We start from the raw sequence: 121,896 nt of genomic DNA, 5'->3' as shown, positions 1-121,896 counted from the left end.
TGCTCAGCACTTCGGAAAACCAGGCCTCTGTTACTTCAGATACCACAGCGCTAGGGTGACCAGACAGCAAATGTGAAAAATCGGGATGGGGATGGGGGTAATAGGTACCTATGTAAGCCAAAGCCCCAAATATTGGGACTGTCCCTATAAAATCAGGACATCTGGTCACCTTACACAGCGCTGAGCACAGTATATGAACCTGAACAGAACAGAAAGTTAAGATTACACATTTAAGTCCTCAAAAGTCAGGAAATGCCAGTTGAAGTTCCCCGAGCCACCTTAACTCTGCCTTTTGTGCATAGTATTATGATTCAGTCTTGAAATACTTGATCATATACTATTTGAAAATGAGTCAACAATGTGATGCTGCTGTGAAAAAGGTTGTATCATTCTGCAGTGTACTAAGTCCAGTGTTATATGCAAGACATTCTAGATCATTGTCCCACTCTACTTGGCACTGGTGTGGCCTCAGATGAAGTACTGTGTCCAATTCCAGGTACCATACTTTTGAAAAAAATGTTGGCAAATTGAAGAGAGTCCCGAAGGACAAAAATGATTAAAGGTTTAGAAAACTTGACCTATGAGGAAAGGTTAAACAAACTGGGCATGTCTAATCTTGAGAAAAGAAGACTTGGGGTGGAAGGAGCACCTGACCTGAAGAACAAAGAATGTAGGACAAATTTACAGGATGGGGGATGCTATCCTAGGAAGCAGTGGCTCTGAAAAAGATTTGGGGATTGTGATGCATTATCAGCTGAATGTGATTTCCCCTTGTGATGCTGTGGCCAAAACACCTAATGCAATCCTGGGACGCATAAAAAAAGGGGGATCTCAAGTAAAAACAGAAAGTTTATTTTACCTCTATATTTGGCACTGGTGCTGAAATACTCTGTTCAATTCTGGTGCCCAGTATTCAAGAAGGATGTTGCTAAACTGGAGAGGGTTTAAAGACAAGCCAAAGTAAAGGATTAGAAAACCCGCTTTATGGTGACAGTCTCAAGGATCTTAATCTATTCAGTTTAACAAAGAGAAGGCTAATGGTGACTTGCTTATAGTCAACAAGAGGAACAAATATTTAATAAGAAGCTTGTCAGTCCAGCACAGAAAGGCAGACTATGATTCAAAGTTAAAGTTAGCCAAATCCAGACTGGAACTCAGGCGTACATTCTTCCAGGGACAGTAAGCACCACTGTGCAGGAGTGCCGCCTATCTGCCCACGGAGGCCTGAACCTCGCCTCAGCGCTCCCTAGACCCTGCCCAACCCCCGCCGCGTGTGCCAGCCACGCCCCAGAGCCGTACCCCAGCGGCTCTCTCGGCGACCCTGCTGCTCTCTGCGGGAGCGGCGGGTCTGTCCCCCTCTGTGTAGCGTGAGACGGGGGCCGCACTAGCTCAGCAGCACCCCCGCCACCCGCTTTAGCTCCGCCCGGCCCCTCCCCTCGGCTCCGGGCTGCCTGGGGGGCTGGGCCTGTGCTTGCGGAGGGAGGGAGTGAGCGAGCGCTGGGAGCAGCCATGATGGTGGGTGTCTGGGCGCCGCTGGGAGTGGGGCGGAGGGGCGTGTGGTCGGGTCACTAACCTGTACGCTTTGTCTCCCCCCGGAGCAGGAAGGCTCGGACGACGGCCCAGATTTCCTCTCCGAAGAGGACAGAGGAGTAAGTGCACCTGTCCCGGGGGCTCCCGGGCCGCTGGCACATGGGACCGGGCCCTGCCGGCGCCTGGCACCCGGGGGGAAGGCGGTGGCTCTGTCCTGAGGGTCCCTGGGGTGGGGGGCGGTTCTGTTTTGCAGGATCCGGGCTCCTGTGGCTGGGTTGTGGGATCTGATCTGCGAGTTCCTGGGCCCCTCACACGGGGGTATGGGGTGGGGATATGGTGGCGGCGGCGTTTTTCTCTTGGGCTGCTGTGTGCATTTTACCTTAATCTTAGTTCCAGTGGTACAACCTGGTCATAACTCCTCTCCTCCATGACAGTCTGGGTGTCTATATGCCATTACAAACACTGATTTGTTTTGATGGTTTTTAAATGCTATTATGGTTTGGGATTGTTCTCTTGCTAGGATAGAAACAACACAGTTTAACAAGTATACTTTAGCCTGTTGTTTATTCCTCTCTTCCCTCTGTTCAAGTGTTGTTGTTGTTTTTTTTAATAGCTTTTTTTAAAAAGTAGCTTAATCCAGGTTCATTTGTATTTTAGGGAGATTCATATTTTGCATCTATATAGTTCTCAAATCTTTTCTTCTCTCCTACATATGCTTCTTAAATCTTCTGTTGCTTTGAGCAGGAGTGACAGATTTGATGGAGAGCACTGAATTCCATCTTTAATTATAGGCCGGGGCCTAGGTAATAAATTAACACTATCTTCCCTTTTCAGTCTACAGCAGACCTCCCACTGATAGCAATGGGAGGTTTGTGCTACAGTATGTGTGCAACTAGGACTTTTAGTAACCAAATTTTTGTTGTTTAATTATTTACTATTAGTTTGGTGCCTCCTTGTGTTCAGTATCAGCTGGAAAATATTCTAACCATTGGGCTTGCACCTATTTCTGCCCTTTGTTTCTCTTCCTCTTCCCTGTTTGGACCTTCTCTATACTAGAAAAATGTGCTAGTTTAACTATATTGATTGAAAAATGCAATGTAGATGCACTTAAACCTGTGTAACCATTTTTCATATTGTTTTGGCTTAAAGTCAGTCTCTTAGGAAGAATTGATCTTGACCAGCTAGATTAAAGGGGAAAAGTCATGCTTGGTTCTTCTTCGAGTGATTGCTCACATCCATTCCAGTTAGGTGTGCGCGCCGCGCGTGCACGTTCGTCGGAAACTTTTTACCCTAGCAACTCCAGTGGGCCGGCAGGTCGCCCCCTGGAGTGGCGCCGCCATGGCGCCCAATATATATCCCTGCCGGCCCACCCGCTCCTCAGTTCCTTCTTACCGCCGTGTCGGTCGTTGGAACTGTGGAGCGCGGCATAGCTGTCCTCCACGTCCCTAGCTCTCCTTGTTTTTCTATCGTTATCTCTATTGTAGTGTTAATTAGACTGTTAAGTAGATAGTAGTAGTTAAGTGTTAAGTAGTTGTAAATAGTTTTTTGCCGGGGGCTTAGCCCTTCCCGGCACCCGGCACCGGGCTCATGCCTGGTTCGCCGGGCTTCAAGCAGTGTGCGGCCTGCAAGAAGCCTATGCCCACGAGCGACCCCCACGACGCGTGCCTGAAGTGCCTGGGGGAATCGCATAGATCCGACAAGTGCCGCATCTGCAAGGCTTTTAAGCCAAGGACTAAGAAGGAGAGGGATCAAAGGCTCCGGACTCTCCTCATGGAGGCGGCACTTGACCCGGCGGCTTCGCAGGCCGTGATGTCGGCGCCGGCACCGGATCACACCGGCACCGAGAAGACTCCCCGGCACCGACCTTCTCCGGCACCGGGGACAGAGCCTAGGCCGTCGAAGTCCATTACTCCGGCCAGGCACACCCGAGTGGAGCGCCCGGCCTCAGCATCGGCCGCGGCGCCGCCGGCACCGTCGACTCCGGGCCCGGCGGGTCCGTCGAGTCCGGTGCCGCCAAGCTCCCCCATGACATCTGGGGTCGAGATAGTGGTGCCATCTACACCAGAGACCTTCGCCTCGGCACGGGACCTCATAGCCATGACCGAGCCCACTCAGCTACCACCCCCGGTACCTCCGGTGCGGGTTGTGTCCAGAGGCAAGCCTATGATGTCGGCACCGTCCCGGGACTCTCGCTCTCGCTCCAGGTCCCGACGTCAGGGTCGCTCCAGATCCCGCCGCCGCTCGCAGTCCCGGCACCGCTCCCCTCAGCGGTACCGGTCGCACTCGCGGCGCCGGTCGACACCGAGACGATCGCGGTCAGACTCCAGCCGTCGTTACCGGCACCGCGAGTCCAGGAGCCGATCCAGACGTTCGCCGCACCGGTCGACCTCCCGGCGCCGAGCTGGTGGCAGGTCCCGGTCCCGGTCGACCTCCCGGTACCGAACCGGTGGCAGGTCCCGATCCCGGCACCGAAGCGGCGCCCGGTACCGATCCAGATCCCGGCACCGTGGCAGAACTCAGTCCCGCTCCCGGCACCGTTACGACTCCCGGCACCGGTCCCCGGCACCGAGAAGATCGCCCGTGCCGGCCCGCGCGGACCCTTACCATCCAGGGTCCGCCCCGCCATGGCCCTCGAGGCAGCCGTCCGTGTCTTCGCTGGCGGACAGTGGGTACGCGCTGGGCACCGACCGGCAGGCGGCGCTGTTCAGCGAGCCTCCACAGCAGGGACGCAGCCCCACAGCAATGGGGTTTCTGGACACCCTGGGCGTATCATCAGGCCCAGGGCCCCCAACAGCTCCCTGCTAGGCCGGCGACTGCAGAGCGCAGGGCACCTGAGGCCTCGTTGTCTCGCCCCCCTCCCTCCCCGGATGGGGAGGAAGGATCCAAGCAACAGGACTCCACTTTGGCTCCTGAGGCAGAGGCGAGGGCCGAGGGAGACCCCCCTTTAGACACCCTCTTGCCGGGGGTCTCCTCATCTTCTTCCCCTGATGAAGCGGTGGCTGGGACCTCCTCCAACAGCCCCCCCCCGCTGGACCTCAGGGCGCACCAGGACCTCCTCCGGCGAGTAGCCCAAAACCTGAGTCTACAAGCCGAGGAGGTCTCGGAGGTAGAGGACCCTATTGTCACCATCCTCTCGGCAGACGCTCCCACCAGGGTCGCCCTGCCGTTCATACGGACCATCCAGGCCAATGCCAACACCATCTGGCAGTCTCCGGCCTCCATTCCTCCCACTGCGAAGGGCGTCGAGAGGAAGTACATGGCTCCTTCTAAGGGCTACGAGTACCTCCACGTACACCCGACTCCGTGTTCCCTGGTGGTCCAATCCGTCAATGATAAGGAGCGTCATGGTCAGGAGGCTCCAGCCCCCAAATCCAGGGAGGCTAGGCGGATGGATCTCCTCGGCCGTAAGGTGTACTCGGCGGGGGCGCTGCAACTCAGGGTCTCCAACCAACAGGCCCTGTTAAGTAGATACGCCTTTAACTCCTGGGTGGCAGCAGACAAATTCAAGGAGCTGTTGCCACAAGACGCTCGTCAGGAGTTTGCGGCCATCCTAGAGGAAGGCAAGAAGGTCGCACGCACGTCCTTGCAAGCCTCTCTGGACGCTGCGGATTCGGCTGCCCGTACCCTCGCGTCGGGTGTAACGATGCGTCGCCTCTCCTGGCTGCAGGTTTCCGGCCTTCCGCCGGAGCTCCAGCACACAATACAGGACCTTCCTTTTGAAGGCCAAGGGCTGTTCTCGGATAAGACAGACCCTAGACTCAAGAGTCTAAAGGACAACCGAGTCATCATGAGGTCACTGGGGATGCACACTCCAGTGACGCAGCGCAGACCCTTCCGGCCGCAGCAACAACAACAACAGCGCAGGCCGTATCTCCAGTTCCGCCAGCGGCAGGACCTTAACAGGCGCCGCGGCAGGAACGGAAGGCGCAGGCACTCGGGGAACCAAGGGGGCCAAAACCAAGGCTCCTCTAAGCCCCCGCCTGGTCCCAAGCCTTCATTTTGAAGGTGCGCCCGAGGGCGCAGTAACAGTTTCCCCATTGGATCCTTTCCCCCCGTTTTCCAACCGCCTTTCTTTTTTCCTCCCGGCGTGGTCCCTAATAACATCAGACCGCTGGGTCTTACGCACGGTGCAGTCGGGATACCGCCTGCAGTTTGTTTCATTTCCTCCTCCCCGCCCCCCTTCCTCGTCCCTCTTCAGGGACCCCTCTCACGAGCAATTCCTTCGGCAGGAGGTGCAGACGCTCCTCGGCAAAGGAGCTATAGAGGCGGTGCCGGAGAACGAGAAAGGCAAGGGGTTTTATTCCCGCTACTTTCTGATCCCCAAGGCCAAGGGAGGCCTCAGGCCCATCCTCGACCTGCAAGAGCTCAACAAGTACCTGGTGAAGTTGAAGTTCCGCATGGTTTCCTTGGGGACCATTATCCCATCCCTGGATCCGGGAGACTGGTACGCCGCCCTCGACATGCAGGACGCGTATTTCCACATTGCTATCTGGCCACCCCACAGACGTTTCCTTCGCTTCGTTGTGGGGTCTCTGCATTACCAATTTGCAGTCCTCCCATTTGGCTTGTCCACGGCCCCGAGAGTGTTTACGAAATGCATGGCAGTTGTTGTGGCGCAGCTTCGGCGCAGTCGTATCCACGTGTTCCCGTATCTGGACGATTGGTTGATTCGGGGCACGTCGGAACAACAAGTCTGCAGCCATGTCCGTGTGATCACCGACATGTTCGCCACTCTGGGCCTCTTGGTGAACACAGACAAGTCCACCCTGGCCCCCACACAAAGGGTGGAATTCATCGGGGCCGTCCTGGACGCCACTGTGGGCAGGGCCTTGCTGCCATTGCAGCGGTTCCAGGCCTTGTCGGCAATCGTGCAACGACTACAGACAGCCCCCCTGACGTCAGTGAGGACGTGTCTAACCCTGTTAGGCCACATGGCGGCCTGTACTTTCGTGACCAATTACGCTCGGCTCCGCATGAGGCCACTCCAGTTGTGGCTCATCAGTCATTACAGGCCGACAAGACAGCCACTAGATATGTTAATCACGATCCCCCAGAGGGTCTTAGATTCTCTCGGCTGGTGGCTGGACCAGTCAGTGTTGTGTGCGGGTCTCCCCTTCCACCCATCTCAGCCCTCGGTGTCCCTAACAACAGATGCCTCAGATCTCGGCTGGGGGGCCCACGCAGGGACCCTGAGGACGCAGGGCCTGTGGTCCCAGGAGGAGGTGGGGCTACACATCAACATGCGGGAGTTGAGAGCGGTCCGTCTTGCTTGTCAAACGTTCTGTCATCAGCTCCAGGGTCGTTGTGTCGCGGTGTTCACCGACAACACGACGACCATGTATTATATCAACAAGCAGGGCGGCACCAGATCCTCCTCCCTGTGCCACGAGGCGATACGACTCTGGGACTTTTGTGTAGCCCACTCCATTCACCTCATGGCTTCCTTCCTCCCCGGAGTACGGAACACGCTGGCGGATCGATTGAGCAGATCCTTCCTGTCACACGAGTGGTCCCTTCGCCCGGACGTCGCCCTCTCCATCTTCCGGAGGTGGGGTTATCCCCGGGTGGACCTCTTCGCGGCCAAGGGGAACAGGAAGTGCCAAGCGTTCTGCTCCTTTCAGGGCAGGGAACCCGGGTCGATAGCGGATGCCTTCCTCATCCAGTGGTCGACCCACCTGTACTATGCATTTCCCCCATTCCCGTTGGTCCACAGGGTCCTTCTGAAGGTGCGCAGGGACAGGGCTCACGTCATCATGGTAGCCCCGGCGTGGCCCAGACAGCACTGGTACCCCATGCTGCTGGACCTGACCATAGCCGACCCAGTTCCCCTGCCCCTTCATCCGGACCTGATTACCCAGGAGCACGGGACCCTCTGTCACCCGGACCTGCAGTCGCTGCACCTAGCGGCGTGGCTCCTGCGTGGCTGACTGGCTCTGAGCTGCGCTGTTCCACGCCGGTGAAGGAAGTGCTCTTGGGCAGCAGGAAGCCGTCCACAAGAGCGACATATTTGGCCAAATGGAAGCGATTCTCCTATTGGTGCGTGGAGAGAAATCTCCGCCCTATGGAAGTTTCAGTAGCCAGCATCTTAGACTACATTTGGTCCCTCAAAGGGCAAGGTCTGGCCATATCGTCGTTACGAGTCCACCTAGCGGCTATCTCCACCTTTCACCCGGGTGCGGATGGTCACTCTGTTTTTTCCCACCCGACGGTGTCTAGATTCCTTAAGGGGCTGGAACGTTTATACCCTAACGTCCGTCCCCCTGCTCCAACCTGGGATCTTAACCTGGTGTTGTCCCGACTCATGGGGCCCCCCTTTGAGCCGTTAGCTACTTGCTCCCTGCTTTACCTCTCTTGGAAGACGGCCTTTCTAGTAGCTATCACCTCAGCTAGACGGGTGTCGGAACTCCGGGCTCTTGTGGTAGACCCCCCATACACGGTCTTCCACAAGGACAAGGTGCAGCTGAGACCACACCCTGCTTTTCTCCCCAAGGTGGTCTCAGCTTTCCACGTCAACCAAGAGATATTTCTCCCGGTTTTTTTCCCGAAACCTCACTCCTCAGGCAGGGAGCAGCAGCTCCACTCGCTTGATGTCCGTAGGGCTCTCGCGTTTTACGTGGAGAGGACCAAGCCCTTCCGCAAATCCCCCCAGCTTTTTGTAGCAGTAGCGGACCGCATGAAAGGGCTTCCTATCTCCTCCCAGAGGCTATCCTCTTGGGTAACGTCCTGCATCAGGACCTGCTATGACTTGGCCCACGTCCCTACGGGCCGTGTGACTGCGCATTCTACCAGGGCGTAGGCGTCGTCGCTGGCTTTCCTCGCCCGTGTGCCCATCCAGGAGATCTGTCGGGCAGCGACCTGGTCATCGGTCCACACCTTTGCTTCCCACTACGCCCTGGTCCAGCAGTCTAGAGAGGATGCGGCCTTCGGATCTGCTGTGCTCCATGCCGCGACTTCTCACTCCGACCCCACCGCCTAGGTATGGCTTGGGATTCACCTAACTGGAATGGATGTGAGCAATCACTCGAAGAAGAAAAGACGGTTACTCACCTTTGTAACTGTTGTTCTTCGAGATGTGTTGCTCACATCCATTCCACACCCGCCCTCCTTCCCCACTGTCGGAGTCGCCGGCAAGAAGGAACTGAGGAGCGGGTGGGCCGGCAGGGATATATATTGGGCGCCATGGCGGCGCCACTCCAGGGGGCGACCTGCCGGCCCACTGGAGTTGCTAGGGTAAAAAGTTTCCGACGAACGTGCACGCGCGGCGCGCACACCTAACTGGAATGGATGTGAGCAACACATCTCGAAGAACAACAGTTACAAAGGTGAGTAACCGTCTTTTTGGGGTTATCTAGAATGTGATAGCTAATCTAGACAACCCCATAAAAATTAGGAACTTCTTAAAATGAAAGCCAAGATTCTGAAACTGCCATGTAGACCACAAAGGTACATCATGCACATCCATATATTTGACACATCTGGCATAAAGTTAAGTACAGTGGCTGGATTTTTAAAGGGCGACAGGTAATTTTGACCAATAACAGTGTGTAGGCATACATGTTAAGATTGAATTGGTTTTGGTCATGAAGCATAAAATGCAATTAAGATTTCAGGAAGGACTATTACTTTTGTGGACTTGCACTGTTTGGCAAGTGCATTATAGAGCCTTTGTTAGTATTCCTACTGAAAAATGCAGAGTAAATAGGGAGAGTGGGGAGAATGATCAGTGAGCACTTATAATGCCAGACACTGCAGAAGCAAGAGAGAGTGAATGTGTGTGGTATTTCTAGAACTAGATAGATTGCCCTTTTCTGAAGCATTAGACAATGGCCAAAGCTGCAGGTCTTTGTATATATATACCAATAGACAGAACTTGTTTGGAAAATCCTATATTTTCCCTTCCACTACTGCTACAAGCTCCTGTAGTAGTCAAACGTTCATAGAATCATAGAATATCAGGGTTGGGAGGGACCTCAGGAGGTCATCTAGTCCAACCCCCTGCTCAAAGCAGGACCAATCTCCAACTATTTTTTTTGCCCCAGACCCCAAAATGGCCCCCTCAAGGATTGAACTCACAACCTTGGGTTTAGCAGGCCAAGTAATAAGTTCATAGTACTGTCCCATTTAATGCCTTTATAAATGTGTTAGTCAAGGGTCTTGACTCAGCAGCTCTCCAAGTATACCTTTCAAAGTGGCCAGTAGGAGCCTCTTTTCTTTCTCTCCCTTTCACATCTTTCTCCTCCTTTCACACCAGATGTAAATAATGCTAACTAATTATTACAGAACAACATAATCACCATCCCCTCCCTTAACTTTTCATCTGATGTTACTTTCAGATCCTGTTTTTCATTGCCCATTTATTCTGAATCTAAATCTCCAGCATTAACTACCAGGCCTCTTTGCAGGTTCTTAGTAGTTGATCATAATATAAACATAAACGAAAGGAGCACAGGCAAGCTGTTCCGAAGGGCTTGTCGTCATATACAGCAGCAATGGGAGGGCTTCTCGCATTGATGTAGTTAATCTACCTCTCTGAGAGGCCATAGCTATGTTGATGGGAGCAGCTCTCCTATTGACATAACGCTGTCTACTTGGTGGGTTAGATTGGTATAACTACATTGCTCAGGGGTGTGGATTTTTCATACCCCTGAGTGACATAGTTATAGCGATATAGGTCTATAGTGTAGACCTGGCCTCAGATTCAGCTATTTGAGTCTTAAAAACCATAGCAGCCCTTTTTCTGTGGCAATAGTAAAAACAAGTGCTCTTTTGTAAGTTGGTATTTCCCTGGGCCATTTTTCTTTTAATCAGCTTCCTGTGTTTGCACAGGTCATCCCACACTCTGTAGTGAAGGACTATACACCAGCCTTTGATGAGGTTAATTGACTTCATCACTGTGTATCTCCACCTCCTTCTCTCTTTAGAGTTCAGACACTGTCATGTCAACAGTGCTCTTACATTTTTAACAATGGATGTATAGATGTTACTGTAAATGATGTGACATAATGAGACCTGGCATTCCGCAAGTAGTTTGACTCGACTGTGCCAGCTTCCTCACAATAGTGTTTGAAACCTGCTTCGCCCTTGAGAGAGAGCCCAAGATGTTACTTCACTTTTGACCCAACCTCTTCTGAGATCAGGTTCCTTCTCTCTGAGATACCCCAAGAGCAGTTACTCTTATTTTCAGCCTCCACAATGTATTCCAGTTACTTTAAATAAAAGCTGGGTTTTTTTGTGCTCAAAGTAGAGAAAATAGCTTTTATTTTGTGATTCTGTAACTGATTTTAGTTGCTTTACAAGAAGTTCTACTAGGTGGGCATAAAGTATGAATTGATATATAGAAACATTATGTACAGCTTGGCATAATTGCATGCCCACCCTAAAATCAGGCTGCCAGTGCTTTTCACAACCTGTTGGTTTAGACTTTCAGCATCTCTGTGAATGTCTGCAGTGTATCCCAGGTTTTTCTTTCTCCTTCCCCTCTCTATCAATAAGCCATTTGTTGATAGTAATTTTTTCTTTCAAGTAGTGATGTATGGAGTAGGGCAATTTCTTCACTACTGTGGCACGACAGCATTGTTTTTGAGTCAATACCCAAAAATACAAAGAATTTATTCTTGTTGCACAGTGGCTCACAAAGCTCCTTCAGCTTTCTGATTGTCTTTGATACCATTTATAGAATGCTTCATTACCTTTGCAAATGAAAATGGTCCTGTTGCCAGGCAAGCAACGTAGCATAACTTAACATATTGTTAAACTCTCCAAGGTTTATAGAGGAAGTGCATTTGTGTCTGTTGGGCAAGCCATCCATCACAACAGTGTTTTCTTACTTACTGTTTGCAATTGTTGTATTTTCTTTTGTCCTTAAAATAGTGGCTTGTGTTGAGAAAGTTACATTTGACATTAATGTAGTGGAAAAAATATAAAAGTAAAATTGCTTTGGTATTGCAAGCATTGTATAAAGCACTGTTGTACTGAACCTTAGAATTCTACACTGCACCCTTTTAAGTTTTGTGTGACTCTTTGGAAAGATGGTGAAAGAAAACAAAGCAAGTTAGTACAGATTGGCAAGGACACTGGCTTTTTTTTCTACCTTTGCCATAGGATGGGGTGTAGATCGCCTGCTAGGATCATCTGGGCATGTTTTGCCTAATCAATTCCCTGCTATTGCAGAGGCCTCAGAGATTGGTGGCACCTCACGGCGATTTAGATGGTCTAGTGAAGACCTGCTAAATTGATGGCAGAGCGCTCTCCGGTCGACCCTGGTACTCCAGCTCTCTGAGAAGAGTAAGGGAAGTCGACCGGAGAGTGTCTCCCATCGACACAGCGCAGTGAAGACACCGGGGTAAGACAAGCTAAGCTATGTCAACTGCAGCTATGTTATTCACATAGCTGAAGTAGCGTAATTTAGATTGATTTACCCCTGTAGAGAAGACAAGCCCTTTGTCTCTCTTGTTCTCTGCCTATAGCACACAACAGTTTAGTCTCCTGAGAACTAAATTTAGTTCAACTGAAGTCATTGAATTCAAAATATGAGTATCTAGGTGAAATTTAATGGCCTGTGATATGCAGGAGATCAGATTAAAATAGATAATCTGATGGTCCCTTCTGGCATTAAACTATACAAAACAGATTTTTCTTCATTCTGTCATCATGAAAGTCAGTTTACAGAAGTATTATGAATAATCCAAACTTGTCCTTTACCCACTGTACTACAAATTAACTATTAATGGCATTAAGGAGACTACCATAGAAAATTATACACTTGTTTTTACATGCTACAGAGTTGACAGTGACACAACATGAGATAGTATTTTCATAACCATTTTGAAATTTGGACTTTGCCACTTGACTTGCAGTCTTTATATATAGTTTTTCTTTATGAAAAAGCTGCTCTGTGGTTATAGTATGAAAGGATGTTTTGCTACAAAACCTGACACTTCAGCATAAATTCCAAAATAAACTAGCCAATTGTTTCATAGCCAAAAATGAATATCACAAATATAAAACTGCAAATAACTAAAAATTATCGAAGATGTAACTAGATAATGATGCGTGAGAAGGTTTCAAAGTAACCTTCATACTTTTAAAATGTTTGGGTGCCTGTTTTTGTTCTTTGCAATAATTAAGGAACTGAAACCGTGAATGAGAACTCTGATTCAGACCTCAGTGTGAATTTACAGCAGTAATAAATACTATTTAATCTAGTCTCCTGTGCTTTGCAAAATTGCATAAGGTGAGACTTACTTCTAAATAAATATAAGCGTCACTTATGTATAAATCTTTTTAATTTTGATAAGTTTCATGAGACCTATATCTCTAAAGGAAAAGGATACTAATACCCCAGTCCTCAAGTTACTCCAGCATATTCAAGCCATGTCCTGCACATGCAGGGACTAGAGGAGAGATTTTGTGTCAAATTACTTTATTCTATGAATGATCTACAGGGTGAATTAAGGACATAACTCTAGATTATCCAGTCCCATTGAAAAGGTATAGAGTGCTCATCTCAGAGTTCCCTTCATTTTCTCTTTAGTGGGACTGGGTTTCCAACCTCACACTGATGAAAAGGACTATAACCTGCCCCCCTCACGATCTCCGAGTCCAGGCTGCTAAAAGTCCTGCGTCGCAGCAGGGTACTTGGGCAGGCTGTCTGCCTGCCATGGCCCTATGCCACTCCCGGAAGTAGCCAGCTGCTGCTGGCACGTCACTGCACACCTCTGGAAGGGCTGCCTGTGGTATGCACCTCCTGGCCAGAGCCTGCACCTCACGTCCCATCCTGCATCCCAACCCCGTCCCAGGTCACAACCCCCTCGTGCACCCAAACTCCTTCCCAGAACTTGCACCCCCTCCTGCACCCCAATCCCCTGCACCAGCCCAGAGCCCCCTCCTGCACCAAACTCCCTCCCAGAGCCCACACCCTTCACCCTCTCCTGCACCCAACACTCTGCACCAGCCCAGAGCTCCCTCCTGCATCCAAACTGCCTCTCAGACCCCCCCCCCATTATAGCGTAGACATAGCAAACTTCATGGAGTGCCCCCCCCCGCAAAAATTATTGCCCACCCCGATTTAGATCATGCTTCTCCTTTGATCTCATTCTTACCTCTTTATTACTACCAGATGAGGAACAGCAGTGACTCCCTGAATTTTTTATTCCCCCAGAGTTCTGCGGTTGTGGGTGGGGGAGTATATAATCTAGAGGCAAGGCAGCAGCCATTGTTCACCCCCATCTTGTCTTCAGAGCCCACAGTCTTCTTTTTTTGGCACTGACAGAGAGACTTAGTTGGTGGAGGGAGTGCTGTTAGCCACAGAACTCAAGTTGAAGTCCCCCATCTAGTTCTTCTGGCTTTAGTTTTTCCCTAGACTGAGTGAAGCACCTGATCCACAGTTTCTGCCATGACTGTGAATTTTGTCTTTGTGGGTCCAGACTTAACTGTTGAAAAATTTGGCCTAAATTGAATCTTTAGATCCACTTCCTCATAGTAGATTGTGAGAATCTTCAGGCTGACTTATTGAAACCTCAAATTAGAGCCACTCTACATATGACCTACAGTAGAAATAAATACAATTTTGAGTTTATGCCCATTTTGCTTCTGTATAAAGGTCTGAAAGTGTATGGTTTCAAAATTCTCATCTTGTTTTACCTTACAAGTACACCTCTACCCCGATATAACACTGTCCTCGGGAGCCAAAAAGTCTTACCGTGTTATAGGCGAAACTATGTTATATCGAACTTGCTTTGATCCACCGGTGTATGCAGCTCTGCCCCCTTGGAGCACTGCTTTACCGCGTTATATCCAAATTCGTGTTATATTGGGTTGCGTTATATCTCAGGGTAGAGGTGTATCAGTAATGTAAAGTCTGGCCTTTCCTGGCAAGTTGGAGGTAATTTTTCTTAGCTTTCTCAGCCCATAACTAAAGGCCTGAGGTGTTTAGTTAAAAATAGATGTCAGAAACAAAAGGAGTTTTAATGCAGTCTGAATAAAAATATTATCCTGTCTATCAATGAGATAGTATTTGTAATAATCCTATCTAACACGTCTCTGGCCATCCATTTTCTCTAAGGTAGACAAGATGAGAGTTTCTAATTAAAAAAAAATTGAAAGAACTTTTTAAAAATAAATAATTCCTTTGAATACCATAAAGAAACAAAAGGCATAAACTGTCCCTCTCTCCCTCCCGAGGGCACGTTTTAAAGTTATCCATTCATATTACATGCTCTTTAGAGTTGTGTGTTTGTAAATAATAAAATAATATAAAAATTAGGAAAAAAATCCATCTGTTTAGAATTGAGAATATTTAAAATTTACAGTGTATTTTGCTTTTCTGAATGGTGAGCAAGTTAACAAACAATATACGAGAAATGCAAATACTAATAATAGGGCACAAACAAGGAAGCATAGTAAATAAAATGGCCATGCATGGTTGTGCACCGCAAGAAATGTGGGTTGGGATTTGTTTTCTCACTGGCTATATTTTTTACGTTTTGTAGTTTTGTTCTTTCCATCTGTTGTGTTATAAGGGGGCCCACCAGTGCAGTATCAGCGCATGCTGAATGAGAAATGAAGTGCTATTTTCGTTTAGGTTTTATTAAGTCTAAACTGATGTTCTTTGTTTAGCTTAGAGCAATAAATGTAGATCTCCAGACTGATGCTGCCCTGCAAGTGGATATTTCAGATGCTCTTAGCGAGAGGGACAAAGTGAAATTCACTGTTCATACCAAGGTAAACCCAGCCTTGTGTCTGGATGATGTTTAAGTATAATACATTAACTAAAAAATGAGAAAGTAACAGTTTGTCATCAAAATACACTGTCAGCCTCAAGTAATCAACAAAGAAAATTCAAGTTGTATATGCAAAAAATGTTGATTTAAAAGGTAAAACCATAACTTACTTACGAGAACTTACTTGAGATTCTCTATAGATTACTGTATTCTGCCCTGTGATTCCCACACTTTGTTAAATTATTGGCAGGCTTGCTGTTGGAGCCTTTCTATACATTCTTGTATTCTTCAGCGTGTTGTACATTGTTTTCTCCATTGTTCACTACAGACTTGAACAATGTCCTTCAGGATAGTAGTATGTTCTGCCTCAGGTTTACATTTTAATTTTCTATGTAATTTATAGCTTGATTTGATTGCTTGTTGATACTGTCTTTTCATGATATTAGTACTATAAAATAGATAACTTTTATTTTACAAAACATTTAGAAGTTAAATGCTTACTCAGGATGCAGCTTACTTTTAGCAGAGTTTAAGGTTGTTTTACTGTTCTTCTAGTTGTAGACTGTTTTTCAGCATTGAGATTATAGAACGTTATATAGTAGTGTAAACATCTGAATACTTAAATCTGAAAAAAGCCCCCTTCTTTGCAGAGTTCTTTACCAAATTTTAAACAAAATGAATTTTCTGTTGTTCGGCAACATGAGGAGTTTATCTGGCTTCATGATTCCTTTGTTGAAAATGAAGACTATGCAGGCTACATCGTAAGTATTCTAAACCTTTCATTTTATTTGTCTTGTTCTTTTATGAAAAGGACTTGATTATCACGTACTGAGCACTATACCATTTAAAGCTAATAGGCGCTATAGGTGCTCTTTCCTCTCTCAAAATCAGGCCCTGAAGTTTTACTACATTGCGTTAGGCAGCTTCACAAAGTCAGATGTTGAAACAAATTCTTAGGTGAGCCAGTGTAATCTTTGTTATAACGTGTTTTATTGCATTGTGCCTGTCTCTTCTTTGCTCCAAGAATTTTGAGTGGCGTAATGTTACATCTGTATCATTTTGTCTAAAACGTATTAAAACATACACGTGAACTGTGAAACTTGGCATTCCTGTTTTCAGGAATTAATTTTTAACTTACTGTTTGTTGACTTGAGTTTTTTGTTTCCTTTGTAGCCGAAATGGCAAGAGTTCAGTATTAAGCTGTAAAGTTGTCAGTCCTCTTGGAATTTTGTTCCATTACTAATTGGAGAAGGAGGAGTAGAATCAATTTTCACTTTGGATTAATTCAAAGAAAATAGTAAATATGGTTTAAAGTAGGACAAAGAAAACATAATACATAATTTAGAGGACTTCCCTGTTTGGACTTATTTCAGGCCTTTGAGGAATGGAGGTCTCCGAAGTATTTAGTTATATGATGAAAGAAGTAATTGTAAATGCAGCTAGCATTAACATCAATACGTTGATTTAAAATGGAAATATTTGACATTTATCTTTTTGACATTAATATCAAAATAATATCTTTTACACGTTTAACTGAAGGTTTTTAAAAAGAGCATTCAAAACTAAAATATTGAGGGTTTTTTAGGGAAAAAAATCTTTTAGTACTTTTATGCACATTGTCCATCCTGATGCACCATTTTAGTTGATCACAAATCTGATCATATTTAATTTTTAACCCTGAAAAGAAAGAGGTGAGAGGTACTTGAGAAGAACAAACCTGTTATCTTAGGCTGTGTCTATACTTAAAATGATAGTTGCACACCAGCAGTGCTTTAGTGTAGACACTCACCACAGCGACGAGGGGTACTCCTGTCTCTGTAGTTAATCCATCTCTTTGATGGCTACATTGATGGAAGAAATAGTGCTGTTTACACTCAGAGTTAGGTTAGCCTTGCTACATCTATTAAGGGTGTGGATTTTTCATGCCCCTGAGAGACTTAGCTATGCAGCTGTAAATTTTCAATGTAGACCAGCCCTTTGTCAGCTGGTTGCTGGTTTGTTAATGCTTTGAGATTAATTTTTCTGTGTGTGTAGTAAGGGCTTAAAGTGAAATGAGAAGTTGTTCTTAAACAGTTTGTATTAACATGTTTAGACTTCAGCATAATTTCGATTCCTGGTGTACAGTCTAGTTGAAAAATTCACACCCCTGAGAAATGTAGTTAAACTGACCTGAGCCCTGGTATCTACACCTTTGGGTGGATGGAAGAATTCTTACGGGGGTGGATTTACTACAGCGGCAGAAAAACTCTTTCTGTCTCTGTGGAAAGTGTCAGTGCTACAGCAGGATAGCTGCAGCTGTGCTGCTATAGTGCTTGTAGTGTAGACATAGCCTTAGTAATTCAGGAATAGTTTAGATGAATTGTTTTAACTTATAGTGCACCATATTATAAAATAACTGAAAGGTTAAGTGGCCCAAAATTTTACCTACCATATCTTTATTTACTGTATATGAAGTTTGTCTCTCTTTTTCCGACAAATGTATTGTTTAATTCCAGCAGCCTAGCAATAACAATTGAATGTGCAATGAATGGTAGAAAAATTACTCCAATTTCATGCTTTTCAGAAAATATGAATGGAGGGTATTAAAACAATTTTTGAAAATACCTTGACAATGTCCTCATTGTTTAAAAGAAACATCAGAATAGTTGACAGAAGTTAAGTGAATCAGAAATATTTAATTTTCATAAGGCCAGTTGTAAGTAGATTATTGGAACCAGAAACTAACATTTTAGTAATATGAAAGGAAACCATGACTTGAAAATGGGACATTGGGCTAGTATGCTCCATAAATTGTTCATCGGGTGACTTTTGGCCACAAGAGTGTTAACGATGAGCAGGGAGGAGAACAGCAGGAGTTCAGGTCTAAAAAGTTTTAAGCAACTTAGGCCATGTCTACACTACAGTGTTAAGTTGATCATAAGTCACTTTAATAACATTGGTGGAGCATGTCCACATAGTGTTCTTTGTGTTGGCTTGAGTGTGTTCACAACCGTTGCTCTTGCATCGACAGAGAGAGCATTGTACCATGGGTATCTATCCCACTGTGCAACTTGTCACCCTTTGCCACTGGGAGTTCTGGGAATGGATTGCGGTGAATCATGGGGACATGCTCGCTGTCCTGTGATGCAGTTCTTTCCATTCCATCATTCCATGGGCTTCCAACTTCGTTTTGTGCCATTTTTCAACAGCCTTTGTAAACTCTGTGCCTGCTGTCTCTGCCTGACAGTATAGATCCTGAGCTGCTGACCATTTTGGTGATGAGCATTATGAACGCAACGTGGCTGGTACTGCAGTATTTCATGGGCTGCGAAACAGAGTGAATTAGTGGTGTCTGTCCTACTGTCTGCCATGGAAACAAATAACTCAAGATTTCTGCTGGCATTCATGGAACAGCTTGCCACAGTGAACTGTTGGTACTGGGCTCAGGAAACAAGCACTGAGTGATGGGATCACATCATGATGCATGCATGGGACGATGAGTGGTGGCCTCCGAACTTTTGGATGTGCAAAGCCGCCTTCCTTGAACTGTGTGTGGAGCTCACCCTAACGCTGTGGTGCAAGGACACCAGAATGAGGGCTGCCCTCACTGTGGAAAAGTGAGTGGTGATTGCTGTGTGGAAGCTGGCAACTCTAGACTGCTACCAATCAGTCACAAATCAATTTGGAGTTGGAAAATCCACTATGGGGGTATTGGTGATGCAAGTGTGCAGAGCCATTCATTGCCTCCTGCTATGAAGGACTGTGACTCTTGGTAATGTGCAGGAAATAATAAATGGCTTTGAGGCAATGTTATTCCCTAGCTGTGGCAGGGCGATAGATGGAACACGTATCCCAAATTTGGCCTGTGACCGTTTTGTGATGGAGTTCATCAACTGAAAAGGATACTACTCCGTGGTCCTGCAGGCGCTGGTGGATCACCATGACTGTTTTACTGTCATAAGTGTGGGGTGGTCAGGGAACGTGAATGATGCATGAATCTTTCGGAACACTGGACTATATAGAAAGCTGCGCGCTGGGACTTTCTTTCCAGATCAGAAGATTCTAATGGGGGATATGGAAATGCCCATAGTGATCCTTGGAGACCTGCCTACCTCTTGCTCCCATGGTTCATGAAGCCTTACACTGGGAACCTAGACAACAGCAAGGAACACGTTAACAACAGGCTGAGCAGGTGCTAAATGATCATTGAATATGCCTTTTGCCGGTTAAAAGGTTTCTGGCACTGTTTTGGCCAGTTATACCTCAATGAGGAAAATATTCTGATGGTCATTGTGGCCTGCTGTACTCTGCATAATACTTGTGAAGTGAGGGGTGGGGGGGGAGGGGGAATTTCCCCACTGAGGCCAGGCGGCTGGCTGCTGATTTTGAGCAGCCAGATACAAAGGCAATTAGAGAGATGCAGCAGGAGGCTATTTGAATCAGGGAGGCTTTGAAGGAGCATTTTGACAATGATTTCCAGTAATGCATCTTTATGAGATGCATTTGGCCAGGCAACGTTTACTTGCTGCTTGTAGTGCTTGCTTCCTGATCATTAATTGCAAGGAGCAAATATTGCTACTTATAGCCACTGTGTTTGAGTGATGTATATAAATCACAAATAAAGACTCATTTTATTTCAAAGACTCAACTTTAATAATGGGATAAAACAAACTTTTGATCAAATAGGAGATATGAAAATGAGGAACAGTCTCACAGCTGGGTGTAACTCCAGCTTTCATTGGAAAATCAGTCTGTACGTGTGGAGTGCATGGAATACTGTGAGGGACCTGGAACATGTGAGGAATGCGGTGAGGAAGTTTGGGGAGGGTATGGACTGGAGTTCTGTAGTGGCTGGAGGGAGATATGGGCATGGATGTGCTCAGACAGCAGGTTAATGAGGGACTTCAACATCTCTGTCTGGCCCTTCAGGAGCTTTATCATCTGCTCCTGCACCTGTGTCCTTTCTTGGCTATCCAGCCTGAGTCTTTCATTGATAGCCAAACCAGAGCATGGAGGGAGACCATGTGCTGCACCTGTTGACTCCAGCACTTTGTGAAACATATCCTCCTTACTCCTTCTGGGATGCTGCCTTATCTAATGGAGGCACTCTGCTGGTTTGGACTAGTGGGTCCTCAAGGGCACATCTGCAGAAGCCAAAGAAACAATGAACAGACACAGTATTATGAATGTGCTTCCAGCCATGAATCACAAAATTTACACACACCTCTTACTCACTGTCCCTTGGCTAACCCAAAGGTCAGCACAGTCCCAATTATGGGGGTGGGGTGGGCAAGGGAGAATGGGCAAGAAGGGACAAAGGGTGGTTTGCGAAGTGGGTTACTATAAGTGTCTAGGGAGCCTATTCTGAATATTGGTACCCTTTTCCAGAGGCTAGCGTAATCGAACCTTATATCTCACTCCTACGGGTGCATCTTTTGCATGCGTGTGGCCTCAAACCAGCTCTGTTTGCTGCTCACCTGTGTGCCGCTCTGTTCCTTACAGAAATAATTGCTGGGTTGCACGGCAAAATTTCATATAGCAGGGAGAGAAACAGGACAGGTCTCCCAAGGAACCTTCGGCAGAGGAATGCAGAATAGCTACAGGAAAGCTTCCTAGAGATTTCTATGAAGGATTCCCAGGACATTCCTGTGTACATTAACAAACTTTTCTGCTGTGACCCCACAGCATAGCTGGGACTCTGTTGTTAATTTCTCTCTCATCCATCCTTTACCATATAAAAAAGTACATGAGAGCTCAATCTCCTCTCACCGTGCAGTATCAAAGCAAAATGAGCACTTACTGGAGCTCCCCTCTCCTGGCATGCAGGATGCAGAGCTGAAGTGCTAGGACTGGTTAGATCTCTCTGGAGTGGTGGAGAGGTCCTTACTTGCTGTGCCACTGGACGACCCTGCCGTGTGCACCACATCGCCCTCCAGCTCCACTTCCTCATCCACCACTTCCTCATTGGGGTCAAGTCTGCTGGCTGTTGCCTCCAGTCTCTCCAAAGTATCCATCGGGCTCTTGGTGATGTAGCTGGGGTCACCACCAAGGAGGCATGCAGCTCCTTATAGAGCTATGGTTAGTCTCTCTTGCCTTTTGGTACACCTGCCTCATCTCCTTCATTTTAGCATGACACTGCTGTGTCCCCCTTTCATGCCCCTTCTCCTACTAATTCCTGGGCCTTTAAACAGAGCAGTGGCGCATATCTGTGTACCTTCAGGGCAGCAGAGTTCAAACTGCTGGCCAGAGCGGTCATGATGGACTTTGTGGGACACCTGGAGGCCAATTAAGGTGACATAACCCACTGAGGTGTCTCCACTGATGCTGCATTGCTCTAACTGTATTGCAAAAAGCACTATGCTACACATCGTGGTGATTTTATTATATCAGCATAGCAGAGGAGTTACATCGGCGGGAGGAGCCGCTGTTTTGTTGACAAAAGCTGACTTTTGTCAGTAAAACTGTATAGTATAGACAAGGCGTTACTGTGCCCTTATTTGAAGGGCTTTAGCTTTGACTAAGAAGGTGAGGAATTCAAAAGTACTTTGACTCATTTCACAGATTCCACCGGCACCCCCGAGGCCTGACTTTGATGCTTCAAGGGAAAAACTACAGAAACTTGGAGAAGGAGAAGGATCGATGACTAAGGAAGAGTTCACCAAGATGAAACAAGAATTGGAAGCGTATGTATATTTTATTCAGTGCTCTGTGTGTGTGCATGTTTCAATTGCCTTTTAGTGCTCTCTGCTATTCCATACTTCTAATCATTTCACAACAGTGATCCCTTCCGGAAGATGCAGGTTTGCGCATCCACAGTTACCACGTAATCAGTGTTATCATAATGATCATGATCAGCGCCATCAGGAAAACTGTAGAAATTATTGCTCAGAATTGTAAGAATTTTATAAAGGAGTAATATAAATAAACACTGAAAATGGAAAACAGTTAGCTTTTCTTTGTTTTTACAAAAAATCCTTCAAGAATAAACTGTAAAGGTGAGGAATTAGATCTCAACTAACCTTTTCCTTTACAGATCACTTATGAAGGCAGCTTCAGTCAGACTGATAACCTGCTTTTCTGTTTTTACTATGTACTTGTATAAATCTTTCGTTTCACCATGAATATGGACTGAGCTGCTTTCTTTGCATGTGCTCTAGTAATAATTAAAAATGCAAATTTTACTTTCTACCTTTAGTTACTATTAGTGACAGACATAGGAGAGGCAGAAGACCTCTCACATCTGTGTGAAGTAATAGGAGCTTGTACAGCCACAGTAGTTAGTTGTTAATGTGCAATTATCAAGCTTCTGTTGTGTAGAACTGGAAATTTGGTAACTGCCTGACCTGTTTTTTTTATTGGGAGTACATAATTTTACAGAAGGAGAGTTTCTTGGAAATAGTGACTTCCCTGGTTATGAAGTTGATAGTGATTGGAGGATTTGTTTTAAGGTTTAGTACTCTGTGTTGAGTCATATAGGAAAATCTTTTTCCTTACTCCATCCCCTTTCTTTTATCTCATCCATGGACCTCTTTGCTCTTTCTCCTCCCTCCCTGATTTCAGTTTTCATGTGTATATTTACACTGCTACTAGATTACTTCTCTCCAAAGCACTGAACTGGTAAAAGTACTATATTAGACTGGTGTGCAAGAGAAGGTTTGACAGCAGAGGAAATATACACTTATACTTCATACGCCAGAAAACTGGAAATTAGCAGAGCACAATAAATATTGAAGAATCTGTGATTTTCCAGCGGCCCTGATCATGATTCTTTTGTGGTCTGGTTAGGGGCTGGATAACACAGAAACCTTGGGGTTTCTTCTACTGCCACCTCCATCCTCTGCATCCTTCTTTTTTGTCTTCACTGAATGACTACTGCTCTCACAGAGATCAAACACCTCCCAACACTGATCCTGCTGGTTTGCTGGTATGTAAATCTTATGATCCCTCCTTGCACGTAGTGGAAGCAAGTGTGTCAGTTAAGCCATTTCATCGTTAACTTGAGTGGGAATAAAAGAAGCCCCTTTCCTCTTATCTCTGTACAGTCAATGCAGTTTACTAAACATGTCAGTTAATTTAATTTACAAAATAAAATAAACGGTAGTAAACTAGTATTGATAAGAATAGATGCTCCTCCTCCTGATTAATCTTTTGTTTCCACCATAAACTAAGCTCCAATTATTGCCTTAAAATCTAGTTTGGTTGAACTGGGCGACTGACTTATCATGATACAGTACTTGGCTTTTGATATATGGTAAAACCTCGGAGTTACAAACTGATTGTCAACCACACACTTCATTAAAAACCAAAAGTATGCAATCAGGCAGCAGCAGAGACAAAACAAAAAGCAAATACAGTACAGTACTGTGTTAAACCTCAATTACTTTAAAAAAACAAAACTGTTTCTGTGCTTGTTTTGTTTAAATTAAGATGGTTAAAAGCAGCATTTTTCTTCTGTATAGTCAAGTTTCAAAGCTGTATTAAGTCAATATGCAGTTGTAAACTTTTGAAAAAACTACTATAATGTTTTGTTCAGAATTACAAACATTTCCGAGTTATAACCTCCATTTCTGAGGTTTTCGTATTTCTGAGGTTCTACTGTACTAAATTTTATGACAGTTCTAAAAGTGAAAATAAGCAAAAGATCCGTGTATATAGCACCCAACATGTTGTAGGCACTTTAGACGTGGAATGAGATTCCTTATCCAAAGAGCTTGCTAGCTAAATGGACAAAATACAGACACTTAAGTTGAGGGGAGAAAACAGGCAAGATGGTGATAGAGGAAGGAATATTCAGAATAGGCTACGAGATTGCTTGTGTGGTACAGTTTTGCATCTTGTTAGTTCTTGATAGTTTATGGGAAGGCTAAATGGCCTTATACTTCCAGTGGAACTAACACTCAGGTGGGATTTGTATCCTCATTTAAAGGGCCTGTAATGTTTGTTGTATTTATCTCTATATGTCTGCTTATGTAATATGATAAAGGATTACATTTTTCTCCATGTATTAACATTGTCTTCTTAGTGCACACATTAAATACCACATAATATACTAACATCAAAAGTTAGGGTAAAATATTTTAGCACTCCTTAGTTTCTTCTGTGTACGAGGATGTTTCTAATTTCTGCAGTCGGCTTAATCAAAAAGTAACTGTTTCAGGTGGAATTTTAATTCTGTATTTTGTAGTCACTGTACTTGTTTTTTGTTTCCAGTGAGTATCTGGCAATATTCAAGAAGACAGTTGCAATGCATGAAGTGTTCTTGTGTCGTGTGGCAGCTCATCCTATCTTGAGAAAAGATTTAAATTTCCATGTCTTCTTGGAATATAATCAGGATGTGAGTATTGAAAACTGATTCAGTAGCAAAAGTAATCAAGATATACTTTCATGATATGATTGAAAATGGGTAGAACACTTGCTCTCTTGAAATAATTTACAGTGATTCCTTAACCAAACCTATTTGGATTTAGAATTTAAGAAATTTAATTAGCTGGCCCTCTCAAAGTTAATTTTTCTGCCATCTGGGAAATTGACATTCAGGACCTAATTTATAGTGTTTGAACTGTAGCCTGGTCATAAAAAAATATTTATAGGAGACTAGTAACACTTTTTAATCAGTTGCCATTTGCTATAGCTCAGGAAGATATTTTCTCAACCATTCTCTTGATTGATATCAGGTGTTTTGAAAGAGAGAGCATGATGAAACAAACGGTCATTATCACTGTTTTGTAAGACTTGAATGTGATTAGTTCTCATCAAGTCAGGATTCCAACAGTAACTCTTTGATTAAAAATTATGATGGGTAAAGGTTCTGTTATACTGAGGAATAATCTGTGGCTTAACATGGTTATTAAATATTATGCCAAGATGACAAAAAACTTGGAGAAGCAGAATAGTTTTGTGATAGCTAAACTAGTTAAATATATAGAGAAGTAACCAATACAAGCGGTCTTCATGCTGCATTGGAGTTGGAATCCTAATATTGGGCTAGTGAGGTGAACGCTGTTATGTATTGTAACTTGCCCAAAAACCTATTTCTGAGATGATGGTGTATATTGTCTAGTTAGTGGTGCCTCAGTTACTTTTTAAAGTAACTAATTGTAACTATATATCTTGCGCTGTCTTCAAAGTTGAAAATTGAAAATAAAACTAAAACCAAACCTCAGGTAATTGATTTTTTTGTTAACTTGAAACATGACTTTTGGTTCTTTGATATATAGAAGGTCAACTCAATACTTGCTGCAGAAGAAGCAAAGCTGGTCCAGGAATTCTGGCCTCACAGATCTGGAAAGTTAGGTGGACAGAAAGGATGTGGGGAGATGATGTGGGAGGGATGATTTTAGTGGAAGCAAGGAGGAGCTGGATTCCTGAAGATGAAGTAATTTGCAGTTGTAAGCAGCAAATGAAGAGCAGAACCTAGTGGCGTTAGCTAACTTGTCAGTAGCTTCCTTTTATTGTGTATAAAATGAGGACATTTGAGAATGAATGTAGTTGAAATGATACAGATACATTCAGTATTCTTCCCAAATACTATGGAGATGCATGTTTTCCCAAAACTCACATTAGATATTAAAGGAAGTCTGGTCAATAACTAGTAGAATGCAGAATGTTGTATTAGTAATACTTGGTGCATCGTCCACATATGTATACAATGTACTGCTAGGCAAACAGAAATCAACCTGATACAAGACTTTCAGTTTCTAGTATAATTTCTAGCTCCTCTAAGTGCAAAAATGAATTCATTGCTTTTATTGTCTTCAGAGAACATGCTAACTTGAGATGTGAACTTGTCTTTCAGTTGAGTGTTCGAGGGAAAAACAAGAAAGAGAAACTTGAAGACTTCTTTAAAAACATGGTTAAATCAGCAGATGGTGTCATTGTTTCAGGAGTAAAGGTGATTCATCTCCAGCAATGTTAATAAAATGTTCAATAATTGTTTGAAACTGTATCTCTTTGAACTGAAATCAAATATGATTATAAAAGGAGATAAATACCAAATGCATGCCAAGTACATTTCAGGGCTTCACAAATTTATTATACACTTGCTAGAGGTAGATACAAAAGAGGTGAAGGTGTAGGGACTTGGGGCCACACCAGCAAAGCCCAGGTGTAGCAATTTGATGAGATGCCTAGCCCCTTGCAACACTAGCTACTGAGAAGCGTGCTATCTTGGGACCCTTTCTGGAGGTTCCATCATTCATATTATTCTCTTCTGGATAGTAGGAATTGTAATCTTAGGGCTTGTCTTCACTATGGGGAGATTGACGCTGCCGCAATCGATGCAGCAGGTGTCGATTTAGTGGGTCTAGTGAAGACCTGCTAAATCAATGGTGGCACGCTCTCCAGTCGACCCCAGTATGCCAGCTCTCAGAGAAGAATAAGGTAAGTTGACCGGAGATCGTCTTCTGTCAGTGCAGCGCAGTGAAGACCCCGGGGTAGGTTGACCTAAGCTATGTTAACTACAGCTGCATAGCTTGGGTCGACTTACTCTGGCATTGAAGACAAGCCCTTAAAGGTGCATGTCTACCTGCTGGAAAGAGGCTTTGGATCTCCTCCCACTCCTACCCCAGTCACCTTCCAGAACTATCTGGCTGCTTCACAGGGAGGGCGTTCACTGTTTTATCCCTTCTCCAGCCTTTTTTTTTTTTTTTTTTTGGCAGGGGTGTGTGTGTGGGGTGGAGTGGGTAGGGGCCATTTCCCTCCCCCAATGTATAACTCTGATACCTGCTTTTGTTAAGAACATAAGAATAACTCTATGCGATCAGACCAATGGTACATCTATCCCAATATCCTGTGTTCTGACAGTGGCTAAAGCTATATGATTCCAAGGGAGTAAATGGGACAGGACAGTCAAAGTGATCCATCCCCTGTTGTCCTTTCCCAGCATCTTGCAGTCAGAGGCTTAGGGACACCCAGAGCATGATGGTCCCTGACCATCTCGGCTAATAGCCATTGATGGGACCTGTCCTTCATATGTTGCTCTTTATAGCTTTCCCAAATAGCATTGTGAAACAAACATGATTCTGTACTATTTTACCAGTGCCCAGTGAAATTAACAAGTCTGGACAATTTCACTGTGATATTCAGAATTCTTAGGCATTGCAGTTGTCTGTAGACTCAGGAAGACCATATTGAATCTTTCATTCAGTTAATGATTGGAAAGTTATCTTTGGAACTGTATTGATTAGAAATGTACTTGTATAATGAAACTTTAAATTCTGGAGAAACTGTTAACTTCATCCCCTCTGCGCTCTAGTGAAAGCTTCCCACTAGCAAGGGAATTTTTCAAGCCCTATGTAATTTTCCTAATTGTATGCCTTTGAATTCTTAAGAGACATCAGATGTGGTTACTGCTACCATGGGCTAGTTCTGGTGCAGAAGAGAGTCTAAAAGGCAATATATATATATAAAAACCCTTATTCAAGGAGAAAAGATAATGTAAATGTAATGTTTCAGACTCTTGCCTAGTGTAAATCTGCATCCACTGTAATGCTATTTAGACATCTTAGAGTCTCCCAATCATCATCATCACAGTTTTCAAAACAGTATAGAGAGAACTCCCATGTTCATTCATATTGTATATCACATGAATGCTGTTGCATGATGTATGTCCTGTGTATTGGTTAATAATGAAGGTGTGCTAAGGCTTTTTGTTCAGGTCTTCCCCCCCCTACCCCCCCCCGAGTAGTATTTATGAAAGGGGCTTGATTAGCAATACTGTAACCCAGTCTTCTGTCCACAGAGCAGATATTAAATGGGCAGTAGCTGTTCAAACCTATATGCTTCAGCATGATCTGAATGGTCTGGATGACAGAGTAATTCAATGTCCTTGCCCACTCAGTTCATAGCATCTCTGCAGAGACTACTAACAGAAATGTCTAATTGTGACAGTTGTGTTAATCTTTTTAGGTAGATACCTGTCTACTAGGCATTGGACAGAAAATCATAGAAATGTAGCACTGGATGGAACTTTGATAGGTCATCTAGCCCAGTACTCTATACTGAGGCAGGACTAAGTATTATCTAGGCCAGTGGTTCTCAACCTTTCCAGACTACCCTTTCAGGAGTCTGATTTGTGTTGCATACTGCAAATTTCACCTCACTTAAAAACTACTTGCTTACAAAATCAGACCTAAAAATACCGAAGTGTCACAGCACACTATTACTGAAAAATTGCTTACGTTCTCATTTTTACCATATAATTATAAAATCAATGGAATATAAATATTATACTTGCATTTCAGTGTATAAAGCATATAAAACAGAATAAACAAGTTGTATGAAATTTTAGTTTGTACTGACTTTGCTAGTGCTTTTTATGTAGCCTGTTGTAAAATAGGCAAATATCTAGATCAGTTGATATATCCCCTGGAAGACTTCTGTATATCCCCAAGTGTACAGGTACCCCTGGTTGAGAACCAGTGATCTGGACCATCCTTGATGGGTCTTTTTCTAACCTGTTCTTAAAAACCTCAAATCATGGAGGTATCTAAAAGGGTGTCATCAGGAGGAGGGAGAAAACTTGTTCACCTTAGCCTCCAATGATAGAACAAGAAGCAATGGGCTTAAACTGCAGCAAGGGAGATTTAGGTTGGACATTAGGAAAAAGTTCCTAACTGTCAGGGTAGATAAACACTGGAATAAATTGCCTAGGGAAGTTGTGGAATCTCCATCTCTGGAGATATTTAAGAGTAGGTTAGATAAATGTCTATTAGGGATGGTCTAGACAGTATTTGGTCCTGCCATGAGGGCAGGGGACTGGACTCGATGACCTCTCGAGGTCCCTTCCAGTCCTAGAGTCTGTGAGTCTATGAGATTCCACAACCTCCGTAGGCAACTTTTTTCAGTGCTTAACTACCCTTACTGTTAGGAAGTTTTTTCTACTGTCTAATCTAAATCTCTTTAGCTGCAATTTAAGCCCATTACTTCTTGTCCTGTCTTCAGTGGTTAAGGAGAACAGTTTATCACCCTCCTCTTTATAACAGCCTTTTCATACTTGAAGACTGTTATCATGTGTCCCCCCTCAGTCTTCTCTTCTCCAGACAAAACAAACTCAGTTTTTAATCTTTCCTTGTAACTAATGTTTTCTAGATCTTTAATCATTTGTGTTGCTCTCTCTGGACTTTGTCTAATTTGTCCACATCTTTCCCAAAGTGTGGTGCCCAGAACTGGATGCAATACTGCAGCTGAGACTAGATATCTAACTATTTTACTAGCCAGATGAATGGTAATGAACCTTCTCCCTCTCCTTCACTGCTGGTTTGAGTCATAATAGAACTGGTGACTTAGAGATGGAAGGTACTTATTACAACCGCCCTAGTAAATTACAAATGCATTATAAAACACCACATCTAAAAATCAGTTTTTCTTTCATCTATCTGCTAACTATGTGTTCAGGATTCTAGGTAGGTATAATACCTATTATCATAGAGCCAGGATTCTAAGTAGGTGCAACACCTATTATCATAAAGTCTAAAACATTGCAGGCAAACAGCAAATCTTGCGGGACTTGGCAGGTAAGTGAAGTAGAAACTGACTTTCATATAGGGTGTTGTACAAAATAAGTACAGAGTTCACTTACACGTATTTAAAGTATTTAATTGTACACAGTCATGCTTGTATACTAAATTTTATGTCATTATTATAGACAGCTGAATCTGTGTTCTAAATGCTGTTTTGTCTTTTAGGATGTAGATGACTTTTTTGAACACGAAAGAACATTCCTTGTAGAATACCATAACCGAGTCAAAGATGCTTCTGGCAAATCTGATAAAATGACAAGATCACACAAAAGTGAGTTTCTGTTCTCTGGGGTTGGGGGGAGCCCCATTAGTTGTAGCACACACTAGAAAACTTTGTAATTCTTTGTGATTGGCAGTGTCCTTCCATTGATAACTTGCCTCACATGCAAGGAAGAGTAAAATTCTCAGGGAGTACAAATGTCTTTATGCAAGGAGAAGTAAACATAAGAATGGCCTTACTGGGTCAGACCAAAGGTCCATCTGGGGCAGTATCCTCTCTTCCGACAGTGGCCAATCCCAGGTGCCCCAGAGGGAATGAACAGAACAGGTATTCATCAAGTGATCCATTCCATTGCCCATTCCCAGCTTCTGGCAAACAGAGGCTAGGGACACCATCCTTGCCCATCCTGGCTAACAGCCATTGGTGGACCAAAGACTAATCAGATCTTGGAATAACATATCTCTGGGTGTAACTAATGCTTGGGTGGGCGCCATGGTCAAGAGGCAAGGAGCAGAGCTGGCCTGGAGTGCAAAGTCATGGAAGGGAACTTGGGGCAATTGTGGGGGGAGGCAGTGAGGCCTGGGGAGGCAGTGGGGGCTGGGGTGATGGGGAGTAGGGCAGGGAAGCCATGGGGGCCAGGGCAATGAATGGCGGATTTGGGGAGGCAGCGGGGGCCTGTGGCACTAAAACACAAGTCTGCCAAGAGTGCCATTTTCCCCATGGCTAATGCTGTACTAGACCAGTTGGAATTAGAATAATTTGCTTTTACACTGGAGACAGTTTGATTCTTCAGAACATCTCTTTTGGGGATAACTGAAACATGTATTTAACCTTTAGTTAAATTTTATGAATTTTAAAGTGCAGAGGTGGGTGGTACAGCTACATTTATGAATAAATTCTGTCACAAACCTGTTCTAGTTGGGAGAACTTTAGATCTGCCTTCAGTTACCTCGGTTCAATTCATGCCACACAAGAAATTAAATTTCTTTACTCAACCTCAAACTCATCTATGCTTCTTCAACCAAAAGAGGCAGTCATAATATGTCAGGGGAGTGGAGAGGTTTGTGAAATTTTGGCATGCCAAAATTTGGGGACTATTGGCGACCTTAAGTTCAGGAAAGAAATAAATGTCTTATTCCTCAATTGCCCAGCTTCAGTCGTGGAAGGTGCCATTGGTATTAATCAGCTCGGAAACTTCTAGTAAGCAGTGTCTGTTGGGGCCATGTGTGTGCACCCACCTTCTTCCACTCAGTGAATTCCAAGGGCATACAAGCAGGCATAGACCCACCTGTGTCCTTCAGACTGCTAAAAGAGCAGTGAGCTGGCATAGCTCGGTGTTCTTGACGCATCCCTCGCTGAGTTGGTTTGTCCTTATCTTCTCTAGGGATTTTTGTTTGTGAAAAATTAAATAGGATTTTTTTTAGAGTAGCTCTTTTCCCCCTAGTGTTCGCATATTTTTTTCAAGTGTCATCTGGGCTCAGCTCTTCTGCATTGCCATACCATCCTTTTTCAGTACAGTTCTCTTTTATCTTTGTTTTTCTTTCCCTTTTGTTAGGGTCTGCTGACACAATGGCACCATGGTGAAGTGACTAGAAAGGCAGGCCTTTCAAGTCTTGCGCTTCATAAAACACTTTGACACTGGTCACTGAGGGTGATGTGCAATGTCTGGTAACTGGGAGACGGTCACAATTTGAATAGATGTTGGATCTATCTTGCTTTCTCCTATGAAACCTGAAAAGATTAGGAGGGTCATCTTTAAACTGCTGTTGGAAGAGATTCTTAAGGCACAAGCTGTGGAGTCTGGCAGAATCTTCATTAAAAGGGCACTTTAATGTCAAAGATCCTTTGCAAGAAGTGGCTGCTTACAGGCCTGGCAAAAGTGGGTGAAGTCCCTGTTTTTGCACAGGTTAAAGATGTGAAGATTGGTGACAGCCGCACCTCTGCAGTAGCTCAAAGTAGCACTTTCTCTGGGAAGAACTGGGGAAAGGACATCTGTTTTTGCTGTAACTGTGATTGGCTTATAAGAGCCCAGTCTCCATAGGGAGTGTCTTCTGCCCTAGGGAAGGTGCACAGTGTTCTTGGGGATTCACATAAACAAAGTCCTTTCCAATCCCAGCACAAAGATAGGGATTGGATTTCTGAGCTTTCACAGCTATGAAAGCTTTCTTGCTAGAGGACAATTCCATATGCCTCCCTTGGTAATAGTAATTGACATCTGTGGAGTATGTTGAGGTGCTTACCTCAGCACACTGTTCGAGACTTGCAACCCAAGATGGTGCTGTTAGTTCCAGCCTGAGTTTTTTGCAATTTCAGTTCTCCATTGCCCTAGAAGTGAGAACTGAACTGCAAAACTTGCATCCCAGTTTACCAGAACTTTTGTCTCAGAATCAGGACAAGATTCTTCACCCAGATTCTGATTCTCTTCTTAAGCTGACAGCTAGATGTCTGGATTTCTGGGAACACTAGATTGAGTATTTTGTCAAAGTCAAGAGGTTATATTGGAAAACAGGAGGCATTGACCAGGAAAACCTACTTGATGAAATGGAAGGGATTTTCCTTCTGAGCAAGTCAGAAAAGAGTAGATTCGAAATGGCCTTCCATTACTTTTGGTTTTGGGTCTTCTGCTACATATATGTTAAAAATATGAGCTACCACCCTTCATGTGTCTGCCATTTCAACTTTCCACCCTCTAATGCATGGACTGTTGATCTTTGCTGACCCTGCAGTAATGCAGTTTGCCAGAGACTTACTCCATGTATCCCTTCTTCTGTGTGAACCACCTTTGTTAATGGGATCTGAAACTGGTACTTATGAAGCTAGTGGAGGCCCTGGTTCAAACTCCTGTCAGACAGTCTTCGTACAATTTCTCTGAAGATTGCATTCTGCATAGCTGCATTAGCAGCCCAGATTCTAGTGAGAGCCAGGCCCTTGTGACTTATGTTCTGTAAGAATGGCCCTGTGTCCTCACTACAAATTCCTGTCTAAAGTGGTTTCAGGTTTCTATTTTAACCAGACCCTTAACTTTCTTGTATTTTTCCCTAAAATTTATTCACGTCTAGCAGAGGTTAGATGCCATACTAGATGACATCAGGAAGACCCTTGGGTATTACCTGACTAGGACCAGGACAGGATCTGTAACTCTCCTGGTTTTTATTTCCAATGTACCACAAAAATATGAGGGTCTGGTAGCAAGAGACTGACCAAACTCAAGAGATCACAGTTTCATTGATCCTAATGGTTGAGAAACACATGGCTCTCAACATTCTGAGGTATCGTAGTGGCCAGTCCAATCAAACGGAGCCTGGGGACTGATGGTTTCCTTCAAAGTTCTTTCTAGGGAAGTAGAGTATGGACCACAGGAATCTTGCAGAGATTCTCAAGCTTGGTCTGTGGAGCGCTTACTAATGATCCCCAGAGAGCTGGAGTGTCGCAAGGAGTTGTCGTGTCTCACTTCCAGCTGTTAAGTTACATTAAAATATCATTTAGACCAGAGGTTCTCAGTCTGTGGTCCACGGACCACCAGTGGTCTGTGATCTCCGTTCAGGTGGTCCACAGATAGTTCCCTTTCAGGTGCACACCTAGGTGGCTGCATATGAGAGAATGAAGGGCCACCCTCCTAATTAGTGTAGCAACACAGGCATGGCTCCACGAATTAGGTACCTGGACCCTGGAGAAGACACACATGTAAGGTGAAGTGATGGCCTTGGGGAGAATAGGAGGTAGGTGGGAGGGGGCAGTGGGGTGAGAAGAGGGGATGGGGAGAATTTGGGACATGCAGGGCTGCGGTGGTCAGAGAAAGAGGCAACTTTCCCCAGCTCCAGGGCTTCAGCTGCCAGGTAGAGATGGCCCTCCTCCCCAGCCTCACCTCTGTGGCTGCTATGGCAGGAGAGACCCCCCCCTCCTTCCCAGCCCCAGCTCATGGGCTGCAGTGGCGGGGGAGAGAGGCACATCCATTACATTAGAAAGGTAAGACAACTGATACTAAAATATGAGTTGTGTGCTTTTATTTGTAGAACAAATTTTTTTTATTATTTTTTATGTAGTGCTTTTATCCAAATCACTTTACAATAGTTAGCTAATGGTACAAACAACATTTGGAAGGATCATTAAATGGTCTGCCGAGACCCTCAGCAATTTTCAAGTGGTCCGTGAAAAAAAAAGTTTGAGAACCACTGATTTAGACTGATTAAAATAAATAATTTCCTACTATGACTCTGCTATATAAGCTATTATAGTAGTTCCACAGGCTGATATACAATAGTGAGTCAGAGGGAAGTTGGTCCAAAAAACAATCTGTTAAAACAAGGTCTATGCTACAAACTTTTTGTATCTTTTTTGTAATCTGTTGTGATGAAGTGCCATCAGAACAAGAATATTAACTTCCTTATATTCCTAAGGTAAAGTGAGTTAAGAAATTTCCAGTTTTCTCAAATATCTGAAAGCTGAAAGGCAAAGGCACACCACTCGTGAGGGCATGTAGGGTAGGTTTAGCTACATGCTGCAGTGAAAAGCAGGCTATGTCCACACCATGGTATATTGTGTTTTTCACGGAAGTCACAGAGTCTGTGACTTCTTCAGCAGCCCTGTGTGGCTGGCCCAGGAGCCACCTGAGCAGCTTGGGTAGCCCCTGGGTCAGTTGCATTGGCTGCTGCTGGGGCAGTCTTGGGGCAGCAGGAGTTTGGGTGTGGGTGGGCTTGGGGTTGGAGCTGCTGCTTACCTGGAGGGGGCTTCCCTAGCTCCACATGCTGGCTCTACTGGCAGCCAGGCACCACCCCTGCGGCTCCCATTGGCTGCAGTTCCCAGCCAATGGGAGCTGCAGAACCGGAGTTTGGGGTGGAGTGGAGGCAATGCATGGAGCTAGGGTGCTGGGGCTGCTGCTTCCCAGAATTTCATCTTGTAATTCCTGCATCAAGTCCATAACTCCTGGTTGAACTAGAGCATTCCTTTTAGAAAAGCATCCAGTTTTGAAGAAAAAACTTGTGCTTCTTGAAATAATATTCATACAAGAGTAGAGTGAAATATTCAATCTTAAGTCCTTTTTTTCTTTCTAGGTGTTGCAGATGACTGTAATAGAATTGGTTCTTCATTATATACATTAGGAACACAGGACTCCACAGATATGTGCAAGTAAGATTTTTATTGTTAAAAGTGATTAAATTATGGGACAGATTGCTACCCAGGGTTGATGTCTATTCCATTATCAAAATGGATTGAGTCCATAAGAAAGAATAACATCCAAAAGAATAGTTTCTTTCTCTTACCTTACCATTCCCCATATGCATAGCAAGCAGATTGTAAGGCATGACAAGAGCACGTCTAAGATCTGGATATATGCATGCTTTGTCATAGTCACAGCAGAGCGATCATGAAAAGTGGCATCGTTGTGGATCCCCATTCTTTCCCTAGAGTTGAAAACAAGAAGTATGCATCCACATGGAGACTTGTGCTCACTCAAGCTTTTGGTAATTGTGTCCAATATATTGAATGGTCTTTTGATACTCTGAACTAAATTGTACTCTTGGGACTCTGCACACTTAAACATAGGCAATTTTAAAAAATGTTCTATGAAACTTGCTTGTGAAAACGAAGGCTTAACTATATCATGTTAAGGCTTAACCATGTCCTTGGCATTATTGCAGGAAGGAGGTATGTATGAAGTTAACGTACAGATATTTGTCAATTCACCTCAGTTCTGGTGATACTATACACCAGTTGCAGTACCAAATCTTGGTTTTGTGATCAGGTTATTTCAATCATTGATTGGCAATTGAACTGAAAACCATTAAAGTCATAATACGTATCTGTTTCGTTCCCAGGTTTTTTCTGAAGGTATCAGAGTTATTTGACAAAACAAGGGTATGTATCATTAAATCAATTTTTAGATGTAAACTTCTGTTTATAATAATATAGCTCTGTGTGTGCTATGATACTGACAATTAGTATCTTGGAGTCAGTGGTCTTTTGATCAGCTTGAGTTTTTTATGATAAGTATTTGAGCATTGGGCAGTGGTGAGGAGGAAGATAGTGTGTTAGGATTTTCAAACTGCTTTTTAAAGTAAATGTTTAGTCTTTAAATAAAACTACATTAAAAATGACTTTGTAGACTGTGTGAAAGGGTAAAAGAGAGGTCGAGGTAATATTTATTGGACCACTTGTTGGTGAAAGGGACAAGTTTACACAGAGCTCTTCAAAGAATATGGTTTATCTACCTTTTGGCCTGACATTAATTTTGCCAAGTAAGGGGAGCTAGTCCTCCAAAATGTTAAGTGCTCAAAAGTTTTTTTTTTGTCTATTACTGCAACAGAAGTGATTTTAAAAGACTTGCACTTGAAAGAGCATACAGGAAGATTGCCTCCAAGTTATACTATCCCATGAGAAAGCCATCAGGAATAAGAGTATAATGCAGTAGATTGAGTGGAAAGGACACTAATGGAAAGGGAAAATTTAAAAATATTGAGTTAGGACCTTGGTCAACAATCATTTGAGAGGTCAGCAAATTAGTTATGTAAATAGCTAGTAAACATGAATATTTTAAAACCTATTGGTTTATGCAGACATGGAATAATGAAGACTTTCTGAATCAGGAATGTTTCTTTAGATAAATGATTTACCCTGTTCTGTTTAACTACGTACGGGTACAGCAATACTGTATTAGGTACATATTTTATTCAAAGACTGTTGAATCAGTTTATTGCCTTCTCATCACTGAGATTCAACTTCATGAGTTTTGAACACAGTTACTGATTTGGTCAAAGCTGGATGTGTTACTGGAATAACATTTTAACCCTGTAGATGTCGGAGATGAAGGTAGGTGCCAGCAATTGTACAGAACTGGTTGATCTTTCCAGACAGTTCATACAGTGAAATTGGTCTCTTTGAAGAGTATCTGCACTTGAATAGCTGATACGGAGTTAAGACAGAATTTTTATGTTCTGTTCAGATCATATGGTGAGACGGTGTATTTTCCTCTGAGGCTATGTGAACTTCTCTACTTTTTTCAGTATACAATAAATGCCATTGAAAGTGGGAACATCGTCCCTGTTAAAAACTGGCTTCCTATAAGACAAACAGGCATACCTAGCGCATTCCTATAAACAGGCATAACTAGCACATGATGCTAAAAACTTTGATTGTTTAATTTTTTGAAAGTAGTAATATCTGTGTGCATCATGCACTGTTGCTTTGCGAGTATTTGCACCTGTACTTGCATCAAACAAATGAAAAATTGGAGTCCAGATGTTCTGAGAAGGGCATATCACTTTTTTTTTCTCCCCCCCTTCCAGAAAATAGAGGCACGGGTATCTGCAGATGAAGACCTTAAGCTTTCTGACCTTCTGAAATATTATTTAAGGGAATCGCAAGCTGCTAAGGTGAATTTGTGCTTTATGTTCAATGAGGTCGTGCACTACTGGAAAGAGTATTTAGGGATCACCTAAGTGAATGTAAATTACATTAATTCGGTGGATGAGGAATACTAAATACTAAAATCTCCAGCCTGTTAATTTTTGCCCTCTTCCCCCAGTATGACATTGGATCTTCACTCTTAAGAAAATTGTGGTCAAATTTTGTTTGTTCCTATCTGCAAGGCTAAATATCATTTGTGGATTTAGAAGCAATGAAGGAGTGACTTTGAAAAATTCTCTAAACTACTTATAATTCACAAACTATTCTAACTGTTGTGCTTAATTGAAAATTAGTCATACAGTTTGACAACTGTTTTATATACTCTAAAATCACTCAAATTAAAACAACAAATTTAAATAAAACTTTATTATAAGAAAAGTTGGTTCCAAAACTGTTTGCTTTGTGTGGGAAGAAACTGTTTTCCTTCTAACAGTTTGAAGAAGCAGTTTACAAAATTATCCACATTCAGAAAAAGGTAGTGGTGATGATGGATGCTGTTGACATTTTTTAATACAGAAGGCTAGTACTATTTCTAAACAGTAGTCTGATTCTGATTTTCTGGGAGGACATGGAATTCCCCATACCTGCCTTCTCCTAAGTTTCTTGCAACATCCTTTGAAGCTTCTAGTGTTTGCCACTGTCAGACAGAATATTGGACTAGATGAGATCACTTGTCTGATCTGATGTGGGAATTTTTATGTTCTTTTTTGTTGCTGGGGTGGGAGAATCTGTTCTTCTATATTCACATGACTAAAGTTAGAATAATCTTAACAAGCAGGAATAAAATGAAAATCTTGAAAAAACAAGGTAGTCTATGCTCTGATCTAGGGCTAAAATTGAAGATATCGAACAGTAGGTAATTGTAGATTTTATACAGTCTTATACTTCGTTTTTGCAGGATCTCCTATATAGAAGATCTAGGTCACTAGTGGATTATGAAAATGCTAATAAGGCATTGGATAAAGCAAGAGCAAAAAATAAAGATGTGCTGCAAGCTGAAACCACTCAGCAAGTATGTTGTCAGAAATTTGAAAAAATATCTGAATCAGCAAAACAAGGTATTTGAGCAATCTTTGATCACACATTATATTTGCACTTTTAAAAAAATCTGTTTTCTTGAATAGCCTCAATTTTTCAGACATTTAGAATATGTTTACTGCTCTGAATTTTCTCTGCTTTTAATCTGTATTTATTTGTGACTTATCTGAGGACATTTAACAGTATTTTCCATCAATATTAAAGACTAATGGTCTTTCTCGTACCAATATGATGCTTAAACGGCTGAATTTCCTCAAATCAAGATACAAGTAACTAAGTTGTCACTTGTTTTGACATGCACAAAAGTGTAACTGACTGCAGATAGTGAAGACACACATAATTTTGTCAAGCTCTGTTGAAATGGCCTTACACAACTCTGCCTAGCCACTTCAGTGCTGATTTTCATTGACTGCCACATCTCATTGCAGGTGGTATAGGTCAGAAACAGAGGAGCCAGTGAGGGGAGTTTTTTGCTGGGGATGCTAGTACTGGAGCTCTATCCCAAATGAAGCAGCTTTGGTGGGTGAAAGGTGCTCCTCCTTTGGAGAAGAGACTGTTCAGTGTGCTGCCTCCTTTCTGCAAGTCTTTTTCCCCCTTTGGGTTAAAGTTGGCTTGAGGAAGTGGTCTTCTGACCCAGTCAGCATCCCCTGTCCTAAATTAGCCCCTGGAGCCCACCTTGCTTCCCCATCCGCATCAGTCGCTAAAATTCTTTGGCTTTGTAAATCTGCCAGAGTTAGTGGCTCTTTGGAGAAAGATCCTGTTAGCCCCTGAAGTGTTCTGACAAGCACATTGTCTTTAGACTACCTGCCTGAGCTGTTCTTCTAGTTAATTTTGCTCTGGTGTTCTCTGCAGAACTTTTCACCTGCCTGCTTTCACTCATGAGTGAAGTCAAGTTTTTGGGGCAAGTGATGAAGGGAGAAGAGAAGAATGAATTTAATCTTTAAATTAGGGCTGTCAAGTGATTAAAAAAATTAATTACGATTAATTGCGCTGTTAAAAAAATAGAATACTACTTATATAAATATTTTTGTTTTCTAGTTTTTCAAATATATTGATTTCAATTACAGTACACAATACAAAGTGTACAATGGTCATATTATATTCATTTTTTATTATAAATATTTGCACTGTAAAAATAAAATATAGTATTTTTAATTAATACAAGTACTGTAGTGCAATCTCTTTATCATGAAAGTTGAACTTACAAATGTAGAATTATGTACAAAAAATTACTGCACTCAAAAATAAAACAATGTAAAACTTTAGAGCCTACAAGTCCATTCAGTCCTACTTCTTGTTCAGCCAGTCACTCAAACAAGTTTGTTTACATTTGCAGGAAATAATGCTGCCCGCTTCTGGTTTACAATGTGACCTGAAAGTGAGAACAGACGTTTGCATGGCACTGTTGTAGCCAGTGTTGCAAGGTATTTACATGCCAGATATGCTAAATATTTGTATGCCCCTTCATGCTTCAACCACCATTCCAGAGGATGTGGCCATGCTTATGATGAGTTCTGCTCAGTAACGATCCATAGTAGTGCAGACCAATGCATGTTCATTTTCATCATACGAGTCAGATACCACCAGCAGAAGGTTGATTTTCTGTTTTGGTGTTTCGGGTTTTGTAGTTTCCGCATTGGAGTGTTGCTCTTTTAAGACTTCTGAAAGCATGCTCCACACTCCATCCCGATCGGATTTTGGAAGGCACTTCACGTTCTTAAATCTTGGGTTGAGGTGTTGTAGCTATCTTCAGAAATCTCATATTGGTACCTTCTTTGCATTTTGTCAAATCTGCAGTGAAAGCATTCTAAAATGAACAACTTGCTGGATCATCATCCGAGACTGCTATGACATGAAATATATGGCAAATGCAGTAAAACAGAGCAGGAGAGAGACAGTTCTCCCCCAAGGAGTTCAGTCACAAATTTAATTAACACACTATTTTTTTAACGCACATCATCAGCATGGAAGCATTTCCTCTGGAATGGTGGCCAACGCATGAAGGGGCATACGAATTTTTAGAGTATCTGGCACGTAAATACGTTGCAATTCTGGCTACAAAAGTGCCATGCGAACGCCTGTTCTCACTTTCAGGTGACATTATAAATAAGAGGGCAGCATTATCTCCCGTAAATATAAACAAACTTGTTTGACTTAGCAATTTGCTGAACAAGAGGTAGGACTGAGTGGACTTGCAGACTCTAAAGTTTTACATTGTTTTGTTTTTGAGTTCAGTTATGTAAGAAAAAAGTCTGCGCTTTCACGATAAAGAGATTGTACTATGGTACTTGTATGAAGTGAATTGAAAAATACTATTTAGTTTGTTTATCATTTTAACACATATGTAATTTTTATTACAAATATTTAAAGTGAGTACTGTACAATTTGTATTCTGTGTTGTAATAGAAATCAGTATATTTGAAAATGTAGAAACACATCCAAAATATTTAATAAATTTCAATTGGTATTCTATTGTATAACAGTGCGATTAAAACTGCAATTAATCGCAATAAATTTTTTTAATCTCAATTAAATTTTTTGAGTTAATCACGTGATTTAACTGCAATTAATCGACAGCCCTATTTTAAATTTAGTATTTTATTTTTTTTAAAGGGACACATGCTATCTGACTCCAAAAGAGCTTTACATATATGAAAATTATGATTAAGAGAAGTCAGCACAATCACATTTTAAATAGCTCCTTCTCTAACGGTATGTCTACACTGCAGTTACACGCACAGCAGGCTCATGACAGATGGCACAGGATCAAGGGGCTTTGGCTAAGGGACTGTTTAATTGCAGAATAGATGTCGAGCTTGGGCTGCAGCCTCCCACTTCATAGGGTTTGAGAGCCCGGGGTCCAGCCTGAGCCTAAACGTCTACACCATAATTAAATAGCCCTTTACTCCAAACACTCTGAGCCTGAGCCAGCTGGCACGGACTAGCTGCAGGTTTTTAAGTGCAATATAGACATACCTTAACAATGCTGCAATAGCTCTGAGCCCAAGTTTTGGTCTTAGTCTTAAACTTGTGATTATTTTTTTTTCCTCCCCATCCCAAGAGGAAAGTGTTGTAATGCTTGAATGCACTGACACTGTTTTTAATGGAATCCCAAATTATATTTTACAGAACTTGTAGACTTTAAAACAAGAAGAGTTGCTGCATTCCGAAAGAATCTAGTGGAACTTGCAGAATTGGAACTGAAGCATGCTAAGGTAATCAAAACTTATTTTGACTGGTATTTAAATCCGTTTTTCCATGTTGTGTATACTTGGATAAGATCAGTTTGGTCATTTCTGAGTTATGTAATTTACTCTCCCCCTCCAAAAAGTTCAGTCGGTGCTGATATGAAGTATGAGCAGCTTCAGCTGGAAGGCTAACTTTTATAAAGTTGTAAACTATGGAGAATAGGGGTGCAGGCACAGACTTTGAATGGGACTTGTGCTCCTAAGTGCCTTCAGTTCTTTTTGAACATTTCCATCCCATAGAAAATCTCATGCATTGACTATAGTATCGCTGCCGATAGTATCTGTCTAGGTACCTGTATGACTCTCATTAGCATAATATCTGAGTTTCCTTCTCCATTATTAGTGGATTTTAGCCTTTCAGTCCCCTCCCAATGAGGTATGAAAGTATGCCTGAAGCTCATACAGGAAGTCTGTCACTGAGCAAGACACTGAGGCCAGATCTGTGTATAGATTCTTGAATATACCTTTGAGCCTTGGTTTCTTTTAGTTCACTAGCATAGGATGTTGACTAAGAAACTTCAGTTGCAGATAATTTACTGAACATGCTAAATGGTTTTAAGGAGGTGAATTATTTTCCCCCAAAAGAACCTAAGTGCACTGTCCTTAAATGTCATTTAAATGCATTTTGAGCAACTATTTTTTGGTCTTTATGGAGATAATTGCTTACTGCTTTTGACAAAGCTGCAGACACTGGCTATAATGTCTTATTCCAAGAAATTTTCCAGAAAAGTTATCTTGAATAATGCGAATTCTGAAGGAACAGGTGATTCAACTGTTACCATTGTCTGTACTTGCCACCGATTCCATTAAAACCTTATTTCTGAGGGGCTCTGTTTTGAATATTTTAGGCTGAAATTAGGGATAGACACTTGAAATTCAAGCATGTGTGTAGATCTATTAAAAAGGTACATCCATGCAACTTTTTGTTTAAATTGGTTTGGACATTTCAGTTTGAGGTAAAACAATTTAGATTGGATGCCTTTTTAATGCTGAGAGGGGAAATGGCTTTTTTAAATGTAATTTTCAAGTAAACTTTTTTGCATTACTTTGTCCTTTTGTCATCCAACTTAAACTAAACTCAATATGTATTTATGTACTAGAATATGTGGGACCCTTCACTCAATTCTTATGGATCAGATTCTTATGGCTGGATTCACCGTTAGCCTTCTAAAAAAATTTAAATTTTAAAAAATTCTTGTTTTATATTGGTTTGAGTGTGATGCTTCTTGGGGCACCCAGGATTGAGAGTCACCTTGTTACGCTCTGCCTCCAGGGCAAGGAAGTTTTTCTTCCGTCAGCTGGATGTTAGTTCCCTCACACAGCCAGCCTGTCAGCCACTCAAGCACTCTCTTCTGGGCTATACCGGTCCTGCAGGTTGACAGTAGATACACCCCAGCTCCCAAGTCCCTTCCAAGTGTCTCCTTGTGGTATCTAGCCTCTGACTACCGAATATCTACAGAAATCCCAGATCCTCTGTTCCCAAAGGAACAGTGTCCCCCAGTTTACCATTGTCACGTTAGGCCACCACTCATGTATCACACACAGCACTTGAGTTCAATTATAGTAAAACAAAAGGAAACTTAAGAAAGAATAGAGATTCAAATAGGAACAAGTGTGAGTGATGGAAACAAGTGGATACATACGAAGCAAAATCATAAAATGCAAACGAGGGCCTAAACTTATTAATAGTTACCTTTCCTATCTAATAAAGTAGATTCTCAAAGTTCAGTCTTTTACAGTGCTTGCTAGCTCCAAGTAGCTAGGACACAGTCTTTCATGAAGCAACCCTGCTTATCAAGGTACCTCCTCAGTGAATGGGTCTAGTGTTGTCCCGTCCCCACTCCCCCCATACTGAATCAGTCTTTTGTCTTTATTCACAGAGAGGGCAATCCCTTCACTGTCCTGTTGTTCCTTTTTCACTTCAAGTGGCTTTCATTATTATAGTTTCTTTGATGGTTTTCCGTTGACTTTTCTGGGTTGGTGCAAAGGTAGACAGATGAGCAATACAATACGTACTCTGCTAGCCAGGAAGGGAGACAGCTCCTTTCCACTTTAATGGGCCCTCCCCAAGCATGTTATTCCCTGGGGACTCACTTTTGCTTGAGGACAGTAAGGAATAACTTTCACTGTAGTTCCATTATTCCTTTAAATATTACTCATACACACATCTTGCAGTGGTTATCGATAGGTTACAAGCTTTCAGTAGAGACCTCACATACTACCTCTATGAAAATGGTGTGCTAGTGAGTGGTTTGGAAAGTTTATCAAGTCTCAGACAGGAGCTGCTTGTATTAAACAGTGAATCCTTTGCCATTGGACCTCTGTCACACAGAGAAACCTAGGGGGTGCCCTGAATGTCCTCATTTCACTTTGTCCTAAAGATGCTTTATATTTTGGGAACGGTGTAAAATTTTAGCTTTTAGTTTACCAGAGATGGGAATCTGGGACATTGTGTATCCAAATACTGTGTTCCAATACTGAGTTCTTATTTTAGTCAATAAGAACTTAGATTTCTAAGCATAGACAGTTTTCTTGGAATCTGTACGTAGTCATGAATCTATAGTACTTCCTTTTGTACTATTTGCTTTAATGTATGCTGCAAATTCCTTCCCTCTCCAGTGATTTAGTTACCCAGATTTCCTCACTTGCATTCATACTTTCCAGGGAATAGTAATGCTAATGCTAGCCACAGATTCAGACCTTTGAAAAAACTGATAAATTCAGACTCCACTTTGTCTCTGACCTAATGCTCTCAGTTTTCCATTCTCAACTCTAGCACTGTATTTACTCCTTTGGATAGTATCCAAGTCCTGCTTTGTCAAATATTGCAAAGCCTGTACATTAGCGATGTGATCTGCAGACAGCGTTGTTAATGGAGCAAGGGAATGCATAATAGAAAATTCTGATCAACTTGATCTATGGTTATGAAATAATACCAATTCTTAGATTAAGTTAGTTAGTTAAATTCTTTTATTAAGCCTGATTAGTACTTGTTAGTCTGTCTCGTGGCACAAAATGCTAATGCATTTTGCATTCCTTTTAGATCTCAGGAAATTATTATAACTCCTGATGCCTTTGCATAATCTAATTTTGTTTTAACAATGTGACAGAATGTGAAAGATAAACTGAAGCTGTAGCAAGATACTGTAGTTATATTATTTACCTTTAAGCTTCCACTGACCACTTTTAAATTTTTAGATACTCCTCTGATCTGTTGAATCAAATGATTGCAGTTGACTACTTCAGAACAATCCAAAGGAAACTTAAAACTTCAAAATGATCATTTGAATAGTTTTGGCTGTGATCAAGAGATGCTTATTCAAAATAGAAATGTTCTGATCAAGTTGTCTTTGCCTCTCTCAGATTTTAGATTGCTATCTCTGGAATGGTCATAGTAGGCATACAGTCACTGGCAAAATGGAATGCTGGTAAAAACCTGCTTCAGACCTCCAAATAACACTTTTTTTAATAAGAGATCCTTTTTTGGCTCTGGTGGATATTCATTTTAAGGAACTGTTAAAAATGGTGTGTGGGAGAGGAGAGAAAACAAAACCCAGCAATGACCCTTCAGGAATTAGGTAGGAGGCTTTGATACTAAGGCTTATTTTGATAACGTCAGTGGTGGGACCAGTAAAACTTTAAGGGTATGTCTCTCTCTTATGAAAATTATGGGGCAGGCTTTCGATCTCCTTACTATTTGACTGAACACCAGAAGCTGTTTTTTAAACCTTCCTCCCAAATACTGGAATTATGAATAAGAACTTGTTTTCATGAAAAGTTCTGTAGATTTGTAAATGATGTCCACTGTACCTCAAAGCCTTATCTTTCTCAGAATCGATGAGATGGGGAGTGACACAGGCCTCGTGCCCCCTCTCTGGAACTGAATTTTTGGAAGGGGGATTATGTAAATTCCAGATACAAATCTAAAAGTGTATCTAAAGGGAAAACTAAAAGGAAAACTGAATTTAAATTGTTACCCTCCTTTGCCAGAAGAGGGTAAAGCTGTTACTGTAGTACCTTTTTAGACAAGTAAAAACCGCCAGAAGTTCTAAACTATGCAAGTTTGTGTAGCTTGTGACTGCTAGAAAGTAAATTAATAGAATCATAGAAGATTAGGGTTAGAAGAGACCTCAGGAGGTCATCTAGTCCACCCCCTGCTCAAAGCAGGACCAACCCCAACTAAATTATCCCAACCAGGGCTTTGTCAAGCTGACCTTAAAAACCTCTAAGGAAGGAGATTCCAACATCTCTCTAGGTAACCCATTCCAGTGCTTCACCACCCTCCTAGTGAAAAAGTTTTTTATAATATCCAACCTAGACCTCCCCCACTGCAACTTGAGACCATTGCTCCTTGTTCTGTCATCACTGAGAACAGCCGAGCTCCATCTTCTTTGGAACCCCCCTTCAGGTCGCTGAAGGCTGCTATCAAATCCCCCCTCGCTCTGCTCTTCTGCAGACTAAATAATCCCAGTTCCCTCAGCCTCTCCTCATAAGACATGTGCCCCAGCCCCCTAATAATTTTTGTTGCCCTCCACTGGACTTTCTCAATTTGTCCACATCCTTTCTGTAGTGGCGGGCCCAAAACTGGATGCAATACTTCAGATGTGACCTCACAGTGACAAATAATCACTTCGCTTGATCTGCTGGCAGTGCTCCTACTAATGCAGCCCAATATGCCGTTAACCTCCTTGGCAACAAGAGCATGCTGTTGACTCATATCCAGCTTCTCATCCACTGTAATCCCCAGAACTGCCACTTAGCCAGTCGGTTTCCAGCCTGTAGCAGTGCATGGGATTCTTCCGTTCTAAGTGCAGGACTCTGCATTTGTCCTTGTTGAACCTCATCAGATTTCTTTTGGCCCAATCCTCCATTTGTCTAGGTCATTCTGGACCCTATCCTTATTCTCCAGTATATCTACCTCTCCCCTCAGCTTAGTGTCATCCGTGAACTTGCTGAGGGTGCAATCCATCCCATCATCCAGATCATTAATGAAGATGTTGAACAAAACTGACCCCAGGACTGATCTCTGGGGCACTTCGCTTGATACCAGCTGCCAGCTAGACATTGAGCAGTTGATCACTACCCATTGAGCCCAACGATCCAGACAGCTTTCTATCCACCTTATAATCCATTCATCCAATCCATACTACTTTAACTTGCTGGCAAGAATACAGTGGGAGACCGTATTAAAAACTTTGCTAAAGTCAAAGTATATCATGTCCACAGCTTTCCCCCATATCCACAGAACCAGTTATCTCATCATAGAAGGCAGTCAAGCTGGTCAGACTTGACTTGCCCTTAGTGAATCCATGTTGACTGTTCCTGACCATCTTCTTCCTCTCCAAGTGCTTCAAAATGGATTCCTTGAGGACATGCTCCATGATTTTTCTGGGGACTGAGGTGAGGCTGACTGGCCTGTAGTTCCCCAGATTCTCCTCCATCCTTTTTTTAAAGATGGGCACTATGTCGGCCTTTTTCCAATTGTCCGAGACCTCCCCCGATGGCCACGAGTTTTTAAAGATAACGGCCAATGGCTCTGCAATCCCATCAGCCAGCACCCTCAGCACCCTCGGATGCATTGCATCCTGCCCCATGGACTTGTGCATGTCCTGCTTTTCTAAATAGTCCTTAACCTGAGGGCTCCTCACCACTGAGGGCTTCTCCCCTCCTCCCCATACGGTGCTGTCCAGTGCAGCAACCTGGGAGCTGACCTTGTCGGTGAAGACCAAGGCAAAAAAAGCATTGAGTACTTCAGCTTTTTCCACGTCATCTGTCACTAGGTTGCCTTCCCCCATTCAGGAAGGATCCCACACCTTCCCTGACCACCTTCTTGTTGCTAACATAACAGTAGAAACCCTTCTTCTTACCCTTCACATTCCTTGCTAGATGCCACTCTAATTGTGCTTTGGCCTTCCTGATTACACCCCTGCATGCTTTAGCAATATTTTTATACTCCTCCCTAGTCATCTGTCCTAGTTTCCACTTCTTATAAGCTTCCTTTTTGTGTTTAAGCTCACCGAAGATTTCCCTGTTAAGCCAAGCTGGTCGCCAGCGATATTTGCTATTCTTTCTGCACATTGGGATAGTTTGTTCCTGTGCCCTCAATAAGGCTTCTTTAAAATACAGCCAGCTCTCCTGAACTCCTTTCCCCCTCATGTTAGCCCATGACTGCCCATCAGTTCACTGAGGGAGTCAAAAATCTGCTTTTCTGAAGTCCAGGGTCTGTATTCTGCTGCTCTCCTTTCTTCCTTGCATCAGGATCCTGAACTCGACTATCTCATGGTCACTGCTGCCCAGGTTGCCACCCATTTCTACTTCCTCTGCCAATTCTTCCCCGTTTATGAGCAGCAGATCAAGAGGAGCACGGCCTCTAGTTGGTTCCTCCAGCACTTGCACTGGGAAGTTGTACCGAACATGCTACAAAAACTTCCTGGATTGTCTGCACTGTTGTATTGCTCTCCCAGCAGATGTCAGGGTGATGAAGTCCCCCATGAGAACCAGGGCCTGTGATCTGGAAACTTCTGTTAGTTGTCTGAGGAAAGCCTCGTCTACCTCATCCTCCTGGTCTGGTGGTCTATAGCAGAGGCCCACCACAACATCATCCTTGTTGCTCTCGCCTCTAAACTTAACCCAAAGACTCTCAACAGGCTTTTCTCCAGTTTCATACTGATGCTGTAAGCAATCTTACTGCTCACTTACATACAGTGCAATTCCTCTACCTTTTCTCCTCCGACTGTCCTTCCTGAACAGTTTATACCCATCCATGACAGTGCTCCAGTCATGTGAGTTACCCCACCATGTTTCTGTTATTCAAATCACATCATAGTTCCTTGACTGTCAGGACTTCCAGTTCTTCCTGGTTTCCCAGGCTTCTTGTGTTCGTGTACAGGCACGTAAGATAACTAGCCGATTTCCCTACTTTCTCAGTATGAATCAGGAGGCCTCCCCTGTTGCACCCTCCTCCTTGTGTTTCTTCCTGGTATCCCACGTCCCCACTTCCCTCAGGGCTTAGGTCTGCATCCCACAGTGAGCCTAATTTAAAGCCCTCCTCATTAGGTTAGCAAGCCTGCCTGCGAAGATGCTCTTTGTTAGGTGGATCCCATCTTTTCTTAGCAATCTTTCTTCCTGGAACAACATCCCATGGTCGAAGAATCCAAAGCCCTCTCTCCGACATCACCTGCACAACCACGCATTTATCTCCATAATTAGATGGTCCCTACCTGGGCCTTTTCCTTGAACAGGAAGGATGAACAAGAAGACAACTTGCACCTCAAACTCCTTTATCCTCCTTCCTAGAGCCACATAGTGTGAAGTGACCCCTGCTCTAGGTCATTCTTGGCAGTATCATTGGTGCCCACGTGAAGAAGCAGGAAGGGGTAGTGGTCCAAAGGCTTGATCAGTCTTGGCAGACAATCTGTCACAGCCTGAATTCTAGCTCCAGCCAAGCAGCACACTTCTCGAGTTTCCTGGTCTGGGTGGCAGATGGATGACATAAAAAAGAATCTAACGCATCAGAAAAGAGCAGAGAAATAAACAGTGACAAGTTTTTAAAGTGCTTGTACACAAATGCTAGAAGTCTAAATAATAAGATGGGTGAACAAGAGTGCCTCGTGTTAAAGGAGGATATTGATATAATGGACATCACAGAAACCTGGTTGAGTGAGGACAATCAATGGGACACAATTATTCCGGGGTATAAAATATATCGGAAGGACGGAACAGGTTGTGCGAGAGGGAGCAGTGGCACTGTATGTGAAAGAAAATGTAGAATCAAGTGAAGTAAAAATCTTAAATGAATCCACATGTTCCATAGAATCTCTATGGATAGTAATTCCATGCTCTAATACAGGGGTAGGCAACCTATGGCACGGGTGCCGAAGGCGGCATGCGAGCTGATTTTCAGTGGCACTCACAGTGCCTTGGTCCTGGCCATTGGTCTAGAGAGCTCTGCATTTTATTTAATTTTAATTGAAGCTTCTGAAACATTTTAAAAACCTTATTTACTTTACATACAACAATAGTTTAGTTATATATTATAGGCTTATAGAAAGAGACCTTCTAAGAACATTAAAATGTATTACTGGCACATGAAACCTTAACTTAGAGTGAATGAATGAAGACTCGGCACAGCACTTCTGAAAGGTTGCCGACCCCTGCTCTAATAAGAATATAACAGTAGGGATCTATTATCGACCACCTGACCAGGACAGTGATAGTGACTATGAAATGCTGTTCAAACAAACAACCCAAATGGTCAAACAGCCACACTTTTTGAACAAACACACACCTGGTCAAACAGCCAGCAACTAGCACCAGTCAGACAAATGGTCACAGTGGACAGTCAGACATTCACCTCGTTAGCTCACAACACAGCCCCACTAATGCAGCACCCACCATAGCTCAGTTCCTAGGCATTCTCCCTCTGTTTGCTTCTCCTCTGTTTGCAGCTCACTCGATTCGCAACTCTCGCAGTTCACTCGGTTCACAAATTCAATATATTATGCGTATAAAAGCTCTTGAGCTGTAAGTGTGGAAGTCTGTATTTAATATTTGGCTGTCTCATTTGAAAGTCACAGGTAACCCTGGTTACCCCTTTAAAACTATCTTAGTTCTGTAACATTGAACTTGAATTACAGTTCATAAACAAGGTGGTGGTCATACTCTGGAACTGGTGAGGATGAACAGTGCAACTTAAGTGCAGCTTACATAGTTCAATCAACAACTCATTACAGAATCCTGATCTGGCAATTAAATTTAAATACTCAAATATGTAAGGTGGGACAGAACCCAGTTTTGACATTAATACAGGTTTTTGTCGTCTTCTCCAAACGTAGGGGTTATGAGGGATGTGTATCTGAAAGATTTAGTATATGAAACTTGTTCTATTCTTAGAATATGAAATTTGTTCTATTCTGAAAGGGGAAAAAATGCCCATCACCACAGATCAGAAAAGTTAAGTGGTGTACCACTTGTCAGAAGTGACTTATGCATTCTAATATGTCAGTGTTGGGATTTCCCTTAAACTTGAATGGATCTGTTTTCCCACTGATGCATGGATTTAATTAACATTTATGCTAATGAGTTTCCTACATAATTTCCCCATGTTGATATGAGAGTGCCTGTTGTTCAGTAGAATGGCTGGAATCCAAAATCCTCTATTTTACATGTTTTACATATACTAGGCTGGCAACTAGATCGTCCTGTTACAGGCCAGAGACCACAATCTCTCATGTATTACTATCCATATACAGTACATACACATTTTGTCTATTCTGCCAGCATACTATAGGCTCCACTCTACCTCATTCACCTTTCCAGCATCGGGCAAAGATCAACCTTTGCCATTATCAGTCTACCAACATGGGCCTCAGACTCCTGAGTTCCTATGACCTAGCAACATAGGTGATTCTCCCTGCACCTTACATGAGTTGGAAGGGTGGACATAACACTGTGTTGGTGTAATTCATATACACAACAGGAAAAACTTAGTTTCACTTGTGGAGTACTGGTGACTGCTGCCAGTGAGTGGAGGATGGATGGGGTAAAGGATCAGACAAGACTAGTGTTTGCAATTTTAACTGACCTGATTCTCATTTCTCCAAAGAAGGGCAAAGGAAACAAAATCAACAGTGGGGGATGGCTGTGAGATATTTTTTTTTATATGAAGTCTTTTATACATAATTGAACTGCTTAATTTGGAGAGGAGAAGAATGAGGAGGAGATGCCAAGAATCTTAGTCATTGTATAGGTTAAACAGAAGCAGTAGATTTTTTTTTTTAAACATATGAAAAGCTTCTTTACATTAAAAATCAAATTTGAAATTAAGATCATACATAAAGTGATGGAACTCACTGCTACAATAGTTACCAAGAAAGACCTGGATTTGAATAAGAACAGAATTTAAAACTATAAAATTCATCAGTCCACATGCTTGACAGGGTATATGTTCATTACTAACTGGGATCAAGAAGCTTTTTGCATGGTATAATTGTGCATTATGGGGTTTTGTCTGTCCATCTTTCATTGGACTGGATGAAATATTAGGATGTTCATTCTTACTAGTTCCTGTTTTCTTGCCCATACTCTTCAGCTTTAGATTGGAGTACAAACTCAGTACAATTTGTAACTGTAGAACAGAGCTAGATAATTGAAATTGCTAGAAATGGGATGTGTAAAACAGATGGTAGACAGCACACTGTGCCTTTTAACTTCCTTTAAATTCTAAAAGGTAACTTGTTTTCTAATAATGGCATTGTTGGGTTCTATAGTTAGCTCACTGATTTCCAGCCCATACTTGATTCATTTGTAAGTAAATATATATTTCTAACTGCCAGCCCTGTAAACTCAGTCTGGGATCGAAAGTCAAGTTGTTTGTTGCTTTCTACATCACTAGTAGTGAAGATTTTGCCTGCCAACTTGTTTTTATTTACATCTGTACAACCAGGGACAGATTTGGCCTTGCAGTTTAAACTCGATTAACAGTTCTGATAATCACTCTTCTATAGCTCCTGTCTCTACAGTGCGAACAAGTTAGCTTTTTATTTTGTCACTGCCAAAGTGGTAACATACATGGAACATGTCTGAGGAATAAGGTGCCACTTTTTGTAATTTTTCAGGATAGGACCATCCTTTAAATGATTGGTTTAGGGCATTTAATTGATTGTTTTCCTGTATTGCTCCAAGTTAAATATATCAAATTCCCGTCTAGTTTATTTTTACTGATATACACTGTTATTTGAATAATATGAATAATTCTGTTATGAGAATAATCTGACAATAGTAGTATTACTATCTTTTCTGAGTGAGGCGCACCTGAAAGAATATCTTCCACACAAATCAGTCATCCTTTTACAACTGAGAATTTAACTCTAAAAGAAAAGAGGACAAAAAGCGGGAATATGCTAATAAAGTTTGCGGATGACACAAAGCTGGGAGGTATTGCTGACACAGAGAAGGACCGGGATATCATACAGGAAGATCTGGATGGCCTTGTAAACTGGAGTAATAGTAATAGGATGAAATTTAATAGTGAAAAGTGCAAGGTCATACATTTAGGGATTAATAATAAGAATTTTAGTTATAAATTGGGGGCACATCGGTTGGAAGTAACAGAGGAGGAGAAGGACCTTGGAGTATTGGTTGATCACAGGATGACTATGAGCCACCAATGTGATATGGCCATTAAAAAAGCTAATGCAGTTTTATGATGCATCAGGCGAGGTATTTCCAGCAAAGATAAGGAGGTGTTAGTACCGTTATATAAGGCACTGGTGAGACCTCATCTGGAATACTGTGTGCAGTTCTGGTCTCCCATGTTTAAGAGGGATGAATTCAAACTGGAACAGGTTCAGAGATGGGCTACTAGGGTGATCTGAATGGAAAACCTGTCCTATGAAAGGAGACTCAGAGCTTGGCTTGTTTAGCCTAACCAAAAGAAGGTTATGGGGGGATATGCTTGCTCTTTATAAATATATCAGAGGGATTAATATTAGGGAGGGAGAGGAATTATTTAAGCTTAGTACCAATGTGGACACAAGAACGAATGGGTATAAACTGGACACTAGGAAGTTTAGACTCGAAATTAAGACGAAGGTTTCTAACCATTAGAGGAGTGAAGTTCTGGAACAGCCTTCCAAGGGGAGTAGTGGGGGCAAAAGACATATCTGGCTTTAAGACTAAGCTTGATAAGTTTATGGAAGGGATGGTATGATGGGATAGCCTAATTTTGGCAATTAATTTTGGCAATTGATCTTTGATTATCAGCAGGTAAGTATGCCCAGTGGTCTGTGATGGGATGTTATATGGGATGGAATCTGAGTTACTGCAGAGAATTCTTTCCTGGGTGCTGGCTGGTGAGTCTTGTTCACATGCTCAGGGTTTAGCTGATCGCCATATTTGGGGTCGGGAAGGCATTTTCCTCCGGGGCAGGTTGGCTGAGGCCCTGGAGGTTTTTCGCTTTCCTCTGCAGTGTGGGGCATGGGTCACTTGCTGGAGGATTCTCTGCAGCTTGAGGTCTTCAAACCACAATTTGAAGACTTCAGTAATTCGGGCATAGGTTAGGGGTTTGTTATAGAAGTGGATGGGTAGGATTCTGTGGCCTGATTTGTGCTGGAGGTCGGACTAGATGATCATAATTGTCCCTTCTGACCTTAAAGTCTGAGTCTAACAGACCTCTATGGTGAATTTGTTGTCTTTTGTATCACAAATAGGCTTTTGTTGAGATATGTTTGGGAAGGATATTAGATGCAGTGGAGAAGTTATTTAAACTAACCAAATTCAGAAAGTGTACTAGATCTCAAAATTTCTGTTTAGCGGTTCCTTGCGATTGGCTTGCTGTGTTCAACAGAACTTTCTAAGAAATGAAAATTTCTTAAAACGAAAATATTTTACAAATGTTTTATAGCTATCCATGCTGCTTAATAAGTAATTTTATCTTCATTTAAAAATATTCTGTACCTCAGAAAATATGGACATGTGGTCATTGTTTTCTTTCTTTATTTCTACAGGGTAACTTGCAGCTGCTGCAGAGCTGCCTGGCAGTGCTAAATGGAGACACATAAAACACTCTGTCCATCCACTAACAAGGGCTGCCTTCTTCTGGATTTTGTTTTCATGACTTTTAATAGGGATTTACATCTCACCAGAGAAATCAGTTGGCAAAGTATGCATAAATAAGCTCCTCATCTCTGAAAAAGTGAAGACTCCTGAAAGCAGTTCCAGACTATATGAAGCAACAGCATACTCATTTATGCACATGTATTCAGACACACATTTATTTAATCATTGTATGCTTTCATTGTTCAGAAATCAAATGTCCTGTTTCTTTGTGAAAGTAGCCAATATAATTATGTTCATGTTATGAATAGTATTATGGTATGGCTGCCAATCTTATTTACCTTTGTAAGTAATTTCTGAAGTTGCCCATTTGAATGCATTGTTCAAATGGATTAAATATTGCCATTAGATGTTTGAATATTGTTATTATAAAGCATTGTATGCATTGTCTTAGTTTTTCCATGTTCTGGTATCAAGCATCTTAATGATTTTTTTTCCAAATAATGAACATTTCTTAGAAATTTTGGAGAACTTTATGTAACCTTTATAATTATGATTTAAAAGGAAAAGCAAATGCATTAGTATGTTTGCCTTAACTTGTAGACTAATCCCAATTATTGTAAAATAAACTGTGAAATCAGTGATTTTTTTCTAAAACTATGCAGTCGTATCTATAATAATTTAAATAGGCATTTGTAGCAAATTTTGGTTAATTTGATCAGCATTTTCTTCACTCCTCCCCTGAAGCAAGTTGTTGAATAGTGTTGGATTGGACTGACCCTGCTTCCTGCTAGACTCTCTTCCAATAACTCTTCTCACTTAGATAAGCTAATAAACCTTCAAATTTATCTACTGGTATCCTCTACTTCACTTAGACATTGTTTCAGACTTGGTTACTATTCTATAGGAAAGTAATTTTTAAAAAGAGTTCAGTTTTTTAGTAGGAAAGAGGAAGAAGAGTGGCAAAAGCATGAGTTTAGACAGCAGGGGAGGCAGTCAAAGAGACAGTGTTGCAATCGGCCCCTTCTTGGTTAAACATAAGTAGCTCTGTCTCAAAAAACAACCCCAAAAACAACGATTTAGACATGGAGTGGCAGGAATGGGAAGAGGGTCATGTTCCCCTGGCCAAAGTTTTGGGCTGTGACTCTTACTGACTTTGCATCCTTAGGATATGTCTACATTGGCAGAGTTACATCGCCATTCAGGGAGCGCTGAAGGGAAACCGCGGATGCATGTTCACACTGTCAGCTGCCTGCGCAATAGCATGTTCATACTTTTGGCACTTGCATCGGAATTTGGAGCAGTGCACTCTGGGCAGCTATCCTACAGAGCATCTCTTCCTCTTCTGCTGCTAAGAGTTGTAGTATAGACACTTCTGCACAGGTGCTCTGGAATTACACAACAGAACTACAGCTCCGGAAGAAGACTCATGGTTCAAATCACTAACCAAAGACTCAGGCCTTGTCTACACTGGCAAGTTTCTGCGCAGTAAAGCAGCTTCCCCCCAAACTCCCAACTCCTGATCAGAAACAGGAGCGTTGACCTGGACTGTGGGTTCCACCAGAGGGGAAGGTCTCTGTGCTGTTCCCCGACCCCCATGGTGAGTGTCTGAGGCGAGAAAATCCGCCAATAAGCACAGGACACACCAAGGTAGAGGAGGAACTTTGTCACGATACATACAGCCATGAGTTCAATTCACTGAGGTTTAGATTCATAGCAGAGAGGGTGAGCTTTGTAGTTGCAAAGAGTTCCTTTAGAATTCACTTCATAGGTTATAGTCCAATGTCCAAATATCATAGTTAGGGCATACTACCATAACTGAGACCTCAGTCTTGCGACTCAAACGTCCCCTGATGAAGCTTAAGGAAATCTGAGATGACAGAATCAGGACCCAAGGATCTTTTATACAATATCATGTCGTCTTCGACAAGTTGGGAGTAATTAGGATGACTTTGAAAGAGGTCCATTGCCGGTACTTAGCTATAGAATCAACATAAGGCAATTTTGCTTGTTCCTCCACCATTCACAGATTATTTGCTAGACATTTCAAAGAGAGATGAATACAGTGATATCCTGTGTTTACAATTCATTTAAATGCTAGGACGGGTAGGCAACCTATGGCATGCGAGCTGATTTTCAGTGGCACTCATGCTGCCCGGGTCCTGGCCACCAGTCTGGGGGGCTCTGCATTTTAATTTAATTTTAAATTAAGCTGCTTAAACATTTTAAAAACCTTATTTACTTTACATACAACAATAGTTTAGTTATATATTATAGACTTATAGAAAGAGACCTAAAAACGTTAAAATGTATTACTGGCACGTGAAACCTTAAATTAGAGTGAATAAAGGTTCTGAAAGGTTGCCGACTGCTGTGCTAGGATGTTCTTTTGATCTCTGAATTATCAGAATACAGCATAGACAGGGACTTGATATTGTCAACCCTACTCATACATATGTAAATACACAAAAACACAAACATCATCTCTCCACATGTCTTTTGAGGGTTATTGTGCAGGATGTTTAACCCTTTATAGCCATGTGTCTCAGTGGGATACCTTCAGAGGACCGCTGTAATAGACCTTGGTGTAGCCCGAGCGCAGAAAGCTGTACACATTGGGGTGTTGTTTTTACAGTGCTGCAGCTGCGCAGTTTGTGTGCAGTAAGTGGCTTGGTAGTGTGTACACAGTGGCAGTTACACCACAGAAGCTGCTTTACTGTGCAGAAACTTGCCAGTGTAGACGAGGCCTGAGTCTTTGGTTAGTGATTTGAACCATAAGCCTTTTTCCAGAGCTGTGGTTCTGTTTTCTAGAGCACCTGTGCAAAAGTGTCTATACCACAGGTTCTCAAACTGTGGTCCGCAAGCTCCATTCTAAGGTGTGTGCAGGCGTGGGTCCACTAATTAGGTGCCTGGACTCTAGAGAAGATGCACATGTAAGGGGATGTAAGTGGGAGGGGGCATTAGGGTGAGAAGAGGGGGTTGGGGGACTTTAGGAGGTGCAGGGCTATGGTGGCCAGAGAAAGAGGTTCTTTCCCCAGCTCCAGGGCTGCAGTTGCCAGGGAGAGATCCCCCTCCTTCCCAGCCCCAGCTCAGGGGCTGCTGTGGCGGAGGAGAGAGGGCACATCCATTGCATTAGAAAGTTAAGACTACTGATATTATTTGTAGAACAAAAAATGTTGTTTTTTTTATATAGCACTTTTATCCAAAGCACTTTACAATAGTTTGCTAACAGTACAAACAACATTTGGAAAGATCATTAAGTGGTCCACTGAGACCATCAGCAATTTTCAAGTGGTTGGGGTGGGGAGGGTGTTGAGAGCCACTGGTCTATACCTTGTTATCTGCTTCATAACTCCCATTCAATCTTGGAATTGCTGCTTGTGTTGCTTTGTGGACACTTGGCAGCGCAGCAGGGATTTGGATAAACGGGTTTTGTGTTGAAGATCCAGACAGAAGTGAGTTAATATGCCAATAACTGGATCTCCTGCATGGGTTCACACTGATATACCATTTTTGGGTCTCATGACAGAAGTAGTTTCAAACAGAGTAAGATGCACAGTGCAAACCTCCCTTTACTCTGGGGGATTGTACAGATATGTAGCTACACAGGTATAAATTCCTGACTTTAGACAAGCCCTTAAAGAGGAGCTGATGCTGAAAATACTGCTTGCATCATGCATTGGATTGTTTAGCTTCCAAGTTTGAAAATCAACATTTCCAGTGACTACACGTGGATATCATTATTTCCAGTTGTGTTTATAATAATATGCTATTCATTTTAGGGATCATTTCTTTTATGTAGGTATTTTGAGGAGCTCATAATCTATAATCAGACTATAGGAGAAAAGGAGTACGAAACATATCCTGAAAAAAAAGGAAATAGATAAAATAGGACTCTAAACTTCCTACAGCAACAGCAGTGTTTGTTCCATCCCTGTAGTTAATCCGTTCCTCCAAGAGGTGGTTGGTAGGTCAGTTGAGCTGGAAGAATACCGCCCATTACAGTGGGTTACATCGGCCTAACTCCCGCGATCAGACTAGAGAGTGAAGTTTTTCACAGCGCTGAAGGTTTTAGGGAGGCGGGGGATGTTGCACCATTGTAAAAAGCAGTTTATGGCACTGGGCTTGCACCTTCCCCAACAGGGTGACCAGATGTCCCGGTTTTCTAGGGACAGGCCCGATTTTTGGGTCTCCTTCTTATATAGGTGCCTATTAGCCCCTGCCCCGGTTTTTCACATTTGCTGTCTGGTCACCCTACCCCGTGCATTAGCCCCTATCAGTGCGTGGCTCTCCCGTGCTGCTGCGCTTGGATAAAGGCAGGCGGAGGTGGGCGGCCTCCTTGATCCGGGGATCGGACCCCAAGAAGGAGCCCGGTGGCCTCTTGGCCGCTGCCGCAGCGCTCGCAGGGGCCTAGCAAAGTCGGGGCGGGGCGCAGGAGCGGAAGCGGGCGGCGGAGCAGGTTTCCGGGCAGACCGGGCTTGGGGACCGAGTTCGCCGCTGCACCGAGCGGAGCGGGGCGGCCGGAGCAGAGAGGGAGCCGGTCGGGTGTCGCCATGAGCCGCCTGCGGGAGGACGAGGATCCCTACGTGATCGAGGAGCCGAGCGATGAGGAGCCGGGGCAGAGCAGGTACCGAGCGACCCGCGGAGGGGAGGGGGGTGAGAGAGTCCCCGGCAGAGCCTGACTGGGCCTGGTGTCCCCATGACTGACGCGGGCAGAGACGGGCGGGACTCCGAGGGGTCACGCGAAGATCCTGCTTCTTTACTCTCCTCTTCCAATAAAGTTCCGCATTCGGCCTGCGGGGGCTAGAAATGACTCCAGCACCCGCACGCCCAGCGTAGAGTAACCGGAATGTACAGACAGTGAAGTGAGCGAGCCTGCAGGAGAACTCCGTAGAGTCCCACCTTAATGAGCATAACACCTGATGTAACAAATGCGGCGTAAAGCTCGTTTCGGCTCTGCTGAAACACCTGCTTATGACTCTTTACCTTTTTCAATCTCAGATCTGATCCATCCATCATTTCTTGCTGCTGTAAAAATTTTAAATGGATAATAAATCCTTAAAACCCATAGGTTTGTGCAATTGAGACTGTCTCCATTGAAAAATGTTTAAAAGTACATATTAGTATTAGCTGTTGAAATTATTTCTTTTAAAAGAGAATTCTCCCAGGCTTATCTATATTCCCATTTCAGTTTCTAGTCCTACTTTGTTTTATTTTCATTGTTTGTTTTGGGTTATTGTAGTGCCTTGTAACACTCTGAAAACTAAATGTATAGGTTTATTGGCACTGTGATTGCATCAGTGTAAGTAAGCATACATGGTTCGTTGCAAGAGCCCTACAGGAACACATCTTACATTCTCATAAAGACTTCTTAAAAATGGTCTTGTGCACTGTTGACTCCTCGATTCCCACACTGTGTCACCACACATAGAAGTTTCTTATTGCACCGCTGCTGTGCATTGCCAAGAAATGAACCACAAGGAACATATACTGGAAGGGAGGCAGGCTGTAATTTATGGTGAACAGTATACAATGTCACTCAAATGCAATTTCCTTCTTTAAAGGAAACAATTTTCTAGGACTTTTTTCAAAACTTGCTGCTGTGTTTTTTTTTTTTTTTTAACTTACAATCAATAATTTTTTGTTTAAACTGAAATATTTAAGACGCCAGTCCTGCAGTTGACAATGCATAGGTAGATTGTTGTGCTTATCCGCAGACCCACTGACTTCACTGTCAATTGCAGGATTGTGGCCTTACTATATAGGCCAAAATGCAGCAGTAGTCCAACTAAAATGGTAAAATATGTCCAGTCATTAGACAGATAAGTTGTTCCAATACTTCAGAACAATTCAAAAGAGATTTTTATTGCATCAATAGAAAGGTTGATATTTTAAACCAATAATAATAGATTTTAATACTTTAAATATCCTATAGCTCAGAAGATGAAGTGGATGTGCTTTTATATGGCACTCCCGATCAGAAGCGCAAACTGATAAGGGAGTGCCTTACTGGAGAAAGTGAATCTTCAAGTGAAGATGAGTTTCAAAAGGAAATGGAGGCAGAACTAAACTGCACCATGAAAACTATGGAAAGCAAGTGGAAGTCACTAGAAACAGGTAAATATATCTGTTTTAGTATTTGCTCTTCTATATAATAGTCAATTATAGGGTGGCTAAGTTAATGCATTATTTGACTCTTCAGTTTGGTGTGTTCACTGATTATGGTGTGTTCACTGATAATCATAGCTGGATATTTGTGCTAAAATGATCAGCAATTAACTAGTTCACCTAGCCATTTAAATTTAAACTACTATCAATGTCCCAGTGCTCATTTAGATGAATGGGGCATTTCATGCTTTCCAGGATTTTTCTTCCTTTCTTGGTCTTGCAGAGCTTCTGCTCTTTCATTTAGTGGCTTGCCTTCCTTGGTCCACTGCTCCTTTTTAGGGAGTCTCCAGTCCTGTTCTTGTACATGAGGGGCTGGGGCTGGGGCTGGGGCTGTACTTCTCCCCCTGCCTCCAGTGGCTCCCTGATGTTGCCAGGATTTGGATCACCTGCTCATAGAAGGGACAACAGGCAGCAGATTCCCTCCATCTTCAGAGCTGTCAGCCACCACTTCTGACATATGGGACTTAGCCTCTATGACCTGGGGCTCTAGGAAGTGGTCACCTACTGGCAATAGAGAGGAAAGAAGTAAAAATAAAATACTACTTATGTTACAAAGTGAAAAAGAAATTGCTTACTGCCCAGGAGCCCCCAGAGCTAGAAGAGTTTAATTGGAGAATAGAGCTACACTAAAGGGTTTTTCTAGAGTAGAGTTTGAGGCCTTGGCTACACTGGAGAGTTGCAGCGCTGTAAAGCCACTACCAGCGCTGCAACTTACTCCCTGTCCACACTGGCAAGGCACATACAGCACTGTATCTCCCTGGCTACAGCACTGGTTGTACTCCACATGGACGAGAGGAATAAAGGGAACAGTGCTGGTGCTGCAGCGCTGGAGTGCCAGTGTAAACAGCGATTAATCTTACTACGCTGTAACTGACCTCCGGAATTTTCCCATAATGCTTTTAACGAAAGAACTGTCTTTGTTTTGTTATGATGCATCTCTTTGTTTTGTTGTGAACTCGGTGCTCCGGGAGGAAAACAAACACAGCTACTGTTTGCTTGAGCAGAGACAGGCAGGGAATGTCCACAGCTAGTGTTTGCTTGAGGAGAGAAACAGCAGGGGAGGGGGGGTCCATCGGAGCAGCTGCTTATCTGGTCTGAAGGCTATTTGCATCTAAGAGTGAATGAGAGAGGGGTGGGGGAAGTGGTCGGAATTTGCAAGGCAGGGAGCTGACACAGTGTCAGCTCCAAAAATCCACTCTCTCTCTCCCCCCCACACTCCCTGTCACACTCCACCCCACACCCCTCTTTTGAAAAGCACGTTGCAGACACTTGAACGCTGGGATAGCTGCCCATAATGCACCACTCCCAACACCGCTGCAAATGCTACAAATGTGGCAGCGCTTGTAGCTGTCAGTGTGGCCACACTGCAGTGCTTTCCCTACACAGCTGTACAAAGACAGCTATAACTCCCAGCGCTGTACAGCTGCAAGTATAGCCAAACTCTGAGATTCTGTTTTAACTTGAGTGAATTGATTGCTGATTAAATTGTGTTAACTAACAGAATTGCAAATGCTAATCTGGACATGGTACAAATATTTGTTCCAAGACACACACATCTGTGGTTTACCATGGCTGTCAAAGAATAAATGTTTCTAGTCTTTGACTAGCATTTTAGATAACACAGCCACTTTTTAAGCTTAGTGGTGCTGGTCTGACCTTAGTGGCTTTGAGCAATCTTCACACTGCTTTTGTAGGCTTTAAAGCTTTGCTTTCTCTCTGAGCACTTGTAATGTTCCGAACATTCTTAAGTGAAAATCAAGTGTTTTTTAAGGCATCTAAAGCAGCTACAAGGATTCCCTTCTCAGGCCTTGGCTACACTGGTGCTTTACAGCGCTGCAACTTTCTCGCTCAGGGGTGAAAAAACACCCTCCTGAGCGCAGCAAGTTACAGCGCTGTAAAGCGCTAGTGTAAACAGTGCCGCTCCCAGCGCTGTAAGCTAATCCCCACGGGGAGGTGGAGTACCTGCAGTGCTGGGAGAGCTCTCTCCCAGCGCTGGGGCCGCGACCACACTTGCACTTCAAAGCGCTGCCATGAGGAGCACTCCCATGGCAGCACTGTACAGCTGCAAGTGTAGCCATACCCTCAGAAGGAAAAGAATGGTGTTTGATGTGTTGAACTTGGTAAACCTCAGTCCCTGGGTGTGCCACAGTTTTAAAGCATTGGTGTTGGCTAATGTATCATTATATAGCAAACAGCATTCAGTTCTATTTTGTGTTTTTTATAAGGGAAAATGGTGCTGGTAGGAGGAGTATATTTGAATGTAATCAGTTAGAGTGAGTAACATACACTTCAAACAGTGTCATTATTTTCTCAAAAAGCTATCAGATTGGAACTAGTTAAAATCAAAATGTGTTAATAGGCAAAGAAAAGATTTTAAACCTTAGCCTCTTGACAGAACACCGATTAAAAAATACACCTCTACCCCGATATAACGTGACTTGATATAACATGAATTCGGATATAATGTGGTAAAGCAGTGCTCCGGGGGGAGGGGGGCTGCACACTCCAGTGGATCAAAGCAAGTTCGATATAACGTGGTTTCACCTATAATGCGGTAAGATTTTTTTGGCTCCCAAGAACAGCATTATATCAGAGTAGAGGTGTATTTCGAAAGCTAGTCTATGAACTGGGAGTATAATTACCTCTCTCACAGCAGGATTAAAAGCTGCTTCTGAATAGCCAAAACTTTCCATCCCCAGAGTGCTTCCCTGAGATATTTCTGTTCTTTTTGATTCAGAGTGACATAATAGCCAAGGGGATTAGTTTCTTACTCTTGAGGAGACCATGTGTTTCTTTGTTCCTGTTACAAAATGCATAGTGAGATATTCTTAATTATCTTCCCAAGTCACCTATTAAAAGGTCTATTTTAAACAGGATCTTTGATTTGCAGACATTTCAGCAAGATAAATCTCGTTTTTCCAGTTAGCTGGACAGATGTGAACCTGTGCACAGTTTCCAGTTAATAATCTTTATTACCAAAGAGGCCATGTAACACTTTCCTAGGTAGAGTTCCATAATTTGCAAATGATAGCTTTGATGACCCCAGACTATACTCTGACCATCCTTTTGAGCTGACATTATGTCCATTAGTTGCTTTATGATTGGTATATCTGTGCCTAGAGAAGATGATGTAGGTGCATTTTATAATTTAGGCCTCAATCCTGCAAAGACTTCAGTGTGTGTACCTTTATGCAGTGTGAAGAGTCCCATTGAAGCCAGTGCATGGAGCACGGTACGATCAGTTTAGCGTTTAGGAGATTTAATAGCATTTATATAACACTTTTTATTTTCGAGATAAAGTTAGACTCATCAGCTAGTGAGTTACTGGTATAAACTGATATGTCTCAATTTTAGACAGGTTCTCAACTAATGTGTCTAAATTTAAACTCTAAATAAAGTGTTATGTAAGTGCTATTAAATCTCCTAAATATTAAACTAACCATATCATCATCCATGCATTGATTTCACTGGGACTACTCACAGGGTGAAGTTACACATGTGCATAAGAATGGGATCCCAGTTGCTTTTTCAAACAGTTACAGGGAATGTGCCTTTGGTGATCCCTCTTCCTGAATTCACTCTTAGAGATATAGTCTGTTTCTCTATATTGGACTCATGATGGCTAATTCTGGTGCTTTCTTATTTTGTTTGGTTATAATTTCATAAATAGGTACTTCCTCAAGTACTGGACAAGCTGGAACAGTCACCACTACAAAGTACTATGACGACATTTATTTTGACTCTGATTCGGAGGATGAAGATAAAGTAGGTAAATGACTGAGGAAAGAGTTGGCCACCTCTATAGCCATATACCCTGCTCCAGACCTTGAAGAGTCCTCTCTAAAGTCTGAGACTGTGACTGGAGAGGGTCTGGAGGGCAGGTGGTTTGGTTGGGGGCATGTATGTTATCTCACACCACCACCAAAATTCTGAAAAAGAGAGAATTTATATAGCCTAGTGCTGCATTAATCCTTCTGTGACAGTGTTCAGCAGCAGTGATCCAAGTCTTTGTTTTAATGGGGATTTTTAGTGATTTCAGTACAGCAAAAATGAAGTAGAAACTGTTGCTTTGGTTAATTAGTTACATAGAACATTGGTTCTCAGTGACGGGGCTGCAAGCAGGTTTCAGGGGGTCCGCCAAAATAAACCAGAGAGAGGCCAGCGTTAGACTCACTGGGCCCCCGGGCAGAAAGCCAAAGCCTGAGTCCCACTACCCAGGGCAAAAGCCAAAGCCTAAGAACTTAGCTTCGCAGGGGCCCCCTGTGCTATGGGGCCCTGGGCAACTGCCCTGTGTGCTGTTCCTAATGCTAGCGGCTTTTAATCTACTGGATTTGCAGAAAAAAGTTGTGGTACAGGTGGGCCATGGAATTTTTATAGCATGTTGGAGAGTGGAGGGGCTCAGAAAGAAAAAGGTTGTGGACCCCTGAAATAGATATTAGTTTTCTGTTTAATGGATCATATTATTTGGGAGATTCAACTATGTTTGCCCAAATCTCTCAGGTACACAGGTGGCCAGGAAAAAAAAAAGACATCAGCAGCGCCGGATTCCTACTAACGATGAGCTACTCTATGATCCAGAAGAAGATGATCGAGACCAAGAGTGGGTGGACTCTCAGAGACGAGGGTAAGCAGCTGTAAACATTTTAACCCTTGAAAATATTGTTGAATATGCCGAGTAACTTAACAGACTGTGCTGTAAAGGCAGTATGTCTAAAAGCTGTTTCGTTGATTCAGAGCTTCATTTGAAACTAGCATGAATGCATTTTTGTTTTTGACAGGCTTGGAATTTAGTGAGGCAGAAAAAGAGTGTTTGGATAAAATGGAAAGAGCCCGGAGTTTCTTTTCTGTGGGATTTTGGGGGGGTGTATGAAGTAAAAATCCCTCAGACTGCAGGAAAACTAGATTCTGCAGCTTAACAAGAACTGATGAAAGCAGAATTAAATGGCTTTTGGTGATTACTAGAAAAAATGCACTCTACTTCACGCAGCACAAAGGATCATGACACAAAAATCCACACTCAGTTAAGAGTCAAACTCCTGAGCAAATTAAAAACCCATTCATACCAATAAAATATAAAAATGAGGGTGAGAGACAAATGTTGGCGCTTTATTTTTTTCCAGCGATTTGAATCTGTGTACTTTGGACTGGGAGAGCAGGGTTCCCAGAGGTATCAAACATTTGCTGTCTGGGGTTTTTGGTGGTAAATACAGCTTTAAGGGTCAGTCTGGATGCGTAACCTGCAGAGATGGATATTTTCACCTGTTTGTTTACTTCTCGGTAGGTACCAAAATATAAGAAGAACTCAGCAGCAGCAGTTCAAACCTCCGGCCATTCCAAACAGTGATGCTGTTTTGAACTGCCCTGCTTGCATGACTACATTGTGCTTTGATTGTCAGAGGTAATTACTGAATCATAAACATGAAATGATCTTTCTGTAATGTCTTATTTTCAGCTGCAGTGAAATATGTAATTTACACTTATTAATTTTAAACTGAGCAGATGTGTCATTATGGAAGTAAAGGTGTGGATTCAACACATGCATGCAATTATATTTCACTTTGGCTCAGCAGTGATTTTTCTGTAGAGAGATCGGGGTGGGACCAATATGGAAATAAGCAATATGTAGAAGAGTGTTTTGCAAATTCACTGAATATTTATGAGACAGTCATTTGCACTATATCTAATGCTTTTCAGAAGCATTAATCTTAAAGATCCTGTCTATTTTGCAAACCAGTCAGTCAGCTGTATTTTCAGTCAATTTGTTAGTGGCTTGGCTCAAACTCTTAGTGACTAAATGATCAAATACTCAAATGATACTCAGTTTTGTGGTACATTGATAGTTTTTCAGCTAAGCAAGAGTTTGAGTTTGGGGGGAAAGTGGTAGTCACAGGCAGATTAGTAAATATCCTAGCAATATGTTGATATTATGAAAGAATATTGGGTCACAGTGAACTGGTATTCCAGAGTGTATACAGGACATTGAGATGAAGGTACTGCGTTCATATATAGTAGTACATGTTTGGCTGAGCTGCAGGAAAATGCCTCTGCTCTTGCCCAAAACAATTTTCTGGAGTGTTCAAATGATTTTTAACTCAGTCTGGACTTCACTATGCTAAGCATTATAATGATCTTTGATGCCTAGTCTTACATTCTTGACACCTAGGAATTAATTTTCTTAATATTGTAACTGCGTTGGTACCCACCTTGTCCCAGATTTTGAAGAGAGAAATCTTAACAAAAATTTGAGAGGGGGAAAAATTTAACACCTTCCTCTCTGAACTCGTGGCTGCCATCTGCTACACTTTGTACTTCTCACTTGGTCTTCTTTAGCCTTCTGGGCTCCGTGCTGCATACAAAAGTTGCACACTCTTCTTGAGATGTAGATTTTCGAGACTGTGTATAATGATGCTCACAAAGGCCCAGTCCTGAGAAGTGTTGAGCTCTCTTATCTGTTTACCTTAATGGCAGTTGCCTGGTGTTTCAAGCTTTGAAAGAACTGCTTGACTAAAATAGAGGAAGTCACTGTTCATACTGAGAAAAGTCTTTGAAAGCCAAAACTGAATGAGAGAAGCTAGGTATGTCTGGGTCAGGTTCGTGATTGAATGATCATCTTAGCCGGGAAGAGTTGGGAACATACAGCATGGAGCTGAATTGAGGAACAGTAAAACAGAATTTTATTAGGATGGAAACAGGCAAATTACAAATTATAGTGTGTGTGACCCCTTCCTTGAATGCTGTCCTGAAGGTTGGATCTGAATTGATCTTTCTAGGGTAAATATATTAGCTCAAAAATTTAACAATTTAAGATAGTAATTTAAATGGCATGAGATTTGTGGTTCATAAACATTTTTCTGAAAAACAAAATTAGTTTTGGACTGATCTGAATCATGAGAAATGACAGGCTTAAAATGATTTTGAATATTTCATGTTGGGGGGCAAAGGATGGTTCAAATTCTGGCTTCTAATCTTTGTCCCATTTTTAGCCATAAATCACCATTCATGATTCCATAGTAATATAGCTATGTAGTTCAGGGATACTTATCAAAATAAGCATCTATTTATTTTTACATAGCTTAACTTCAAAACTAAAGAAATGCTACATTTTCCTGGCTTTTGTAGTTGTGATTTTTGCTTTGTTTATAAGACTTCACTTTTGAGAGGTTGCTAGTCCTTTGATTTGGTGTTTCCTGTCTTCAATCCTACCTTCAGCAGTGTTAACCAGTTTTGTGGAAGCAGAATTGTATCGGACAATATGACTGTTGCATTTTCTTCTCTTCTTCCTAGACATGAATCCTACAAAACACAGTACAGAGCAATGTTTGTGATGAACTGCTCAGTTAACAAAGAAGAGGTCCTAAAATACAAAGGCCCGGTGAACAAGAAAATAAAGAAAAGGCATAAGAAAATGAAACACAGCAATGAGATCATCACTGGGCAAACAAATCAGGAAGAGGAGGAAGTATATCATCCAGTCAAATGTACCGAATGTTCAACTGAAGTGGCAGTCTTGGATAAAGATGAAGTTTTCCATTTCTTCAATGTTCTAGCAAGTCACTGTTAATGTGGAAAAACAGCTGTGCTGTTTAAGACTGTATGAAATCTCAAAAATGTGGACAATATTTTATCCTTTTAAAAAAAAAAAGACAAAACCCTTTTGTATCATTTGAAAAGTCTTAAACAGTCATTGAAAGAATCTTTGTAAAACTTCATGGAAGAGATACAGTTAACTGATCACATTTGGGAGCAATATTCTCTCAGTCCCTCAGATAATGATAAAAGCATAGAGAGTTTAAATTCATATACATAGTATGCAATATTTTTGTGTATTAGAACCATTGCTCATGTACATATGCAATATGTTGACGTGTGTTAAACTGTTGCTTAGAATAAAAATGCTGTAAACTAGAGATCTTCTCCATACTTGGATTGAGTGATTTTTAAGGTGCTGATTGTGTTGATGTATTTGGATACTGACCCCACTAAAGTGTCTAAATATGGATGTTTTTATTTATGAACATTGGAAGGTTTTGTATTCTTTTTGCTTTGTTCCCTGCACATCTCATTTAAGCAAAAATATTTAAACTTAAGAGTTAAAAAAACCCTGAGCTTTAATTATCGATTGTAGGTAAGTAAGATAGGCTTTTTTGTGTTTTCTGTTACATTTTTTCCCCATTTGTGATGACTGATGGACATGTCTTAAGAAAAAGATGTGTATACAGTCAATTCTGTTGTCATGGAAATAGCTGTTTGTTTTTCCTCTTTGTTTAGTAGACTGACAATTTTTTTTTTATGGCAACAATGAATGGCTTTTCTTATCTGGTAGTTTGGACTTTTTGTCAACCACATTTCAAAGTCACTGTCAAGTTAATGGTTGATTCATTAATCTGCTTGACAAAGCATACTCCCAGAAGCTAGCCTCTTGGTTTTGATTACCTAAGAGCACTTTTTCTGTTGCTGTGTTTCTCAGTATTTCTCAGACTCTTCAGATTGGTGATGACTTATTCAGTGAAATATTTTCATTACCTCCTTGCGTTTACTTATAAAAGTGAGAATGAAAACTATCAGTTATAAGCCTATATAATTAGTGTATGTATTTTGAGAAGTTGACAGAATACTTGACTTTGAAGGATAAAGGTGGACATGGAGTGAGATTTTCTTTGCATGACTAATAACATTTTCAGTGCCTCAACCTCCCAGATTGCCTTTTGTTGTTGGTTCTTTTGGGGCCCACAACCCACTGGTTGAAAAACACCCGTATAGCTATCCAATGCTTCATCAAATCAAATAAGCAAACCTAGTAACCAAATGAGTAATCTGGAATTTTGTATTGCTGACCCTTTTAAGAATCGGTGCCATGAGCCCCGCTGGTGGTGGGGATTTGGCCCTCTAAGGCTGAGGAACTCTAGGAAATGTAGTTCCAGGGAGAAATCATGTCTCTGCTGGGACTATATATGGTGAGCCTGGGACTGAGTTTGAAGCAGGCTGGGATGGAAATAAGACCTACTTTGGTCTTTCCACAGTGACAGACGTAAAGTTGGGAAACAGCTACAAGGGTGGTGGCAGTGGAGTGGAGCCAGGTGCAGCCTAAGAGCAGGATAAGATGTAGAAAGAACCAGAGAAGGGGTGATGTGAGAAGGAAGAGACACAGGCAGGCATAAGCAGAGTGGCATTGGGGTGTGACGCCTGCATTTAGCTAGGGCTGAGTCCCAGGATTTCCTTCCACCCTCCCTTAGCCCTGCTCCAATAGGGCCAAGGAATTGTTGAGCCCAGGAAAGGGCTAACAAACTACCGAGCCTGATGAGGGGCAAAATGGACTACTTTAACACGAAAGTCACCAAAAAGTGTTGTATTTTCACACTGCCTCAGCTGCTGTATAGCCTCTGGAGGGAGCCCTGCATAATTAGGAGTGACGAGCTAGCTACTGAGTGCAGAGAAGACTGAAAGATTGTGTTTTTGGTGGATTTTGGACTTTTGACCACTGGGTCAAAAGCATCATGGCAGCCTACAAAGCTGGACTAGTAGGGAAACTGAGGTGCAGATGTATGACTGACACTTGGAAGGTAAGACACTCCCTTATGGAGTTCGTTTGGATCCTTTTGCTGATTTTTGTTGTTGGTGGTGGTTGTTGTTGACGACAACCAGGTTTGTACCAGCACAGTGGCAGTGACTAAGAGCATTATCTATGCTTGTCCAGAAGGTTGCTGCTGTTTCTTCTGGATGTGGATCTTGTCACAGTGATCCATAGCTTTGTCATTTTGGGATTACTGCAATTTGCTTGCACAGAATTAAAGTGCTAAACTAAGAGCAGTGTTATAACCACGCTGGTCCTAGGATATTAGAGAGACAAGGTGGGAGAGAGAATTTTTTGGGGCAATTTCTCTTGGTGAGAGAGACAAGATTTTAAGCTTATAGGTATCTTGAAAGTTTGTCTCTCACCAACAGAAGTTGGTCCAATAAAAGGTATTACCTCCCCTATCTTGCCTCTCTAAACTAAGAGCACTCATACTTCAGCTGGTACAGAAGGCAACATTGCTGGGAGCAATATAAAGTGCTGGTTTTAATCTATAAAACCCTTAATTGGGCTGGGTCTAGTTACCTCAGGTTCTCTCTGTCCCCCTTTATAATACCGTGCCAGCTGAGATCATCACAGGCACTCACGCTCTCAGTTCCTTTGTTAATCATAAAGGGGTTCAGTGGGGCCATTTTCAGGTAGGTGTCATTGACCGTAGAACTTGCTTTCCCTGTTAATTCAGCAAAGACTGTCTGTTCAACTTAGCTCAATGCAAGGCGCATCTGTTCTAAACTTTTTTCTGGGGTGGGGGAATGGATGTGGTGGTGGTGGAAGAATTCTTAGTCACCCAAATCCCTCCCGATGGAGTATATGTATTTTGGGACATTAGGGCCTGTGTACAAAGAAGCGCATCTTCAGAGTTTGAGTTGTATAAAACACAATCTAAAGGCAAGCAGGGGGGAAGGATTCCATATATCAGGAGTGTAAATACGCTTGCAAATGGCAATCAAAAGATGGAAATACCTTTACAGCTATATTCAAAAGTCCAGCTGAATTTGAGCACACAGACTGGCTAGAGTGACATAGGGAACCTTTTAAAGTAACTAGCTAAAATATAGTGCAGAGTGGTGTGTAATTGCATTATCTTCATAATATTAAAATATGATTTTTGTGTACTATTGACTGTCTTTATTTTGTAAATTTAACATTTATATAAAAAAAATTCATTCAACCTTAGGGAAAGATAATTTAACACACATTTCAGTACTAGTCACCCTTTTATCCTATGAATTTTAGGGAAACTACTTGCAGCTGATAGTGGAAATATGAACCAACAATTCTTATAGCCTCTATTTACTGGACTACAAAGATGTGTATTATTGCAAGCTTTTTGTGAAATGCAGACAGCAGCAATCATTTGGCAGTTTCCAGTAAAATTCATCACTTTCCAGTAGTCTCTGGAAGGGTTAGAAATCTATTTTGCTCAATAGCAACACTGATTGATTTATAATAGCAGAATTCCAGCTGGAAAAGAATTATGACAGTTTGAGTCTCAGAGGGAAGAGTAAGTCTTGTTGGTAGAGGAGCAGTTGAAGATCTTAAGCAGCATAATTCTGATTTTCTTGTAATTGCTGTCCTCTCAGTGCAGAATATGTAGACTTCTTGAGTTTAACTGTGAAAAATGTAAGAGTAAAATCCAAATCTATCTCCGTGGTAAACAAGATGTGAAATATGTGCATGAGACTAAGGCTATGTCTACACTACAATCTTAAGTCGACTTATCTTAGGTCAACTTACAGCCACTGCATTAATTACTGCAATGGCTGATGTCCACATTACCATCCTTCTGTCAGTGGTATGTGTTCTCACCAGGAGCTCTTCCACCAACTGAAGAGCCAATTGGGAGCCCAGCTGCCCACTGGGGCTTCTTGCCTCCCTACTCCCAGCCAGGGGCAGCAGTGTGCGGATTCTCACCTCTGCGCTTCCAGCCAGGAGCCACCAGGAGCTTCTTTGCTCTGGTAGGGAGATCCACACCCAGAATCCACATGGGCGGCAGGTATAAGAGGCCAACGTAGGCTCTGCTCTATAATAGGCTGGGGCCACCAGATCCCTAGTTGTGGGGTTTGGCGCTGAAGTTTTTGCTTTATTATGCCCCATGCAGGTTACAGCGTGGCTGAGGAGGCCTATACCTGTCTCCTCAGCCGATTTGGAACCTGCATGGGGCATATCAAAAGTGTCTTCTAACAAAACCTTTACCCCTGTGCGGGTTGGGTCCAGGGAGGGGAGGCACCCTGTAGCTTCTGCGAGCCTGGGGCTTCTCCAGGCATGAGGGGAGGCTTGGGGGCTCTTCCAGGTGGCTGCCTTCAGCCAGCCTGGGGCTCCTGCGGGTGTGCGGCTTCAGCCACTCTAGGGCTCCTCCAGGTAGGAGTGGGAAGCCCGCAAGGCAGCCCAAGCCAGGAAATTGCGTGTTAGCCTGGCCTGGAACAGAGACCCAGCAGATCCTGGCTGGGGAGCTGGGAGTTGGCTTTCTTGTCAATGTCATGGCTCCTGTGGACATATGCCCTACGTGTCTCATTGAGGTCATTTTATTATATTGGCATAGCAGGGAAGTTACATTGGTGACAGGAGCATTTCAGCGTGCACACCGCAACTCTTTTGTCAACAAAAATCAGCTTTATCAACAAAACTGTGTGATGTAGACAAGGCCTAAAATAGGGCTATCTACCAGAAATCTGTATTCCAGACTGGTCCTGTTTGGGCACTGTGGGTGCTGGGTGTGGCCTTGGACCCCTGCTTATGTTGGAGGGAGGCGGGCGGCGCATGGCACAGGATCCCCACAGGTGCTGGGGTGTGTGTGTGTGTGGCTGTCATAAACAGATAGCTAAGGGTTAATGTCTCTTTCACCTGAAGCACCTGACCAGAGGACCAATCAGGAAACCGGATTTTTTCAACTTTGGGTGGAGGGAACTGAGTGTTTTTGTCTTTGTTTTCTGGCTGCCTGCTTTCTCTGAGCTTTGGAGAAGTAGTTCTACTTTCTAGTCTTCTGTTTCTAAGTGTAAGGACAAAGAGATCAGATAGTAAGTTCTATGGTTTCTTTTCTTTGGTATTTGCATGAATATAAGTGCTGGAGTGCTTTGATTTGTATTCTTTTTGAATAAGGCTGTTTATTCAATATTCTTTTAAGCAATTGACCCTGTGTTGTATCATCTAATACAGAGAGAACATTTGTACTTATTTTTCTTTCTTTTTTATATAAAGCTTTCTTTTAAGACCTGTTGGAGTTTTTCTTTACTTCAGGGAAATTGAGTCTGTACTCACCAGGGAATTGGTGGGAGGAAGAAATCAAGGGGAGATTTGTGTGTTGGATTGCTAGCCTGACTTTGCATTCCCTCTGGGGGAATAGGAAAGTACTTTTTGTTTCCAGTATTGGGAACAGAGAGGGAAATTCACTCTGTTTGGATTCACAGAACTTGGGTCTGTGTATCTCTCCAGGAGCACCTGGAGGGGGGAAGGGAAAAAGGATTATTTCCCTTTGTTGTGAGACTCAAGGGATTTGGGTCTTGGGGTCCCCAGGAAAGGTTTTTCAGGGGGACCAGAGTGCCCCAAAACACTCTAATTTTTTGGGTGGTGGCAGCAGGTACCAGGTCCAAGCTAGTAACTAAGCTTGGAGGTTTTCATGCTAACCCCCATATTTTGGACGCTAAGGTCCAAATCTGGGACTAAGGTTATTACAGTGGCACCACACAGCCTGGGACCCCCATTGGTGTTGCAGGCCAATGGGAACTGTGGAGCTGGTGCTTGTGGGAAGAGCAGTGCACAGAGCCCCCCTGGCCTCCCCTTCCTCTAAGAGCTGCAGGGACATATGGAGCTGGGTAGGGAGCCTGCCAGCCCTGCTAACCCTCCCTCCCCCAACACCAGTGGGGGTCCTGGGCCGTGCGGCGCTGCCCACCCCTGTCCAACACCAGTGGGGGTCCCAGGCCACAAGCTGCCCGCCTCCCCCCAGCACAAGCAGGGGTCCCAGGCCACCCTCCCAGCACCCACAGTGCCCCAAGGCTCCCTCCCTAGAGCACCCACAGACCCCTGCCAAAGTTTTAGTCATCGGTATTTTTAGTAAAAGTCACGGACAGGCTATGGGCTGTTTACTGCCCGTGACCTGTCTGTGTCTTTTACTAAAAATACCCATGACTAAAAACGTAGCCTTAGTTATAAGCTGTAGTCCTCGGCTCCTTCAGTAGGTTGATTGTACGTCGGATGTCCCTTGGTGGGTCATCAAGCAGGCCTAGTGCTGATGCAAATCCATCTGGTGGTCTCACCCAGAAACACAGGTCAAGCTGGGAATACAGATATACCATACATATCTATGTCATAATACAAAGGTGATACAAACATATAAACAAGATTATCATACCTGGCCGATTATAACATTTTCGCATATTTGGTTAGATTCCTTCCAGTTTTATAATATTGGCATGAACAATATCATAAAGTATCCCACATAGTCCATACGGCATCACACAAGTGTCCCCCAATCTTGTTAATATGTAATATCATCAAAATGACAGGTTCCAGTCCCTTTCAGGCCACTGATTAAGTGTGATTGCTCTTCTACTCCAATGCCCTCAACTTCCAGATCAGTAACTCTTGCTCCAGGTGTAGGTCTGGTCAGGCATCTTTGTATCAATATACCTCTGGGTCTGTCTACCCATTCTGAAAGGTCTAACAGGTTTTCAGGACTGTAGTCTGTGGAGCTTACTTAAGTCAAAATACAATATTGACATTTGGTAGGTTGGCATAGCATATATGTTATCAGTATTTAGCTGTTGGGTCTGCCTTTGGAGAGATCTCTAAGGCTTGTCAATGCCATGTGCTATGCGTTTGTGTTTGGAACAAAGGAAGTACCAGAAACATGGTAGAAGGACTATAAAGGGCAGCGGCATCATCTCCATTTTGTGTTCAGTCCTGAGTTTAACTTCAGTGTTATCTACCAGTCTTGGGAGTATCTGCTCTCACTTTTGCAGCCTGCCCTTGTCATTTCTAGTGACGGTTGCCCTAGGCACCACCGGGTCAGAGCTTTGGAATAGTGAAGCTAGTCCAAAGGGTCCAGAGTCACTACTACTGGCCCAGTTGATGCAGGTCTGTTAAAGAGTAGGTGAAATTCTGTGCCAGCAGGGTCCATAAAATGACTAGTGCTACACCCCAAGCAATGTATTTTCCATTTTTGGGATCTGTCCTCTCAACAGAGTGACTATAGGTATCCTGGTATCTTAGAAGAGCAGTCTGTATGTGTTTGTAATAGCTGATTACTTCTCCAAGTTGGCAGAAGCTTATTTACTACCCAATCAAGAAATACAAACAATTGCTAAGATACTTTTTGAGCAATTTGCTTGCCAGTATGGTATGCCTCACTTCTTGTGTATCAACTATGGTCAAAACTCTGAGTTGCAGTTGTTTTGAGAGGCTTGTGACGTGCCGGAGATAATTAAGATCTGCATCCCACCATTACCACCCATAGTAGGACAAACTGTTGCAAAGTCTTCACCATGCACTGACAGATGTGTTGGCATTTTTTTGTAGACACCCAGTTGATAGAACTAGGATGTCCTGCTTCCCTTAGGCAGGATAGCCTATAGAACTCGTGTACGGTTATCCATGGTGTACATGCCACATATAAAGTTCAAGTATGAAATCATCTGCTAAAATTACTGGGTGGGACTGATGTTATTGAAGGGTATACTAATCCCTAGGTATGTAACCCAGGTGGCAGGTGTTCTCAGTACTGTCAGACAAGCAGCGAACCATTACTGGAGTAAGGCCACTATCCCAGACGGAACACACACTGACTTAAGAATATGTCTGCGCAGGTGTATCAGGAGTGTTAACTGGTTTGGGTTAGCAATTACAAAAGGAAAAGGAGCTTGAGTGCTAAGTTGTTACAGGAAGTACAAAAGTCCATATGAGGTGGGTCAGCTGGATGTCAGAATTCATCTGCGTACTGACTTCTAGCCTAGTAGAAGTTGTTTTGCTCTGCATTACCTATGTTCTGACTGAGCCAAAACTCTGGCCAGTGCACCACAACCAAACCAGGCCAATGACTGTGGGAGTATCCTGGTCATCATGAGGGCTGAGCCCCTGGGCAGTAAAAGGGATCAAGCAAGGAACAGCACTGGTATGTGCTCCAGCATGACAAGCCAGGCTCTGATACACAACATCCTGGAGTAAAACTTATTGGAGGGAATTGCATCAGACCATGAGGCAGAACCTCTGAGAGTAACCTCACCTATGGAACTTGATCCAAAGGTGACGGTGAACCTACTGAGCAAGTAGAAGATCCAATATGTGAGGAGACTTCTAATCTGAGTTGAAATTAACATATGGGTGCAGAAGAAAGTGAACCCAGAGCTAAGAAGGGATAACAGAGATCACAAAGAAAGCACAGAGTTTCTTGTTGGTACCAACGCTTTCATGTGGACTAATGATGGAAGAGAGGATGCTTGTTTTTCATAGATGGGAGCAGTGTGATGAATTGGCTGAGTAGTCACAGGTCAGCAGAGGGCAGTGTGTGATGAGTGCCAGGAAGTGAATCTGCTGCTCTTCTCTCTCCTGATTGTTCTGGCACAGTGAGGAGGTGGAGTGATGAAGGAATGGGGTAGGGGACTCTGGGAGGAATGTTGACAAAGTGGAGTTGATAATGGATGTAGTTGACAGAGTGCTCATTAGGCCACATGGTATGAGGGCCTTAGGACCTAGCAAATGAATCACCTTATAATGCTTGTCCGAGTTGTGGTGCACCATAGTGCTACCAAGGACTGTATCAGAACAAAGGCTGGTACCAGAACATTCCAGTAAATCCACTGGGGATAGATATGGGTGCAATGGTTACTACTGTCCAAATAACTTCACTGGTCCTTCAGCTTTGACTGTATGAAGATGGAGCTGTGACAGATAGGTCAATTTCCTGCAGGATCCTTGAAAAACTTTATTGAATTAAATTTAACTATCTTTGGAGTCCATTGTATTAAATGAATGGTTTATGTATTATTGTGGGCTGGAATTGAATGTAACCTCTCTTTAGGGGGAGATGTGAGGTGAACCCAGGGAAGTGTTGTGACTTCAAAGGACTGTATGGAGAACATAAGAATGGCCATAGTGGGTTAGATCAATGGTCCATCTAGCCTGGTATATTGTCTTCTGATAGTGGCCAGTGCCAGATGCTTCAGAGGAAGCAAACAGAACATGACAATTTATTGAGTGATGCACCCGGTGGTTCATTGCTAGCTTCTAGCAGTCAGAGGCTTAGGGACACCAAGAGCATGGGGTTCTGTCTCTGACCATCTTGGCTAACAGCCATTGATGGACCAATCTTTCATGAACTTATCTAATATTTAACTGAACAATGTGCCAGATAAGAATGGACTTTTGGGACAAACACGGTCAAGTGGTTTCCCTGGGGAATCTCTAGGGGGAGGTGAATGCAACTTTCTCATCTCCGGTTATGCAAAATCCCAGCCTTTTGAAGCTACACCCTGATTACTTGATAACCAAATATGTAGCATACATAAAAGGCAATAAAATTAAAATATGCAATTAGAAGTATAAACAATTCAGTAGAAAAATCAACATTTATGTATGGAACAAATGAACTAATAGAAGAGTCAAGTGTGATTTTCAGTGTTTGCAGGGTGAGGAATTACTTATAAAAATAAGGATTTTTAATAAGTTTTTAATTACAAAGGCAGTAAGGAATCATTATACTGGAAGTCCAAAATGGTATTGAATGTTATAGGAATGTACAACTGTTTCAAATACATGGATTCTTTGGGAGAGGTCACAACATAAATATGAAGCTAATGTGCTCTAAAGGCTCAGAAACAAAAAGGAGAAATAACATAAATAAACATATACATATATACCTTTGGGATTCTTTTAATGTCATAACTTTTGGGTGTATAATCTCATGATTTTTGAATGCTGGTGGCTGTCAATCTATCTTGGGGTTGTATACCTATATTTAGTAAAAATTACAGAAGAAATTTACCTTTGAGAAGGATTTCATGAAAGATAGTATAGTACCCTTAGGGCCAGATTTGTAAAGATATTTAGGCAACTAGTGGGCTTTTCAAAAGCATCTAGGTGCTTTTAAACTTTAAAAATCTGGCCTGTGGTGAATATTTGGGAACCAAGTTGCACACACAATTATGACATATGAAAATGCACTGAGGGGCAAAATAACAGTTGCCAACGACAATTCCCATTGGAAGCTCAAAGAAAACTGTTTTGACATCAAAACGTTTTGACATCAAACCAGGACTTCAGTCAGCCTTCAAGTCATGTGATTTCAAAGAATAAACTTTTACATAAAGTATAAAAAAAATTAGAACTAAAACCTAATATCCAATACTAACAGGAGGAGCTGTAGCTGAATTACTGTGAGAAATAATTGCAGAAGCTACTAGCAACTGTTAATATTTCCAATATTGCTATTAAAATATCTATGAACTAGCATGATATTCATCTGCACAATGTTAATAAACGTAAATGAAGTGCTAAGAGTAATACAAATATAATTTCAAAAAGTAAATGGAGTGAAACTCCATTTTACAGTGGATTGCAAGAAAAATGCAGTCCAGTCCAGGCTATCCGAATAAAAGGCAAGCCAAATATGTTTCCTGCTATGAGGAGTTACAGAGACATATAAACTGATAAGTGATTATTTTAAACGTTGATAATTATCATTTTTGGACAAGCAGAAGTATGTAAAATATTTCACTGAATTAATCAAGTGTCCTTTAGCAGCTCAATAGGTGGCACCAGAGACATTGGGGCACAGCCCTGGTAAGCGGGTGGTGAGACGCAGGACTGGCCAACCCCTCCGCCTCCAACACCGCTTCTCTTTTGCCGGCACCGCAGATGGCTCAGGCCACTTGGGTAACTGTTAGCCCCGCCCCTCTTCCCCCTCCTGCCCCCCAGCACGTCACCAGCAATTCGCACGTGGTCACCACAAGAGAGGGCAAAGTCCGGGCAGCGGCGTCGGCAGGTGTTACTGAGCATGCTCAGTCCTCAAGCGCATGCTCCCTACCAACAGAGCAGCCGCGGGGCGGGGCGGCCTGGCGGTGCACGGCCCCTGGAGCGGAGAAGGGGGCGGGGCGCAGTGGAGGGCGTTCCCCGCGCGGTCAGGCCCAGCTCAGTCTGTTTGCGAGGGCCGCGCACGGCGCACGCGGACAGGTCCGGCGATGGCGCTGGGCTCGGCCTGGGGGCGGGTGTCGTGGCTCTATTACCAGTACCTGCTGGTCACCGCGCTCTACATGCTGGAGCCCTGGGAGCGGACGATCTTCAGTATCCTCCCGCGGCCAGGGCGGGACCGGCGGGCGCGGAGGTCGCGGCCGCCGCGGGGCCGGGGTCTGTTAGTTAAGCCGCGGCCGGCAGCGGTGGGCGGGGCCGGTGCGGGGGAGGCCACAGGCAGCCTTGGGGAAGTGGGAGCTGGGGAGGGGCTGGAGCACGTGGCTGGACTGGAAGGGGGCGTGGTGGGCTGCAGTTCATGGCCGAGCGTGGAAGGTAGGCTGCGGGGCAGCGGTGGATTGGCCGGGGCCTGTTGCTCCGCTTTGGGCGTGAGGGAGGGGGCTGGACCCTAGTGTGCTGCTCTGCTCCCGATCTCTTCTAACTCCCTCGAGTGCATCTCTGCCCACCCCGTGGTGTGGACTGTGCGGGGTGTGGTTCAGGCTCAGCTGAGCTGTGAGAGGTGCCTTAGGAGAGGAGGTCTGACCTTTGTCCTGAGCAAGCTGCCCTGCTATCCCTTCAGCCCCTGTTCTGCAGGATGCTCTTATGATTAAGGCATCAGACTGGGACCTTGGAGATCTGGCTTCGATTCGTGGCCTTTCCAGATTTTGAGAATGCCTTTGAGCGCTTCTCTGATCATGGGTGCTTAATGTTCCCCTTCTTATCTGTAAAATGGGTCCAGTAACACTTTCCTGGCAGACATATTGTGTATGCATTTAATTGATGCTTGGGAGGTGCTTAGCCGTTGTTCACATTGAGGGTTGTTAGCCATCCCAGTGTAGCTATGCTGGTGGTTTAAAAACCCAAAGTTCAATTCTAACTGGCTATCTAACTAGTTAGATAAATAACACTGATACATAGTAGCATTCTATAGCTACATTGGCCTTGGTGCGGGTCAGTGTTGCAAAGTATATAGTGTGGCACTGTTTCCTAGTCCCACAGGTTAGGTTTATTGTGTGAACAAAGAAGGAACCCTTTCACCCATGTGTGAGGAATCTGTTAATCCACTCACTCCTTGCTTGTTAAATCACATTCAGATTCACAGTCTGTATTGTTACAATGAACTATAACAAGTGTTGCCAATGTTTAAGAGAGAGCAACACAGATTATCTTTCAGAACATTAAGGTATCAAGTATCCCTTCTGGCCATTTAGCAGTGTAGTTAATTTCTGAGTCAGAGACAGGTTGCTGTGCCTTGATGCAATTTCGCCTTTCACTTTCCTTCCCTAGAATTATGCAACTTTTTTCTCTGTTAACTTGAAGAATTGTTTCCATTAGTCAGAAATACCTTTAATGCATGCCTTCATACTTTGCACATTGGAAAGGAAAATGTGTATTTTATATAATGAGTAATTTATGTATGTTGCATAGTCATGCAGCTCTAGGTTTCCATTTTGCTTTGTCTCCCTGTGTCTTTTTCTAATTGGTGTTTACTGAACCTGTAGTTGGTGAATTTGCTTGTTTTATGTATTTCACTATAACAGCCTTCTAACATGAAGGTTCAGTTGTAGAGACTTGTATCAAGAGTCTAGATTATTGTGGTTTTTTGAGCCGCTTTTTCTAGAGGATAATACAATGTCCCTTCATTCTATTCTGAATGTGATGGTTACTTGGTCCTTTGTTAAAATGGTACCTCATATTTGCAGCCGCTCTCTGATGGATGACCTTTAAAAGTACCTCCAAGGAGTACTGAGAGATGTGAGGAGATAAACTAATCTAACTGGTAACAAACAGGGGTGGTGGTCAGTTTTAAAGAAAATATCTGCCATTAGTAAAAGTAGGGACTGTTGTTTGCCCAAGTTACAGGTGCATTTTTTTCTATGTAAAGCTCCAAAATGGAGAGCATATAATTCAGAAATGAATGAACATGGGATTAACTTGATAGCTGTGTTTTCTAGCTGGATCTTGGTTACCAGTCCTTAGTGTTGCTTGGTCAGGTCCAGCGGCCAGCTGAAACTTCACACAAGGGAGGGGGAGCTGAGCTTTTGTGGAGTTTGAAGCTCTGATGTTGATGCAGAATGAACCCAAAGTCCCATAGCAATACACCCTTCTTTTATAATAATAAGTTCCCATACCAGGCTCTGGGTCTTGCTGTGTTACACCGGAGCTGTTAATTACAAGGTAGTTAAGGTTGCTTTTAATTAGCATTATTTGGTTTATTACTGGGAGTTATTCGTAGCTGTCTTTTTTTTTTTTTTTTTTTTTTTTTTTTTTTTTTTTTTGGCTTTACTTTTTATTTTGTTGTTTGGGTGTATACCTTTGCTTTAGGGTTGTTAATTTGCCATTTGGTGATTTTGATAATAAAGTTGATGCCTTTTGACTTTTTGGTTTTTTTGACCATTTGGCCCAGCTGTTTTTTAGTTAATTACCATACACTTTTACTTACATACCGAACAGTAAATAAGGCAATTAAAGCCATAAAACTTATTTTTTTAAGAACAATTATTAACACAATTAGCAAAGAATAAATTTTAGAAATTTTTTTTTACTAATTTAAGGCTAGCAAAATGGAGTACAATTTTAAAAACCCAAACTCCATGGAATACACCCTTCTTTTATAGTTACAAGCTCCCAGAGGAGTCTTTGGGTTCGTTCTACATCGGGGTAGGCAACCTATGGCATGCATGCCGAAGGTGGCATGCGAACTGATTTTCAGTGGCACTCACACTGTCCTGGTCACCAGTCCAGGGGGCTCTGAATTTTAATTTAATTTTAAATGAAGCTTCTTAAACATTTTAAAAACCTTATTTACTTTACATATAACAATAGTTTAGTTATATATTAGACTTATAGAAAGAAACTTTCTAAAAACATTAAAATGTATTACTGGCACGTGAAACCGTAAATTAGAGTGAATAAATGAAGACTCGGCACACCACGTCTGAAAGGTTGCCGACCCCTGTTCTACATCAACGTTGGAAATTCAAAAGCATTCAACAAAGGCCTACCTCTGTCTCCCTCCTGTGCAGTTTCAGCTGGCCACTGGATCTGATGGCGCAACACTTAAAAACTGATAACTATAAAATCCAGCTGAAACCGTGTGTGTAAATAAAAGCATATGTTAATTTCAGTGCTTAAATTGTACTGTCAATAAACTCACTGTATTGCCTTATCCCCTTCAAAAAAATCCCATGTGCTTCTTTAAGCATAACACAGAGGAAACTAATTCTAAAGGGGAAACAGTGAAACTGACTACATACGAAGTTCTGTAAAATACATCTAACTTAAAATCTAAACTTTTTGGCTGTTATAATCTTGGGTATAATTTGGGGGGTGTGGGAGGGTAATAGACAGAAGTGTGCTTGTTTCAGTGACAGTAACATCCTGATCACCATATGGCCATTTTTTCTCAATATAAGTTCAAGTCCGATTCTAGGATCTAGTTTGTCGATACTAGGACCTGCTGCTGAAAATAGCTAAGCAACTAATTCCCACTTGGCTCTACTTGTGGATGAAAATAGCTCAACTTTAGAGAGGAGTGCTACAGAAAGCATGGCTGGAGCACTTGCCACTAGTACTGGTAATGACGGGCCATTATCCTAAGGTAGAAGGCCTTAGATTATTTATTTGTATTTTGGTGGTACCTAGGAGCCCCTGTCACGGATGAGACACTATTGTACTCGGTGCTGTACAAACACAGGAAAAAAAGATGGCCCAATGAGCTTACAGTCTACGTAGATCTACATTGTCTGATAGCTTGGAATCCCAAGGTTGTGATTAAGAACTCATGTCAAAGTTTAGAGATTTGAGGTGACCCTCCCTCAGTGCTTTTAAATTGCAATATTTCATGACTTGCCATGACTAAAAATACTCTAGTGAATGATTTCATCTTCTAGGTTTGTTCTCTAACAGGTATGCCATATAGCCTTTGTTGTTAAATATACACAATTTAGACCTCATTTTGGAGGTGCTGATGAGCACCTGCAGCTCCTGTTGAAACTGTGGTAACTGGATACTTCTGCCTGGCCCTTTAATACCTAATGCTCTGTTTATAGTGCTGTCTTTGTATTAGGTTTATTAAACTTAATTTTAAGTTATGATTTGAGGAAACTGCAGGTAGTCTGATTAGAAAAGGGTTTGTAAAAAAAAATTTAAATTTATTTGTGTGTGCGTCCAGAAACATTCAGGTTTGGGTCAACCTAACTTCCAGTGACTACAATCCCATTGCATTTCTGAAGGCTGGGTTTGGGTTTCCTGGAACTAGACATAGGCCTAGTGATAATATTAGCAAATACAGGTAATGTGTCTTATGTGAATTTTCTAAGTGATCGCTGATCCTATTTGAAATAAGCTAGTGAAACTATAGCCTGAGAATGGTTGTGGATTGCCAGATACTACAAGAAAGTTTTCAGAGAGCTGCAGCCACTTCCAATAAAATGTTAATGAACGGTTTACAAACACAGCGTGAATTAAAACAAAGGCTGTGCTTTGAGATATTATGATTTCAGTGAAACATCTAGATTGATTCTACTTATAAGATTGATCAGCTGTCTAAGGAAATTAATACTAATACCATAGTTCCTTCTGTTTGAAGTACTCTTGGAAAATAAATTGAGCCTCACAATCTATTTTTTCCCTGGAGAATCAATAATGCTTATTTATTAACAAACATGGCAATACAAATTAAGTCAATATATTTGAACACAGAAATAAAGAACACTAATTGAACAGACTCTTCATTTTTCAGTTATAGTGTTCCAAAGAGTCTATTAAAGTCATCTTTCAAGACTGCACTTTGGTTTGATTTTGGTTTTTGGTTGTTCGGGGGGAGAGAGGGGAGAACAAGATTCAGCACTCCAAAATGGGTCAGTGGTGGTTTTTGTAGCAATGCGTATTTCAGGTCTTAGGGCAGGAGAGACGTGTCATTAGAGTTCCCATGAGAGCTGCCCTTTACAAGCCCAGCTTGCTCTTTCTTTAATGTCTCCTATTGGACAGTTGTGACCTGCCCAAAGCCTATAGGCAGCTGGGAATGGAACCTAGGTCTCTTGACTCCCTGTTTTATACCAATGACCAGTAATGTGTGTACACAAATTAAGATTTAGTTTATTTGGGCCACTCTGTTCCAAGAGAATCCTTGAGATCAGAATTAAAAGATTAGTTTCTTCAAGTGTGTGTGAGAGAGAGAGTATATATATGTGTGGAGAGAGAGAGAGAGAGAGAGTGCTACACAAGATCTTTTAAAGATATCTATGAATTAGTATAAATATATTGCTCTTGCTGACAGTAAAACTCAGAACCTGCAGAAGTTTTTGGCTTTTAGGGAATCTGGTTATTTCCATTAACGTGTTTCTCCTCATTTCCCCCCTGAAACCCTCACCCCCCCCCCCGCAAAAAATAAAAAGACTGTTTTTATGTCCAAAATATGTGGCAATAAAATAGAGAATCTGGAAGGCATTCTCATAATAAAGTCAGTCATTATTACCAGTGTTGGAGAAAAACACAGTGTTTTTTTTGAGTGCAGCAAAATTAAATATTTTATTATTTTTTAAGCAATTGCGATTGAGGGAGGGAGTGCCCTAGGACACAGGGTCGCCCCAGTCCGGGACAGGTCTCTCAACAGGTAAACAATTACAGCAAGCATTTATACCTTTGTTACAGACAATGACAAGCAATAATACAGACAATAATGAGCAGCAGCTGCATTTTGTTTATACATAGGCCATTCTGTTTTATTTTTTTCACTTCTGGGCGCCAGTCTACGTATTTGATTATCAGTGCAAGGTCGTGATAACTTCTTACACAGTTCTTTCCTACTCGCCTCACACTATTCTCACTTCTACAAGTCTCAGGTCATTAGAGTTACAGCTGGCCTAACTCTTGCTAACAGACTGACATGCATTAAGATCCCCTACAAATCCTTGTCAATTCTTTCCCTTCTTCCAGACAAGTCTTCTAGTTTTCACATTTACAGTGGATTTCTTCCTACAGCTGTTATACACGAATACAGTTGAGCATATACAATTTAGAATTATACAAATTTTATAATAGTTTTGAAGGTTAGTATTAAAACATTCTTTTTTTGTGATTTTAATAGAATTCCAAACTGCAGCTTTCCTTAACTGTTCCTCAGATTCTATGCTGGTTTCTATTGTTGGAATGGCGCTGTACACTGGCTATGTGTTCATTCCTCAGCACATCATGGCGATATTACACTACTTTGAAATTGTGCAGTGATGAAGAAAGTATATTCAAGAAGTAATAGTGATTCAAGATTCATCCTGCAAAGAAGATCCAACCGGCTAGTTTTAACGAGACTTCTACTGATGACAGAACAAGAAACACTCAACTATGACTCTGAAGACTAGGAAACCAGATGTGTAGAGCAGGGACACAACATGCCTCGTGTGTTGTGTTCATTCACTTTAATTTTACAAGATGTCCTTGTATAGTAGTTTTGCCTATTTTAACGTTGTTTGTACTTTGATACCAGTATTTTCTTAACTTTTGTGAAAAGTAGTTTGTAAACATCAACTCAGGTGTACTGTCTGCTGTCCAGACTTTGTCCAACAAAATATTTGTGCATAACTATAGTTGGCTTTAAGTCTTCTGTATTCCAGCTGATGGAGGAAGAGGGTGGATGAGACAGAGTTAACACTTCATTCATCATCTTTGGGATAAGACTACAGATGCAGTCTTTCCAAAGTTGGAGCAAAAGGACTAATGGGCTTATGTTCTTTCATGAACTGCATCTAGGCCCTCAAGATTTTGTGATAATTTAATGTTCTAACTTCTAACTAAACTGTACTTGTACATAATGCTTGTCTTCCAAGGATTATGTTTCTGTGCAGATGGAGAGGAGTTTTTTTCCTGTACTCATTGTCAGCAGTGTAATTGTCTAGTTTTAAACTGCTTTATTGCAGTTAGTGTTTCAAACGCATTTGAACATACTCTTGTTACAAATGACCAAAACATAGGATTGTAAGTGGACTTAAGTTAATATAACAATAAGAAGCTGAATACTTGGCTGAAGTCCTGTCTTTGTTCTTAACTTTTTTTCAGGTTTGTATTCTGAAATGTAAGATGGCAACAACCTGACTTTCTAAGGTGGAGGATATATTTTTTGTTCTAAAAAATAAAAGCTAAAAGCAGAATTGATGCAAAACTCTTTTCCTTTTATTTTTAGATGTTAATATGTTTTATGCATTCTGCTCAAAACTGACCCAGGTGATGAGGCAAGGGAATGATGTTAACCAAAGATCTGAGTTCTTGTCACAGTAAAAGGTACTGTGGGCCAAATTATATCCTAAGATATGCAGCTGCTGTTGATGCTAATGGAAGTTGCACAGGTAGTTCATAATGCATTATGCCTAATTAATGCACAGCTGTTTGACAATATGCAACATGACAATAAGGTTTAATTCCCTTAAATATGCATTCCAGTGAGGAACGGTAAGATGCTTTTTCCATATTTAAAGTAAAATAGTGTATGCATTTTATTTTCAGTTTAACTGAGTATAACTTGTTCTATAAAAACTATTTTTGTAATCTTTAGTTGGCTTAACTTTTATCTGACTTGCAGATATTACATAAGGCTGTCACCTCTGGTATCCAAAGTGAGGCTAGATTAGTGCCTCAGAAGGCAGCAGGTTAATAATTTTCACTATCCCAAAAGCTAACAAATGAAAGCTTTGGCATCTGAGAAATTTTCTTTTGGGATATATTGTCTGGTTGCACGATAGGCTAATGCATTAGTATTACTGATATGGGGATACAGAGACAACTGGTGCAGAATTGTCTTCATTCAGTTAAAAAACTGGCCATATAAACAAAGACTAGAGGGTGAAGGGGGTGGGGGTGGGGGGAACCTGGATACAGCAAAAAAAAAAAAAAAGGCATTTTTCATTGCCAATTAGCAATTACTTTAAGATTGTTTGAGCTGTGTTTGGGAACTCTCTTTTATTCTGTGACAGAAATGCTGCAGAATACTGTGCATGTAAAAATGGCTTTAAGTGGGAAAGCATTTGTAAATGGGTTTTGATGATGCACAAGTTTTCTCAAAGCAATTTATTTTAATGGTGGGGAAAATGCAACCATGTCAACACTTATAGTATAAATGGAGTTGCAGAGGACTTGAGTCTAGCAATACTAATTAGCACACATTTGCGGATTTGTGTTTTCTTCTATTTTCTTAAAGTAAGTGTTATAAAAGCCCTGCATCATCTTGTCAGAATTTAAGATGTTAAAGGATGAAAAAGATTCTTCTATTGTAATATAACTAAAGTTCATAGTCATAAAAGCAAGTGCTGTATGACATGCATTTCACAGCACTAATCTGGAGGAAAGATAGTCAAAATTGGTAATTTAATAAGGAGTTTGTTCAATTTTACAAAGGAAACCAGTAGGTGACTAACATTTGGTAAGCTTAAATAATACACTGATTACCTAAGAAGATCAAGTTTAGCGTTTTCCCACTTTGCTGTGGTCATTTTACAGCTGTTGTCAGTTCAGCAGTCAAATCTTGTATACTGTATAACTGCTCAGCTTTCCTGTGAAACCCAGATTTAAAAGGCAATTTAAAATTGTTAGAGTTGGAGGAAGCTATTTTAAACATGGTTATAAGGAGAAAGCTGATGCATAACAAAATTCAGTATGTTAAATATCTTGACATAAAGTTGAAAAATTGTGATGGTGAGATTTTCAGCTAGACAATTTTTTTATTCTTGGATCTTCAGTTGGCCTGAGTGTTATCACATGCCAGAAATATTCTACAATATAAAATTGACAGTTCACTGAAAGAGAAGACCACAGAATTCAGAATGGATTCAGCGAAGGAAAACTGATTTAATCTCAGAAGTATGGGCTGAATGTCCCCACTATCAAAGGGGTGGGACCACTGAACATTGAAATAAGTTTACCAAGGCACCAATAACTACCAAGGCATGTGGGTAGCTAGAATTAATGTACATTAACAATGTTCCAAAAATGGCAGGACTATTTACTTTAAAGATGTTATGTATCCTAGAATGGTGAAAGCTATGGGTCACATTTTCATTAAGGTGCAACTCCTTGGAGAGACACATGCTTTAAAGTACTCTTATTTCCCTGAGGCACACTGATAATGTACCTTGTTTAGATTGGTTCATTGTGAAGACAGGGTGTAATCTTGGGTCCGCTGAAGTCAGTGGGAGTTCTGTTGTTTGCTTTGGTGGACCCAGGATTTTACCTACTGTTATCTAGGTTTAATAACTTTCTTGCTATCATTCCTATGGATCAGTTTCCCCATCTGTATAATGGGGGTAAAACAGGCATGCTGGAGCCAGGGACTGGAGAAGAAAATGGGAGCTAGAGCCGAGATCCTCACTTCCAGCCAGACTGCTTCCCCCTGGCTCCATGTTCAGGAAGATGGGAAGCCCGGGCGACTAGCCCCCTGCTCCTGTTGAGGAGCTGAGAAGCCTGGGTGGAGCTGAGAGCCCCTGCTCTCAGCTCCCCACACTGCCCCTTTTCGGTGGACAGAAATGCTCCTGGTGAGGTCATCAACAAGATTCCATCTAACACTTTTTTTAAGGGGTGGGGTGGAGAAATGTTGCCCATGCCTCTTTCCCTCTATCCTCTTTGAGCAGTGCCTCAATGTGCACATACACTGGTGGTCTGGCATTATAAGATTCAGGAGGTTCCAGATTCTGGCACACATACAGCTAGCCTACTCACCAGAAAGAATACCATACTGTACAATTTAAGAACCACTTAATGGACTTATATAACTCCCTGAGGCTGCAGCTACATTTGAGTTAAGAGGTGTGATTCCCAGTTTGCATAGATGTACCCATGCTAACTGTATTTGATCTAGTGCACTAAAAAATCAATGTAGCCATGATAGTGTGGATGGTGGCTCAGACTAGCTGCCCTGCTTCATATGCAGAGGGTCTGGGTGGGTTTATACGCCGGTGGCTAGCCTGACTTGCAGCCTGTACAACCCTGGCTATGCTGCTATTTTTAGCATGCTAGCTGAAGCACAGCTAAGCCTCCCCTGACCCAGGCTGTGGCCCTGCCCATGTTCCACTGAGAGACTCCATACTCCATTCCAATCTACCCTGAAGCTAGTGGTGGGGTGAGCTGCATCTAGTGCCCTAGAGCTTGGGCTCATTGGCAGACCAGGGCAGCACTTGTGCCAGGTTGTGGGGGGCAGAGTTTGGCATGAGGAGGCGCTGGGGCTGCCCTGGTGCTGAGCGGGGAGGGGTGCTGGCCAGAGCTCGTACAGCTATGTGTGTGGGTGTGTCTCGGAGCTCTTTTAGCTGTGTGGGGGCCCATGAGGGTCTGGGGATGGGGCCTCAGGCAGAAGGGGCAGGGCTGCTGGGCTGACCTTCCCAAAGGAGGGTTCACCTGCTGCCCATGACCCCTTTTTGTTCTCTCTAACATTTTTTCCAGCTGTAACTCATTCTTTGCCTTGGCTTTCCTGATTTGTCCCTACACACTTTCACTATTCCCATGTATACTTCCTTGGTGATATGCCCCTCCTTCCATTTCCTGTATGTATCCCTTTTGGTTTTTAGATAGCTAAAAAAACTCCTTGTGCAGCCACATTGGCCTCCTGTGGCTTGTCTTATCTTTCCTCTGTATTGCTTGATGTTGAGCCTCTCTTATTATATCTTTTAAGAACTGCCAGCCCCCTTTGGTTCATTTTCTTCCTAATTAGTCTTTCCATGGGACCTTGTCAGGGGTGAAAGTAATTTACAGGACTTACCGGTACTGCCAGAGTCTGGAAGGGGCGTGGCCTCTCAAGATTTAAAGGCCCTGGGGCACCAGCTGTGGCTGGGAGACTCAGGGCCTTTAAATCAACCAGGGGCTCCCAGCTGAAGAGGTGGCTGGGAGCCCCCTGGGGGAACGCTGAACTTTGCAGGGCTGGGGCAGGGATTTAAAGGTCCCAGAGTTCCTGCTGCTGAGGGGAGCCCCCAGCCCGGCCGCCAGAGTTGGCGGGGATTCAAAGGGTTCTGGGCTGCCCGCAGCCATGGGGAGCTCTGAGCCCTTTAAATCCCAGCCACGGCCAGGATTCAAAGGGCTCTGGGCTGCCCGCAGCCATGGGGAGCTCTGAGTCCTTTAAATCCAGGCCCCAGCCTGGCCGCTGGAGCTGTGGCCGGGATTTAAAGGGCTGCGGGCAGCTCAGAGCCCTTTCAATCCCCGTCGTGGAAGCTGGTGCAGTCCAGCACGGTGTACTGGCTCTTGCCAGTACGCCGGACTGGACCAGCTTACTTTCACCTCTGGACCTTGTGTCCTATTTCTCTGATTTGGTTGAAATCTGCCTTTCTGAAGTCAAGTGTCCTTGCTTTGATGTTCTCATGTCCTCCTTTCCATAGGATGTTGAATTCCATGAGCTCACGATCACTTCCCCCCAAGTTCCTGACCACCTTCACATTTGCAACTAATTTACCCCTGCTGGTCAAAACTAGATCCAAAATGGGTGACTCCCCCTAGTTGTTTCCTCAACTTTCTGAATTAGAAAGCTGTCCCTTACACATGCGAAGAATTTGCAGGACACATTATGTTTTGCTACAATAGTCTTCCAACAGATAATAGGGAAGTTAACCCCCCCCAATTAATACTGGGTCATGTGTGTTAGCTAATCTTGTTATCTGCTTGTAGAATAACTCAATCACTTTCTCTTCCTGATTTGGTGGTGTATAGTACAGCCTCACCAAAACATCGCTACTGTTCTTTCCCTTTGCTATCCTCACCCAGAGATTCTCAGTAGGTCTGTTGCTCATTTCCCCTTGAACCTCAGAGCAAGTGTATACATTCTTAACGTACAGCTCAAATACCTCCCTTTTTTCCTAACCCTATCCTTTTGGAACAAGCTCTCTCTCTCAGTGCTGGTACTCCAGTCATGGCAGTTGTCCCACTAACTCTCTGTGATGCCAATTTAATTCGTAATTTTCTTCATGTACTCTGACTTCCAGTTCATCCCGCTTGTTCCCCATACTCTCTGCATTTGTATGCAGGCAGCGAGAGATCTTGCAGACTGCCCTATTGCTTTGCTTTTTGCCTTTTTCATGCAGTTGTGATTTCTAGCCCCTTCTCAGAAATTAGCCCCTCCTTTTTTCTTCACTGAAGCCTAGATGGGCATTGGCCAGATTTTTGTCACTATCCCCCTAGTTTAAAGGTCTCCTTATCAGGTTAGCCAGACAATGCCCAAAGATGCTCTTCCCAATATTTGATAGATGGAGCCCATCCTAGCACAGTAATCCTCTTTCCTGGAATATCAGCTTATTGTCGAAGAAGCCAAAGCCCCCTCTCCAGCACCACCTTCATAGTCACTCATTAACTTCCATGATTCAATAGTCCCTGCCTGGGCCTTTTACTTCAACAGGGAGGATGGATGAGAACACCACTTGTGCCCCAAACTCTTATCCTTCTCAGAGCCACCTTTTTCAGCGATCTGCTCAAGGTCACTCTTGGCAGTATCATTGGTGTCCACGTGGATTAGTAGGGAGGGGTAGTGGTCTGAGGGTTTGATGAGTCTCAGCAGACTCTCAGTCACATCCTGAATTCTATCTCCAGGCAATCAGCACGCAGCTTGGGGTTCCTGGTATGGATGGCAGATGGACGACTGTCCCCCTTAGGAGGGAGTCCCCGACTGCCACCACCCTTCTCCTCCTCTCGGGAGGAGTCTAAATGCTTAGACTGCTCTCATAGACTAGCTCACTACTGACAATACCCTTTGCAATAACCTCCCGTGCCCTGCTAATTATACCAAGTACACAATTCTGCATTTCCTAGTTTTCAGAAGTTTGAGTTTCGCTCAGCTTTATGTTCTGTGGGGGGACAATTATACCACCAAGCAACCTTAATTCTGTGTTAACGTACTTGTTTTTTCCCATTGAATTATGTTATGTGCTTAGTTATGTGGTAGCATAATATTTTTTCAAATACAGTAATATAGCTAACGTTTTAACTGTAGATACTAGAACAGTTTCCATGTTTATGTAATATTGTAGATGCTTATAACTGAAAGAATGGTCTATTTACATAAAAATGATACAATAAAAATAATTCTGCTATGCACTACAAAAGCACTACAATGGAAGAGAGCCACAGGAAAACTTGTAGCTTGGCTTCTTGTGGTTAATCAACAAAACTAGGTCTCAGGAGAACTGAGCTGTAGCCTGACTCTTACAGATTTCCATTATGAAAATAGAGAGGTTCTTAAGCTTTAATTTTTTTTAAATGGTTAGATATAGAATTACATGCAACTACCGTGATTGTACATGCAAATCAAATAATGGCAGCCAATGTGCAGTTTTGATTGAGTTTGTGCTTAATTACCTGATTTGATTGAGTCACAGTAATTGCACAAACAAAATATATTTTGCATGCTTAACAATTCAAAAGAACAAATATTGGACCCTTAATATTTATAACACACTTTGGGATGACTGGACAGAAGGTGTGATTCAAGTGAAAATTAGGGGTCTGAGTCTGATCCCACTTCAACCAGTTCTACACTGGTATAACAGCTAATAACATTGGTGTGAGATTAGAATCAGACCCTCCATGTGTGGATTCATGTAAAAGTATTGTGAACTATTAAGCAGAATAGACTACAGCATATTCAGTTCTGTTCTGTAGCTTACTGTGCATATGCTATAATTTTAACATAATTAGATATTTAGCACTTGTGAATATAAATTATGCATCATATGAGAAATTTCATTTTAAAGGCAGTCAGAAATAAATTGAGCTTCAGATCAATATTTTACAGTGGTGTAATTCCTCACATGACCATTTTACTTAAATAAACCATTTTAATACCTTTCACAAAAAGAACATCACATTTGATATAAAAATAATTTATGAACTTTAATACCATTTTAGGAGAATGCACATCAAAAATAAAAATTAGTCTGCTACTTCAGAAAGGGCATATAAAAACCCTCCCCTGCCCTTTTTTTTGGTATAATTCAGTTTAAAAAAATTCTAAAGGCTTATCCCTGTAAATTTTAGAATTTACAATCTTGTGCGTGCAAAGAATGCTATATAATTAAAAATATTCAACCATTTTGCGGAAGCGATATCAAGTCAGAATTGGGCAATGTCACTATATGAAAACAGATGTAGAATACATTTCCAATACAATTGCAATGTGTTATATGTATACCTGAGGTGGTGCAAATAAATAAAAGTAACCCTGAATGCTTTTTTTATACTCAGACTATTTCTCAACATAGTATGGTGAATGAGGAGCACAGATGCTGTTTTGGGATGCATGTGATCAAGGCATCAGAGTTAAGGTTGCTCAGCCGTAACTCAACATTATATAATTTGTGTGTTTAAATGACTCAATCCTGTAAAGTGCCAATCAGTTCCTTGAGGTGATCAGTGCTCTCATTTCCCATTGGCTTCAATGGGAGCTGAGAGCACTCAGCATCTTGCAGGATCAAGACCCAGTTGCGCTGTCATAATGCTGCACTGAAGGTTTGTATGTAGAATACTCATGGCTACATTGCTCTGGTAACTAAGCTCTGCATTTGACTGTTTGACTATTTCCTGCATTTCCTGTTGACTATAGCTTAGCTAAGCAAATCAAGGCCTAAGGCCAAAAAGGCCTTAGCATAAGCTGCTACACAGGAGTAACCCTAGATCATAAGATATCACAAGATAGAATGCTGTAATAAATAATATGACAAAATTGCTGACAGGTAACTACAAGATGCCAATTGATAGCTTCAGATATTTTAAATGAAGAACATCAGCAGATGTTCGGCCACAAGAATGCCTGGGTAACTAACTGAAGTATATGCTAATAAGATTGAAGTCGAAGCTGCCCCAATCAAGGTACCTCACTTTATTTTCATTTACTTCCTATTAATATAAGAGGAGAGTGAAGAGAAAAGGAATGAAAAATGGGGATGGGGGGTGGAGAAGAGAGAAAGTTCTTTTTCTTGGCTGGGTTCCGAGGGGGGCCTCCAGACAATGAAGCTGCGCTTAGGCCACCACTAACTCTAAATCCGCCACTGCCCACAACTAGCCTTTTAATAGTAACAGCTTCTAGGGTTTAGCCTCAATCACCAGATTACACCTGTAAAAAAGGATTTAAAATGTGATTATTATTTGTATCACATTAAAGCCTGCAGGCCCCAAATGAGATCAGGGCTCCATTGTGCTGGGTGCCGTCCAAACACACAGAACTAATCCCTGCTCCAAAGATTTTATAGACTTAATAAAGACAGAACAAGGGTGGGAGATGAGAAGTGCTGTTATCACCGTTTTACAGTTGGGGAACTGAGCCACAAAGAGAGTAAATGACTCGTCCAAGGCCAGACAGGAATTCTGTACAGAGCCAGGAACTGAACTGTGATCTTTTATTGATACTGCTTTTTAATGAAAGAAACATACATATACACTAAATTAAAATATTCTCATATTGTATATATTTTCACAACATATATTGTTGTAACAACTGGCCTTTCTATTCCTTAAAATTACATTTTATTCTCTATCTGCGTCTTGAATGGCTTGGCCTTTGATATCAGAAAACTTAAAAGAAAAAAAACTGGTCAATATTTAATTCCTTCTTCAAACACTGATGCTTCTCTACATAAATAGGATCAGAACTGTAGCAATATCCAAGTATAATGACTTTGGGAATTGGGATGGTTAGAATCTTTTTTGTCAGGTATTAATGGTTCTTGCTATATAAATCTTGACAGACTTTAATATTGTATTCTATATATTATATCATATAGACTGCCTTGGAAATAGAAGCTGTTTTCAAATGCTGGTTTCTTAAGGTGTTTTGAGATAGAAAACACCAATGAATTTTAATGCAAATATCTCTTGGTCAAACTCAGTGAAACTGGACAAGAAAAAAGTTTAAATGCACATTTTATGTAGTCATTCAAACAGGAAAAGAAATTAAAATGAGGAACTTGGGCTTGTAAGGTTTAACCAGGGTTTCATGATAGGGAGAACTACATTGTATTACTGTAGATTGACACAAGTGGTGTGTTGAAATAGTGTGTTATTTCACTCTGCACTGTGCTGACGGGTGCATCATATATACATAGAGAGGGTGAAGTCTTCCTTATTGCACAATAGGAAAGAGGACTCAAGGAAAGAGGAATGGCACATGCCTTGCAGGGACTAACAGTAGGGCCTAGTGCAGTGCCCGCAGGGTTGTTGGGAGTAGGGATACCTTCTGAAGTGCTCTGAGAGCATCCACAACTCAATGTTTCCAACTTCACAAGTTCTTTTTCACATTTCAGTCTCTCCTGCACTCTCCCTGCACTGTGATCTTATTTTTTCTCGCCGATGGAGGCTATAGTGAAATCTTCAGCTTCCAAAAAATGCTTCACCTAGGGTGACCAGCCAGCAAGTATGAAAAATCGGGACATCTGGTCACCCTAGCTTCACCAGCAGTCTTGAGACATCATCCTGTACCTAGTTTCCATCCTACCTCCCAACAATCCCTCAGTCTCTTTTTCTTCCATCCTGACTTCTGTCTGTGTGAAATCTTAACTCTCTCCTACTTCCTAGAAATTCCAGCAATGTTTCTTCTCTCTCCCAAGATCCTTTCCCTGAGTTAACAGGGAAGAGAGAGTTAACAGGTAAGGCTGCATTCTGATCACTCTGCCACTGATTAGTTCCTTCTCCTCCCACAAGGCTGATTGAGGTAATTGAAGTTAATTATCTAATCAGGTGGGGGAGGGGGGAGCTAAAGCAGTGATTCACATCAGAAACCCTGAGCCCTGGTGCCTCCTGTGGGGCTGAAGCCGGGAGTCGTGGCTTCCCCCTGTGGGGCTGAAGTCAGAGGTCCCCTCCCCGGAAGCTGGGAGCCCTCCCCACCAGCTAAAGCTGGGAGCTGAATGGCACTGAAGTCGTGAGTCTCACCACTCCCATAGGCAGAAACTCTGAGCCCATGGGCAGAGTTGGGGGGGCACAAGGGTGTTGGTCAGGGCCATCCCTACCTTAACCATTTTGGTGCCCTACGTACCCCCTGCCCAGTAGCTGCATACTTTGCGTATGGGTAAGGACGGCCCTGGCAAGAAGGCAGGAGTGGACTGTGTCCTTCCTACCATGGGGATTTGTCCAGGATTGTGATTTTGCTGCTGGTAGCCTGGGAAGGCTGAATGGGGTAATTGGAGTTAATTATCTAATGAGGTGTGAGGCAGGGGCTGGGTGAGCTAAAGAGCCAATTAGCCTATCAGCTCAAGACTGATAAGAAGGGCACAGGAAGGAAACATGGACTGGGGAGAGGAATGGAGCTAGCAGAGCTGTCTCAGAGTTCTTAGAGAAAGGAACCTTTGCTTTTCTCAGGCCCTGGGGAAAAGCACAGAGGACACTGTAAATAGCTGCATGGGACAGGAAAGGTATTGGTGAGTGGAACCTAATAAGCAGCACAGTGTGGCTATCCAACCAGTGGAATCTGAGCAGGTTTCTGTGGAGCAAGAAGACAGGAGCAGACCATACCCTGCCACTCCCACCCACATACCAATCTCTCCTCTTCCCCACCCCAAAACCACTCACCCTATTATTTCCTCTGCTAAAAAGTGCTTTAACTAGTTTCTTCAATGACTGCACCTACATAATAGTAACTTTCAAAACATTGTAAATCAGCTAAATAAAAAATTAATGAGAATGCCCTGAAGGCACTTCCCCATAGTGAGTGCTGTTTTCCCTGCCAAATATCAACATTCTACACACAGCCAGTTTGGTGCCAGGGATGTCTTTAAAAAAGAAAGTCACCCCAATTTTCCTATAATGGGCAATGTGGGCTGGCATTTTTTTTCACCCTCCCTGTTCTCCAAGTGATTCAACCATGTCTGCTCAACCTTTTCAGAAATCTCTACCTTCAGGCAGAGGCCAGAGCCTGAACAATTTCAGCCCATGCAATGAAAATGTCAGGAAATTGTGAGCAGTGGGAATTAGGTAGATATGATGAAAATGCTCTAGCAATCTTAACTACAGGTGTCTTGACCAGCACATCCTGCTATTACACTGTAGTCTCCATGTCCACCATGAATTTTGGATTCTGCAATGCTGTTTTCTGTGTTTACAGCACTATTGTTTGACTGTAGTCAATGAATTTATCTAACTTCATTTTCTGACAAGTTATGCTGACCTTGCTGTAAAAGATAGAACCACTGATTGCCATTCAGCTGAGGCAAAAGACCCTACTGTAGGGCAATAGCTGATATGATCATGATTTATCTGACATCAGCTGTGACTGGATATACCTCTCTGAACCCTACCTTGGATTGACAGATCCATTTAATGTGATGGAGACCTGTTGTGGCTTGCTTTTCTCCCTAACCTCGCAGAGACATTTAAAATGGGATTAATGAAGTCATTTTTCATTCTCTGTGGTCATCTGTAGTGAAGCACAAATTCACCTTCTGTTGAACGTACCATTTTTTCTTGTCACATTTGCCATCTTTTTCTTGACTGCACTCATTTATTTTCCACTAAAGCAGGCATCTTAGCCTTTCATGATTATTTCAGGGAGACAATACGAACCAAACGTGTGAAGGGTTTGAACTCTTTAATTTTGACCAACAGATGTAAAAGCACTGTGTTTATTTTTGGTTTCTGTTTGTTGTTTTGTACCTGGCAGTCAGTCTCCCATTTCTTGATGATATATTGGAGCCTTACTAATAGGACTGTGTGATAACGTGGTAGCCATGGTTCAAGCTATGCACTGTCACCAGTGGTAAATCACAGAATCTGTAGAATGACGTACACATATTTCCATAGGTGGGACACACACAGGCAGCTTTTGTGCTGATCTCCCCATTTGGAAGTGTCATTGTGTATGTTACGGTGGAGCTGTCAGAACTACTGGCATGTGCACTGTATTAGTTAGTTAGTTCTAAAAGGTAGGCTCACTGCGTTGCTTTTCTCAGTACAGTGTGGGTGTGCTAGATTTATTGGTGCATTTATTTAGAACTGCTAATGTGGGGGAAAAGTTTCCCCTCTCATTTTACCCCATGCCACTTTGTTTTACATCTTTCCACATATTTCATATTCTCTCACGAATGGATTGTTATATTCATCTCTTCGCTGTAAGCTTTGTATCTGTAGACAACTATCTCTCTGCCCTTTGTGTTATGATTATACGTTTGAATAGACAAGGGCAAGAATCTAAAACCTGGAGTCGTAGTCTAGACCTGTATCCGAACTTCATCTCTCTAATGGAAAGAAGCAAGAGGAGAGATCGAGGGGAGGGGGAGGGGAGAGAGAAAAAAATCACACACTTGTTGAGATTCAACACATTATGGACCTGATCCTCAAGTTGTGTAAATTATCATGGTGCAGTTGAAGTGAATGAAACACTAAGAGCTCTGTTATTTCAGTTACACATTAGACCAATGATCATGCTTGTAGAGCAGGGCAGTAAAAATCATTCTCTGGAATCCCTTGATACTTCTTTTAGGTTAGTCTGATAACCGTATGAGGCACAAACAGCTGAATTTGAGATTGCATAGTAGATCTGTTATTGGCACACCCTAAACATCAAGGAGCTAAGAAAAGACACTGCTCAGGGAACAGCCCTCAAGCCTTATTTCCTGCATATTTGTGATGGCAACGCCAAAAGGGTGGTTTTGTTTTGAACTGTGTTGTTGGCTCACATCTGTCTTACGGGTTAACTGAGGTGTCTCTTTTTTTTTTTTTTCTTTGTTGCCATTCATTAACCTTCAGTAACTTTTGATCAGACTGGTTTGGGAATGTTTAATGTAAACAATGGAAGGCTGTGTGATGGGGGTGTGGTTGTTTTCTTTTTTTATTCAGTTTTGGAAACTAAGTGGCATTGATCCATAAACCAACTATAATTTTTGTTGTTAACCTCACACAATATAAATAAACTCTTAATGTGCCTTTCTTTTTTTTTTAATGTGTTGGTTCTGTTACTAAAGATCATCCCAAAATCTACTAATGGAGCAGAGGCCTAGAAGAGGAGTTGTTATAACTTGAGAACTAGAAGGTTCTCTGCACAATAAATCAGCCTGAAGTTGTTTGTTCTTGTCCCTTTTTGACAATTTAAGAGTACTTCCTGTTTAGGAGTATTTCCTGTGTGATTTGGGGCCATTTAGGAGCATTTTTTGGTGATTTAAAAAAATACCAGGATCAGAATTGTCTGTCCGCTTCTTCCTTAGTTGGTAGCTATTACTTTTCCATCCACAGCTTTTGAACTACCCCTCCCCCCATTATTCTAGCTTAATCTGTTTTCCATAAGCACAAAATTGATGGCTCAGAACACACAACTTTCCATGTCTTATTAATTGCAGACCAGCCGTGTGTAAAACTGCAGTGGAAAATGTAAATTTGCATAATACTGTTGCTGACATAGTCAGTTGTGCTAACCCCTCAGATAACCTGTTCTGAATTTGATTGTGTGGCTATAATACCAGGCATGTACAGAGGTTCATAGTCATGTGGGTGTTTGTTTGTATAGTGCCTAACACAAGGGGGTCCTGTTCTATGACTAGAGGGCATCTAGTCACTAAGGTAACAAAAATAATAAATAATTACCAGGTCAAAAGTGATAGACAGACAGGCAACTTGGTATAATGAATCCAGTGCCTGAAGGGAACCATAACTTGGAAATATTTACTGAATTGTAGCCAGAATTATCAGATAATTTCCCACATTTAATCTGGTGGGCATTTGTACCAAAAGTTTTTTTTTTTAATCATCAAATGGCCTTTCTTCAAAAACAAAATTTTCCACAAAAAGTCGTCAACATTTCTTGTGAAAAATTGTTAAATTTTGCATGAATTTGTTCAAAATATAGTTGAAAACATTATTGAAATGGTTATCACATTTTGGTTTGCCAAAAGCACAAACAAAAAGTGACAACTATTTCAATAATATTTTTTTATAAAAATTTTGAAAGATGTGGCCATTCAATCTCTTCAAAATGAAAACTGAAATTTCCGTTTTTTGTGAAACTATTTTTCAGTTGGTTCAAATAAGAAATACATTCATCATTGGATTTGGAAATTTGTAGTAGTTTGTGTGAATTTCTTTTTAAGAAATGGAACTTGGCTACTGCTTGTTTGAGGGATCATTACCTGCTCTTTTTGATCATATGAAAGCTACTATGCATATCAAAAGTATTATAATTACTTTAATGGATTTATGAAGCTATTTTCATCCCTGGACTTTATTTTTTTTTTTAAGTAAGCCAGAACAAGTAATTAAGTAATTAAATTTCATTGTAACTATATTTAATTTCAGGAAGACTTGAATGGTGGTACTTTGTCTCATAACTTTTGTCTTATTGTGCAATGTTTATTTTAATTTACTATCCCTTCTACTACCTCTCGTACAAAGATAGTAGAAACTGACTCCAATGCTAGTAGTTTGGGATGGCTCAGTAATTTAGCCTCTCATTTGTTGGCTGTGTAAAGTGATGATATCTCTGAGGCATGCACCAATAATAACTGATAATTCTAGAGTCTCTATAACAAGGTTCCGTTATAGATGAATTAAAATTAACATAATTAAAACTTTAGTACATTGTATTTTTATACGGTCACGTCTTATTGTTTAACTATCTGCTGAGCTTCGGTAATTAGGAAATACTTAAGAAAAGTATAGATCATAGTTACTATAAAACAGGGGTTCTCAAACTGGGGGGGGGGGGTCGGGACCCCGCAGGGGGTCATGAGGTTATTACATGGGGGGTTGCGAGCTGTCAACTTCTACCCCAAACCATGCTTGCCTCCAGCATTTATAATGGTGTTAAATACACCACTACCTTGATATAACACCACCCGATATAACAAATTTGGATATAATGTGGTAAAGCAGTGCTCGGCGGGGGGCTGCACACTCTGGTGGATCAAAGCAAGTTCAATATAACACGGTTTCACCTATAACGTTGTAAGATTTTTTGGCTCCCAAGGACAGTGTTATATCGAGGTAGAGGTGTATATAAAAAAGTGTGTTTAATTTATTAGGGGAGTCACACTCAGAGGCTTGCTATGTGAAAGGGGTCACCAGTAAAAAAAAAAATTTGAGACCCACTGCTATAAAAGCAATAAAAGGCAATCTACTCTGTCTATAAAATGGAGTTCTTTGATTTAGGAAAAGAATTCCTTTCCTTCTCACTAACCTCATTGTTTATAGTGTGGATTTCCTATGTACTCTCCCTCTCCCCTTTTTTTCTTGGCAGGCAGCATGAGGACTCTTTAGCCTTGAAATGTACATGTTAAAACCTTCCCATGCATTTAGACAAATGAGGCAGAAATTTAAATCATTATTATCCACACCCAAGGACTTCTGTAAATGATATTTACCACATCACCAACCATGAATGACGCAGTGATGAAGAAATCTGATACCCTTTTCCATTTCCTATGAAGGTTCTGCTCAGGAAGGGAAAAGAAAAAAGAATCTAATTTCACTATTTGTTTATATTATTTAATTATTCTCCTGTTTAGAAAGTTTGTGATCCAGTCTGAAACAATATCATATGACTTAGATGACCAAATCACATAACCAACAGTGAATAGCTAAAGCAAGCTAGTCATAGACTGAAATTTGTTTGCATAAGTATTTTTGAATTAGCATTTTCTGATGGAAAAAACATTTTTTTGAAAAATTCCCAATCCGCTCTACTTTTGATTTGTTGTGGACTTGAATCAGTGACCTAGAAGTGAAAGTCCATGTATCCTATTACTGATTAGCTGAGCCATCCTATTTCCCTTCTCTCTCTCTTAATATTGTAAAAAAGAAACCAAGAGTGATGACATATATTATCTTGATTAAAGTAGGTGTGCTCTGCCGTCACAATCAGCACATTGCTAGCAAGCTGCCCAGAAAGAGTATGAAGCTGCTGATGAGTCTGATTGCAATCTGCACTACTGTCATGGAATTACTTGTAATGGATCCACCAACTTGTGTCCACTACCCTCCAGCAAGACTCAGCAATCTAAAACCAAGGGAAATAGTTCAACAAAACATTTCTCACCTTTGCTTTCAAGACCCCGTAGAACTCCATCTCCTGTATTTATCCAATGTAATCTCTTATCGTGTCACCTTTTTGCCTCCTCTACTAAACTAACGACACTAACTTTGACACATTTGTCCTGCCTTCCCATAAGCAACTCTGTGCCTTTTCCATGCTGGTGCCTATGCACTGAATGTCCTCCCTGCTCTGGTCTGCCAAATGCTTATCCTCAACTCATTTAAGTTCCTCCTGAAAACTCACCTCCTCTGGACTGCTCACAACAATAACACCAGTAATCATCCTGGACAATATCTGATCTCTACCTGGTAGTGCTAGAGGTGCATCAGCACAAGCTGTGATCTCATTGGAGCACTAAGTAGGGGCTTTGCAATGATTATCTGACAGAGTGTGTAGTTTGATTGCACTATTACTGGGTGACCATAGGTGTACCAATGGACTCTCTTCACTGCAAATGCCACAACCAGGAAGTCTTTTTCTACGTGAGGATACCCCTCTTCAGTCTCTGACAGGGCTTTTCTGGCTTAAGTGACTGGTTGCTCCTTCAAAAGAGCTACACACCCAGTCCTTTCTCTGATGCACCCCCATGTCAGTGGCTCTCCTGGCTAGTAGTACTTCAGGACCAGGGCATTCATTGTTATTTGTGTCAGAATGTCAAATGCTTGCTGTTGGGAACCTGCCCAGTGCCACTCAACATCCTGCCTTCTGAGCTGACTTGTGGGTTTTGCTATAGCAAGTAGGTGAAGACAGAAAATTTATCATCCCTATGAAATATTGTACTCCATTCTCATCCACTGGAGCTGGCATGATCTTGTTGGGATCTGCTTTCTGTCCCTTTACTGTGAGCAGATGTCCAATGTGACCTTACACTGTTTGAATCATACTTTTTTTGGGTTGAGTTTTATGTTGTTGTCCCTGCATTGCTGTAGAAAAGCTTGTAGTTTTCTGTCATGGTCTTGTTCAGCTTCTGCATCATTGTACCCTTCAACAATGAGAATGTCATCTGCAATTATTTTCACCCCAGACAGTTTTTCCAACACCTGGGTAAGTCTTCCTTGGAACACCTATGGTGTTGGGCCTATGCCCACCGGCATTCACAGCCATCTGTAGTGATCAGATGATGTTGCAACAGTTGTCACCATGCTGGATTCTTTATCCAGGCTTATGTGCCAAAAGCCATGTCTCACGTTACAGACAATACAAAATCTACCTTTGGAGAGTTTTGGCAAGAAGTCATCAATTGTGGGCAGTGGATAGTGGCATCTTTTCAATGCCCCAGTGGCTTTGAGTCTATACAGATGCATAATTTGCCTGATGGTTTCTTTACCAACACCATGCTGCTTACTCAGACTGTACTGGCCTCTACAGGTGCTATAATATTCCTGCGCTGCAGACTTTCAAGCTCCTTGCATACTGGTTTACATAATGCCACTAGAATTTTCCTTCTTGGTAAGCACTCAGTTTCCACTCTGGGTCTACTCCAGTCTCAGATTTCCTTTGAAGCATCCATTGCTTTTGAAAACATCCCCATATGTTCCATTGTTCATGAGACTCCTCTTTTTGCTTCATGCTCTATAGCTATGAAATTCTGATGCTGCACTCTGATCGATGACTTGCATGGCTATATTCCCACAGAGGTGTCTGTGGTACTGTTACAGGGCGGATCGGCCACGCACTGGTACTGAGGGGGTTAACTCTTCCCTCCTAGCAGAGGAAGCCCTGCTCCTGAGGCTCTGTTGGGCATGCTCCAACTGGAAGTCAGGTATAAAAGCCTGCAGAGGTACAGATTTTGCATCGACTTCTGTAAAGTGAACGCCATCTCCTGCTTTGATGCCTATCCCATGCTACGGGTGGATGACTTACTGGTGAGACTAGGCCACGCAGAATTTATCTACACCCTGGACTTGACCAAGGGGAACTGGCAGATGCCCCTGACGCCTACCTCACGAACGAAGACAGCCTTTCCCTCACTGTTCAGCTTCTTCCAATTTACAGTGATTCCTTTTATGGCCTGCAAACTGGATTTAATGGAACATGCAGACAGGCTTCTAGGAAGGGTTAGCAAAGTGCTAATGAAACCCACGCAATGAAAATGGCTCTCCTTCCTACTCTACATGTGTCACAAGAAGACAGTCCTGGGGGCAGGTTGCTGATCTTGTTATGGTATAGTCACGTGTTTATGGGTATGGCTACACTTGCAGCCGTACAGCGCTGCCGTGGGAGAGCTCTGCAGGTACTCCACCTCCCCGTGGGGATTAGCTTACAGCACTGGGGCAGTGCTGTAACTTGCTGCGCTCAGGGGTGTGTTTTTTCACACCCCTGAGAAAGAAAGTTGCAGCGCTGTAAAGCACCAGTGTAGCCAAGGCCTTTGTTTTAAAAAAATCACCACCCAAGAATATTATCCACACCAGACACAGCAAACACCTTCCTTATACCGTGTAAGTGATAGTAGACCTATTACATAATCTTGGAGATTGTGTAGCTTCAGAATAGAGCATCGTTTAAAAATTAATGTAAAAAATCTGGATGTCGGAGGTACCTAAAAAGAGCTAAACTCTTCAGTTCAGCACAGCTTCCTATCTAAGCCATATCAGATCAGCTACTGTGTTGCTTTATTAACAGCAAATCTTACTATTTGCTACTTGCTGGGTTTTGCTAAGAATTTTTTTGCAACATAATGAAAAATCATTCCGTTCATCACTCTGTCTTACAGTGTACTCTCTACTGCTTCATGCATATGAACAAATCATTCACCACATACTTGGTATTTATACCATTTACTACTACTATGAGCCAAGAGGTCCTAGTGCCAAGAGATGGGGGACCTAAGAGAGCAGAAGCCAAGGCAGGCAGGAAACATTTTTGAGGAGAGGTGGAAAGAGTGGAGCTACAAAAGTTATAATGGTAGAAGTAAGGTTGGGCTGGGAAGCCAACAAGGCATGGTGGGGAAGTTGCATTCCAATGTCTTTTTGGACATTTAAAATGTCATATTCCAAGGCCTAACTGCTGAGAAGAGGCAGAATGACACTGTTGCACAAGCAAGTCCTGAAAAGGAGAGTGAGAACCATAGGAAAGGATTGGTGGAGAAGCTGTCCAAGGCTGAGAGTCATTCCCTTACTTGGAAGGAAACCCAGTGCTCTGCAAGCAAATGGGGCTGTCACGCATTGGAGTTTTAAAAGGACTCTGCATTCGCTTCAATGGCAGGATTCTGCTTATTATTAGTGCTATTGTCATTTAGGAAATAAAATGGAGGGGAGGACACAGAATTTCTCACCTCCCACTTCAGAATTTGTGGAATAGTTAAGAGGCCTCTAGCAAACTGTAGGATGGCTAAAAGCAGCAAAGAGTCCTGTGGCACCTTATAGACTAACAGACGTTTTGGAGGATGGCTGTTTACTCACAAGGCTGAGCCAATATTTTAGCCGGCCTGCCTTTGGGACTTGTCCAACCTGTTGGGGAGAATGAACAGATGCCAGTGCAATGACTCTTGAAACATTTTGGAATAGCACAATTCTGTCTGCTCCTGCCAGGATACACAAGTGGATGAGCAGTATTTCCTGACTGATTGCATCCAAAGCAAGCCACAGTAGCATTCATTCACTTCATCAACTCAGGTTTGAAAGTTCACATATAAACATAAAACACTAAATTCAAATGACAGAACAGGCTTTAGCCACATTATTTGTTACAGAATACTGAAAATCTCACTCAAGTTCCATATGACAATTGACAATAGTGCTGTTTGAGTGAACTTAGCTGTGCTTTCACGTGACATTAGATGGGAAATGATGCAATGTCAACTCATTAAATGGATGCAATAGCCTTGGGGCAATACAAGAAGGGCTGGTGTTCAGAATAGTTTAAGCAGTGAAATGGGCTTGGCTGTACTTATAAAGTCAGAGCTGGCCTAACTGTACTCCCATTGGAGTCAATAATAACACTCTCATTTTACTTCAATGGAAGCAGAGTTGGGTCAACATAGAACATTTTTCAAAATCCCACCCATACTGTGGTCTAGATGGTCACTTTACAATCTATCTTAGCAAGATGGAACTAGGGAAGCAGCTTGTGACTCTGAGTGTGTTAATCTTCTTCCTACCTCTTAGCTCCACCAGGGACGAAATAAACTGTGCCAGGCCTATAACTGGTGTATCTCACACTGGCTATATGAGAGGGGGTCAGTAGTGGCTCTGTGGAGCCTGCTTCCTCTCCAGCACTGCCACTCCATGCAGTAGGTAGCCTACACAAGGAAATAAGGCAGTTCCTTATATCCCCCTACTCCCTTGTGTGTAGGCATAGGGCTATTGAAAATTAAGTCCTGTATTAAAGGGAAACCCCACACATTTTCACTAGGAAATTAGAGATGATGTTGCCAGGAAAGTGGTCTTACCTTCCTTACAGTGAGAAATGAACTGCATGTGTTCTTGGTAAAAGCTCTTTCCCATCACACATCCTTTCTTTAATCTTAGGTTTCTCCTTCTTCCTTTATTCTCTCTCTCTCTCTCTCTAAATTTTGTAGCAGTGGGCCTGAATTCTTATCCCTGTCTCTTTCCTCAAACCATTCTATCATCTCAGGATTTCTTCAAACCACCATTCTCTCCTGTCTGTCCCTCTCTACCCTACTCATCATCTCTCTTCTATACAAAAATATGATTTAGCAATGTTACCGCCAGCTGCCAACTGGCTCAAGGGAAACCTTCCTTAGGTTGCCCCTTCAAGATGCCCATTCAGGCCAACAGTTTAGCAGAGTTCAAAAACTGATTGGACATTTCTATGTATAATGAGAATACCCAGAGTTATAATAGCAAGGATTATTTTTTAAATTTCAAAAGTGATATAAATCCTTGCACTTCAGGGCATAAGCAAACCTCTAACATTTAGGTGTGGCAGACTGACAATATCCCTCAATACCCTAAATAAACCTTATGGAATTAAGATAAACTTTATTGAATTAGGTTTAATAGCTTTGGTGATCCATTGTATTAAAATGCAATTGCTTACGTTTTATTGTGGGACAGCATGTAACTTTTCTAGGGACATGACTAATGTCTAATGACTAACGTTCTAGGGACATGACCTTAGGAGCTTCAAAAAATTATTTGGGGAATTTCTGTGAAGTGGGTTTCCTGGACAGTACTGGGGAGGCTTTTTTAAGTGAGGCCCTGGAGAGAGACCCATTGTCTACTAGTTGCTCACTCCTATAAACTCCAGATCAAAGCCCCTGCAACTATATAAAGGATAGACTAGACATTTCATGAGTGTGCTTGTTCTGAGCTGAAGCTATGATGAATTTAAAACCACAAGGACACCCCTTGAATGAGGTTTTGATGGACTGCTCTTGCCAGAGCCCATGTTGGGGTTGCAGTGATCTCTGGTAAGCTTATTAGCATGTGTGTAGCTTCTTATATTTTTTGTAATGTGTTTTCTCTGTAAAGCTTTTACCTTAAGAATATAATATGCTTGCACAGGAAGTGCTATGTGGTAATCTAATCTGTAGGCAATCCCTCTGTTACTAGTCTCTGAAGAGAAGGTCAGAGAAGTGTGCTTAGGTAGGCTGTCTTTTGCTGAGTATAACATAGTGAAGGCAGGGAACTGTTCAGCCTGGAGATACCCCAACCAGGAGGAAAATAAATGCAAGACTCCACCCAAGAAAGGCAATGGCTAGGGAGCCAGAGTCTGAGAGCAGGTGCCCTTGCTGAGCCACTAAGAGAAAATACAAGTGCAGTTGCCCTGAACTGTGACAATGGGGTTTAGGAAGAAACTTCTAACTGCACGGTTTCTTGCATCTTTCTGAAGATTGTGGTACTGGGCTCTGTTGAACTTAGCAAGATTCAAAAAGTGATTGGACAGTGATCTATGTATATAACTAATAAATAATGAAAGTTTACAGTACTCTGCGTACAAAGTTATGTCTTCATTCAGGAATGCTTTAGGAAGCTGCCAATTGTTTTATTTCAGCTTCTTGTTTTCTCCCTCTAGACTGGACTTAGGTGCCTATGTCCCACCCCTCTCCTCAGTATCTGCTATTGTCTAGCCAGTTCACCACTCAGTGGGCTGGCTTTTGTGAATTCCATTCTTGGGCATCTAAATTGGTCTGTTGGGCCAATTGGGCGACTGGGCACCTACCATTAGGCATTACAATGTGAAGTCTAAGGGTATGGCTACACTTGCAGCCATACAGTGCTGCCGCGGGAGCACTCCCGCGGCAGTGCTTTGAAGTGTGAGTGTGGTTGCAGCGCCAGCGCTGGGAGAGAGCTCTCTCAGCGCTGCAAGTACTCCACCTCCCTGTGGGGATTAGCTTGCAGCGCTGGGAGCCGCGCTTCCAGTGCTGGGGCACTGTTTACACTGGCGCTTTGCAGCGCTGTAACTCGCTGCGCTCAGGGGTGTGTTTTTTCACACCCTTAAGCAAGAAAGTTGCAGCGCTGTAAAGCGCCAGTGTAGCCAAGGCCTCGTCCCCAGAGGGGTGGCAGCCAGGCCCACCCAAATCTGAGCATGTGTCAACCCCTCTCCCTCCCCTGGAAAAAACAGCAGCCGTGGTGGACTGCTCCAAGGGCCTGGCAAAAAGATGGAGAGCCTCCACTCCTGAGAGCATCCTCCTCCTTCCCCCAGCTGTTCCAGATCTATTAGTAACAATCCAGCCTCAGTGAGCTGGCGGGAGGGGATCAAGACATAGTGCAGCCTGTTAATGGACTCAATGTCTCAGTTTTAGCAGAAAAACTGATGGAAATCAAAGAGATTATGGAAAAGGACATCCATCCACAGGCACTCAAGAGAGATACTAGCAGGGAGGCCAGAAGACAAAAACTAAGCACTAATAGGAGCAGAACCATACTTTTAAATAAGGATGAGCTGAATGTGCAGGATACAAATATATTTAGAGGACACAGAGCTGTTGTCCCTGCCTCATTACATAGGGATGTCATGCAAAAAATACATGTCTGGGCACTGACCTCTATGTTAGATGGGCTTCAGAGTGTGTTTACTGGCCAGGAATGAATAGAAACTCTGCTCCTTGATAGAAGGGTGTGATGCTTGCCGGTCATGTGATAATTGCTAGCAGAAAGAGACTCTATTACCACATGACCTACCCACCCAACCATGGGAAAAGTTAGGAGTGGACTTCCTGCCAGCTGATTTGTTTCACACTTGTTTTTAGCTTTGTGAAATTAGCCCTTTTAAGGCATCAACTGTATATATTAAGGGTTTGGACTTTGTTCTGCTTGCACATATGTGTGATCAAGTCATGATCACTTGTACATAAGCTACTATTAATTTTTAGTTCTGTGATCAGTTTCTCTTGATCTATCAAGATGATGTTTAATATAGAATTTCCCCTTGGTGGTTGCAAAACTTACTGAGTCAGAAAATTCATCTATAATTGTTAGACATGTCAAGGCTGTGTTAGTACTGGCAGCATGAGACCTCAAATATGTCAACTTGGAGTCCTCCATGATCACACAGCTTTTTTCCCTCTCTTATTAGTAAGTTCACAAGGAGCTGGTCATTCTAATCCATAGTGTGATGTGGTAGTCTGTAGCAGACACTAATGCCCCATGTTATATTTTATCTATTAGGACATTGAGGCATAAGCATTTAAGATCATTTTCTTCCAGCAGCATTAAGTACTCGTCCGTCAACTGGAAACTATACAGAAGTCTGTTTCTTGTAACTCCAACCTCTGCTAAGCCCTAGACAGCCCTCTGGTGTGCACATGTGGGAAGTTCCTGTAAGTAGTGACAATCCAATCCTTAACTGACCTAAAAGTGTTTAGCAAATTATTTAACAAATCCCATTCTTAAAACATATTTTGAGATTTTCCCAAAAATCTTTTCCCTTTAATCTATATAGTCTGCATATCAGCTTATGATACTCTACAAATGTAAAAATACAGTAATTGAAACTTACCCTATTGGCACCAACTCAGTAAAGTTGTTCATGAGCTTGCAGGACTGGACCCTTACATTTAGAGCAAGGAATATATGTTTCCTTATTTGTCTGTAAAAAGCCCACAATTCTTTTGGTGCTGCAGCCCTAATGGAATGCCCATCGTCTCTCCCATCAGATAAACATAGACTAGTTATTACTATTGTACTGACCTGTGAGAGAAGAAAATACAGTGTACGTGACCTATATCAGGGGTCAGCAACCTTTGGCATGCGGCTTGCCAGGGTAAGCACCCTGGCGGGCCGGGCCGGTTTGTTTATCTGCTGCATCCACAGGTTCGGCGGTTCGCCGTCCCAGGGCAATGGTGGTGGCGGGAAGTGGCGCAGACCGAGGGATGTGCTGGCCGCTGCTTCCTGCTGCCCCCATTGGCCTAGAGTGGCGAACCGCTACCAGTGGGAGTCATGATCCGCTGAACCTGCGGATGTGGCAGGTAAACAGACTGTCTTGGCCCACCAGGGTGCTTACCCTGGCAAGCCGTGTGCCAAAGGTTGCCAATCCCTGGCCTATACCATAGTTCTATCCTTAGCAACACACATGCATAAGATAAGCCTAAACATACAAAGACTTTATTTAGCTGTGATGCGTACTCTGCAGTGGGCTGGCAAAGCACGCTAATCTCATATTCTCTGTGGTGGAGTAGGTACAAATATACATTTCTGGGAAGAGAGGAATGCTTTTTCCAGGATTTTTCATAATAGAACAGTCCCCGTTTACCATCAGACTTTGCAATGGTACCTTTATTAGCAGGTGAAAGGCAAGACATAGAATATATAGAAAATTAATATGGTAGAAAGGTTGTCCTTTAAAGGAAAAAGGAATCCTTCTGCCTGTACTCTGTTTTTAGGTACTTATTAGATATCTGGGGAAAAAAAAGTCAGTGGACTAGATAAGCTGCTATGGATCCCCACCAGGCTCAGCACTTCTTTGATTAAATGACATAGTACTAAAATTGACTTAAGGCAAGAGAGGAACAAAGCCACATATACAAAAGGCACTGGCAGAAAAAAACAAAACTAAAGAAGGATTTTTTTTCTTTTTATACAGGAGTTATCAATCAAAATGAATACTCCTTACAGAAGTGAACACAGAATAGGAGGTCTTGTTGTTAAAGAAAAATGAGGGGATGGTTTCCAGCAAGGCATCCATGTAATAGTCCTTTCCTCTAGCCTGAACAACCCCCACAACTGTGCTTTCTTCCCACTGAATCTTTGAGGCATAGTGAACTATTCTGTAATTCCCTTCAATTGTAACATCTCTGAAAGGTCACATCAACAGCAGGAAGTTGTATGAAATTGGCAGCCTCTGCTCAGGAACAGCAGGGGAATTTCAGCCTGAGATGGAGGGGCAGTGTAGAGCTCTGCAGAGAAGCTTGTGTAGAACTTGCTGGTGTTATTCCAGTGCTAGTGTTCTCTTGTGTTCTAGTGTTATAATTCAAAATTATGACATATGCGAACAATAAGATGTCAGGAGAGTACAAAACCTAAAATTAACTACTGCCCAGTGTGTCGCTAGTAGTTGTCATGTAATATGGTCTGTTGCAGCAAAGGCTTATAATTGGAAGCAATATCCACCATAAGGCTTCACTAGTTACTCCACAACGTAAGGAATGCGAGGTTCCCCTCTGTCAATTTTCTAGATTTAATTTAAATGTGGTATCCCTTATGAGCTTGTCCTATATAACACATCATCTTAGTCAAATTGAGATTACAGACACAGTGACTCATAAGTGGATTTAATTCTCTCAAGATCATTAGATTATCTTGTTTCCAGACAGAGATGAGTCCAAATCATAACTTGGGATTTGATTCCTTCCACATTTTGGAGAAATTTGATTCTTAGAACCAAGGTTTGTGGCTTGATCCCACTTCTAAATTCTAAGATTCTGCTTGAATAGTTGCCCTAGCATTGGGCAACTATTTTCTGTACAGTAACTCTTCACTTAAAGTCATCCTGGTTAACGTTGTTTCGTTGTTATGTTGCTGATCAATTAGGGAACATGCTCATTTAAAGTTGTGCAATGCTCCCTTCTAATGTCCTTTGGCAGCCGCCTGCTTTGTCTACTGCTTGCAGGAAGAGCAGCTCGTTGTAGCTAGCTGGTGGGGGCTTGAAATCAGGATGGAGCGGCAGCCCCCCATCAGCTCCCCGCTTCCCTAAGTTCCCTGAGCAGCAGTTGCCTGCAGTTCAGCTGTCCCTCCCACCACTGCCATGTGCTGCTCCTGCCCTCTGCCTTGGAGCTGCTCCCCGAGACTCCTGCTTGCTTTGTGGGGGGATGGGGGGGACAGGGAAGGAAGAGGGGGCTGAATGTCAGTGTCCCCCTCCCTCCTGCTCCTGCACCCCGCTTACCCCATCTTCCATAGAGCAGGGGACACACACCAGGGCTCATGACAGAGGGAGCTTGCAGCAGCTGCAGTTTCAGCAAGCTGATCTAATTAACAAGGCAGTGTACTTAAAGGGGAAATGCATCTCTCTCTCTCACACCCTCCATTCCTGCTGCCTTGTAGAGTGAGAGAGTTAACCCGTGAGGGCTCAGCCAATTGCTAGTTCATCATTTAGCAGTAAAGGAAATATCCTACCCTCTGACTCCTCCACCTCAACCAAGCTTCACAATCATCATCACTGTGTATCAGTATTAAATTGTTTAAAACTTATTGTGTGTGTGTTTGTGTGTGTGTATATATATATATATATATATTATCTTTTGTCTTATGAAAATTTTTTTCCTGGAACCTAACCAACCCCCTCATTTACATTAACTCTTATGGGGAAATTGGATTCACTTAACATCATTTCACTTAAAGTCAGATTTTTCAGGAACATAACTACAACGTTAAGAGTTACTGTACTTGAGGAAACTCTGATTTTCTCTTTTTGTGTCTTGAACATAGGAACTGCCATAACAGATCAGACTAGTGCTCTATTTAATTTAGTATCTTGTCTGAGATAGCTATTGCCTGAAGCTTTGGGAATGATGCAAGCAACCCTGTGGTGGATAAATATGAATAACCATCTAGGTGACGTTTACATTCTTATACGTCTCCATATGTACAGATTCTACTGTTTGGGCCTCTCCATTCAGAAATTTTCCAGTTGGATTCTATGGAATCATTTAGGTATAGTGCCACTCCATTCTATGACCTAATCTGTCTGGAAGGCATGTATAACCTGCTCTAAGTATAAATTTGCTTTTGCAGCCTGTTGGTAGTCTTCTAGTGGCATAGCTAGCTTTGGAAATGGTACGGAAAACATGTTTAAGAGAAAGGAAAATGAATCTCTGGCATCACTACTCTATAGCACTTTTTTGTATCATCTGATTTTTAAAGCACGTTTATTGATTTATATGGAGTAAGTCTCTATGTACGTAACCCCAGGACAACGATCACAATCAGCGAATACCATATTTTTCCATAACAAGAAAACTAAAGAGATATGGGGTATCAGTTTTGTCATTATATTCCCCATTCATTCTATTATAATGGTGGTAGGGAAATGTCCTGATTTTCTAAAATTAAACAAAACAGTTTTAGAATACTTGTGATTGCAGCTAATACATATATTTCATTGCTATTGTTGCAGAAATATTGTGATTCAACAGAATAAAAAAAGAAATAGAACAAGATCCTACTCTGCACAGGTAAGAAAACAGCTGAACTAACTCAGGAAAGATGCAGCAAGTGAGAGAAAGAGATTAAAAACAAATCACTGGTATAACTCTTAGAATAACCATATCTCAGGATCTCAATTGTCACATCTCTGCTATCTTCACTTATTTTATTTATTTAATGCTTAGTTTAGAAAATCTCTTTACAGCAATTCTGTTTACCTTTAACAAATAAATGAAAAGAAAAACAGGTTAAGCTAAATTTCCCAGGAAGTACTATTTAACTCCTCAAGTATCAGAGGGGTACCCATGTTAGTCTGGATTTGTAAAAAGCAACAAAGAGTCTTGTGGCACCTTATACACTAACAGATGTATTGGAGCATAAGCTTTCATGGGTGAATACCCACTTCGTCAGACGCATGTAATGGAAATTTCCAGAGGCAGGTATAAATATGCAGGCAAGAATCAGTCTAGAGATAACGAGGTTAGTTCAATCAGGGAGGATGAGGCCCTCTTCTAGCAGCTGAGGTGTGAACACCAGCAGAGGAGAAACTGCTTTTGTAGTTGGCTAGCCATTCACAGTTTTTGTTTAATCCTGAACTGATGGTGTCAAATTTGCAAATGAACTGAAGCTCAGCAGTTTCTCTTTGAAGTCTGGTCCTGAAGTTTTTTTGCTGTAGGATGGCTACCTTTAAATCTGCTATTGTGTGTCCAGGGAGATTGAAGTGTTCTCCTACAGGTTTTTGTATATTGCCATTCCTAATATGTGACTTGTGTCCATGTATCCTTTTACGTAAGGACTGTCCAGCTTGGCCGATGTACATAGGAGAGGGGCATTGCTGGCACATGATGGCGTATATTACATTGGTGGATGTGCAGGTGAAGGAACCAGTGATGTTGTGGCTGATCTGGTTAGGTCCTGTGATGGTGTCACTGTTGTAGATATGTGGGCAGAGTTGGCATCGAGGTTTGTTGCATGGATTGGTTCCTGAGTTAGAGTTATGATGGTGCAGTGTATGGTTGCTGGTAAGAATATGCTTAAGGTTGGCAGATTGTCTGTAGGCGAGGATTGGCCTGCCTCCCAAGGCCTGTGAAAGCGAGGGATCGTTGTCCAGGATGGGTTGTAGATCACTGATGATGCATTGGAGAGGTTTTAGCTGAGGACTGTAGGTGATGGCCAGTGGAGTTCTGTTGGTTTCTTTCTTGGGCTTGTCTTGAAGCAGGAGGCTTCTGGGTACACGTCTGGCTCCGTTGATTTGTTTCCTTATTTCCTTGTGTGGGTATCATAGTTTTGAGAATGCTTGGCGAAGATTTTGTAGGTGTTGGTCTCTGTCTGAGGGGTTGGAGCAAATGCGGTTGTACCTCAGCGCTTGGCTGTAGACAATGGATTGTGTGGTGCATCCAGGATAGAAGCTGGAGGCATGAAGGTAGGCATAGTAGTTGGTGGGTTTTCGGTATAGGGTGGTGGTGGTAACGTGACCATCACTTATTTGTTCTGTGGTGTCTAGGAAGTGAACCTCCCGTGTAGATTGGTCCAGGCTGAGGCTGATGGTGGGGTGGAAGCTGTTGAAATCGTGGTGGAATTCTTCCAGAGTCTCCTTCCCATGGGTCCAGATGATGAAGATGTCATCAATGTACCATAGGTAGAGAAGGGGCATGAGTGGATGAGAACTGAAGAAGCGTTGTTCCAGGTCAGCCATAAAAATGTTGGCATATTGTGGGGCCATGCGGGTGCCCATAGTGCTACCAGTGATCTGGAAGTATATATTTAACTCCTCATGTTTGTTCTGTAGGGAAAAACCTCTGGGAAAACAAATTTTGGTTTTAAACTTGGTTTGGATGGAGGACACTTTCAGGGCGAGTGAGAAACTTTAGCTCGGTCGAAAAGGGACCCTGATGGCTGTAGTCAGCACTGCTAACTGGCCCATTAAAGTCTAGTCAGTGGCACAGCAGGGCTAAGGCCCCTAGGCGCAGGGTCTGCTACGGAGGCTCCACTCGCTGTCCCCACCCTAAGCATTGGCTCCACAGCTCCCATTGGCTGGGAACTGCAGCCAATGGGAGCTTCAGTGACGGAGCCTATGCGTGCGGGCAGGGTTCGGAGTTCCTGGCCTCTGCGTCTAGGAGTTGGACATGCTAGCTGCTTCTGGGAGATGTGCGGAGCCACGGCAGGCAGGGAGCCTACCTTAGCCCCGCTGTGCCACACACTGGGAGTCACCTGAGATAAGTGACACCCAGCCAGAGCCCACATCCCGAACCCCCTCCCACACCCCAGCCTTCTGCCCCCGGGTCAGAACCCCCTCCCGCACCCAAACTCCCTCCCAGAGCCTGCACTCCACACCTCTCCTGCACCCCAACCCCCTGCCCCAGCCTTGAGTCCTCTTCTGCACCCAAACTCCCTCCTGGAGCCTGCACCCACACTCCCTCTTGCCCCATCCCTGAGCCCCCTCTTACACCCCAAGCCCCTCATCTCTGCCCCCCTGATCCCACACCCCCAGCGAGAGCCCACACCCCCTCCAGCACCCCAACCTCCTGCCCCAGCCCTGAGCCTCCTCCTGCACTTTGAGCCCCTTGGCCCCAGCCCAGATCCCCCTCCTGCACCCCAAAGCCCTCACCGCCTCCTGCACCCCAACCCTCTGCCTCATCCTGGAACCCCATCCTGCAGCCTGAACCCCTCATTTTTGGCCTCATCCTGGAGCCCTCACCCTCTCCTGCTCCCCAACCCACTGCCTCAGTGCGGTGAAAGTGAGTGAGGGTAGGGGAGAGCGAGCAGGGGACAGGGTCTTGGAGAAGGGGCAGGCATGGGGCAGGGCATGGTTGTTCGGTTTTGTGCAATTAGAAAATTGGCAACCCTAGTATCAGGGCCTTCTCCAGCACCCATTTAAGTCCATTGTAAACTTCCATTGATTTCAATAGTAGCAGGATGAGACATCTTGTTGAAACTGGACAAATACTTCTGGTCAGGGCCAGCTCCAGCTTTTTTGCGACCCCAAGGAGTGAAATGAAAAAGGAAAAAAAAAAAAAAAGGTAAAAGCACGATTGAGCTGCTGCTGAAGTGCCCACCAAAAAGGATGAGACGGAGTGAAGGACCCACCGTTGAAGACAGAAGTGGAGTTGAGAGAGCTGAATTCCTGCCGCAGATCACACGTGCCGCCCCTTTCTATTGGCCACCCCAGGCACCTGCTTCCTTCACTGGTGCCTGGAGCTGGCCCTGCTTCTGGTCAATCAGATCACTACTTTAGGGGAATCTTGTGGTGGTTGTGAAAAGCATAACCATTATTCATCAGGACTCATTTAGCAGACATCAAATGTTAAGTCTTCTCTCTTCCAGATAGTCACTTCCCCTCCCTTCTCAGCAGGAAAATACAATTCATCACATCTTAGCTGACTGTCCATTTTTTATTTTCCAGCCTAATACTATTACTAGGTTTGCTTTTTTAACATTAGCAAACTGTGAGCAATGATTTATAATAAAGTTAAAATGCTACCACTGGCATGTCTCTACAGTTGATCTACCATTATGTGTCCCTTGTCCAAACATTTTGAGGATAATTAAATACTATTGGATTATTTTCTTCTTTCTTTCCCCTTAATAGCTAAGTGAGTTTGTATTTCTGATTGCCTTCTCCTTCTAACTTCTTGCCATCAGGTCCTTTGGTTCACCTCTTAGCAACCTCTGCTGAGAGATAATTTTGCTTTCTGCAGTTCTTTGCCCTCAGCCTACTTTAACTTTCTTGTAGGTTCTTAAACAACTCTCTGACCTTTAAAATATCTTCTGTGACATTTACTCAAAATCTTAGACTATCCTTATTTTAACAGAATACTTCAGCTCAGATCCCCTACTGCTCAGAAGCCAGAAATAAGAGTCGTCAGACGGGTGTAGATATTTGCTGGGATTAAACGATCCAATTTGCCAGACTACCCGCTGATAGTCCATCACCCTGTTCTGTCAAATACACGTTTTACCCACATGTAGTCTGAATGCTGGAAGTACTTCTGACATGGTTCTTGTAGTCATTCAGCATGGGTCAGCTTTGTGGTATCATTGCTGGAATCATAGAAATTAGAGCCAGATAAAGTCTATTAGGTAATATAGTCTGTGTTCCACGCACATTATCTAGTGAAGGTTACTTACCACAGTGTGTTACCTAATGTTCTATCCAGTTTAAGTATTCCTCAGCGTGAAGCCTGCCTTTCTATGAGTTAAGTAATCTGGTGGTCATGTCGCCTGTTGGGTTTGCTGTAAATTTGAACAGTCAAAATATCCAAGGCAACAGGAGGCCTACACACCAAATGTACCTAGACATTTCCAAAAAAACTTTGTCCTAGCTCTGTGAAAAACATCACAATACCTACTGTTCTTGCTTATGCCTATTTTAAGTTGGCTTCTTAGTATTAAAGCACATCCAGAGTAATCTGTACTGATGTACTGTCTTCTCAGAGGTGTCTCTACCCAATCAACATGCATGCTTGGTACATGCTGTATCTGTTGAAAGAGGATGGCTGTATTTTTTTGGTGCTCATTTTTTTGTTGTTGATGTCTCCAAAATCTGTCTTTCTGCTTCTCTTCTGGTAGTTTGGTTGCTGCAGGTGCACTTCATATCTTTACTGCCCCAGTAATGGTATCCCAGAATGCTGGCTTTTTTCATTTGTCAGGACTTCACCAGCTGCCAGATTTCAGCATCTCATCGTCTGGAAGAAGGAGCTTTTGCAGGGCCTGATGGCAAAAGTCATGCCATTATGTGACGTGTTTCCTTTTTGGTTTTCAGTGAATCAGCTTTCTTTGTTCTCCTCCTCCCAGACACACACTCACAGTTGAAAAAATGTAAGCAACAAAGGCTGAAAAGAAAGAATATCTTTGGTAACTGGGTAGACTGATGTAACAAACTGCAGAGATGAATGGCAAAATCTTGACCACAGATAAAGGTAAGAAACCTAAAAAACCTGTGGGCACAATTGAAACTCTATTTGCATGACACGTGAAGAGAGAACTGCACAATCTGGAAGCTAGAGAATTCTCTAATTCAGGGGTTCTCAAACATTTTAGGGTGTAGGCCACATTAATAGATTGTCTTGTGGAGGAAGCTATTTGGTTTTGCTTGATAATCTATTGTCCCATTCTCTATCACATATCCCTGCAGCAGTCACACCTACATGGGAAAATATTAGGAAAGCATTTAATGAAATTTTAACTGTCTTTTCATGCAATTTAAGAGTGGCCGGCTAGTTGCCTATGGACTACCAATAAGAGCTCCCTGGGTTACTATTTGGGAATCTCTGGTCTAATCAACCTAGCATTCATTTTAGTTTCCCCTAGTGCTATAAAAAAACTTGCCAGTGGTAAGGCCTCAGACAACTACCTATCATGCTGATCAATATCTCATTGTTTCCTTTTATTTCCCTATCTGTCCGTATTAATTTTAATAGAATAAATGGACCCAAAGTATCAAAGGTGTTAACACGACCCTGTTACTGTACAGTGTTAAACAGATTTAAACAAGGTTTGGGCATCGGTGCCAGAGACAGAATATGCTAAGGGCCGTGCCCCCGCCTTTTGAGATCCTGAACTCAGCAGGGGTGCAACCAGAGCTGGGTGGTATAAGAGCAGAGTCAAGGCTTGGAGGAGTTAAGATGACTAAGTGGAGAAGAAGACAGGGAGCAGGGATTTAATTAGAAGAGGCTCAGCTGGACAGGAACAGAGGTGGCCTATATAAGCCAGGAAGCTGGCAACGGAGGTCTGGGCTGCAGGAAAGTAGGCCACAGTTACCCCCTAGGAGGAGGAAGCTGTGTTCAGGACTAGAGGGTAGTCCACAGTTACTCCCTGAGAGTAGGGAGTTGGGAGGCTGGCAAACCAGTGAGGAGGTAGGAAAAGGCTCAGGGGGAAAGCAGCAAAGTAGGACAGTGCAGGCTTTGGCTGCTGACCAGATGTCCCCTGAGCTGGCACTCAGAGTAGAGGGTGGGTTTGGTACCCTCTATTAGTCACTGTATGAGTGGCAAGGCCAGAGCAGTAAAGGGAAGAGTGCCATTTTATATGAAGGGACTTTGATACATCTTCCCCCTAGAAGGCAAAACACATGTGGTGACTTGGCCAGAGGGCCAAGTCATGATGGGGGAGCCCCTTGAGTGGCAGATGGTGACAGGATGATGGGAGAGACACTGCTGGAGGAGGGCACGCCGCCTAGCCAGAGCTAATCTCCAGGAGGAAGTGCTACTAGTTGTGAGTGCACTCCTGTGACATATGGTGTTAGTCTAGCCTGATATATATAACTCACCCAAAGCCTCCTATTGTATCAAACTTTGGCATGTGTCATAGTAAGAAATAACAGAAAGAAAGAAAGGCCAGGCCTTGCTGGAGAAATCCTGGCCTTGCTGAAGTCAATGGGAGTTTCCCTACTGACTTCAATGGGGTCAGGATTTCACGCCAGATATTTATCTAAGTCCATATGCTTTGCCCTTTTTAAATAGCCAGATGAGGATTTCCTTTGCCTAGAGCAATCTTCTTGCAGGTCCTACACTGAGCAGAATTCAGGTGGATCTGATAACCTGTTGCTGTCAGGCTAGCTTGTGCAAGGTTTTTAGAAATATCATTTCTAAGGTACATTAGAATAGTGCTCAAAAGCTCCAGTGAGGATTGCGGGGGGCGACCCTCACTGTGTTAAGTGCTGGATAAACCCAGAGAACACATACCTGCTCCAAAAAGCTGAGAGTCTGAGAATATTGCCCAGTGATAAAGGATCTTTTCCTAAGGCATATTTAGTCTAGCCCCATGGCATCAGAAACACCCCGCCCCCACACACTTTTTTTAGAAGCTTTAAACAACCTCATTTTCCCAATTCAAAAGCTTAATATTCCCTCTCTGGGCTCCCTCTGCCAGCATTTTCAATAAAAAGCTTCTAGAAGAGCCTCTGAGGAGAAACCTCTCAGGGAGGCATTAGAATGAGGCTTTGATAATTAGAGGCATATCTCAGCCAGCCCACATTTGGGCCAAGCTTTTTATTGTGCTACTCTAATTTGGCTTAACAGAATACCAAATTTTAATATCTGTCCTTGATTACACACAGTGTACCAACATCTCTCTCTGTTTTATATAGTACTACCTCACTGTAGTCTAGGTGCTTGTTACTTAAGGTAACTAGTTTCCCAAAATAAAAACCATGGGACACACATTACACCCTCTATAATGAGAAGTCTATTTCCTACATTCGCACCTTTCCTCCTGATACCATTGCCAGCTTCTGCCAATAAGTGCTAAGGCTGAGAATACAAGAGCTGGGCAAACTTTCTTCTGCCAAATGCAGATTTGGATCAGCTGAAATGTTTCACACATTCATGTTGAATTTACTGAAGTGATTTGATTGAAAAACTGAACCCCGCTCCCTCAACATTTGTTTTTGAAACAAAAGCTTTTGATTAGAAATGCTTCTTATTTCAAAATTATACTTCAATTTACTTTAAAAAAAATTTAGCGTTCAAATGAAATTTTCATTTCTACTCAAACAAGTATTCTTTAGCCAAAATAAAAAACACATTTTAATTTGAGTTGAATGAAACATTTAGTTTGACTCAAAATAATTTTTTTTAGCTAAAAACATCAATTTATTTAATTTCAGATCAACCCTTAACAATTTTTTAGAACTGCCTGTGACCCCGCCTCCTGCAAATCAGTTATTCACAGGGCTCTAGAGAGTAGCTTTCCAGAGCCCACAGCAGCACTCTGCTGGAAACTAGGAGTGAGGGATGTTGAGTATTGAAAGAAGATACATGTCCTGATTTAAAGTTCCAAATTTCCAAATTAGACTGCTGAAAAACAGAACTGCCCTGGGGAAAGAAAGGGACAGTTAATCATCCCTATCCGTTAAAACTACAGCATTAGTGTTTTCGTTTATTGCTAATTCATTTATATAAAATGGTCTAAAGACTCTGACTCAAGTCTAGCAAGGTGAAATTTTAGGAAACTCAGATCTTTTCTGGGTTAGCTTCACCAACTCATTCATTTCTCCAGTGTCCCACTTAAGATACTATTCTCACAGCAAACACTAGATGGTGCTAGGTTATCAAGGATTGTCCCAGAAAACACAACAACCTATCTTAACATCTTTTCCTTTTCTTGAAAGCATTGAAAAGAACAGGATTTTTTTATAATGCACGGTGGTATCACCTTTTGTTTAGCTACATTTTCAAAATATATTGTGTTTAGAGAGGGCTGAACTGTAGCACTAATTCCAAGATTTTATCAGAATAGGTCCAATTTAAAATCTGACCTTTAATTTGGGTCCTCTTTCTCTAAA

At 42.5% G+C, this 121,896-nt stretch overlaps 3 protein-coding genes across 3 annotated transcripts; all 3 read left to right on the top strand.

The window, feature by feature from the left end:
* The first annotated feature begins 1,419 nt into the window (after positions 1-1,419).
* On the top strand, positions 1,420-54,874 carry SNX6 (sorting nexin 6). Its single transcript, XM_050953936.1, has 14 exons — positions 1,420-1,515; positions 1,602-1,649; positions 15,148-15,252; positions 15,902-16,012; positions 21,792-21,913; positions 24,441-24,564; positions 26,026-26,121; positions 29,915-30,020; positions 35,021-35,096; positions 35,786-35,825; positions 37,253-37,339; positions 38,272-38,431; positions 41,541-41,626; positions 54,166-54,874. Exons 1-14 carry the CDS (start codon positions 1,510-1,512, stop codon positions 54,217-54,219), a joined length of 1,221 nt encoding a protein of 406 aa, XP_050809893.1. The 5' UTR covers positions 1,420-1,509; the 3' UTR covers positions 54,220-54,874.
* Positions 54,875-58,678: 3,804 nt separating this feature from the next.
* Positions 58,679-68,289, top strand: EAPP (E2F associated phosphoprotein). The gene is made up of 6 exons (XM_050953970.1): positions 58,679-58,841; positions 60,150-60,331; positions 64,053-64,151; positions 64,883-65,006; positions 65,664-65,780; positions 67,667-68,289. Exons 1-6 carry the CDS (start codon positions 58,768-58,770, stop codon positions 67,941-67,943), a joined length of 873 nt encoding a protein of 290 aa, XP_050809927.1. The 5' UTR covers positions 58,679-58,767; the 3' UTR covers positions 67,944-68,289.
* A 10,770-nt stretch (positions 68,290-79,059) lies between these two features.
* Positions 79,060-86,257, top strand: SPTSSA (serine palmitoyltransferase small subunit A). Its single transcript, XM_050954006.1, has 2 exons — positions 79,060-79,226; positions 85,237-86,257. The coding sequence occupies exons 1-2, from the start codon at positions 79,124-79,126 to the stop codon at positions 85,338-85,340; spliced, it is 207 nt and encodes a 68-aa protein (XP_050809963.1). The 5' UTR covers positions 79,060-79,123; the 3' UTR covers positions 85,341-86,257.
* Positions 86,258-121,896: the final 35,639 nt, after the last annotated feature.

This window comes from Gopherus flavomarginatus, chromosome 5 (assembly GCF_025201925.1).
Source record: "Gopherus flavomarginatus isolate rGopFla2 chromosome 5, rGopFla2.mat.asm, whole genome shotgun sequence".
Classification (NCBI taxonomy): Eukaryota; Metazoa; Chordata; order Testudines; family Testudinidae; genus Gopherus; species Gopherus flavomarginatus.
The sequence above is the reverse complement of the archived record's forward strand: the minus strand, read 5'-3'. Positions and strand labels throughout refer to the sequence as shown.

Excerpts from the sequence above, each read along its gene's own strand:
- SNX6 (XM_050953936.1), top strand. Across the intron at positions 16,013-21,791 it reads AAGACTATGCAGGCTACATC|ATTCCACCGGCACCCCCGAG; the intron begins GTAAGTATTCTA and ends CTCATTTCACAG. Across the intron at positions 21,914-24,440 it reads ATGAAACAAGAATTGGAAGC|TGAGTATCTGGCAATATTCA; the intron begins GTATGTATATTT and ends TTTTGTTTCCAG.
- EAPP (XM_050953970.1), top strand. The coding sequence starts at position 58,768 with ATGAGCCGCCTGCGGGAGGACGAGGATCCCTACGTGATCGAGGAGCCG. Across the intron at positions 58,842-60,149 it reads GAGGAGCCGGGGCAGAGCAG|CTCAGAAGATGAAGTGGATG; the intron begins GTACCGAGCGAC and ends AATATCCTATAG. Across the intron at positions 60,332-64,052 it reads GTGGAAGTCACTAGAAACAG|GTACTTCCTCAAGTACTGGA; the intron begins GTAAATATATCT and ends TTTCATAAATAG.
- SPTSSA (XM_050954006.1), top strand. The coding sequence starts at position 79,124 with ATGGCGCTGGGCTCGGCCTGGGGGCGGGTGTCGTGGCTCTATTACCAG. Across the intron at positions 79,227-85,236 it reads CTGGGAGCGGACGATCTTCA|ATTCTATGCTGGTTTCTATT; the intron begins GTATCCTCCCGC and ends ACTGTTCCTCAG.